Below are 144,179 nucleotides of genomic sequence, written 5' to 3'. Positions count from 1 at the left end.
TTCTTGTTTTTTAGTGCAAGACTAGCCATCTGGTTTGCTTGTTATAAGGAATTTTAAATTATTTATACTTTTGATACTTAAGTATATTTTATCAATTACATTTACTTTTGATACTTAACTATATTTAAAACCAAATACTTTTAGACTTTTAATTAAATAGTATTTTACTGGGTGACTTTCACTTTTACTTGAGTCAATTTCTATCAAGGTATCCTTACTTTTACTCAATTATGACAATTGAGTACTTTTCCCCCGATAAGCTCTTTTACCACCAGTAAGCTCTGAATACAGATAACTATGCTAGCTAGCTAACTCCACAATTTATTTTGCTAGCTGAGTTGTTTTTATAAGAAAACGGCTGAGATAACTCAAATCCTGTCGCTGGCTAGCAAGTCCAACTCGGCAACAATGTTATCGGGGTGCGGGAATATTAGAATAGTCTTTTACTTTTAAGATAACCTTCATTGAATTTGTGGTTAATTCTGGTTACGGATCTGAAGCGAGAGAAATTGTCCACCATGTTTTTTGTTTTGGTCAAGTATCGATACTTTGATGTCAAGTACTGTACTACTTCAGTGAGTGATTAGGCTACTTCAGACAGTGCGGATAACAGGAAATTGTCAAAAGCCCAGAACCCAATTTCAGCCAATCAGAATGCAGATTTCTCCAAAGCGGTTTTATAATGCTAATTATTTATCCTCTCATCTGAGTACATAGTACCTGTCTCGACTGCATCAGACCGAGAGAAGCTCGTTGAATGTTAGCTAGGCTAATTGAGACGACATAACTTTTAACTGTGCGCTATCCCCCCTTCTGAATCCTACAGTAAATAACAAGAACTTCATTCGAATCATCAAGTAGCAGCCTACCTGTTGGCTCTTGGTGTTGTATCCTGTCCTTCTCATTTAACTTTTAGTTCTGTCATTTTAATTCCACTGAGGCAATCTGAACATGAAAAAAAAGAGTTTAATTCAATTCTGAGCGTGAATCGAATGGTAGGTCTTACTGTGATCTGTCCTGCAACAGTGAACAACAGAAATATGGACAGTTGTAGGACAATGTGGAAATTAATAACATTTACCTCATTCCTTCCAATATCAGAGCGGTATGTACAAGTATACAGTATACTGAATTGTAGTGACCCTGCCTTTATGTATATAGTCTCCCCCAAGGGAGCTAACTTTCTTGGAGCTGTCAACAGAGTGCAAGTCTACGGGCCAGAAGGTTGAGGGTTCGCAGACCACCTCAGACAAGCTCACTCTCCCTATCTGTTTCATTACACTATCTATAAAATGTCATCAATTATTAAAGGAAACATAGTAATTGTGGTGCACCTCGGGGAACCTTGATAACAACCATTATTTCCATGAAGGATGCCAGACAGGACCAGAGCACTGCCTGATATTTAGTGATAACAGACTTGGTGCTCCCAACCATAAATAATAGGGATTCATGGAATCCGTGGTGACAAAACACAGATACCAACCACACAAGCCTTTGTACTCTCACCTCACAAATATCCCGTTGTTTACTCAGGTGAGCATAGACTCTGACAAGGGGAAGTCCAAATAGTTTTCCACACAAGTCATATGTGGATGATTATTGGTTTTTGAAAGGAAACTAAGTTGGAATAAACCAGTCAAAATGGCAAAGGGATATGAGGATCTGTGATGTCTATATCGTGTAGTCATTAGAAGTAGTTTGACATCTTCAATTGCATGTGAACACACATAAAAAATCTAAAACTGAAACATGTGCACTGTTAGAGTTCAGTACCTCCTTCCTCTCCCTAGTTGATAGCTGATCTGACAAGATTGGATGGGTGAAAGTATTTAGTTGGAAACCATTATTTTCCTGTCCCAATTCCATCAGATCAATGATCGCTTCAAGGGAATGAAGGATGTCGGCCTATGTGTTTTCAAAATATTTAAAGAGGTACACCTTTTGAAGAATAATTTTGCAATAACTTAAGCTATAATACAGAATGGTAACATCTGTTATTTCTTTCTGACTCGTACAACCCTCTAAATTAACATCCTGTAGCTGCCTCCAAACAGCTGAGTTTTTTTCCACTACTATGAAAACTTAACAAAGGTGTTTGGCATGAAAACACAGCAGTGAAGGTTGTCAAACCAAAGGGCTTAAAGGGAACAAACCGCCAAACTTTCCCCAATGGTTTCAGTACCTGCATGAAACCAATAATTAATGGAATACGAGGAGGTTATCAAAGACTTAGCTCACCGCAGTTGTCTGCTCACCCCCAGAGGATAAAGTGGTGGCTCTTGGGAGGTCTGAAATGGGGAATATGATGATGAATCATTGCTGTTGTTTATTTCCTTTGAGACACCATATATAGTAGCAAGAAATGCTTTTAAAGGTCCAATGCAGCCATTTTTATCTCAATATCAAATCATTTCCGGCAAACAATTAAGTACCTTACTGTGATTGTTCTCTGACTGACGCAAGCAGCAAAATTAGATTTAAAAAACAGATACAAAAACACCTTACAGAACAGCAGGGACTGTGAAGCAACACAAACATTGACACAGACACTTACACATACACATACACATACACATACACATACACAAACACACACACACACACACACACACACACACACACACACACACACACACACACACACACACACACACACACACACACACACACACACACACACACACACACACACACACACACACAATAACATAAGCACTATACATACACATTGATTTAGTAATGTAGATATGTGGTAGTGGTGGAGTAGGGGCCTGAGGGCACACAGTGTGTTGTGAAATCTGTGAATGTATTGTAATGTTTTAAAATTGTATAAACTGCCTTAATTTTACTGGACCCCGGGAAGAGTAGCTGCTGCTTTGGCAGCAGCTAATGGGGATCAATAATAAATACAAATACAAATAAACTCTTTTGGGTCTGATTTATTCCTCAATATCAAACTGAAACCCTTTTTGGGTGTGGCAAGTTCTCCGATGAGGTGGTATACTGCAGTAAGGTAATGAGAGGCAGTGTGGTTCTCACTACAGTGTGTGCTTTTAAATCTGGACTCATATCATGGACCAAACCCAACTGTTGAGAGCCAGGCGATCCTAATACTCAAATGATGTCCGCTGACTCATCGGATGAAGCCTTGTAACTTTTGAACTGGTACATGACTTACAGTATGTGCTTTGTTAAAATAACATGACTAATTGTTTGACATTATCATTCATCATTGATTAATATACTAGGCCATGTTTTGTTACCGCAAACATAGACATAAGCAACTGTCCTGGCATTCAAAATTATATCAAAGCAGCTCTTTGTCTCCAAATCCTGTGGGCACAGTGGGTCATTGTGGTCTGTAAAAAGAAACTTAGAGTATCAGCATGGAACGTACAGTTGAAGTCGGAAGTTTACATACACCTTAGCCAAATACATTTAAACTCCGTTTTTCACCATTCCTGACATTTAATCCTAATAACAATTCCCTGTCTTAGGTCAGTTAGGATCACCACTTTATTTTAAGAATGTGAAATGTCAGAATAATAGTAGAAAGAAGGATTTATTTCAGCTTTTATTTCTTTCATCACATTCCCAGTGGGTCAGAAGTTTACATACACTCAATTAGTATTTGGTAGCATTTCCTTTAAATTGTTTAACTTGGGTCAAATGTTTTAGGTAGCCTTCCACAAGCTTCCCACAATAAGTTGGGTGAATTTTGGCCCATTCCTCCTGACAGAGCTGGTGTAACGGAGTCAGGTTTGTAGGCCTCCTTGCTCGCACACGCTTTTTCAGTTCTGCCCACACATTTTCTATAGCATTGAGGTAAGGGCTTTGTGATGGCCACTCCAATACCTTGACTTTGTTGTCCTTAAGCCATTTTGCCACAACTTTGGAAGGATGCTTGGTGTCATTGTCCATTTGGAAGACCCATTTGCGACCAAGCTTTAATTTCTCGACTGATGTCTTGAGATGTTGCTTCAATATATCCACATCATTTTTCTACCTCATGATGCCATCTATTTTGTGAAGTGCACCAGTCCCTCCTACAGCAAAGCACCCCCACATTATGATGCTGCCACCCCCGTGCTTCATGGTTGGGATGGTGTTCTTCAGGTTGCAAGCCTCCTTTTTTATGGCGGATTTGGAGCAGGGGCTTCTTCCTTGCTGAGCGGCCTTTCAGGTTATGTCGAAATAGGACTCGTTTTACTGTGGATATAGATACTTTTGTACCTGGTTATTCCAGTATCTTCACAAGGGCCTTTGCTGTTATTCTGGGATTGATTTGCACTTTTCACACCAAAGTACATTCCTCTCTAGGAGATCGAATGTGTCTCCTTCCTGAGCAGTATGACAGCTGAGTGGTCCCATGGTGTTTATACTTGCGTACAATTGTTTGTACTGATGAACGTGGTACTTTCAGGCATTTGTAAAATGCTCCCAAGGATGAACCAGACTTGTGAGATCCAGCATTGTTAATCCTGAGTTTAATAACCTATGTCTTGGTCTTGGATAAGTCGATATTTGGAGATCTAAATATCCTGATAAAAAGGACTTCACTTGGAGTAACAAGGACATGTCCAGACAGTCAAGAATTGACTTCTGGTTGATTTCTAATTCAGTCGATATTACTGTAGTCAAGGTATCAATTGAACCATCAATTCTTACTGATCATAAAGTTATATTCTTATCTTTATATATTAATGGATCTGAAGTTAAACCCGAATCGGAGTTATTGGAAACTCAATAGTAGACTGTTGGAAGATGATCATTTCAAGATGGATGCCAAAGATATTATACAAGACAATTGGAGGAAAGCCCGACTATTTAAGTCTTACGGGAAATATTGGGAATTAATGAAGTATGAAAAATGACAAACAGCCATGAAGAGAGGTAAAGAAATTGCTGAACTTAAAAGATTGAGGGAAGATAAACTTGTTAAGGAAATACTTTCTCTAATCTCTATGGAGGACCTTGATGAAGAAGGAAAGGGTCAGTTATTCTCTTTACAACTAGAAATGGCCCGAATGTATGAAGAAAGAGCAAAAGGGTCATTTGTAAGATTAAGAAGGAGATGGTTGGAGGAAGGTGAAAAAAAATACAAAATACTTTTACAATTTAGAGAGAAAAAATTCTGAATTTACATCTATTCATAAGCTTAATATAGATGGCAAAGAAAATGAAAACCCCAAAGATATTTAAAAATATGTTTCAGAATTCTATGGTAACCTTTATACCAGTAATGCCTGTCCTACTAGTGACATATCTGCCTTTCTAGACTCTGTCAAAGACTATGCAAAATTCATAGATGAAGACTTCCAAAAGTCTTGTGATTAAATTATTTCTGTCAATAATTTTTTTTTATCAGCAAGTTAAAAGAGAACAAATCTACAGGGAATGATGGCATTATTAGTGAATTCTATAAATATTTTCAGGAGGATATTGTCACGGCCGTCGTATGAATTGGATCAAGGCGCAGCGGGTATGTGAATGCTCATTTTATTTAACACGAAACAAAATACAAGAAACAGATGACCGGACAATAAACAGCCTTGTAGGCTCACACAGCAGTACAAAGAACAATCTCCCACAATCCCCAAAACAAACAAACTCCTAATTATAGGACCTTCAATCAGAGGCAACGATAACCAGCTGCCTCCAATTGAAGGCCCCAATCCCAAATACTAAACATAGAAATAAACACCCTAGAAAAAGACATAGAACTGTACAACATAGAACTAAACCAAAAACCCCGGAAACATAAATAAAACGCCCCTCTACATAAACACACACTCAAAACCATATAAAACAAATACCCCCTGCCACGTCCTGACCAAACTATAATAACAAATAACCCCTTTACTGGTCAGGACGTGACAGATATTGTTGAATTTATATTTAATGTTTTTAAGGAGGCAATTGATTTAGGGGTCCTGCCTGTTTCTATGACACAAGGCCTCATTTCTGTAATACCCAAACTAAACAAAGATTCTATGATGTTAGAAAATTGGAGACCAATCACATTAATGAACAATGATGGAAAGCTTCTTGCATCCATCTTTGCAGAAAGACTTAAAAAAGGTCTTGACTAAATCATTGATGATATCCAGTCTGGTTTTATGAAGGGCAGACATATATGTAATAATATTCGACTAGTATTGGACTTGATAGACTACAATGAGCACATTATGGAAGATAGCTTTATTTTATTTGTAGACTTTTACAAGACATTTGATACAGTTGAACATTATTTTATTTTTGGAACTCTTAGATTTTTTGGTTTTGGTCAATATTTTCAAAGTGTAATTAAGACACTTTACAATAATAGTAACAGCTCTGTTAAGTTATCCCATGGAACTTCACAGATATTCAACATTAGACGTGGAATTAAACAAGGATGCCCAGTTTCTCCTTTCTTATTTTTTTTGGTCACACAAAGCGTCCCACCCCTGGTACACCCTATCAACAACAGGTGAAATATCAAGAGCGCCAAATTTGAAAACAATTAAATGTCATAATTCAAATTTCTCAAACATACAACTATCTTACACCCTTTGAAAGATAAACATCTCCTTAATCTAACCACGTTGTCCGATTTCAAAAAGGCTTTATGGCGAAAGCATAAAGTTAGATTATGTTAGGAGAGTACATTGAAAATAGCTGTGTGTAATGTTTTGTCAATGCAAAGACACGCGTCACCAAAAGCAGAAAACCAGCTAAAATTATGCACTAACCTTTGACAATCTCCATCAGATGACACTCCTAGGACATTATGTTAGACAATACATGCATTTTTAGTTCTATCAAGTTCATATTTATATCCAAAAACAGCGTTTTACTATGGCTTTGATGTTGAGGAAATCTTTTCCCTCCAATACCGCCAGTCAAATCAGCACAACAAATTAAATAATTACTATTCGAAAACATTGGTAAAATATTAAGAATTATAGATTTGCATCTCTTGAACGCAACCGGATTGCCAGATTTAAAAATAACCTTACTGGGAAATCACACTTTGCAATAATCTGAGCACTGCGCCCAGAAAAATACGCTTTGCGATACAGAATTACCGCCATGTTGGAGAGATCTAAAATCTAAAATACTATGTAAATAATCCATTACCTTTGATTCTCTTCATCAGATGTCACTTCCAGGAATCCCAGGTCCATAACGAATGTAGTTTTGTTCGAAAAAGCTCATCATTTATGTCCAAAAAGCTCCGTGTTGTTAGCACATGATCTAAGCCCGCCGGACTTCTCTTCATGAAAGAGGGGAGAAAAAATATTTACGTTCGTTCAAACATGTCAAACGTTGTATAGCATAAATCATTAGTGCCTTTTTCAACCAGAACATGAATAATATTCAAGGCGGACGATTGCATTCTCTTTTAAAACGTATTGGAACGAGAGTACCCAACATGAACTTGCGCGCCAGAGTCTTGTCGGCCAACACCGTTCCAAGGCTCTTGTTCGTTCAGTTCTCACAGTAGAAGACTCAAACAACTTTGTAAAGACTGGTGACATCTAGTGGAAGCCATAGGAAGTGCTCAACGATTAATTAGCCCCTGTGTGTTTCAATGGCATAGGCTTAAAGGTAATTCAACACATCAGGTATCCACTTCCTGTCAGAATTTGTCTCAGGGTTTTGACTGCCATATGAGTTCTGTTATACTTACAGACACCATTCAAACAGTTTTAGAAAATTCAGAGTGTTTTCTATCCAAACCTGAACAATAATATGCATATTCTAGCTTCTGAGTTGGTGTAGGAGGCAGTTAAAAATGGGCACATATTTTTTTTCAAAATTCTCAATACTGCCCCCTAGCCCCAAGAGGTTTTAAGGCACTTCGTATAAATAGGGATAGTTTTAGGGGTATTCAGATACAAGACAAAGAGATAAAATGTTCACCATTTTTTTGAAAGATCATAATGAAGTCAGGAAAGCTATTGAGTGTATTAAAACCTGTTGAGGCCAGGGGGCAGGATCTTATCCCGGTATTGGGATTCATTGTCATGTGACCATGGCGGGGAATTCAAAACTGCAAGAGTAATCATTTCAAATAATCAAATAATCAACTATTTTCCTCCATTTGAAAGATATATCTCCTAAATCTAACCACGCTGTCCGATTTTCAGAGGCTTTACGGAGAATGCATAAAGTTAGGTTATGTGAGGAGAGTACATTGACAATAGCTGCGTGTAATGTTTAGCCAATTCAAAGAAGGGCATCAACAGACAGAAAACTAGCTAGAATTATGCACTTACCTTTGACAATCTGCATCAGATGACACTCATAGGACATTATGTTAGACAATACATGCATTTTTAGTTCCATCAAGTTCATATTTATATCCAAAAACAGCATTTACAGTCGCGGTGAAATTCAGAATTTTTTTCGGCTCGAATGCTCCCAGTGAATCCAGCATTACAAATCACGGAATTACTATTCGAAAACATTGGTAAATTATAATATTGTCATTCAAAGAATAATATATTATCATCTCGTAATTGCTACCGAATGGCCAGATCTCAAAATAACTTTACTGGGAAATCACATTTTGCTATAAACTGGGTACTATGCTAACAACATAAGCTAAGCTATAAGCTAAGCTAAGCTATACCGTTAGCATTAGCATCATCTAATATCGATAATAACATTCTAAATATCCCCTTACCTTTGATTATCTCCATCAGAAGGCGCTGCCAGCGATCCCAGGTCCAGAACAAATGTGGTTTCTTTTGATAAAGTTCATAATTTATGTCCAAATAGTTAGCGTTCAGTAGGCTCCCACAAAATGAGGTGGGCAGTGTAAAGTCACGCCGAAAAGCTAAAAAAAACCTAGTAAATAATCTATTTATGTTTGTTCAAACATGTCAAACGTTGTTTAGCATTAATCTTTTGGTCCATTTTTAACGTGAAACATCAGTAAACATCAGTAATATTTTCACACAACCTATCAAGTGTCTAGAATAAACGATTATGACAAAGACACTCTTCTCAGATTCATGCGCAGGCGCAAAAAATGAAGTGATGACGTGTCAACTTGTAAGCATTCTAATTCGGTCTGTATTCATGACAGATGCTTCCAACAACTTTCTAAAGATCGTTGACATCTAGTGGAAGCAGTAGGAGTTGCGAACTGAATCCTTTCTCACTGTGGTATCTTTAAAACAATGACACTAAATAGTACAGTCACAAAATTCTCATTTTTTTAAATCTATTTTTCACAGGTTTTTGCCTGCAATATGAGTTTTGTTATACTTACAGACACCATTCAAACTGTTTTAGAAAATTCAGAGTGTTTTCTATCCGAATGTGTTAATAATATGCATATCCTAGCTTCTGAGTTGGTGTAGGAGGCAGTTAAAAATGGGCACATATTTTTTTCAAAATTCTCAATACTGCCCCCGTGGCCCGTAGAGGTTTTAATGCCTTCTCACATGTATCTGGTTTATCTCTGAATATTAGAAAATCTGAATTATTTGCGTTAAAAAGATGTGACTTAACCTCAGTATGTATTATCCCTGTAAAAGATGTGATCACATATCTTGGTATTAAAGTTAGCAAAGATCAGAAAGAAAGGGCCAACTTAAATTTTTCTCCTATTCTAAAGAAAATTGGAAAGAGATTTAACTCCTGGTTATTAAGAGATCTTTCTTTATCTGGACATGTACTTTTATCAAAATCTGAAGGTCTGTCCAGATTAGTTTATACCTCCCTTGCCTTGGATGTTCCTCTGTCAGTAACTAAAATGGTTGATACTAAAAAAATGTAATTTCATATAGAGAAATAAACCTCTTTATTTAAGAAAAGCGGTAATATGTAGCACCCAAAGTGCTAATAATAATATTTAATATAATATTTAAGATTAAATGGATACAAAACTATTTAAGAAATAAGGATTTCATTTGGAATATCATCCCTAATTTAATGTTCCAACAGATTGGTGGTCTAGAATTCTTACTCAAATGCAATTTTGATATGGGTAAAATCCCTATTAAGCTTGTGTCACGTCCTGACCATAGTAAGCTGTTATTTTCTATGGTAAAGTAGGTCAGGGCGTGACAGGGGGGTTTTCTAGTTTAGTTTTTCTATGTTGTTATGTTCTAGTTTTGTATTTCTATGTTGGGTTGTTCTAGTTTTGTATTTCTATGTTGGGCTTTGTTTTGGATGATCTCCAATTAGAGGCAGCTGGTCATCGTTGTCTCTAATTGGAGGTCATATTTAAGTTGGTGTTTGTCCCACCTGGGTTTGTGGGAGATTCATTTTGAGTAGTGTATGTTTCACCTCTGCGTCACGGTTTGTTGTTTTGTTTCTTCAGGTTTATTTTGTATATATTGCAAAGTTTCACAGTTTAATAAAGAATTATGTGGAACGAGAATCACGCTGCACTTTGGTCCGCTTCTCCTTTCGACAGCCGTGACAGCTTGCTAACTTTCATAAACAACTACTTCTAACTTGGAACCTCATGTACAAATGATTTATTCCCGACATAGGTATTCAATCTGGAATAATAAAGACATAAAATACAAAAACAAGTCTTTATTTTTCCAGAACTGGTTTGACAACAACATTATTTGGTTTAAACAATTATTGAATAATGATGGACAACTATTTGATTATCCAGAATTTATGAGAACACACAATGTTACATTCACTCTTGAGGAGTATCAAATTGTTGTTAGAGCTGTCCCTAAAAGTGATATTCTTATTTTAGGAGAATATAACAATACTCCAAGTGCAACTGTTGAGGATTTTGTAGCCTCAATACAATTAGAAGGAATTGACATTTTAAACTATAAATGTAATAACATGTATATAAGGAAACTATGTCAATATGTTACTATTCCCTCTGCTAAAATGTACTGGAATGCAGCCCTAGGACAAGTGAACTGGAACAAAGTTTTGTTGTTGTCTGGTAAATATTGTATATCTAATAAGGTGAAAGAAGTATCATACAAACTCATTCATAGAAGCTACCCTGTAAAGACCTTTGTTATGCACAGATTTAAAATAGCTTTATCCATAAAATGAAGTGGGCAGAGAACAAACCCCTCTTCACATTGTTTAAGATTGAATTTTAATATTACTATGAAACGATCGTTAAATGTAAAAACAAAAAAGCAATATGCACCATAAAAGTATTTAACAAATTGTAAATGAATCTTGATATGTAATACCCCGTCTGTTAGGTTTATGTACTCTTGTTTGTATATTTCTGTTTTTTGTATTTGTTGTGTTCATAATAAAAAATAAATAATAATAATAACAAAAAATGTATACTTAGTTCAAAAATCTGCTTCTGATTTTATTATTTTGTTTGTTAAATCATTCTATAGATGATAATGTTCATTTATTTTAATTGAAGAGGTTAATGTATATTTAAGTTATATTTATTTTAAGTTATTCATTAATGTTAAGATTATTTTTCGTTCAAGAATTTTACCATTAAAATTACATTTAGAGTGGAAAAGATGGCCTTTAGCACATTTCTTATATCAGTCAATATAAGGTATCAGTCTTGCATGAAATAGTGAATTCCACTGTATGCAGAATGTTGCATGCATGTCTGCACAGTGTTATATTTTCACAGCTCACTGTCAGTAAATATCGTACAGTAAATATTGGACTACAAGAGAGTTGCAAGCCTGCAAAGTTAGAGTTATTTAAAGCTTTGAATGGGTCGATTGGGTTCTGGAGGTGTGTGGTTACAGCAATTGCGCAGGGTTGGTGTGGCCTGTGGTGGTGGAGCCCAATGTGATATCTTTCCATGGGGCCCAAAATCCCTGGCGGCGCCACTGCCTACTCCCGCTAAGACACAGTTCAGCACGAGTCACTGACTAAAGTAACTGTGGATCTCTACAATGCCCTGCATTGTGGAAGACAACAGATCTGATCCAGTAATTGGACAGTCATGCGAGGAGAGTAAGTAGAAACAGAGATGGCGATGCAGTAAGGCTCAGTTGTGCAAAGTCTGTTCTAATCTGAGATGTTGTGCACAGAGAGCCTGGAGGGTCAAATTAAAAGTTGGGATGAAACCAAAGATATATGCTGAAACCTGGCTCTGTATCATCATCGAATTGCTACAGTGAGCATCTAAATGTGGACCACATGGCCATCGGTGTGTGTAGGTGGGTGGGTAAACATGGCAGAGACAGGAGGTGGGCGGGGGAAAAGAAAGATTGACTGCCAACGCCAAGAAACCACAGTACAAAAGTCACGATAATCCATTTAATAAATTCAAGGTCTTTTTCAATTGACGATGCAGTGATCAAGACCTATTCAATGCAGGCATAATTTGTATGTTTGTCACAGTATTTCAGATATTGCTGAAGTGCAAGTGAGTGTGAGCATTCAAATGACCCTGAAAAACCTTGAAATCCTTGCACAACAAAGACACTGCCAAGAGTGAAGTACTTCTCAGGGACTGTGGTGTGTCAAATGAAGTCCTCACCTACCAATGAAGACATTGAAAATACAATACCTCTAAGAATAGAACTGTGTAAACCAGATGTTCAAAATCCTATTGCCCTAGCTATGTGAGGAGCATATGGCAAGCCTCGGAGGAGTCCTTCTTCAGTAGCAGTAGCAGAGTGAGTTTCCCCTCAACACAGTAAGCTGTGGGAGGTATGACTGTCCCAATGAAGGAGCATTCCTCCCAGTCAGAACTACTGACTCACATGGCTGGACTGTGATGACTGCATAAGGGACACATTGTTTCTTGACATCTCAAGTGTAGGGCTGGAGAAAGCATTTGGAAAATCAATGTCAACTGGAAATGGTGAAGGAGGAATTCAGCAGAGATTAAATAAAAACGTAAGACTCATTTATCCCTCCAGTGTGGAAGGTTTTCCCCTCCAATTTAACACTCCATGAGGCTTACAACTTTCAGATAGGTTTTTAGAAGGTTTTTATTGGCTTTGTCTGTAAAACATGATGCTGAAGACCCTTTGTAGTAACAATCAATAATATTGGGATAGGGATATCTGCGACAGCTCTAAACATGAGGAATGCCGTACGTCACACGTTCACTCAAAGTCCTGTCAAAATGTATTTTGTCAACTTTCTGAAGGTCGAAGCAAGCATATTGTGACAACTCACAGGGTTGACTCGCAGGATTCAGAACAGTGCACAGACAAGTAAGTGTATTATATGGTCAATATTCCTGTCAAGTCAGTATCCTTCAGATCACCCTTTGTAGCCTAGGTTTATTTATTTTCCAGGAATCAGTTTTCCAGGAATCAGTCAGTTACTGCAGTCAGTGAGTCACAAAGCTGTAAGCCAAGCGTTCACTGGTTATTCACTAACAAGCCTTGGAGAGAGAAGGAGAACGTTTTCTACCACGCATTAATCAGAGTGAAATGGACTTGGGCTCACTTAGTTAGCCGGGCCCAAGCACCCCCTCTATAACACCAACATCTGTCCAGACTCTATTATTCACCCCATTAGCTACTTCATGGAATGATACCCAGCTAATGATTCTTTGGAAGGTGGTCCCCTTACTTTCTAGCAGTCATGACTCATGATGAAGGAGTGGCTGACTACTACAGTATACCCAATGAAGTGGATTCGTCAAAACCATGTGTGTTTCTCAAGACGCTAACTCCCCATATCTTACTACAAAAAAAAGGGTTCCCAAAGGGTTCTTCGGCTGTCCCCATAAGAGAACCCTTTTGGGTTCCATGTAGAACCCTCTGGAGAAAGGGTTCTACAAGGGTTCTACATGAAACACAATAGGGTTCTACCCGGAACCAAAAAGGGTTCTCTTATGGGGACAGCCAGAGAACCTTTTAAGGTTCTAGATAGCACCTTTTTTTCTTAGAATGCATGGTCTCAAAAGGATGAGACAGAGAGAAACGAAAACTATTGGATGACAAATGATTGTCTGAAGCCAAATGGGTAACACTTTACTTGACACCTAGCACCATAACACATTATGGCACGGTCATAACCATGTCACAATATGTCATAACAGTTTAAATAACTTATGTCATAATATTGTCATGACCCTATCTATATATTTACACCTGTTGTGACACATATTGCATTATTTTATGGCTGGTTATGACAGCTACATAAGAGTGTTAAAACCATTTATTCAAATGTATTTTTTCTCGAAAGTTTGTTTCTTAAATCCTTTGTTGTTATTGTAATGAATTCTTTATAATCATGATTTTTTTTAAATCATATACACTTTATGACACTGTCAAGAAGCATTATCGCCATCCTGTGTCACTTTACTTGGAGTAAGAAAATACACTTACTTGCACTGCCATGAAGCATTATGACTATACTGTGTCACTTTACTTGGACTAAGAAAATATCACTTTATGACACACTCCTGAAGCATTATGACCATCCTAATCATGCATGCCCTTATGTCAGTCATCAGTCAAAAAGAGGGTGTCTTGTCCTGCTGCTGAAATCTGCTCCTGCATCCCAGTCATCAGCAACAGAGCACTAGGGTAGGTGCAAATGTGTGCGCAATTACAATGATAATTTAATATGGTCAATTTCAGACAATGTAGGCTATGGTGTAATGGAATGTTTTATCTTGTGTGGTAGGTTTTGTGGATTTAGACACACTTATGTAGGTGTCATAACCAGCCATAAAATAACTACTGTGGTAGGTTTTGTGCGTTTTGACACTATTACGTAGGTGTCATAACCAGCCATAAAATAATGCAATATATGTCACAAACGGTCTAAATATATGTGTCATGACAGTGTTACGACCATATTATGACAGGTTATAACAAGTTATGTCAGCTGTTATAACATATGACATGGTTATGACCGTGTCATAACGTGTTATGACACTAAGCGTCAAGGAAGTGTTACCGGCAAATGTACTAAAATGGCATAAGTCTTAAAGCGTGATGTTAATCATAAACTTTCCTGGGTGACTCATTAAAGTAGCACTTTTAAATGAAAAATAACTGAACAATTGAATATTGAGCCTTCAGGAACGTCAGAGTTTTGGGGCGGAAGGTAGCCTAGTGATAAGAGCGTTGGGCCAGTAACCGAAAGGTTGCTGGATCGAATCCCGAGCTGACAAGGTGAAAATCTGTCATTCTGCCCCTAAACAAGGCAGTTAACCAACTATTCCCTGGTAGGCCATCATTGTAAATAAGAATGTGTTCTTAATTGACTTGCCTAGTTAAAAAAGGTTCAATTAAAAAAAAACTAAAGTGACAAATATGATCTATTTTGCCTATTGCTTAAAAGTTCAAACGATCATCTGTATTTACTTTGAAAAATCAACACCAATCTTTCCACAGCTCAACAGCGGTTCACTGCAGATAAACTCTATTCTTTCCTCAGGATAGAGAATTCTTGCCAGCACCATAAATCTAGTTGCGATTGAGTATGGGAATGAAAGGGATATAAAAATAATATACTTTCCTGTTAAGTAAGTTTTTCTCATGTAGACTGAATGTGCCCTTAAAATCTTGTATGTAGGTCTTGCAGCCCTGGAACTGTAAAGCAATTAATCACATTTCTGACATTGGTCTTTTTCTTATTGAGAATGATGTACAGTATATCAAGAAGCAATAACTATGATGCTCTGCCTAACCATAACCAAGGATGTTGTAATATTCTACATCATGTAAGAAACATAAAATGAATGGATTTTAGTCAAGCCAGTGATGATGGAAACTATGGGGGGAGAGAGAGAGAGAATTGGGGGAAAGAGAGCGAGAGAGGGGGAGAGAGAGCGAGAGGGGGGGGGACAGACTACTGTATTTAGGTACACAGTGTCATTGGTCATTGTACACAGACAGAGGGAGTAGTAGTACCAAAACCTGATCTGGCAGAAGCCTGGAAAATAGGGAGCTCCCCCTCCCGTCCCGCTCCACCCACTCCATCATATTCTTGGAGTTGTACCCTTGATGGAGAGCCAAGTGCATCTGTCAACAAGTAGTAAAGCCATCAGACGTTCGAGGGGGAGAGCATTCTTCAGGAAACAAACAACTGTCTGAACACTCCTCTCCAAGGGGTGAAGAGTACAAACTGTCACATTTTTTTTTCTTCTTCCTGGGAATCGTATGCTTTTATTCCTTGAATTACTGTTGGTGAACAGTTGTTGAAAATGTTATTTTTGTTAATAAGCAGTAATAAAATGAGGTACAAATATTTGTGTTTGAAATGGAAACTGACAATGTACTATCAGTATTGGATGTAGAGAACCTCTGATGTTCTGTTAAAGTAAATTATAGGCTACTGGTATTTCTGTATCCTTGTAGCTTCACCACAAAGAACCAAAACAGAAGGAGATGCCACGTCACTCTTTAAATATCACCTATTCGCGATCAAAGTAATTTGGGTTCTTTAATTGATTTGGAAGGTGTAGCAATTCTGAGCCTTGGATTGATTATGTATACTGCTATCTTACCATCTCCGTGACTCTTTTTGTGGTACTGTAATGATTCTGTTTCAGACTGAAACTTCTTCAGAGTTTCTTTCTGAGTTTACTTTAGGTTTACTACTCATCCAGGGGTAATACAAGAGCTAAAGTGAATGTAGAAGCTAAACGACTAAGGAACTAAAACCAATATTGTTAAAAGCTGTGTATTTTGACTATTACCGTTTATTGCCCTGACATAATATGAGGGAACATTTTCAGACACTTTGCAATCCTGAGTGATTATGTTGCACAGACTTAAAATTGACATGACATAAACTGAAGGTAAGCACCTTGTTTGTATTTCCCTCATAAAATCTGGTTAAACTGATTTCATTACAATTTAGTCATATGTTTTGCATTAGTTTCCATAAAATAAGCCTGGCAGACTGACCCGCTTCAAATAACACTAGCTATGGAAGTTCAACCTCACCAGGACCTGTGTTATTCTTGCTTGATACATTTTCACAGTTTGGTGAGTGAACTGTTGCAGGCTGATAGCTCAATGGCATTACAAACCATGGTTTAGCATCACAAACCATTTAAATACATAATGAGCAAAACTCCTCTGCTTGTTTGACTACCTTAGCCTCAGCATTTCAACACAAACTTGTTCTATAGATACAATGTTAAATCTGCCTAACTCATTAAAGAAATTGAGCGGTGGCTACTCAAACATCTCTAACGGTCAGCAGAACTCAAATCATAAAAGTGGTACTAACTCATGTCAATAAGATGTCTTATCACTTAATGTTGTTGAGTACTGTTAAAAAATATTTGTTTATTGAGTAAATAGTTCTTACAAGTTATGATTATTTCATATTTTAAAGTTAATCTAACATTAAATAAGTTGTTCTTATTGTGCAGACCGCACCACCCTCTGGAGAGCCCGGTGGTTGTGGGTGGTGCAGTTGCCGTACCAGGCGGTGATACAGCCCGACAGGATGCTCTCAATTGTGCATCTGTAAAAGTTTGTGAGGGTTTTAGGTGACAAGCCACATTTCTTCAGCCTCCTGAGGTTGAAGAGGAGCCGGGCGCCTACAGGCTGACCTCGGTCGTCAGGTGAACAGTGTTTCCTCTGACACATTGGTGCGGCTGGCTTCCAGATTAAGCGGACGGGTGTTAAGAAGCGCGGTTTGCCGGGTCATGTTTCGGAGGACGCATGACTCGACCTTCGCCTCCCGAGTCCTTGGGGAGTTGCAGCGATGAGACAAGATCTAAATTGGGGAGAAAAACGCGGGGAGAAAAAGGCGGTAAAATACTCTACTGCTGTGGTAACTACTGCTAACTACTGAGATTTGTCTAGCTCTCGCAGCAAGGCTTAGCTCACCTGGCTAGCTTGCCGCAAACTAGCTTTTCTACCCACTTTAGTTCAACCCATGTTCCCTTGTGCTGTGTTGACTAGGCTGACCGTCCTAGCTTGACAGCTCGACAGTTGAGAGAAACACTTTGATATGATGAAAATATGAAATCCATATTTTTCTTTCATGCGCAAATCATTTTTGGATTCCCGCTGGATATTGACTCATTAGATATCCTGTGATAGACCTATGTGGACATCTTATTTTCTCTATATGATGACAAATACTGACAGTAGTCCTACATAGTATATTTTCTTAGGACATGCAATGCATATGCTCTTGACTAAGGTTCATATCAGGATCTTGATATGCATTTTTATATGCTAAATAAGGACAATTTATGATTCTTATTTGAGTTTTGAGGACATGGTCAATAATTTGACATATATTAAATCCATATAATTCTTTCAGCCACTAGATATAATTTTTGTAAATTATAAAAGGCACACACAAACAAGCAAGCTAAAAGCACTGTAGCCTAGCAAGAATAATCACGTTTTTGCTGATGTGGAGTTCCAACTGTTTATTTTTTATTTGGGGTCCACAAATGAGTGTGTAAACGGTGTGGGGTCGAACTGAGAACTGGAGAAACAAAGAAGTGAAAAGCTGTCCAGAAAATACCTCCAAGAAGTTAATGCTAAGGTGAGTAGCTAATTTGAGATGTGTATTTATCTTAGTAACTACAATCAAGAGTGTTAGCTAATTTACCCAGCAGCCAGTAGGGCTAGCTATCTAAGCTTGATAATGGCATAAAAGCTAACTGGTAGCCTAGCTTGCTAACAAATAACAACATTTCCTTCCCTTCAAGGATTTTTTTCTACCCCCTATAAAGCCTCAAAGTGACAGCTAACGTTTTAAAACATTTAGGCCTATTTTGTATTACTGGCTAATATAAAATAACTTAGCTAGCTAGCTAGCTTGTTCCAGTTATTTTTCTCATCATGAATGAAGTAGGTAGAGTAGCTACCTTATGGTATGGTTTTGTGAAATTATAATATTTTCTTGCAATATCGACACAATTTTGATTCATGATTAATACCTTTTCAGTTTGGAGTGGATCACAGACTAACACTACCACCACGTTGGGTCTGGACTGCAAGGGACCGCCGCTGACGACCCAATATGCACCCATCAGATCCTTTGTCCATAACAAATAGGGCAGGTAGGGATGTTAAGGGTGTACAACTTGTATTTTCTGTTAAATAAATAAAATACAAAGATTGGCCTACGTTTGCATTTTTACAGAAAATGTGTTGTCATTGGAGATCTGGATTTGCTATGCAGCGTTTTTAAAACAGAAATAGCAGAGAGGTGCTTGGGAAATAGCAACTTGGATTAAGTATTACGATGTTTGCCTTTCTGTGCCTTGTATAGCCTACTACTGAATATGGTGCAAATGTAAGCTCAGATATGTCACCTTCATGTGAAGAGACACAATGATTTTCAACACCTGAACAGGTAAAATAATTTGGGCGCTGGACATTGCACGAGTCGGATTTAGCCCATTTTCAATTGGACATACGAGGGTGAATATTACTTGAGGATATCTATTGAAATTAGGAAGAAAAAAAAAATTGTACGGATACAAAAATTATCAGGTAATGACTACAGATATGATTCATTTCTCAAAATACGTGCATTTGTTCATGCCTAAGTATAAAAGGCTTAGATAGGTGCTTTTCTTTTAAAAACAAGGACATTTCTAGAGTGACCCCAAAACTTTTGAACGGTAGTGTATATTACTCCAGTATATAAAGGCAACACAGATGTTCCTTTTCACTTAAAAAATACATGCTTGAAGTAAGGTATTAAATAAGGCCTGACATTAGCTAGGGAGGAATTCTCTGGGCATTGTAAAATCAGTCAGTAATGGAAGCCAGGTCCTGCAAATATTATCTGATGAAATGGTCCATCTGATCCTTTAAATGTTTGACTAACTAGTAATCAGCGTCTCCTCTGGAAAAATACAATATATATATATATATATATATATATACTGCTAAAAAAAATAAAGGGAACACTTAAACAACACATCCTAGATCTGAATGAAAGAAATAATCTTATTAAATACGTTTTTCTTTACATAGTTGAATGTGCTGACAACAAAATCACACAAAAATAATCAATGGAAATCCAATTTATCAACCCATGGAGGTCTGGATTTGGAGTCACACTCAAAATGAAAGTGGAAAACCACACTACAGGCTGATCCAACTTTGATGTAATGTCCTTAAAACAAGTCAAAATGAGGCTCAGTAGTGTGTGTGGCCTCCACGTGCCTGTATGACCTCCCTACAACGCCTGGGCATGCTCCTGATGAGGTGGCATTGTAGGGAGGTCATACAGGCACTCCTGGACAGTCTGTGGTGCAACGTGGCGTTGGTGGATGGAGCGAGACATGATGTCCCAGATGTGCTCAATTGGATTCAGGTCTGGGGGACGGGCGGGCCAGTCCATAGCATCAATGCCTTCCTCTTGCAGGAACTGCTGACAAACTCCAGCCACATGAGGTCTAGCATTGTCTTGCATTAGGAGGAACCCAGGGCCAACCGCACCAGCATATGGTCTCACAAGGGGTCTGAGGATCTCATCTCGGTACCTAATGGCAGTCAGGCTACCACTGGCGAGCACATGGAGGGCTGTGCGGCCCCCAAAGAAATGCCACCCCACAACATGACTGACCCACCGCCAAACCGGTCATGCTGGAGGATGTTGCAGGCAGCAGAACGTTCTCCACGGCGTCTCCAAACTCTGTCACGTCTGTCACGTGCTCAGTGTGAACCTGCTTTCATCTGTGAAGAGCACAGGGCGCCAGTGGCAAATTTGCCAATCTTGGTGTTCTCTGGCAAATGCCAAACGTCCTGCACGGTGTTGGGCTGTAAGCACAACCCCCACCTGTGGACGTCGGGCCCTCATACCACCCTCATGGAGTCTGTTTCTGACTGTTTGAGCAGACACATGCACATTTGTGGCCTGCTGGAGGTCATTTTGCAGGGCTCTGGCAGTGCTTCTCCTGCTCCTCCTTGCACAAAGGCGGAGGTAGCGGTCCTGCTGCTGGGTTGTTGCCCTCCTACGGCCTCCTCCACGTCTCCTGATGTACTGGCCTGTCTCCTGGTAGCGCCTCCATGCTCTGGACACTACGCTGACAGACACAGCAAACCTTCTTGCCACAGCTCGCATTGATGTGCCATCCTGGATGAGCTGCACTACCTGACCCACTTGTGTGGGTTGTAGACTCCGTCTCATGCTACCACTAGAGTGAAAGCACCGCCAGCATTCAAAAGTGACCAAAACATCAGCCAGGAAACATAGGAACTGAGAAGTGGTCTGTGGTTACCACCTGCAGAACCACTCCTTTATTGGGGGTGTCTTGCTAATTGCCTATAATTTCTACCTGTTGTCTATTCCATTTGCACAACAGCATGTGAAATTTATTGTCAATCAGTGTTGCTTCCTAAGTGGACAGTTTGATTTCACAGAAGTGTGATTGACTTGGAGTTACATTGTGTTGTTTAAGTGTTCCCTTTATTTTTTTGAGCAGTGTATATATATATATATGGAAAATTGCATTGCTCTCCGTCTAGGTTAGTCTGAGACAAATGCTAGAAAGCAGGGAGGACCTGATGAGACAGGGAGGACCTGATCCTAGATCAGCACTCATACTCTGAGACGCAATATGAATACGGGCCCTGGCCTTTACTCTATAGACTTCTGTTCTTTCACGGTCTTCTCTCGTATTGACTGAATTGGATTGTCATATTTTGTTCCATCGTTTTTGCTATCATACCATTCATAATATCAATTCAACCAAATATGAAGAATAAAATCATAACTCAATACTGGCTAGCCACATGTATGGCTGTTCTGAATCTTGCCTTAGCAATTGATTCCAATTCCCAGTCGGATTAGTCTATACTCCAGTCACTGTTGGTTACCCTCAAATAATAAATAAGGAAGCAAATGTCCATCAAAAAGTGTGGCTTTACTTGAACCCCTTTTCAGAGTGACACTGATTATTCTATATTCCATATTCCATCCACACCACAATCCTTCATAATATGGAGATTGTTTCAACTTTCCAGCATTACCAGACCTTACATAACTTTTTCAGTCAAATGTGTGTCACCTGGCCTCCATCTGCCCTGTGAATATAGGTCTATATTGCTAAATATGATTCATTCAATCTATAACACCAATACAGTGCTAATGCGGAAAATGTGCCTTATGGCAACAGTGCTGCAGTTCTCACACATAGGCTGACGTCAGGACTTCATTACCCAGATCAATCAAAAAGGAACAGCCTGGGTCTCATTTTGGAGAATAAGTTATTCTTTCTTAGTCACGTCAAGAAGTAGCTGGAAGTGGAACTTCTTCACTCAGTGGTTAAAGATGTCCAAACTCCCCTTAAATTAGTCAATGTCATCCTGTCTCCATGACAACAAATGCTGTTGTTAACCCAAAACTTGGGCTTGCAGCAAACGTCCCATGTCTCGTCTCTGTCTTGGCTGGACGGACCTCCGAAATCTCCAGATGAGTAGGAGTGTTTCTCCTCTTGTTCTGCTCATAGTGGAAAAAGGGTGAAATACACACGTGCTGTTTTAGGCACTTAAATTAAAACATGTTGAAAACAGAGTTGCCCATTTCACCATCATTGAACTGCAGGGAGTCCCAGAGGGCTTGGAGAGCTCCAACACTTGGAAATCTAGGAAATCGATTCCCATATAAAAAATCCCTGTTCACTCACAGCTGGCCATGCATAATGTGGCTGTACTAGTTTTAGGAAGTTGCTACAGAGTCAATGTGAACTTGTTAATGTAGTCGGAGTGTAACGATGCCCAGGAGAGCATTGCATAATGGACATTACATGAACCCTGCAACGGATGAGGAATTGCTCAGAACTACCTCAAGTCTCTCATCATGTCGTGGAGAGCCTTAGAATGCATTAGCTTTCACTATAAAACACATAGCAGGTGTTTCATACCCATTAGCGGTTGCACAAGAATTATGATAATTAAACATGGCACTGTATTCCTTGCTAGGGGATTAAGTAATGCAATTGACCAAACACATTATGTATGAACGGCCATTTTATGTCTCAACTCAACATTGTGAGGGCAGGAAAACAAAAGGCCTTGAAGGAGCATTTAAACATGTTGTCATGTAACCCAACACCAAGCTCCAATTTGCATATAGTTACACATTTGTTATGTTTCGGCTATTGTAATTGACTCCAAGGAAACAAGTGGGCTCAGACATGGAAATGAAATGTTTTTGGGGTCCAAGGTTCCTTAAAGGATGTTGTGTCTTTAGCCCCTAGTCTTGCAATTAAGTCAAAGTGTCAATCACTGATTATCTTTATATTTTGCCTCAAATCCAATATGACTTCCAAAATCAAATATAGCTTCCATAATAGCATACAAAATATGAATTTTGTAAATGAGAGGAATTCTGACAGAATTGTGTACAACACTCACACCTATAAAGGCTGTTAATGTTAGTCAATTTTATTCTGAATCCAATATGGCCAACATGATTACATTTAAACACCTTAGCCTGCCCTTCTTCATTTTGCATTGTGTTACTCTGTCTTTAAAATTGTTTCATAAGGCTGTTGGTATATCTTGGACTATGAGTGGCACTGCCATGACTCTGTTGTCTGAATATCTTGTATGTTTTATTTTACCTTTATTTAACTAGGCAAGTCAGTTAAGAACAAATTCTTAGTTACAATGACGGCCCAACACGGCCGAACACGGACGACACTGGGCCAATTGTGCGCCAACCTATGGGACTCCCAATCACGGCCGGTTGGGATTCAGCCTGGAATCGAACCAGGGTCTGTAGCGACGCCTCTAGCACTGAGATGCAGAGCCTTAGACCACCACACGACTTGGGAGCAGCAGAGCCAATAAGTTTTTCAATGTGTATTCATGTTTTAATCTCATTCGCACCCTTACAGCATATCAACAATGGGCAATTCCACAAAGTATAGTAACAAGCCTTTCACGACACAAGCACACAGTAGCGTAACCAAGTTACAAAGCAACCGTAATACAACAGTCAGCTACTCTAGTAGTGTTTATGTAAAAGCCCTCTTTTCCCCACTAAAACTAAGTTTGCAAGGTTGATTCAAAGTATTTGAAGTGAACAGGACATGAATGCATCCTTAAAGGGTGAGGAGACAAAGTAGCCAGTTGTAGTTCTAGGGCCTGACCATTTTGCACAGCTAACTTGTCATTCTGGGAAAGCTGCAGCAACAAGGGTAGTATCCTTCCTCAGTGACTGGTGGGTTATTGGGGCTGAGGGGTGATACGTTTCCATTTCTACAGTTCACTATAGGCAGTCAGCAGATGCAGTTTGCGTACAAAAGAGACCCATTTAGTAGATGGAATGTTATCCCGGCCCGAATGATGCTGGGGATACTCCAGTAGTGGAATGGTTGGTTGTCTGGTTGTGAAGGAAAGTCTGTGAAAGGGCTGTCATAAACAGACTTGTCTAAAGATCTTTCCAACGCCTAATTGGCCTGTGGGTAGAGTTTTATATGTTGAACGTGGCTAAAAGTCCTGCAGGTCACATCCTGCGTATTTCTTTATATTCCTTCACAAGTCAGGTACTATAGGATGATAATTTGGCCCATATTAAACATGGGTGGTTAACATTGATTACGGACTGGGGCATGGCCAGCAGGAGATGTGGAGAGTGACCTGAGGTTACCTAGAGTTCGGTTAGTGTAGCTAGGTCATGGACTATGACTGAGAAGCGTTGGTTGTGAGGGACATAGCACAGCTCCACACCCATATACATTTGAAGATGATCCCTGGGCTTTGATGGACAGGAAAAGGTTTGCAGAGGAGGTGGAGATGATCAAGCAACTGTCTCACAGTCGATCACATACAGCAGGTTTAACCATCCTAAAGTGCCTCTTGTTTGCAATAAATGGCATATGTCCTTCCCGGAATGTTGGGATTACTGCAGTTTCCAAGACCAATGCATGAATGCATAAAGCTCCTTCTTCACATGCCCCTGAACAAGGCAGTAAGCAAACTGTTCCCCGGTAGGCCATCATTGTAAATAAGAATTTGTTCTTAATTGACTTGCCTAGTTAAATCAACATTTGTTATATTTTTTTTTTTTTTTTTTTTTTAATTCAAGTCCAGTTCAGGTGTCACATGGGCTGGCCAGCCATGGTTGGTAGCAAAATAGGTACATATGAGGACAATGCACGCCAGCAATTTCCAGAAGGCAATCCCCCCCACCCTCTCAGAACAACCTCGTCGGGGCATGGACTCTACAAGGTGTCGAAAGCATTCCACAGTGATGCTGGCCCATGTTGAATCCAATGCTTTCCACAGGTGTGTCAAGTTAACTGGATGTCCTTTGGGTGGTGGACCATTCTTAATATACAAGGGAAACTGTTGAGCGTGAAAAACCCAGCAGCATTGCAGTTCTTGGCACAAACTGGTGTGCCTGGCACCTACTACCATACCCCATTCAAAGACACTTAAATCTTTCGTCTTGCTCATTCACTCTCTGAATGGAACACATACACAATCCATGTATCAAATGTCTCAAGGCATAAAAATCCTCCTCCTCTTCATCTACACTCATTGAAGTGGATTTAACAAGTGACATCAATAAGGAATCATAGCTTTCACCTGGATGCACCTGGTAAGTTTGTCAGGGAAAGAGCAGGTGTTCTTAATGTTTTGTATACTCAGTGTAGACTGCCCAGGTGAATCCAGGTAAAAGCTATGATTCCTTATTGACGTCACTTGTTGTAGAGCTAAGGATAGGGTGGTCAGAGTCCAGGGTTGGATTCTCTTTCCTTTCGTTGGACCCTCCCAGTTGCCTCATTGATGCTCAAAGAGGCTCCGTTACACATCAAAAAACATGTGTAAATGTATGCATTTTTGTCAGGCAGGACCATACAGCACTAAATGAGAGCAAAATGCACTTGGAAAGTTGGCTATTCAACCACAGAAAAACTGGAAGGTGGTGCCAAAAAAAAGAGCTATTGAGGCCGACGCTGCTAAATGTGTGAAGTTAACTGTCAATAGCCATCTACTAGGCAGTTATACAGAGTTTTTTTACTAAATACAAGGTCAATTCGGGGACTGTTTGTGTATTTAAATTGTTTTATCAATATTTATTTGCTTCTGAATCTCAGTCTCTTCAGTCCAGCGAGTGGGTTTATGAGCTGTTTTAACAAGTGACTCTTGTGTCGGATTACATTACATAGCCACCGCCACTGAAGGCTGGAAAGTCCTGCCTATCTCCCGCTTATTTCAAAGACCCATCACTTCTTGGCAAAAAGATATGCATATGTATGTCAAACGAAGCACAACGCTGGAAATCTATCCGCATCCACATAAACTAGCATTGTTCTTTGACAAACACAGAAGGTTGCATATTGAATTCAATAGAAGAAAACAGAGAGAGGGAGTGGGAGAGACTGCCAGTTCCTTAATGTAGCCTTTGGCTGTATTATCTCTCTCTCTCTCTCTCTCTCCTTCTCTCTCTGTTTTCTTCTATTGAATTATATGTAGCCTAATATTTAAACACTTAGGTAAGTGGGCAGTGGAGAACACTTGGCATGACTAATTTGAAATATGTAGTTAGACTGTTATAAGGTATTATACGCTGAGTTTACAAAATATTATGAACACCTGCTCTTTCCCTGACAGACTGACCAGGTGAATCCAGGTGAAAGCTGTGATCCCTTATTAATGTCACTTGTTAAATCCACTTCAATTTGTGTACATGAAGGGGGAAGGGTTAAAGAAGGATTGAGACATTTGAAACATGGATTGTGTATGTGTGCCATTCAGAGGTTGAATGGGCAAGACAAAAGATGTAAGTGCCTTTGAACAGGGTATGGTAGTAGGTGCCAGGCGCACCGGTTTGTGTCAAGAACTGCAATGCTGCTGGGATTTTCACCCTCAACAGTTTCCCGTGTGTATCAAGACTGGTCAACCACCCAAAGGACATCCAGCCAACTTGACACAACTACGGGAAGCATTGGAGTCAACTTTGGCCAGCATCCCCGTGGAACTCTTTTGACACCTTGTAGAGTCCATGCCCTGACAAATTGAGGCTGTTCTGAGTTTCAGCCTTGTGTGGCTGAAATGCCAGGCCCTAACTTTTTTCCCAGTCCACCCCTGTCAGAGCTTGCAATATTGGGTAACATGAGCTGCTAGTCGAGGCAACCTGCACTGTAGCGGCTACAGTTTAGCCAATGCCCCTATGTGCCCCAGCCCATTGAAGGCACTAATGGCACAGTCTCATGGCACAAGGAGAAGGGCTCACATGCACGGGCAGGAATGGGTAACAAAGACGTAAAACTCTTAATGGACAACAACCCATTCAGAATTCCTGGCCCTAAAGAAAACATGTCTTAATAAAGGAGGTGTTGATTTGAATAAGTCGCCAAACCAGTCTGTGAGATACATATGGCCTTCGTTAAACATTGAAAAGATTGTTTGTTTATTTACATGGGACCCTCTGATGTGGCTGAGAAGTAATTCTTTTGAATTGCTTTTTTTTAATAAAGGAAGACATCAAGACATGCATCCCAAATGGCACCCTATTCCCTATGTAGTGGACTACTTTTGACCAGGGCACATAAGGTTTCGTTCAAGATTAGTGCACTATATGTAATAAATAGGGTGCCATTTGAAACACTGGGCTTGCGTCTGTCCTCTTTTAATAAACATGCCATATTAAGGTTATCAGTAATAAAGACTTGACAAGGGTTTAATGTCTGGTTTTGAGGTTTGTAAATGTGACTGAGCTTACACATTTCTATGTACTTGTACTTCGAATGTATTTGCCCCATACTAGCTTAATTGGCTTTTCTTATGGAATAGCTGCAAAACTAGCTACGGCTCATTTCAAACTAATTTAGTCAAGTTTATTATTAGTCAGTCATTAATATAAGTACAAGGACATGTTTTCCTTCAGTTGGGTCTCAATTAATTGCAATGGAATTGTAATTAAAGTTGCCTGTTGGACTGATAGAGGGAGGCTGCTCTCGTGAGGCATTTGATAAACAAATGGACACTCACTTTAGTGACCTGCAGACAATTCACTCAGTAAGTCTAGATTAGAAATTGGTTGGTGTTAAACAAATTGCATGGATCAATCAACATGTTCTGTTTCTCTGAAGGATAAATCTCAAGACTTAAGAGGGAAATGTACAATAAACTGTGTTACACTGATCCCTATTAGAAAGAAAAAACAAAGTTTTAATTGAGAGGTAGGCATTGGTCTGAAGCTGAAAAATAAAGGAAATTCACATGAGCACCACAATGCCTCCTCCACCCATGCACTACCAAGGCTTTCCAGCACATAGCGTTGACCTACTACAGTAGCTGGGTTAGTCTATTGTACTTCAAATAATGTGTAGGCAGGTTGCTTAGGATTCAAACCTTCTCAAATGGCCCAATTCATACTCTTAGAGGAGGTGCTTCCACAATGATGTGATTTGTATCACAATCAATTTAAAGTATTGGATTCTTCACACACCAGACTAATCCCATCCCACTACCTTTTCAAACTTTTTCCAATGATCTGAAAATAAGCTTTGCTTTTAAACTTACAAGACCATCATTTGATTAAGCGAGTGAGCTGTTTTGTCTTGCAGTAATGTCTGTATTTCTTTAAACCTTTTTATTTAGCAATACATGTACATGTCATTAAGAAAAAAAAAATGCATGACATCTATTTTTGATCAGTAGGTGCCCAACATAACACCAGGTGGTAGTGTCTGCATTCCTGATTTCTGATATCTGAAATAACACACATGGAATCATGTAGTAACGAAAAAAGTGTTAAACAAATTAAAATATGTTATATTTTAGATTCTTCAAAGTGACCACCCTTTGCCTTGATAACAGCTTTGCAAACTCTTGGCATTCTCTCAACAAGCTTCACCTGGAATGCTTTTCCAACATTCTTGAAGGAGTTCCCACATATGCTAAGCACTCGTTGGATGCGAGTGATTGTGGAGGCCAGGTCATCCAATGCAGCACTCCATCACTCTCCTTCTTGGTAAAATAGCCCTTACACAGCATGGAGGTGTGTTGGGTCATTGTCCTCTCATTGTCTGGTTTGCACTTTGTCCCACTAAGCGCAAAACAGATGGGATGGCGTATCACTATAGAATGCTGTGGTAGCCATGCTGGTTAAGTATGCCTTGAATTCTAAATAAACCACTGACAGTGTCACCAGCAAAGCACCTCCACACCATCACACCAATGCCAAGAGAGGCAAAGGGTGGCCATTTGAAGAATCTCACATATAAAACATATTTTAATTTGTTTAACACTTTTTTGGTTACTACATGATTCCATATGTGTTAGTTCATAGGTTTGATGTCTTCACTATTATTCTACAATATAGAAAATAGTAAAAAATAAAGGAAAACTCTTGAATGAGTAGTTGTTCGAAAATTTGGACCGGTAGTATATATATAAAATTCACGAGCACCACAATGCCTACTCCATCCATGCTCTACTAAGGTTTTCAAGCACATAGCTTTGACCTATCACAGTGGCTATGTTGGTCTGTTGTATTTCAAACAATGTGTATGCAGGTTGCTCAGGATTCAAACCTTCTCAAACAGCCTAATTTATACTCTTCAGTGGAATAATGGACTATACGGTGTCCTGCTATTAATATATATATATAATATATTAGCGTCCCACCTAGTCCATAGAAGTTAACGAAGTTGCCAAGGAGTTGAAGTGGGACAGGCATGGCTTGTTTTCTGCGGGTGCTTCTCTGTATAGCTGGGCCCACTACAGCACAGAGATCCAAGAGAACAGCTTTTCGTAATCGGAACTGGCTCATAAGCCACTCATCATTGGCCAGTGAATCTTGCTGGTAAGATTTACATACATTTACATACACTCAATTAGCATTTGGTATGATTGTCTTTAAATTGTTTAACTTGGGTCAAATGTTTCGGGTAGCCTTCCACAAGCTTCCCACAATAAGTTGGGTGAATTTTGGCCCATTCCTCCTGACAGAGCTGGTGTAACTGAGTCAGGTTTGTAGGCCTCCTTGCTCGCACACGCTTTTTCAGTTCTGCCCACAAATGTTCTACAGGATTGAGGTCAGGGATTTGTGATGGCCACTCCAGTACCTTGACTTTGTTGTTCTTAAGCCATTTTGCCACAACTTTGGAAGTATGCTTGGGGTCATTGTCCATTTGGAAGACCCATTTGCGACCAAGCTTTAACTTCCTGACTGATGTCTTGAGATGTTGCTTCAATATATCCACATCATTTTCCTGCCTCATGATGCCATCTATTTTGTGAAGTGCACCAGTCCCTCCTACAGCAAAGCACCCCCACAACATGATGCTGCCACCCCCGTGCTTCACGGTTGGGATAGTGTTCTTCGGCTTGCAAGCCTCCCCCTTTTTCCTCCAAACATAATGATGGTCATTATGGCCAAACAGTTCTATTTTTGTTTTATCAGACCAGAGGACATTTCTCCAAAAAGTATGACCTTTGTCCCCATGTGCAGTTGCAAACCGTAGTCTGGCTTTTTTATGGCGTTTTTGGAGCAGTGGCTTCTTCCTTGCTGAGCGGCCTTTCAGGTTACGTCGATATAGGACTCGTGTTACTGTGGATGTAGATACTTTTGTACCCGTTTCCTCCAGCATCTTCACAAGGTCCTTTGTTGTTGTTCTGGGATTGATCTGCACTTTTCGCACCGAAGTATGTTCATCTCTTGCAGACAGAACATGTCTCCTTCCTGAGCAGTATGACGGCTGCGTGGTCCATTTTACATTTACATTTTAGTCATTTAGCAGACGCTCTTATCCAGAGCAACTTACAGTAGTGAATGCATACATTTCATACAATTTCATACATTTTTTTTTCCTGTGCTGGTCCCATGGTCCCATGGTGTTTATACTTGCGTGCTATTGTTTGTACAGATGAACATGGTACCTTCAGGCATTTGGAAATTGTTCCCAAGGATGAACCAGACTTGAAATACATCCACAGGTACACCTCCAATTGACTCAAATTATGTCAATTATCATATCAGAAGCTTCTAAAGCCATGATGTCATTTTATGGAATTTTCCAAGCTGTTTAAAGCCACAGTCAACATAGTGTATGTAAACCTCTGACCCACTGGAATTGTGATTCAGCGAATTATAAGTGAAAAATCTGTCTGTAAACAATTGTTGGAAAAATGACTTGTGTCATGTACAAAGTAGATGTCCTAACCAAATTGCCAAAACTATAGTTTGTTAACAAGAACTTTGTGGAGTGGTTGAAAAACTAGTTTTAATTTAGTGCTTCTACACCTGCCTTGCTTGCTGTTTGGGGTTTTAGGCTGGGTTTCTGTACAGCACTTTGAGATATCAGCTGATGTATGAAGGGCTATATAAATACATTTGATTCGATTTGGTTTGGTTTGATTTGAATGACTCCAACCTAAGTGTATGTAAACTTCCAACTTCAACTGTATATATATACTGCTCAAAAAAATAAAGGGAACACTTAAACAACACATCCTAGATCTGAATGAAAGAAATAATCTTATTAAATACTTTTTTCTTTACATAGTTGAATGTGCTGACAACAAAATCACACCAAAATAATCAATGGAAATCCAATTTATCAACCCATGGAGGTCTGGATTTGGAGTCACACTCAAAATGAAAGTGGAAAACCACACTACAGGCTGATCCAACTTTGATGTAATGTCCTTAAAACAAGTCAAAATGAGGCTCAGTAGTGTGTGTGGCCTCCACGTGCCTGTATGACCTCCCTACAACGCCTGGGCATGCTCCTGATGAGATGGCGGATGGTCTCCTGAGGGATCTCCTCCCAGACCTGCACTAAAGCATCCGCCAACTCCTGGAAAGTCTGTGGTGCAACGTGGTATTGGTGGATGGAGCGAGACATGATGTCCCAGATGTGCTCAATTGGATTCAGGTCTGGGGAACGGGCGGGCCAGTCCATAGCATCAATGCCTTCCTCTTGCAGGAACTGCTGACACACTCCAGCCACATGAGGTCTAGCATTGTCTTGGATTAGGAGGAACCCAGGGCCAACCGCACCAGCATATGGTCTCACAAGGGGTCTGAAGATCTCATCTCGGTACCTAATGGCAGTCAGGCTACCTCTGGCGAGCACATGGAGGGCTGTGCGGCCCCCCAAAGAAATGCCACCCCACACCATGACTGACCCACCGCCAAACCGGTCATGCTGGAGGATGTTGCAGGCAGCAGAACGTTCTCCACGGCGTCTCCAGACTCTGTCACGTCTGTCACATGTGCTCAGTGTGAACCTGCTTTCATCTGTGAAGAGCACAGGGCGCCAGTGGCGAATTTGCCAATCTTGGTGTTCTCTGGCAAATGCCAAATGTTCTGCACGGTGTTGGGCTGTAAGCACAACCCCCAACTGTGAACGTCGGGCCCTCATACCACCCGCATGGAGTCTGTTTCTGACCGTTTGAGCAGACACATGCACATTTGTGGCCTGCTGGAGGTCATTTTGCAGGGCTCTGGCAGTGCTTCTCCTGCTCCTCCTTTCACAAAGGCGGAGGTAGCGGTCTTGCTGCTGGGTTGTTGCCCTCCTACGGCCTCCTCCACGTCTCCTGATGTACTGGCCTGTCTCCTGGTAGCACCTCCATGCTCTGGACACTAAGCTGACAGACACAGCAAACCTTCTTGCCACAGCTCGCATTGATGTGCCATCCTGGACTCCGTCTCATGCTACCACTAGAGTGAAAGCACCGGCAGCATTCAAAAGGGACCAAAACATCAGCCAGGAAGCATAGGAACTGAGAAGTGGTCTGTGGTCCCCACCTGCAGAACCACTCCTTTATTGGGGGTGTCTTGCTAATTGCCTATAATTTCCACCTGTTGTCTATTCCATTTGCACAACAGCATGTGAAATTTATTGTCAATCAGTGTTGCTTCCTAAGTGGACAGTTTGATTTCACAGAAGTGTGATTGACTTGGAGTTACATTGTGTTGTTTAAGTGTTCCCTTTATTTTTTTGAGCAGTGTATATTCCAATGCCAACATCTGTCACATCCTGGCCATAGAAAGGGTTTTATTCTCTATTTTGGTTAGGCCAGGGTGTGACTAGGGTGGGCATTCTATGTCCTTTTTTCTATGTTTTGTATTTCTTTGTTTTGGCCGGGTATGGTTCTCAATCAGGGACAGCTGTATATCGTTGTCTCTGATTGGGAGCCATACTTAGACAGCCTGTTTTCCTTTGGGTTTTGTGGGTGGTTAATTTCTGTTTAGTGTTGCTAACCTGACAGAACTGTTTGGCTGTTGGTTTTTGTTTCTTTGTTTATGTGTTCTCAGTACAATAAATCCATGATGAGCACTCAACACGCCGCGCCTTGGTCTACTCCCTGCAACAGCCGTTACAGAACCACCCACCAAAAGAAGACCAAGCAGCGTGGATTGGAGCACCAGGGAGAAGGATGGACATGGAAGTCGGAACGTCGATTCTGGGAGGACAAGTTAAGGGAGCTACAGGAGCCTGAGAGGCAGCCCCAAAAATGTTTTGGGGGGGGGCACACGGGGAGTTGGGGTCAGGTTGGAGACCTGAGCCAACTCCCCATGCTTATTATGGGGAGCGACGGATCAAGCAGGCACCCTGTTATGCTGGGTTACGCACTGTGTCACCAGTGTGCAGCTATAGCCCAGTGCGGTTGACACGGGCTCCTCAGCGTTGCCGTGGTAGAGTTGGCATTCAGCCAGGGAAAAGTGCGCCGGCGCAGCACATCTGGCCACCAGTGAGTCTCCTAGGTCCAGCCTACCCTGCGCCTGCTCTACGCACGGCAGCCATCATTCCCCAGCACAGCCCAGTTCACCCTGTGCCAGTGCTCCGCCCGTGCCGGCTATAGTGACAACTCAGCCAGGACGGGTTGTGCAGGACGGGCGCTCCAGACCTCTTGTGCGTCTCCAAGACCCGGTCTATCCTGTGCCTGCTCCCAGAGCCAGGCCTCCTGCATGTCTCCCCAGCCTGGTGAGTCCTGTGCCTGCTCCCAGAGCCAGGCCTCCTGCATGTCTCCTCAGCCTGGTGAATCATGTGCCTGCGCCCAGAGCCAGGCCTCCTGCAAGTCTCCCCAGCCTGGTGAGTCCTGTGCCTGCTCCCAGAGTCGCCCGCCTGTCCGGAGCTGCCAGAGTCGCCCGCCTGTCCGGAGCTGCCAGAGTCGCCCGCCTGTCCGGAGCTGCCAGAGTCGCCCGCCTGTCCGGAGCTGCCAGAGTCGCCCGCCTTTCCGGAGCGGCCAGAGTCGCCCGCCTGTCCGGAGCGGCCAGAGTCGCCCGCCTGTCCGAAGCGGCCAGAGTCGCCCGCCTGTCCGGAGCGGCCAGAGTCACCCGCCTGTCCGGAGCGGCCAGAGTCGCCGGAGCGGCCAGAGTCTCCCGCCTGTCCGGAGCGGCCAGAGTCGCCCGCCTGTCCGGGATCGCTGCGAGGGTCCCTAGTCCAGGGTCGACGGCGAGGGTCCCCACTCCAGAGGCGCCACCTAAGTGGGCCAAGCCGAAGGTGGAGCGGGGTCCACGTCCCGCACCAGAGCCGCCACCGTAAGGAAGGCCCACACGGACCCTCCCCTTTAGAGTCAGGTTTTGCGGCCGCACCTTTGGGGAAGGGGGGGGGGTACTGTCACGCCCTGGCCATAGAGAGGGTTTTATTCTTTATTTTGGTTAGGCCAGGGTGTGACTAGTGTGGGCATTCTATGTCCTTTTTTCTATGTTTTGTATTTCTTTGTTTTGTCCGGGTATGGTTCTCAAACAGGGACAGCTGTATATCATTGTCTCTGATTGGGAGCCATACTTAGGCAGCCTGTTTTCCTTTGGGTTTTGTGGGTATTTAATTTCTGTTATGTGTTGCTAACCTGACAGAACTGTTTGGCTGTCGGTTTTTGTTTCTTTGTTTATGTGTTCTCAGTACAATAAATACATGATGAGCCCTCAACACGCTTTGCCTTGGTCTACTCCCTGCAACAGCCGTTACAACATCTGGTATGTGGTTCTCGGTAACAGCTGGATGGCTCATTATGCGAGGCAGGGAGTGTGTTGTGTACCTCCAATCATGGTGATTTGCAAAATTTCATTGACACATTGGTGTCATGTTAACTCTCCTTCCAGACTATTAAACATCTCCAATCCAAAATTAAATCTAGAATCGGCTTCCTATTTTGCAACAAAGCCTCCTTCACTCACGCCGCCAAACATACCCTCGTAAATCTGACTATCCTACCGATCCTTGACTTCGGCGATGCCATTTACAAAATAGCCTCCAACACTCTACTCAGCAAACTGGATGCAGTCTATCACAGTGCCATCCATTTTGTCACCAAAGCCCCATATACCACCCACCACTGCGACCTGTATGCTCTTGTTGGCTGGCCCTCGCTACATATTCGTCGCCAGACCCGCTGGCTCCATGTCATCTATAAGTCTTTGCTAGGTAAAGCTCCGCCTTATCTCAGCTCACTGGTCACGATAACAACACCCACACGTAGCACGCGCTCCAGCAGGTATATCTCACTGGTCATCCCCAAAGCCAACACCTCCTTTGGCCGCATTTCCATCGCTAGTGCGCGATGAGACAAGGATATCCCTGCCGGCCAAACCCTCCCTAACCCGGACGACGCTGGGCCAAGTGTGCGCCGCCACATGGGCCTCCCTGTCGCGGCCGGCTGCGACAGAGCCTGGGCTCGAACCCAGAATCTCTGGTGGCCATCCGGGATGCTAGGCTTGTCAGTCTTGATATGTATAAAGTCCATTTAGGACAATCAACTGAGGATGTCCTGAAATGTATTCTGTACTTCTGGTCATTTTATGGGACAATAAGGTCACTTGAATGACAAAATACATGACCACGGTTCAAGCCTTTGATGATACGTACTTACTCTTACCGATATCTAAGTTGTTTGAACATGTAGCCCAGGCATACACACCAGTGATGGAGCAGAACTTGTGCATTTGCCCACAAAGAGGTCCTAGTCAAACACTAGGTTTGATCTTCATGTGTGAATAATTCTTTACTGTGACAGTGACATAATTAACAGGCTGTAAATGGTTCTTGTTAGTTTCACACTGGGCTTATGAAGCGACTGGAACTTGGGATACATCCCAAATGGCACCCTATTCCCTATATAGTGCACTACTTTTAACCAGGGCCTATAGGCCCTGGTCAAAAGTAGTGAACTATAAAGGGAATAGGATGTCATTTGGGAAGTATCCGTGATCTTCACAGAGCCACAGAGGAGCAGATACTCTGCTGCTATTCTGTTTATTATCTAACCTGATTGCCTAGTCACTTTTACCCCTGCCTCAATTACCTCACCTACCTCATACCCCTGCACATTGACTCAGTACCAGTACTCCTTGTATATAGCCTCGTTATTTGTATTTTATTATGTTAATATTTAATTTTTTTATTTTGCTAATTTGTCTAATTTATTTTGCAAATTTTTAACTCTGCATTGTTGGGAAAGGGCTTGTAAGTATTTCACCTGTTGTATTCGCCTCATGTGACAAATAAGATTTTGATTTGATTGCAGAATCCTTAAACCAACAACAGAAATGCTGATCTCCGTGCATTTAATTATTTGATTAGAGCCATTACATTTGTTGGCACTAATAAGAAATATGTGAACAATGTACACTGCAGTTGAATCAAGATGCTAGTCTCTCTTTGTAATCGAAAGGAGCAACGTCCCTCTTTAACCTAATGCATGAGGATCTGTAAGCAAGACAAGGTTTACTATTCAAAACGCAATCAATGTCAGGTACTAATCAGATGATATGAAATCTTTTCTGGCTTTTGAGTCTTTCCAGCTGAATTCATCCTTTCAGAGACATCCTTACTTCGTCACCCACACAGCTTTACAATGTCATCACTGTGCTCATGTCCAAGAACCATTTATTTTCCCTGTGGCAATGTGCCACTGCAATCGACAAAACCAATGAGAGAGGGCCATACAAACCTTACAGTAACTATAGTTAAGATATAATCTGTAGCGCAGAAGAGCTGCGTTATAGCGTGATTGAAATTTAAAGGTAATTTCCGTTTGAGTGAATGCAGTCTCCACAAACGCGGGAGCATTGCCTTTAAATGTAAATATTTAAAAATTTGAATTCAATCCGTTTCGCGGAAGATCCATGATATACACAATTAAAAATGTAAAGGTGATATCCAATTGAGCCAACATATGCAGCTTTGCCTTTCAATATAATTTGCGCTGTAGCACGGATCTTCCACGATACAGATTGAATCTAGGCCTAGACCTAAGAGCAGTTAGTGATGTCATCAAGCGGTGCCAGTAGAAACATGTGTCTTTCACACTACAAAGTTAATTGCATTGTTGGCTCTGGATGTGCAGTACATTTGTAACACTTACACTTGCTAAACAATAGGGTTACGTCATGTTTGGTTAACTTTTGAAAGCTTTCTGAAACTGACGACACTGACAAAGGACAGGCATGAAGTGATTAATGATTCACATACTGTACTCTTCACAGTTGTCAAAATTCCATCACACCTGTAAGTGTGCGCATGTTAAAGCAGAAAGCATGCTGTACTAAGACCTGCTTAGCCTGGTTGCTCATGGTCACAGAGTAGCACAGTATATGTCTCCTACAATGATCAGTAATTGTTGCTATTTGGGTAACAGCTTCTTCCAAGTGATTTAGCATCAAAATAGCTATTTATTTAAAAGGCACAATTATTCAAGCATACTTTTCTACTCAGGCAAACAAGGCAATCCTGGGGGAGCAACCGCTCAATATTTGCATCTTTGGACATATGTGGTAGGCACAGAACTTTCTCAACTACAGAATAAATCTGTGTTGGAGCAACATAATCAATGTTTTCGAGACTGGTCATCATTTGTCTTCGTATATTTTAGTTATTAGTCCGTTTCTTCCAGGATGTTCTGCTTCCTGTCATTACACCATTCCATTCAATAATGTCTACCTACATAAAAACCTTAAAGGTGCAATACGCAGAATTCGCTCCGCCATTTCCTAGTTGCATAAATTTGAATATTTTGTCTAATTTCAGTTTATGTGACAAAACAAGCAATGTCGAGAATCGTTGTACCATATAAACCGCTGTGAAATATATTTTCTATAACCCCAAATATTGTATTTTCAGCTTTTTGAAACTTAAGAATGGGAAGCATAGAAATAGCACACAGAAAAGATCTACCGCTTCTTAGGCTTTCAATAAGAATGACATATCTATATCACACATTTCTATGTGAATTTGGTCAGGTCATCCAAAAACTTTCATATTGCAGCATTAAATTACCAATGTAGCCATTTTGATCTCAATATCATATAATTGTGACTGTTTTCAATTACAATAGTCAAAAAGAAACAAAAATTGCTTCTTAGCAAAGAGCAATATCTCAAACAAAAGTTTTGCTAGAACTTTCTGGGAGTGGTCTGAGTGGGGATGGGAAAACTGAAAACTAGCTGTTAATGACAGAGATGTTTGGAACTCTCTTTCTTATTGGTCTATAAACTAATGTACAGCCTAGTGATGTCACCAGGCAGGCCAAAACTCCATCCCACCAAAGCATGCTGAAATTTCAGTTAGTCTTTTCAAACAGCTCTTGCACTAAAAGGGCAGTATCATCATTTTCACAATTTCACAGCATTATTTCAACCTCCTAGTGTGGAAACGTATATACAACAAAATCACGTTTTTGACTGCACAGGGCCGTTAAACCAATTGAATGTTTCTGTGGCTTTATTTTCAACCTCATGTGCTTGGTCACAGAGTGCTGAATCAGCAAACTAAATGCATTTCTAAATATTGACAAGAGGTGATGTAAGATGGAGCCAACTTCAACGTTTTTGAAATATAACAATATAATTCCATAGGAATGTATTTAGTGCCTGACTTGATAGCAGGTCAGGCAAGTTGCAGACAAACAAAGTTAATACATTTGACTCTTTATTGCTTCGCTCTATAAAGTCCTGTCCATAATAATAATAATAATAATAATAATAACGAAAAGGTCCTCCCTTTAAGAGTGTGCTCCTAATCTCAGCTCGTTATCTGTATAAAAGACACCTGGGAGCCAGAAATCCTTCTGATTGAGAGGGGGTCAAATACTTCTTTCCCTCATTAAAATGCAAATCATTTTATAACATTTTTGACATGCGTTTTTCTGGATTTTTTTGTTGTTATTCTGTCTCTCACTGTTCAAATAAACCTACCATTAAAATTATAGACTGATCATTTCTTTGTCAGTGGGCAAATGTACAAAATCAGCAGGGGATCAAATACTTTTTTCCCTCACTGTAAATGTGACCCCATGTAGTAACGGAACAATGATCTCACAATTTTTTTTTTTAAATGTATTTATTTTTAACCTTTTATTTAACTAGGCATGTCAGTTTACAATGACTGCCTACCCCGGTCTCCCCTAACTCGGACGACGCTGGTCCAATTGCACACCTCCCTATGGGACTCCCCATCACAGCCAGTTGTGATACAGCCCAGGATCGAACCAGGGTTTGCAGTGAAGCCTCTAGCACTGACATGCAGTGCCTTAAACTGCTGCGCCACTTGGGAGCCATGGAGAGACAGCAGAGCTTGTTTCTTGGTGAAACTCAATACACAGGGCGTTATAAATAGCATGCCTAACTAAAGGTTTCTAATGGAAACTCACTCTTCTTGAACCATTTACTGTCTGTTGTAATGTTGTCTGTATGCTAAATGACTAAGGAGTCTTAACGAGCATTTACTGTAAAACAGGGAGAAAATTAGACTGCTGAGCCGTGTAATGCTGTACTTTATCTCTAGAGACATTGTAGAGGAGAAATGTGGAGTCAGGGGAGATTGTTTAGAGAGTAATTTTCATTGGACTGTGTCTCAGTAAGAACAGTGTCTCAGTTGTCCTTCCAACCATGCGTGAACAGCTATGTGGAGCTAGTAAATGCATGCAGTATGTAAGCGAATATGATGAATGCAGGCTTAGCTATAATGTAAGACGGATTTCTGACGTAAACACAAAAAGCACAGGTTCTCTCAAGTACTTTCTTTCAATATGCGTTATGTAGTATGTGTACTGTGGATACACTAAAAGATTCCTTTGTACATTTAGGGTTACCGTCTGTTCCAAAATGTCCATAAAAGTTCCTTACTCTTCAGTATAAACAGTATTTAGAGCTGAATTGACACTAAACTATGATCTATATTTGTTCGTGGTGTATAGTCAAGAACACACAAAATGACAGTATATCATCATTTACCTCATAATTTAAAACCGCTTCTATCTCCAGGCCATCAGACTGTTAAACAGTCATCACTTGCCGGCCTCCTGCTCTGAATCTTAGACACTGTCACTAGCCGGCTAACACCCGGTACTCTACCCTACACCTTAGAAATTGCTGGCCTATAAACACTGGTCACTTTAATCATGCTTACATACTGTTTTCCCGACTTTATATGTATATACTGTATTCTAGTCTAAGCTCATCCTATATTCATATACTGTCTGTACACACATATATATATATATATATATATATATATATATATATATATATATATATATATATATATATATATATACTGTATACAGTATATATTTCAGTGGAGGCTGCTGAGTAAATGGAATGGCATCAAACACATGGAAACTATGTGTTTGATGTATTTGCTACCATTCCACTAATTCCACTCCAGCCATTACCACGAGCCCGTCCTCCCCAATTAAGGTGCCACCAACCTCCTGTGATATATTTCAATTCCAGACTCTGACATTGCTCGCTCTGATATTTCTTCATATTTTTTTTTTTACCATTTGGATTATGTGTTTATTGTTATTGTGTTATATTACATTACAACACTGTTGGAGCTAGAAACATAAGCATTTCACTGCACCTGCGATAACATCTGCAGATCTGTATACACGACCAATAAACTTTGATTTGACCTTCTTGTCTTTCTCTGACATAACACGCAACAGTGAAACATGCTTTCACCATTTAATTTACTACACTCCCATATTATGATGGTATAACAACCAATTTAATGACACTGCATAGCTTATTACTGTGTAAAAGTATGATTTACTGTATGGGTAATTCCACAATTAACATGGACTTTCCCTTGACCTTCTCAGGAAAACATCTGTGACTACATGTTTTGAAGGAGCGTCTCATATCACGGCTTAAACACTCATCTTTGCTCTTTCCTGACTGTCTCTATGGGATGATGTAATTTGTGTATGGACTCTGTCGGTGATTGAACTGAGGCGATACCATATCAGTTGGAAAAAGAGCCAATGCTCCAGAACCATGTCGAGTTATTCTGTTCTTTTTAAATTCCAGGTGCTCATCCTCTGATTCCGCGTTGGGATTCTCTATTGGAATGTAAGCAGACAGAGGAGACGGCGGAAGGAATGAGGAGAAACCTGGTCGTAACAGATATGTGGGATCATCTCTGTGGGGGTGGTGAGGGAGGCAGATGAAGCAACTATCAGGAAAAGGAGTGGCTGCTCAAGGAACACCTCATGTTGTACAGACGAGCCCCTCTGCCAGACTATCTCCTATCTCCTAGCTGCCTCTTTATCCATGAGGTCATCCCTAGCCAGGGAGATTCTGTGTGTTTATAGTTCTGCTAAGTGCTTTCAAAAAGCCAGACAGAAGATAGGTTTTTATTGCACTTCACAGCGACATAGAAACAATGGTCTCTACATTGTGTTGAAAGCTGCTCTCCTGTGACTGAATGATTTGAAACGTTAACTTCTTTGCTAAAAGCAACAAGGCCCAACCGTATGGATTCAATATTGTTTTTCACACATGACCAGGTGAAGCGAGGTAACTTCATACTTTTGTTCATTTCTCCATCCACACTCGAGTCATTGTGATACTACGGTATTAATCACTTTCAAACAGATTTAAGTGCTCGAGCCCTGTGTGCATGCAACACTACAGTACCCGAGTTCCATTAATCAGAGAAGTCCGCACTGACAAATGAGGCTTCAAGTGTTTGATTATATTCTGCAGATGTGAGAGGTTTGAGCACCAGCTCAAACGTGAGCCCCAGTTGCAGACCCCACAGTCCACCAGACACTGGAATGCTTCCCAAATGACACCTTACTCCTTATATGGTGCACCACTTTTAGCCCTATGGGCCCTGGTCAAAAGGAGTGCACTATAAAGGAAATAGGGTGCCATTTGGGATGCATACACTTCACCAGTGGTTTGCAAATGTGCAAACGGCTTCTCCTTCATCTGGCCTGGCATCTGTGAGACAACGTGCTGCACTCAAAGTCAGAGCACCCGTGCCAATAGTATCGTCTCTGACCCCAAAAGGTGAGTCACGCCTGGCTTTTGAGAGGTGGATTACTTTTTATAGAGTCAGTAATATTATGCATCCATAACACGACGATGATGACACACTCTTTTCCTACCATGTAGTGCTTACAATGTAGATCGACCATAAATCATGAATACTTCAAGGACCAAGGATACTGTTTAAACAGTTGGATTTGAATTCGAGTCATCCCTTTGATGAACTTTTCGGTGGACAGGTTCAAGGAGAGGGCACATGATATTGCTTTTATACTCACTGACCTTAGCTATATCATCTATCAGAGAAAATGGTGACTTGAAACTATTTCTGCAGGGATTCGGTTTAGAAATGTGCCAGCATCAAAGATCAGCATCTTAATCTGCATACCTCTCTAACAACGGTCCAAGTCAGGGATTCGCATCAAAGGCTCATTATTGATAAGAGTGGTACAAAAGCAGCAAGCCCACTCCTCTTCCCTCCCTGCTTATCCTTTTCAATAAAGTACCAAAACTGTGCTGATGAAAAATGCCAGAGCTGCATATAGACGTAGTGAACTTCCTTAAATATTTTCAGTGTATCCTTAGGAAAGCGCTTTCAGTCCAAAAGTTTGAACTACATCTAATGGAATGGTGCAGTTCACATCCATGCCATCAAACCATCAGATATAACTGGGACACATTGCATCCAGTTGAAAAAAAAATAATCATATTTTCCCGGCTTCCAGTTGCTCAGCTTAAGTGCTCACATGGACGTATTTAAGTTCATAGCAACAAGTAGCTTGGGTGATTCCTACCATGCTAAATGTACCTTTAAACAAAAATGAAATCATCTCCAAAGCAGTTAAGCCAGAGCTGATGAGGTGTTTCCATGTAGTTAATAGGTTCTGACCTGATGATTGTAACAAATACAAAGTTGTGAGTCTGACTTGTGTACTTAGCCATTACGATTTATGTTCAGGGCTCAGGCAAATGATTCAGGAGGAAAATATCTGATGAGGAAAAGTGGTGCGCAAATTGGTCAGATGAAATTAATTAGTGCCTTCGGAAAGTATTCAGACCCCTTCACTTTTTCCACATTTTGTTACGTTACAGCTGTAATCGAAAATGGATTAAATGAATAAAAATCCTCAGCAATCTACACACAATACCCCATAATGACAGGTTTTTAGAAATGTTTGCTAAATTATTACAAATAAAAAACAGAAATACCTTATTTACATAAATATTCAGACCCTTTGCCATGAGACTTGAAATTGAGCTCAGGTGTGTCCTGTTTCCATCCTTGAGATGTTTCTACAACTTGATTGGAGTCCAACAGTGGTAAATTCAATTGATTGGACATGATTTGAAAAGGCACACACCTGCACACACCACAGTGCATGTCAGAGCAAAAACCAAGCCATGAGGTCGAAGGAATTGTCAATAGAGCTTCAAGACAGAATTGTGTTGAGGCACAGATCTGGGGAAGTGTACCAAAACATTTCTGCAGCATTGAAGGTCCCCCAAGAACACAGTTGCCTCCATCATTCTTAAATGGAAGAAGTTTGGAACCACCAAGACTCTTCCCAGAGCTCTTCCCACAGCATGGTGCTGCCACCACCATGCTTCACCGTAGGGATGGTGCCAGGTTTTCTCCAGACATGACGCTTGGCAAACTCAGCAAACTGAGCAATCGGGAGAGAAGAACCTTGATCAGGGAGGTGACCAAGAACCTGATGGTCACTCTGACAGAGCTCTCGAGTTCCTCTGTGGAGATGGGAAAACGTTCCAGAAGGAAAACCATCTCTGCAGCACTCCACCAATCAGGCCTTTATGGTAGAGTGGCCAGACGGAAGCCACTCCTGAGTAAAAGGCACATGACAGTCAGCTTTGAGTTTGCCAAAAGGCACCTAAAGGCTCTCAGACCATGAGAAACAAGATTCTCTGGTCTGATGAAACCAACATTGAACTCTTTGGCCTGAATGCCAAGCGTCATGTCTGGAGAAAACTTGCCACCATACCTACGGTGAAGAATGGTGGTGGCAGCAGCATGCTGTGGGGATGTTTTTCAGCAGTAGAGACTGGGAGACTAGTCAGGATCGAGGCAAAGATGAACGGAGCAAAGTACAGAGAGATCCTTGATGAAAACCTGCTTCATAGCGCTCAGCAGCTCAGACTGGGGCGAAGGTTTACCGTCCAACAGGAAATTGACCCTAAGCACACAGCCAAGACAACGCAGGAGTGGCTTTGGGACAAGTCCCTGAATGTCCTTGAGTGGCCTGCCAGAGCTCAGACTTGAACATGATTGAACATCTCTGGAGAGAACTGAAAATAGCTGTGCAGCAACGCTCCCCGTCCAACCTGACAGAGCTTGCGAGGATCTCCAGAGAAGAATGGGAGAAACTCCCCAAATACAGGTGTGCCAAGCTTGTAACGTCATACCCAAGAAGACTCAAGGCTGTAATCGTTGCAAAAGTACTGAGTAAAGGGTCTGAATACTTATGTAAATGTGATAGTTTTTTTATTTTATAAAAGAGCAAACATTTCTAAAAGCCTTTTTTTGCCTCGTCATTATGGGGTAGTGTGTGTAGATTGAGGGGGGAAAAAAACAATTGAATCAATTTTAGAATAAAGCTGTAAGGTAACAAAATGTGGAAAAAGTGGGGTCTGAATACTTTCCGAAGGCACTGTAAGTGGCATATAAAAGAAAATGCTCAGAGTAGCATGCTCATTTTCTCTTGACTACACCTCCACCACTGATAAGTTAAGTACCTTTCCAAATTCTTCTTATCAGTTCCTAGTCCCCTTATTCCTTCCATATTTCAATCTCAGGGCAAAGAAGTAGATACATTTTCTAAACTTGTCCTCATGTTACAAATTCCTGTCAGACACTTATACTCTGTTAATTTGTTGGAAAAAAAACATGGTTAGAAATGCATAACTTGATGGTTTAACAATTTCTACATTAACTGGACATTGAATCTTGCTGCCATTTTCTCTCTCACCGCTTGATTTTTTTCAAACTAAACCACACCTCTCATGACCTTTGTCTTTAGTACCAAACAAAATAGTTCTGCCTTCAGGGCATCCAATCAAAATTAGTTTACATCCTGTCCTCATAGGCAGATTGGTCCCAGAACAAAGTTAATGTTATTATAGTTTACTTGATTTGATTGTTGTAGATGTTTTAATACATATCCCTGAAAACAATCCATCTTTAAATCATCTATTTAGCTGCTGTGATATAATGATTGACACGACAGTACATTTTCAGTAGTTTTATTGAAAAATGCCTCTTGTGTTTCAGAAATAAATAAGAAAATAAGGCTGTGGAATTCACAATTTGCAGTTAAAACATGAAGCAGCAATACCATATCCATAGTCTTGCACACAAATTCCAACTGCATTCGATATTGATAAAACAACAAATGACAACAACTATATTCTGATTAACAAACCATACTAAATATACACCACAGACATGCAATTCCACCTTTTGGTAAAACCAGCTGTGAGTTGATATAAGAAAACGGATAAATATTTTGTCTAAAGTTACAAAATGGAAGCCATGTTTAACTGCAGTACTGAAGATGAAAACTGTAGGTAGATGGTGGACAAATGGCAAAAGTATAAAATAGGAATAAAACAACATTTTGATAATCAGAAATATTGGATGAACCGTCATTTTGGATGAACCGTAAAAGAGGCGTTTTTTTTTTGTTGGATGCCCCAACACTGTGTGAACAAACATTTGCTTTCCTTTAATACCTTTGAATGTTGGTTTTGTCATGAAGAGTGCATTGTCCAACACTGCAATTCAATAACACTTAATGCAGATATGTTACAAGCAAAATACACAATAGGGAAAAGACAGCAAGCTTACAGATTGTCATGTTTTTGCTTCCCCCCTCCCCCAACATATGATTTAAGGTACTTCCAAATATAGAGGTATCAAACCCCTTTTTAGTGAAATGTGCATAGCCCTTAATGACACCACATGTGAACACAGCAACAACAAAAACAAGAAGAACAAAAAAAGAAGAACATCCTCTTTTTATGAACCTATACTTTTGGATTCCATTCTTGATAGTGACCTCTTTCGACGCTCGTTTTGTGAGTCGTCTTCTTCTTCGGGTATTGGGACTACGTAGGTTTCAGGCTCAGGTGGATATGGGTCTGCTTGGAAATAGTGTTTTATGCCAATTGAACATGAGTGTAATTTGCAGAGTATGTCAGGCTCAACATGCACAAAAATGAATTGCTGTGTTAGGTTTTCTTTTCAGGCTTGGACATACAGTATACTGGTGAAATGACAATTGAGTGGACGTGGTCACATCCCTCTATGTTATTGTCAAAGGCACTGATGGGAAGTAAACAATTCAGTGCGTTTTCTATATCTGTGTGATGTTAATATTACACAATGTTAATACGGTTTGAGTGGTGGGTGGGTTGAATCGTTCAGTGCATTTTCTATGTCGGTGTGATGTTAATAATACAATGTTAATACAGTTTGAGTGGTGGGTGGGTTGAATCGTTCAGTGCATTTTCTATATCTGTGTGATGTTAGTACAGTTTGAGTGGTGGGTGGGTTCAATCATTGAACAGAATCATCATTGCCATTTGCTGCAACTCATTCATTTATAAAATATCAACACAAAATATCAAAAAATCAAGTAAGAGTTGTACCACCAGCCTATTCATACATTTTGGAATTGGGAGGTTATTCCTCGTAACATAAACAGAGGTAACCAGCTGGTACTGGAAGAATATCAATGAATACTACAGCATAATGAATGATGATTCTCAGAATGCTACTACCGTGTACATAGACAGAAAAGCTAAACCTCCAAGGTCACATCGGCACAAAAGGCACGTGGTTCAATATGGCCCTGAGCAGTCCGTGTGTGTTTAGGCTACAGAAACATCCCTTTTTAGGGACGCGGTAGAAAAAGAAGCATTCGTGTTGGCATTCACCAAGCAGCAGGTTACAAGGCAAAAGCATAACTACAGGTGTTAAAAACCACATTGAGTGGATGTGATTTAAACATCATTTACAAGGCATCATTAGTTTATTTACAGGTTTCACCTCAAGAGTAACCATGTTAATGTCGTTGTTGAAGTAATTTGGTGTTTGTTTGTTTGTTTGCACATGCTTCTCCACCTGATAGGTCTTTGTCTGCTCGTTCTTTGGCTTCAAGATGCAAACAGGCAACTATGTTGTTGTCATCACCGGTGCTTGTTTGATCTAGTTGCTCTACAATGTTGTTAGTACCGGTCCTCGTTGTTCTTGACTTTCTCAACATAGTTTGTTAATCTTATCCTTTGGTGGTTATCCTCAAACAGCTCTAGAGCGCGTGAGCAAGCATCTCAGTAACAGGACTTTTTTTTTCAGGAATTCAAAGTGAAAGCAGCACAGGCGATTTAGAAAGTTTACTATGGTGAACCTGAAATAGGTCAAACGAGGTGTTAGTCTTCAGTTGGTATGGGAATATTTACTTTCTCTCCAAATGTTAACAAATGAATTATCACAATTTATATATAGTCGTTTCTGGAATATATCCATTTTGTCATCAGTCTATACTGTACCCACTTATGTTACGTAATAACTATGTAGGAACTACACATGCTTTTCACTCATGTTCCATGCTTCGGTGACATGCAGTCATTGAGGATGTCATGCCCATTAACCTGCCCAGTTATGTACCTCTGTATCCTTGTCCATTGTACGGAATGCTGACACACTGGGAAGAGTCACAGTAGCCAGGAGTGCCAGGTTGGCCCCTAATACCTGTGAACCCTTGGCGCCCAGGAGGACCGCGGGGCCCGGAGGAGCCTGCGGGGCCTGGAGGGCCGGTCCGAGCTTCGCCTGGTGGGCCTGTGGAGAGAGAAATCACAATCGACCAATTAGAAGTCATCGGCATGTCATCACCCTGTGACATCAGTGGGAGCTATAAGTGTAGTAACTATTTCTGCCACAACGGTTTGGAAAATCGTTTTTTTCTTCTCTTTTTTTTTTTACTTAAGAAGGAAAACCCTGGATTCATTCGTTGATCCTTTTTCCCCCTCTGTTTCGTCTAGACGTTTAGAAAAGTTAAGCTTGGAATTTTTCCCTCAGTCTCTCATCCGTGGTCCTCTAAGTCCTTTAAACATGTGCTGTGAATGTGACCATGGGAGGAAGACCTCAGTACATACATCTGATTGGCCCCTGAACAATGACTCACCATCAGCTAGCTTCCCCAGTAATCTGGGCATTTCCCTTTTCCTGATTCAAGACCACTTTCTAAGTCTTGACCTTGTAGACCTTGAAGCCCAATGCTTTATAGTTACGTGTGCTGAATTTCAGTGGGAGTGGGTGGCTATAGTGAAGCGTGCTGAATTACAGTGGGAACTGTATTAGCTGTATTGCAGCTCTATGGCCCCTGGCAAGACAAACTCATATTATTGTTGGATGGCCTGGCAGGCGGTTTGGCTGGAATCTGTTCCTGTAGCTCCATTACAGGGTTAAACCAATGGGAATCCCACTGTCTGATCTCTGGTTTCAGAACTCAATCTATGATCTCTGTCAGCGCACTGGTCCTATCAGTGACAGCTTGTAATGACTGTGGTACTGCTCAAGACATTAGAATGGATGAAGACTAAGGCGAGCACATCATGTGAAATGGACCAACTCTGGTTACTACCCATATCAAGTTTGATGTTGCTAATCTGTTTGGTACATTAAATCTGTGATGTACATAAACCCAGTGGTGTAAATGTAACCGATGTGAAATGGCTAGTTAGTTAGCGGTGGTGCGCGCTAATAGCATTTCAATCAGTGACGTCACTCGCTCTGAGACTTGAAGTAGGGTTTCCCCTTGCGTTGCAAGGGCCGTGGCTCTTGGGGCGCGATGGGTAACGATGCTTCGGTGGGTGTCAGTTGTTGATGTGTGCAAGGGTCCCTGGTCCGAGCCCGGGTTGGGGCGAAGAGAGGGACGGAACCTACACTGTTACATAAAGTACTTAAGTAAAAAATCATTTGAAATACTACTTAAGTCGGTTTTATTGAGGGGGGGGGGTGTCTGTACTATTTAAGTTTGACAACTTTTACTCCACTATATTCCTAAAGAAAATATATACTTTCTACTCCCATACATTTTCGTTTACATTTGACCAGTGTGAGCATCTCACACACAAAGACAACATAAATCCCCTAGAAGGCAGAGTGTTTAACTGGGAAAATGCTGAACAGCAGTGTTGGTCATTTATTAAACACAGCTGCCCCAGCACTGCTTCAGGCAACACCTCTGAGCTTAGCAACGCTTGGTTTAGCAGCCTGTAGTTACAGCTAAGGAGATTTAAACTGGGAGAAGTGGTTCAATTCATAGTGACACACCCAGCTTAAAATGAGAGACGTGGCCAGAATGACCCCCATTACTGCGGCTAAAGTAAAGTAATGATTGATTTCCCCTGATTCAAAGAATATGACGCCATGCGAATCACTCGGAGAGATTAAGCTTAATGAATGAGAAGTATTGCTATTAAGACAGATGTGACGCAATGCAGGACAAAAGACAAAGACTGGATTGTTACGGATCTGGAGCAAAAATGTGAAACTAACCAGGTGGTCCTCTTTGTCCTCGCTGTCCGACTGCTGCTGTCCCTCGATCACCCTTCTCTCCTGCAGGGCCTGGGAAACAAATAGAAAATCACTCACAGCCGAACAAAGACAAGGACACCCACTGAAAGAAGAAACCCCAATGCAACCACTATGAGCGCACAGGAATTGACATTTTCATGAAGCTTGATAGGCATTTCCTGAGCCACTGAAAAACAGTCTGAGGTAGGCCTATGGAAAGACACAGAAATACAGACCAAACCACTGAGATGAATGGAATATGTTGTGAAGATGAGACTTTGGAAAAGTCTGTGAAGGCTTCATTCCGTTGCTATCGCAGCAATTCTAAGACAGAGTTGTATGTCTATGGAAAAATGTCCAGTCTCTGTTCCAACCGTGACAATACCACACAGCAAGACACTCTAGTTAAGCCTACTGATACTGAACAGCTGGACCAGGGGTGTCCATTCCTGGAGGCCCATGTGTCTGTTGGTTTTTGTTACTTCCTTTCAATTTGTAGTAAGACCTAGACAAACAGTTGAGGGGAGTTCCTAAATAATCAATGACCTTAATTGGTCAATTGAGTACAAGGGAGGAGAGAAAATCCGCAGACATACTGCCATCCAGGAAATGAGTTTGACACCCTAGAGCTAAACCTATTGATAAACAGCTCTGTCAGTTAACATAGGGGAAATCTTGGGTTCCTGATAGTCATGGATATCCTGACGACGTACCTCTCTCTCCTTGCTGGCCAGGTTGTCCTGAACTTCCTGGGAATCCATTCCTGCCTGTCTGTCCGGGCTCTCCACGGGGACCCTGGTTACCGCTGGGCCCAGGGGGTCCGGGGGGACCTGGGTTGTTGCTACTACGGTAACCGCTGGGAATCTGGTTGAGCATGGAATTGACTCTACTCATTTGTTCTGAAAAACAATGATAAACATAAACATTGAGAAGGCAACAGACGTTTCATGAAAGGTAGACTCTGTTAGGACTTTGATTTCTCTCTGGTGAAAGAGCTACTTACAAAGGTAGTGCTGAAAAAAAGGCCCACTCACCATTTACTATCTGCTCACACATTTGTCTGGCAATGGACCGCATCATGTTCTGAGGAGCAAAGTCGCCCTGGGAACAAACAGAGAGCAAGGCTTGGTGATGAATATACATGACTTACTGAGATTGACTGAGGTTAAAAATTTGGAGCTCGAACACTGGAGATGTTACTCACTCTCTCTCCTCTGTCCCCTTTCATACCATTGGCTCCCTGAAATGAAAATACAAGGCCGTTACATCTCACTGCACACAGATGTATGTACTGTATGACGCAAAAACTTTGCCTTTCAGTGGTTTGCATGACATACAGAACTGTATTATGAGATTTGGTGAGATGGATGCTTACCGAAACACCTGTGTCACCAGGCTTTCCTGGTTTTCCTGAAGCCCCAGGCATTCCAGGAGATCCAGGAGGTCCCTGTATAGTGACAAGTACAAAATAACCAATGAAATACATGAATTGCACCATGCACTTCAAGGGACCACAATGGGAAGTCATTGATTTTGTGTTATCCCTGTCAAGTTAAAAATGTATGTACTTTGTGTACCGTAAATTCCGGAATATAACCCACAACTTTTTTTCCAGGCTTTGAACCTCGCGGCTTAAACAATGACGCGGGTAATTCCCGCTTTCAATTTTTTTTCTAAAAAAAAAACATTCTGTGACGTGCTTAGTTTGGCGGCATGAAGCTTTCATTAGACCAATGAAATTGCCGAACGGGTTAAGGTCAAACAACTTTTTTGTTTACTGTTTAGATTAAATCGAGCGCTCTCAAACTTCCCATCATTCTGATTACGGTAGTCATTTTGTCACCCTCATCATGGCAAAGACACGGAGAAATGCATATGATGCAGCTTTCAAGTTGAAGGCGATTGATCTGGCTGTTGGAAAAGGAAATAGAGCTGCTGCACGGGAGCTTGGTCTTAATGAGTCGATGATAAGACGTTGGAAACAGCAGTGTGAGGAATTGACTCAGTGCAAAAAGACAACTAAAGCTTACTGCTAACGTTTTTTTTTGTTACAAGCCGTGTTTCGTTAAAGCCTATTTATTTTTGTTACAAGCCGTGTTTCGTTAAAGCCTGTGTACAGTTCATTTGTTTCAATGTACCGGTAGGCACCTGCGGCTTACAGACATGTGCGGCTTATTTATGTTCAAAATAATATATTTTTTTTAATTCAATGGGTGCGGCTTATATTCAGGTGCGCTTAATAGTCTGGAAATTACGGTATGTATTTTTTTAAACTTGCAAATAAAACAATCAATCCAGTGACACAAACAACGGACAGAACAAATCAGTTACAGTGACACAAACAAAAGAACCAATCAAATACAGAGACACAAACAAAATAACCACTCAGATTACACTCAAGAAACATCTGGTCCGTCTTTACTATAGTTTAGGAGAGGCCGAGTTTGACAGTTCTTAAATGTCTTTATCTCCCTGACTTTATTTTGTCTGAGCATACCATTGGTCCTGTTGCACCTCTGGATCCAGCCTGTCCTTCCTTTCCTTGGGGTCCCTGCATTCACAACACACAGACAATAGAGTTAAACAAGTTGAGCTGATGGGATGAAGTTCATTTGACAGACATTGCATGATCATTAGACAATGGCCCATTGATTTGGCTTACCCTCGGTCCAGCAGGTCCGATTGGGCCGATGGTCCCAGCTATCCCAGGTGGACCCTGGGGAAAAAGGCGGAAACACAACCCACGTCAGAGCTGGACTTTCTTTTTTTTCCTTCCTCACAGATCACATTAACACAGGCCACCTACTTTTGACCAACCAACTCAAACCAGTTTATTTAACCACCAGTTTTCTGTCTCAAACAGTACATTTCCCATTTATTTCAAATTTCCTCTAAAACCCTGCTCACTTTTGTATTGTCAAATCCTCTCTAGCCTTTGATGCTTCGCATAAAACTTACAGGGAACATAATATATTCCAGATCCGTTTTATTGGCCATTATAAATCAGGACTGCATACTCCGCAGGTCGTTAAATGCATGTTGCTATATCATCTGTTTTATCATGTTCACCTGCAAACACTACCCACAATCTATTTAAGCGATGGGTTCACCAAGGCTTTTATCTTGGAATTTATCATTATTTTACACTTGGTAATTCATTCTCCAGTGTCTTGTTGCATCAACAAACCTGCATGAATTCTAAACTGAGGTAAAAAAAAAAATGTAGGGAGGGGGAAGGCTTTGTTCCCAATTGACTCCTCTGCATAGAAGTACTCTGAGTTTACTGGTAGACACAAAGGGGGCTTCTCCTTTTTATCAGTAAATAAAAGGGGCAGGCTCTTTCTAGAAATACAAAGATGCCATTTCATGTATGAGGACTGGAGGGGGCTATTTGTTCATGGCGTTGTGAGTTTAATGGAAACCATCTCAGAGGATCTCTAACATGCAGACGTATGACGACACTGTTCTGTAAAACGTCACAGGCGAATGCTGGAAATCATTGATGGGCTCACATAATGTTGTCAATATCGATGAAATAGAAGAGCCAAGCTATGTTATGTGAGCAGAGTAAGGCTCGTTTACCATTATGTTCTGTGTAGCGATGCCATCTATCATATAGGTTTAGCATGTTAAAAAAAGATGGGAGTCCATGAAACTGGATTTTCCATTCTTCCATTCTATATCACCTCATCAGCTTTGTATGGACCATAGTACAACTGACAGGAAGGCCTAATGTGCACGGCCTAACCAGAAGGCCCTGGTTAAGAAGCATTGTATATCAAGGTGATTTGTTTTCCACTCAGTTATTCTTAACTACAAGAAAGATTCAATATAAATTTGGGAATCTCAACCTGACTTTTTGTGAGTTCTCCTCATATGAAATATTGTCTGTGGCTTGCCACATGGAGACCAGAGAAGCAGCATATCTGTACCCTGCGAATTATCCCTGATTTACTGTTCTAAACCACAGCCAGGCCGGTGAGCCAAAGCAGCACTCACTTTCTGTCCAGGTAGCCCAGAATCACCAGCTTCTCCTTTCGGTCCTTGGCGGCCCTGGAACAGCGGAGGGAGAAACACATTCACACTCCGTGGAGAACAACATAATACTTCCTCCAAACTCAACACTCGCTAACCTTTGGGTGACAGATCTAAGAAAATGTGTTCTGCCAATCTGTCTTTAACCCAAGATAAACACGCTGTGATGAGAGTTCTGTGCGAGATGTGTGGAAGTGTATTGGTGATGTCTGAACAGTCTAATGGCAATTTCCTTTTTTTTTGCTGCGAAGAAGTGGATAAACATTCGTCTTGAGTTTGGGTGCTTTTCAGCGAAGGAAATCCCAGCGGTGATTATTAATGGATAATTGAGCTGCATTGAGATGAGGCTGGTTTAACATATCCCTAGACACGAAGAAATGCAGGCTCAACAGGCCTCTGCCACAATTACTCTGCAGCTTGTGATTTCCTTACATAATAAATGGACAACATTATTCCTATTTGGTGTGTGGCGGCATCGTGGGATTTACGTGTAACTGCTGGAAACGAGCCGTGCGCAGCAGCAAACGCCTGTGGCTGGGGAGAGGGGAGTGTATGTGGCGTGTGGAATGTGTGAGTGTGGAGTGTTCAGTGTAAGAGTGAGACTCACAGCTTCTCCTGGAATAGACAGCCCACTAGATCCTTGAGGGCCAGGCAGACCCATAGGTCCTGGCAATCCTGTATCTCCACGCGGTCCAATTGGACCCTATCAGAGAAACAAAGACAAGAGATGAGAATCAATTAGAGCTTGGAAAGAATGTTGCTATTGAGATCTCCAGACTGAATATAGCAGTGCATTAAAATATGCTACTGTTGCAATCTCTGGAAGAAGGCACCAGAAACCGTGGAATGCCTACACTGTCAAACCGAGCCTCCCTGAAATTTCGAGAAGACTAACATACTCCTAATAAGTGAATTCAGATGTGTTTCTTCCTCTTCAAAGCCATGAAACTGTAAACAGTTCTCAGTTTTCATCAATAGCAGAAAAAGCTTTAAGGAGACTCCAATATCCCACATTCTCCAAACTGTGTCAAATGCCTTGACCACTTTATGACTTGCCTGCCGTCGGTTATAGCCCTGCAGTCCTAAAGAGGGAATCTGAGAGGTGAGGTTAGTGAGGTACTTACAGCCGGGCCAGTCTCTCCTCTTTCACCCCGGGGACCTTTGCTACCGGGTGCGCCCTGGTGAAGAAAGATCATTTTTCAAGTTAACACAGGGAGAGAAAGGAGTGTCCAGAAGCTCAGACCCATACTCATGATAGATACTCCCTCCCTGGGGGCTTCATAATCATCACTGTAGTTTCCTTCTGGCTTGCCCTTTTAAAATGAAATACAAGCCAACTTTTATTGTGCATTGTACAGTCAGTCCTACATAATGAATGCATGTCAGAGGCAACTGTACACTACATAAATCAAAATGTGTCAAAAAGATACTTTTCGATCGGCAGATCAGTGAGTTCACTAGAAACCCTGGCCTGCAGCATAGAGATGGAAGGAAACAAGTCCTAAATGTCACCTCATACCCCATCTAGTGCCGTATGGGCCCTGATCAGAAGTAGTGCACTAAATAGGGAACAGAGTGCCATTTGGAGACAGAGAGTGCAGTGGGTGTATCTGGTCCTTACCACTGCCCCCTGTGTTCCCTGGGGTCCTGTGCTTTCTGAGGTACATGTGCAGGCGTTGGGGAGGGAGGGGCACTTGGACTCTTCTCTCTGATAACAGGGGAGGGAACAGACAAAGAGAAGTGGTGAGCTGCGAGAACTAGAAGGAGTTGGGCTAAAACAGAGACCCATTACTGACTGTAAGTCTCTCCAGATAAGAGCGTCTGCTAAATGACCGAAATGTAATGTAAATGTAAGCAGAGGAAGGGTCAGGAGGTTACAGGATGATACGGCTTATTGTGATTGATTAAATGTTATTAGTTTGTACCAGTAGTACAGTATATCTCAAGGAAGACAAACTGATGAAGTACATGCTCACTAGATAAGAGCAATATTTTATAGAACAACTCTAATCAGGCAGATGTGTTGGCATGCAACCCTATACAGCCTGAGTTTCCAGGAAGTCCATTGTTGTAAGCCCTACCCACCAGACATGAAACACATTAAAACACATTCTGGGTGTCCAACCAACAGCGATTGTGCAGCTCTGATTTGTTGAAACAGAGGCGTGTTCTTGGATATCTCTGGCGGAACAAAAGTGAAAAAGTCCAGATCAAATAGGGGCATTGTCTTGACAGTTTAGCATTGTTTTCTGTTGGATGTACGTATTGTTGAAGGCCGTTCAAAGTTGTGATGCCTTTACAGTCGATAGCCGTTGCTTCTCCGCCTACCGGCCTGGCTCGGGGGCAGCATGACTGCAAATCAGCAACACTCTCTCCTTGACAAAAGGTGTTTGAAGCTGCAGCTGGGCCATTTAAACACAGTCATGGTTCTTTAACAGTCAGGACAGGAGACCATAATTATAGAATGGCCAACTAGGATTGTAAAATGAATGTGCCTCACAAATATCCATTGAGAGTCTTCCAAGAGTTTGAATAATCTAAGAAGAAAACAACAGAGATTTCCTGTTCTAACTGATTAACGTTCTTTTCTGCTGCCAAAATGTGCTCTGTGCTGAGGCACTTTTTCATTCAGCTTCGACTTTGACATATTAGAGAGAACAACTGCATAAGGGTGGTTAGTCAAGTGCAATCTTGCCATACTTAGCTGCTCACCATTCACTTTTCCATAGGTTGAGTGAAATATACTAAGCTTTCTGTCTGCACATGATTTGACCATTTGGAATCAGATTTGTAGGGATGCAGTTTCACTTTGACTGCCTCTGTTATACAAGTTATCAGGACAGCATTAGAATCCAAGACACAGCTTATAAAATACAGGCTTGTTTTTCCATTGTTCCTCTTCACGTGTTCAGGATGACGTAAGCATGTCCTAAAGCAGAGATGTGGGATGGATATGCATTTGTTTACTGCCGTGTTAAGAGATGAGACAAGCAAGATGCATTGTCTAATACGCACATGTGCACACGCACGCACACACACACACACACACACACACACACAACTGGACTTGATCTCAGTCACGGACACTCATGCCAGGCCGAAGGCACACACACACTCAGAAGCTCAACGGGTGTCAAGAGGACTATGGATTTGGGTCAGTGAAGATGCTTACAGACTGCTCAAGAGCTTGTTTTGCGGCCTGTTGAGTTGTCCCGCCTCTCCCCAACAGGGAGGTCCAGGTGTAGGGTGAAGTTGCCCCTAGTCACTGATCTGCATTTTTCCCACTAATGGTTAAGGTTAGGATTGGGGGGAGAGGAAGCTGATCCTAGATCTGTACCTTGTGAGTCTCCTCTTACTCACCATAGATGGAAGGTCACAGCATCTGTCTCTGCTCGTCCAGCCCAGGGTGCACACAATATCGAACATCTGGAGCTGGAACTGTGGAACAGAAAAAAAAAGGAAACGTACATACTTTCTCCGCATCCCAAAATATAAAATCAGAAAACAAGGAGAATGTGCAGACAGAGAGCCCGCAGAGCATCAGATAAGGATAACAGGCACATTCCACTTGGGATGCACTGTGTTGGAGGGAGTGAGCTGCAAGGCTTCCTCCTGTCATAACAGCACTCAGATACACAGGAGCACTAAAACCGTCATGCTAGTAGGCTTGTAGGTCCATATCCTTTGATGTTGTATGACAGTTCACTTACAGTTGCAGATTCACCCTTGGAGCCAATGGACTTGGACATTTTGCCAAGAACTTGATAGCCATCCGTGGACGTGTTTCCAGCTTCCTTAATCTCCTTGTCCGCCACCTCTTGGCAGTCGAGGTTCAGCTTGACTTTGGTGGGGGAAACAAGGATGTGGAGCTGCAGACAGAAAAGATTGAGAGTTGTTACATTCTTCGTCCAGGACATATTTTCGTCTAGGACCGTCTGCTGTCTATCCTAAAACTCAAATCATTGGGTTATCTGGGGGTTGGCAACAGAGCAGAGAGAGACACAGGGTGTATTTGGATGTGTTATTTCCTCTCCTTGATTTGTTGTGCCTTGAATCTCTCCAAAAGAGATAGGCCAGAGTACAACAACGAGAGCATCACACCAACATGATTTCAATGTGTTCCGATGATGTACAGTATCCTAAAAGTGCACTCAGGGTAAGATACGCTCAGGATAAGATAATCACCAAAATTCCGTCGATGTCATCTCCATTCACTGTTAAATACATAACATTAGTCATATAGCATGTCATATCATCAGTAAGACTCAGCGAGTGTGGTAGAACACAGTAGGAAATGCCCGGATCAGCTGTTTGCTTGCCTACTGATTTACAGAGCACCGCCATCCATTCATCTGTCTCATTTACTTTGCGGTGATGGGTTTAAAGTGATGTGGTGCACACCAAGGATGAGTCTTTCCACCACTGTGTTTCACAGAGTCAATGTACACACTACGTTGCTAGTCCTTACTCAGATCGACCTCACCACATTTTCTGATGATGTTGTTTTGTGGCGCGACATAAGAAGTGCTCCCTTTTTACTCTTTCCCTATATTGCCAAGCTTTCAGAGTCTAGCTGCTGTTCTGGGGAGTTCAGCTGTAGCCCAGTAACCACATTCTTACTGAGCATGCAAAATGATACTGTACAGTACCAAGCCATGGAGTCAGCCCCAGAGGTTTGACAACCACACACTGTTTAATTCATTGTGGTCAACAAATGTACAGCTATGTTTAGCCGACCACGAGCAGAGGAAACTCATATCTCAGGATTCTTCTCGGAGAGCGTGCAGACAGACAGCGGAGCACGCTCCGCAATTTATGGAAACTGTGAGTCTATTTTGGACAGCAAGAGGGTAAATAAGGTAACGGTACTGTGAGAAAGCAACTCGGCTCAAGGAAATGACATCGTCATCAGAGCTCTAACGTGAAGAAGAAATGTAGCACCTCTCGGAATGCTCTATAGAGCCTCAGACTGTCTCCAGTTTAAAACCTCTGGCTGAGCGATTCAAAAACAGCAATACGACAAATCACCTTGTCGTTTATCACGAATCAGACACACAAAACCTTCAACCCTAAGAAAAGGGATACCAAGATGCTATCGTAACCAAAAGGCAAAATGTGGTGTGCAGCAGGCAGCACCGTGAAGATGGCATTCCCTGTGAGCTCACTGATGTGACATCCACGTAACAGATGTTGGAGTTTCCCTTGACCTCTGGTCAGTGACTGGGACAGATTATACCGCTCCTCCCAGACCTTCTACAATCATATGACCATATTTTTTTTTTTCTCTCTCTCTCTCTCTCTCTCTCTCTCTCTCTCTCTCTCTCTCTCTCTCTCTCTCTCTCATGACCATCGTCTAACACGTATTAGCCTTTTCATTCACAAGTCTTGGGTGTTCTCTATCCATTTGGACTACATATGGTTTGCGTTTTGCTCACTGACTCAAGCTTCCACGAAATCCATATGCCTTTATTTGAGTATTATTTGGTACAATACGCATTAGGTTGTTATCGTATTACCAAATACAAGACGGTGGTTTTTGATAATGAATTAAATGTTTGATACGTTCAGCATGGTGAAAAGCAGAGTCCATACTGTCAGGGTATGTCAACACTCATTTATCATCTTTGTGGATATTTAAACAAATTCCTAACGACTATTAATCATGGTTTAAGAAACTGCTTTAGAGTTTGATTCCTGAGGGTCTGCTAAACCGACTGTATGCTTACCGTAATCTTAGTTGAAAGAAAGGGTTACTGGCGAGAGAACAAAGCATTCAAACTGTCATCAGAAACAGGCAAATAGAGATGGTTTATACCAGGGGTTTTCAAACTGGGTTACAGACTGTCTGCATATTGCACCAAATGGGTACTGAAGGAGGTCCACAATTTTTCTATATATTTTTTTGTTGCTAGCTGCAACAGAGACCCATTACCACAATGGATACCATTTGTATTTCTCTGCATACAGTATGAAGGAAGTTAGAGGTAGTTTCATAAGCCATTGCTAACTAGCTTTAGCGCAATGACTGGAAGTCTACAGGAACAGTTAGCATGCTAGCTGTTCATCTGACTCTGGGGAAGAAGATAAAAGGCTTCAATGCCAAAACCTCGAACTACTCCTTTAATATGGAGAACATTCCAGTAATAGGATCTAATTACATAATTTTTTCTGTATAGAAAATTGTTAGGCTTATTTCCTGCAATTCTAGACATTTTGTCATGGAGTGCAAAGAAAATGTTGCTATTTTAAAGCAAATTTTCTCGCAATTTTATACATTTTGCTATGTCTAATGTGTATTCATGATATATTTCAGTGACTAAAAATTACAACAATATCTATGGGCTAACAAATCTAAATTAAAAAAACGAGTTCTAGATCTGGACACTTCTGACAAATTATAAATAGCTCGCTAAGGTATGTAATGACTAACATGACAAGAGGAACTGATGATGCACTACCCAATTTCGAAATTGCCCCTTGTGCATTCTACTATTACAACTTTCAAGAGCAACTTTAATACTGAATCGGTGACCCGTCCTCGTGCTAACCTCATTAGCATGAGGTTGTAAGAAACCAAAACAAATCCCAGGACATAGACATATCTGATATGGGCAGAAAGCTTAAATTCTTGTTACCCATAAAAGATATTACACTATGTATATATTTTTAGAATACCATCTTTGAAAACTAACAATCAAATAAAAGCTAGACAGTCAGGGAGAATAATACAAATAAAAAAACTGCATTCAGGGCACATGGCTATTGATTTTGTTCTAATGTTTGAGGATTTTTTTTGGTTTGAATTTCAGTACGATTTTCTCTAAACCGCCAAGATACCTTTATCTGTCTAGCTAATAGACTATGTTTGAGTTTACACTTCCTCTTCCAATGAACTGTGGGGAGGTCAAAATAATGAAACTGTCTACCAAATCTGTTCATTTTAAAATGTTGATTACTTTTATTTGCCATTATCATTCACCTGATAATAAGACACAATGTGATTGCATTTTTTGCTAAGATATGATGGGGGATCCTGGGTCGCCGGTTTGCCTGGGCAGGGGTCCCTGGGCAAGAAAAGTTTGAAAACAAGTGGCTCATACAATAGTAGCAGTGTGGATTTTTTTTACTGGCTGATATAATGGAATTGTATTTTGACCCAATATACACATAGGAGGCTCCCAATTCCTTCAGTGGAGCACATCTGTTAAACCTATTTTAGGGAGTTTTGTATCATCGGCGGTAACTAAGACCTTTCAAACGCTGAATTAGCAATTTCCTGACTGCTTAGGTCGAGGTAAATCAGCCTGCGGTGAAGCAGTACAACCCGGCTGTTTAAAAGCCCTCCTCACCACACAACACTTTCCTAAACCTGCCAGAGCTGGCTAAGAAAACAAACCAGGACATCAATCAAATAAGGGAGTGAGAGTCTGGGTTCAAGCTAGCCCATCTAAATTGTGTTTGTTTATGCTGCATATGCTGGCAGCACGGAGAGAAGAGTGGGTTCTATAAGTCACCAGTTCTGTAACTGACACAGTCATCTGCTTCTTAAAAAGACATTATGCATTCTGCAAAGGAAAGTTTCAACCGCCATACTGACTGAGAGAAATTACAAGTGAAAAGCGCTTACACTACTCAATCCCTACTCATTACTGTCTGTCTGTGAGTCTGTCACTGTACGAAGTGTGGTTGAGGTCCTGTCCCCAGTGGGAACTGGAAATTGCCTAGTTTGCGTTCCAAATAGCACCATATTCCTTACACTTTATTTAAAAATGTTATTTACCTAGGCAAGTCAGTTAAGAACAAACTCTTAGAGCACTACTTTTGAGCCCAGCTGGACAACACTGGGAGAGAGAGTGCATACATAACCATGCTGGAAGACTGGGACAGATACAGCATACATAACCATGCTGGAAGACTGGGACAGATACAGCATACATAACCATGCTGGGAGGTAAACCACAGAACAGTGTCGCCGCCCCTACAGCAACGGCGAGAATTCCCCTGCGGTCGGCTACCAGAGGCAACAGAGGCAAGGCTTGCATCCAACATCCAGGCAGAGAAACGGCAGCAGAGCCAAAAATGGGATAGCGATAGATAAAGAGAGAGAAAGAGAGAGCGAGAGAGAAAGGCAGGCAGAAAAACCTCCCCCTAGCCTGGCATTCCACTGCCTCTCTGATGTAATTGTTTAATAGTTATAGCAGTGACCCAATATTTTCCAGACTAGCACGCCAGCAGCGACTAGCAGTACATTTTAATGGTCTCCGCAAAAGGACTTATAGATTCTAGTGAACGTTTGTGATAGCGTTGTTAAATGACTATGTCCACAGCCCCTATGAGCACATGGCTCTGACCTTATGGTAAATGGAAACTACAGTAAGTACCAGCGGGAAGTACTTCCATATAGCTCTTAATGCACAGAGTATACGCGGACTGCCTATGGTTAATCTTTAGTGTTCTCCCTCCCTCAGGCTACAACTTAATGCACTAATCCAAGAGATCCAAGAGATCAAATATGCCAACAGAGTCTGATTTCTCTGCCCCACTTAGACCAGTTTCTCTCAAGGAAACCAACAGCCATCGAATTAGAGCCCAATGTGGAGTTGGAGCTGGACCAAACATGACCACTTCAGCTTAGCATGAACCAGTCATTTGATTAGCTTCAAAGTCCAAACAAACTGGTAAAAGATCAATGGCCACTTCTATCGCTTGATTACTTTGAGAGGCTTTGATTACCATCAATAACGTCAATCTATGCGTCATGTAACATTTGGGGTTTATACAACGTACAGCCAAAGGCCATCTGTTTGCATGAGCAGACACTGTTCTGCAGAACACATGTCTGTAGCTGTATCAGGAGGTACACCTCCTGTAATATACAATGGATCAGGAATGCCAGGTATCCCTTCTCATTATCTGTGTATCCTCGGGACATGCACGCTTACAGCAAGAAGAAAACTGTGATTGATGTGCCATACCTCAAGTCCAGTTGCCAAGCCCCTGAATGTTCTAGAATCTGGCCATTAACTTCACTACACCCAGTATATTCCTCCAATCCCAACAGTCACGCAGACAGGCAGTCAGGGTTTACCTTGTGGAAGCTTCCATGGAAGATTCTCTTCACTTGATCATTGTCGAATGTGACCCTCTGGATCTCCCCCCTCGTGTCCTTGTTATAATACGAAATCGTTTGGCTGGAAGCTGAATAGAGAAAAAACGAGTTTGAGGAGAGAAAAGAAAGAGGTTACAGATAGCTCTCCAACGTCGCATTAGGACTTGGTGTCATGCAAAGCTCCTAAACTAGAAACAGGACTCCAATACCATTATCATCAATGGGCAGTTTATCATAAAGTAGATATGCTTTGTGAAAGCTGCATCACAAACAACATGGTCGGGGCTTTATAAAGGCCAGCTGAAGATATCTTATACAGGATGCTGGAACCGGAGGAGGGTGAGGGTGGTTACTGAGGGAGACCAAAGCAGCCCTGGGCTCTGGAGCCCATTACGATCCCTTCACTGCTCCCATGAGAGAATATCAGACAGAACAACATAAATCTATCTACAGCTGCTGGATATGATATCGCCTCCTCACACAACACTACTTCCTCCTTCCTCTATGGCTGTGTCACAAATGGCACCCTATTGCCCATGAAGTGTACTACCTTTGGACCAGGGTACATATGGCTCCGGGCAAAAGTAGTGCACTACGTAGGGAGTAGGAGGGGTCATTTGGGGATGCAACACCAGTAATATCTTGTAACCCTCGTGGTAAACCCTCTGTCCTCGACCCCTTCAAATCCCCAGAGCTAGAGAGCCTTACGATCAATGGTGACCCCGACTTCAGGCTTGTCGTCCTTGGTGGACACCTGCCAGATGTCAAAGGCCTCGTTGGGTGTGTCCGGGAGGAGACGGAACATCATGATGATGGTGTAGTGGTGAGGTAGTCCGTCTGGGTGGATCTCCCTGTTCAAACCCCCACACAACCCCAACAATAAGACCATTAAAAAAATGACAAAATACACAATAATCAATTCACCATTAATATACATGTGTACAGTATTACTCTATGCCTATGAAGCACCATGATGTGGCTGATGTTGTTCCATAGAGTCGCAAGCAGAGGTAAAACTCTGATGCGGAAGGTTAAGCTGACTGGAGATATACAGTATTTGATAGGCCTACTGTGCGGCTGATAAAACACTTAGAGATGTACGATTTAGGAGATAGACAGTGTAGTCGGATGTCTCGGAGCTACGTGGGAACTTCAGATTGAGCTAGAACACTGCTATAGGGCAGTCCATATTCTGACATGTTGGGACCTGTTGGGTCAGCCAATCACAAGCGAATAAGCAGGACATTGTACATTTATTGACCTAGTTTAGAGGGGAATGGGGTCTATTTTGTCTGAACATAGTTGAGTATGACGTGTCATCTCCAAGTGCCAAACCAACGTTAATACAGTTTTTGCTGCATGGGAAAGGCCCACAAAAAGGTCATGTTTAAAAACAAGTAATTTCTTAACGCTCGCACTCCCTGCATTGACTGACATCTCCTCAGTCTTCCTGGATTCGAGCGGAGACAAGCTTTCAGAGTCTGAGACTATCATTATAATGTGCTGCAACTCAATTATCCCTTAAATCCACTAGCCCACAAAAGTAGTGCAGACATACACTGCAAATTAGTGGATTCAGCTATTTCAGCCACACCCATTGCTGACAGGTGTATAAAATGAAGCACACAGCCATGCAATCTCCATAGGGCAATCAATCAATCACATGTATTTATAAAGCCCTTTTTACACCAGCCGATGTCACAAACAGACATTGACAGTAGAATGACACGTATTGAAGAGATCAGTGACTTTTAATGTGGCACCATCATAGGATGCCACCTTTCCAACAAGTCAAGTTTGTCAAATTTCTGCCCTGCTAGAGCTGCCATGGTCAACTGTAAGTGCTGTTATTGTGAAGTGGCAATGTTTAGGAGCAACAATGGCTCAGCCTCGAAGTGGTAGGCCACACAAGCTCACAGAACAGGATCCCTCACTACAGAGTTCCAAACTGCCTCTGGAAGCAACGTCAGCACAATAACTGTTCGTCGGGAGCTTCATGAAATGGGTTTCCATGGCTGAGCAGCCACACACAAGCCTAAGATCACCATGCGCCTTGCCAAGCGTCAGCTGGAGTGGTGTAAAATTCGCCACCATTGGACTCGTTCTCTGAAGTGATGAATTACGCTTCACCATCTTGCAATCCGACAGACAAATCTGGGTTTGGTGGATGCCAGGAGAACGCTACCTGCCTGAATGCATAGTGCCAAGTGTAAAGTTTGGTGGAGGAGGAATAATGATCTGGGGCTGTTTTTCATGCTTCGGGCTAGGCCCCTTAAGTTCCAGTGAAGGGAAATCTCAAAGCAACAGCATACAATGACATTCTAAACTATTCTGTGCTTCCAACTTTGTGGCAACAGTTTGGGGAAGGCCCATTCCTGTTTCAGCATGGCAATACCCATGTGCACAAAGCTTTGGTCCATACAGAAATGGTTTGTCAAGATTGGTGTGGAAGAACTTGACTGGCCTGCACAGATCCCTGATGTCAACCACATCAAACACCTTTGGGATGAATTGGTACGCCGACTGCGAGCCAGGCCTAATCACCCAACATCAGTGCCCGACCTCAATAATGCTCTTGTGGTTGAATGGAAGCAAGTCCCCGTAGAAATGTTCCAACATCTAGTGGAAAGCCTTCCTAGAAGAGTGGAGGCTGTTATAGCAGCAAATGGGGGACCAACTCCATATTAATGCCCATGATTTTGGATTGAGATGTTCGACGAGCAGGTGTCCACGTACATTTTGCTATGCAGTGTACAACTACAAGAATTGACCATTCAAAGCCAAAGACAATGATAGCGTTGTAAAATTCCAGTAACTTTCATAAAATGCACGTGCTATCCAGAAATCCTGGTTGGAGGATTCTGGATTTCCTGATAATTCCCTCCTGATTCCGGGAATCTTCCAAACAGGATTTCTGAAAAACCTGGTGATTTTGGGAAAGAAAACAGATTTTTTTGTAATCCAAGACAATGGTATCTCTGACTCACGTGGTGGGCTGGGTCAGGAAGGAGTTCTTATGGAGTCTGTAGGCTGTGTAGCTGTTGAAGGAACCAGGTTCCATAGACACTCCCTTGATATAGCCATATGTCTTCTCTGTCAGGTTGAACGCCTCCAGCATCCTGAAGCCTACAGCACAAGGTAAAGAACTAATTTTAGTTCTAGAACTTCTCAAACCAATGAGGGAATGATGCATGGGGTTTCTGCAGATGGTTCTAATTTGGGATGTACATAAATAATCAACTGTGCATTTTTACCAGGTGATGTGAATCCATTCAGGTAGATCAGGGGACAAGCTGTGAAGATAATATCAAAGATTAGCAACAGTTCAATTCGTTTCTAAAATTTTATCTTGGGCGATAAATGAAATCGCTTACTGCTAAATACTATAAGTGGTATCTAAAATAACAAACAACAAAACAGCTTACATGACGTTGCTGTTTCGCAAATGAAGGTCACAAGGTTGTCTTGGATAGTTGCAAAGGCGTCAAAGTCGTCCACAATAAAGATGTGTCTGTCGCTTGGCTTGCTGCCAATGTTCTGCAGCTCAGCAAAATCCACATCGGCAACACCAACCACAAACACACTGTAACCTGGAGAAGGAGCACATGCATTCTCAGAAAACCAACTACACTATGTGCATGGGGTGATGCTAAAATGCTACAGATTGGTAATACCTCAATGACAACATTTACAAGCATTATGGGATATGACTGACAATGGGTTGACTTGAAGATTGCTGTGCAGCAAATTGAGTAACCCTTACCAGCATGTTGCAGTGTGGCAGCGTTTTTCTTCACCTCATCCTGAGAGCGACCGTCTGTGACAGCTACCACAACCTTGGGGACATTCCTCCTCATTCCATTTTCTGGGGCGAACACCTTCTCCTTGACATGCATCAAAGCAGCGCCTGATCAAGAACAAAGAAAGGTAGATTAATTAACTTCTTATGGATGAGGGGCAGTATTGAGTAGCTTGGATGAATAAGGTGCCCAGAGTAAACTGCCTGCTACTCAGGCCCAGAAGCTAAGATATGCATATTATTAGTAGATTTGGATAGAAAACACTGAAGTTTCTAAAACTGTTTGAATGATGTCTGTGAGTATAACAGAACTCATATGGCAGGCAAAAACCTGAGAAAAAAATCCAACCAGGAAGTGGGAAATCTGAGGTTTGTAGTTTTTCAAGTCTTGGCCTATCCAATATACAGTGTCTGTGGGGTCATATTACACTTCCTAAGGCTTCCACTAGATGTCAACAGTCTTTAGAACCTTGTTTGAGGCTTTTACTGTGAAGTGGGGGAGAATAAGAGCTGATTGAGTGAGAGGTCCGCCAGCAGGGCATAAGCTTCAGACATGCGCACGCCCGTGAGAGGTAGCTGAGTTCCATTGCATTTCTAAAGACAAAGGAATTCTCCGGTTGAAAACTTACTGAAGATTTATGATTAAAAACATCCTAAAGATTGATTCTATACATCGTTTGACATGTTTCTACAAACTGTAATGGAATTTTTTGAGTTTGTCTGGCCTGCGCGTCGTGAATTTGGATTTGTGAACTGAAGGCGCGAACAAAAAGGAGGTATTTGGACATAAAGGATGGACTTTATCGAACAAAACAAACATTTATTGTGGAACTGGGATTCCTGGGAGGGCGTTCTGATGAAGATCAAAGGTAAGTGAATATTTATAATGCTATTTCTGACTTCTGTTGACTCCAACATGGCGGATATATGTATGGCTTGTTTTTGTGTCTGAGCGCCGTACTCAGATTATTGCATGGTGTGCTTTTTCGGTAAAGCTTTTTTAAATCTGACACAGCGGTTGCATTAAGGAGTTCCATGCATAACACTTGTATTTTCATCAACATTTATGATGAGTATTTCTGTAAATTGATGTGGCTCTCTGCAAAATCACCGGGTGTTTTGGAAGCAAAACATTACTGAACATAATGCGCCAATGTAAACTGAGATTTTTGGATATAAATATGAACTTTATCGAACAAAACATACATGTATTGTGTAACATGAAGTCCTATGAGTGTCATCTGATGAAGATCATCAAAGGTTAGTGATTCATTTTATCTCTATTTCTGCTTTTTGTGACTCCTCTCTTTGACTGGAAAAATGGCTGTGTTTTTCTATGACTAGTTGCTGACCTAACAATCGTTTGGTGTGCTTTCGCTGTAAAGCCTTTTTGAAATCGGACACTGTGGTGGGATTAACAAGAAGTTTATCTTTAAAATGGTGTAAAATACTTGTATGTTTGAGGAATTTTAATTATGAGATTTCTGTTTGAATTTGGCGCCCTACACTTTCACTGGCTGTTGTCATATCGATCCCGTTAACGGGATTCCAGCCATAAGAAGTGTTGAGGTGATAGACAACAATGTACACTGCTCCAAAAAATAAAGGAAACACTTAAACACAATGTAACTCCAAGTCAATCACACTTCTGTGAAATCAAACTGTCCACTTAGGAAGCAACACTGATTGACAATAAATTTCACATGCAGTTGTGCAAATGGAATAGACAACAGGTGGAAATTATAGGCAATTAGCAAGACACCCCCAATAAAGGAGTGGTTCTGCAGGTGGTGACCACAGACCACTTCTCAGTTCCTATGCTTCCTGGCTGATGTTTTGGTCACTTTTGAATGTTGGCGGTAGTAGCATTCATGCTACCACTCTAGTGGTAGCATGAGACGGAGTCTACAACCCACACAAGTGGCTCAGGTAGTGCAGCTCATCCAGGATGGCACATCAATGCGAGCTGTGGCAAGAAGGTTTGCTGTGTCTGTCAGCGTAGTGTCCAGAGCATGGAGGCGCTACCAGGAGACAGGCCAGTACATCGGGAGACGTGGATGAGGCCGTAGGAGGGCAACAACCCAGCAGCAGGACCGCTACTTCTGCCTTTGTGCAAGGAGGAGCAGAAGGACCACTGCCAGTGCCCTGCAAAATGACCTCCAGCAGGCCACAAATGTGCATGTGTCTGCTCAAACGGTCAGAAACAGACTCCATGAGGGTGGTATGAGGGCCCGACGTCCACAAGTGGGGGTTGTGCTTACAGCCCAACACCATGCATGACGTTTGACATTTGCCAGAGAACACCAAGATTGGCAAATTCGCCACTGGCGCCCTGTGCTCTTCAGATGAAAGCAGGTTCACACTGAGCACATGTGACAGACGTGACAGACTCTGGAGACGCCGTGGAGAACGTTCTGCTGCCTGCAACATCCTCCAGCATGGTGGGTCAGTCATAGTGTGGGGTGGCATTTCTTTGGGGGGCCGCACAGCCCTCCATGTGCTCGCCAGAGGTAGCCTGACTGCCATTAGGTACCGAGATGAGATCCTCAGACCCCTTGTGAGACCATATGCTGGTGCGGTTGGCCCTGGGTTCCTCCTAATGCAAGACAATGCTAGACCTCATGTGGCTGGAGTGTGTCAGCAGTTCCTGCAAGAGGAAGGCATTGATGCTATGGACTGGCCCGCCCGTTCCCCAGACCTGAATCCAATTGTGCACATCTGGGACATCATGTCTCGCTCCATCCACCAATGCCACGTTGCACCACAGACTGTCCAGGAGTTGGCGGATGCTTTAGTCCAGGTCTGGGAGGAGATCCCTCAGGAGACCATCCGCCACCTCATCAGGAGCATGCCCAGGCGTTGTAGGGAGGTCATACAGGCACACTACTGAGCCTCATTTTGACTTGTTTTAAGGACATTACATCAAAGTTGGATCAGCCTGTAGTGTGGTTTTCCACTTTAATTTTGAGTGTGACTCCAAATCCAGACCTCCATGGGTTGATAAATTGGATTTCCATTGATTATTTTTGTGTGATTTTGTTGTCAGCACATTCAACTATGTAAAGAAAAAAGTATTTAATAAGATTATTTCATTCATTCAGATCTAGGATGTGTTATTTTAGTGTTCCCTTTATTTTTTTGAGCAGTGTATATTCAAAGGATGGATATTTCAAGACTAAGCATGCCTGGCTCCAATGAAACATGTTGGTGTCCATTGCAAAGTCACTTTTACAACCAGAGACTAGGTCTGCATCCCAAATGGCATCCTATTCCCTTAATAGTACACTACTTTTGATCAGGGCCCATAAGGCCCTGGTCAAAAGAAGTGCACTATATAGGGAATAGGGGGGCATTTGGGAGACAACCTAGTTGGTGGAAGCTGGGTTTGGGGAGCCTCACCGGTCTTAGTGTTTCCTCCTCGGTACTGGATCAGCTGTAGAGCAGCGAGAGCGTTGCCCTTGTCCGAGTAAGAGTTCAGCCTGAACTCTGTCTTTGCTTCGTCGCTGTACTGCACGAACGACACCTGTTTCCAAAGTAGAAAGCATTACAAGGAGTTATAGTATGATTTCATACCGCACCTATTATTCTAAACAGTTCGCCAATTTGACTAACAATTACAACTTGCCTTTTCCACTATTACAATGTGCTTTTTCCTCTATTTACAGCACTACTCACCTGCATTCCTGTCGATCCGATGACGTCGAAGGCTCCAATCATGCTGAAGACGAACTGCACCACTTTCCGGAAACTGTCTTCTCCAATACTCCACGAGCCGTCAATAAGGAACACCACATCTGCCTTGGCACCTTTGCACACTGAGGCAAAAGAAAAAGAACTCAGTGAACTGCACTTAAAAGATTCCATGGCAGGCACCAGATTCTGGGCTGCCTGGAACACCAGGCCCGATAACAGAAAGGCATGATAATGAGAGTCGGCAACCTCAAAAATAAAAACCTCTGCATGAATCTCACAAACAAAACCATTGAGAGAAAGAAATTACATAATGAAGCTATACATGGCAATTATTGGTTTAATTGATCACACTTTCCTGGAAAAAAAACTAACAAAACTAGGAACATTTGGTTACCATAAAGGCTGGAAATGAACTGCTCTTTAATGTCTTTCTCTCTTAGCACAAAAAACGAGTTGGCAAAACACGAGATAATGTCTGCCTGATGTGATAGAGCACTTTATTTTTGTATCTCTCGCAATCCCCTTCCTCCAAGTCAGAATCCATAAACAAGTTTTACACAATACCTTATCAAACAAACAGCTTTTTTGGACTTTCTCAACACCTAGGTCAGTCATTAGTCAATGGGTGAGTTCCTATTGAAAACCCTGGAGGGTCTGTGTTGAGCATGTGGCGGCCATTACTTTAACACTGGCACCACTCTGACATAGAGGAAATATGTCTGCAGGTCTCTGCTTCTGCCAAATAGTGAGATTTTGATGGCATTGCATGTTTCCTGAACCTGGCTTGTTATGACTCTCAACTAATCACACTAAAACACACTCAAATGTCGATGACTTTGCAGTTGACACCGAGTTTGGGCTCCAAGGAAGGCTTCAAATGTTCCATATAGCCTTGGTGAATGTGGTGCCGTTTGGTGCTTTGGCACTAGGAGGGTGATGGATACTGTATGTCGTAGTCATCATGGCGCCATTGGTTCTTACCTGCCCATGCAGGAGGAATGGTAGGTGGTGGTGGAGGAGTGGGGGGTAGCGTTGGGGCTTCAGTAGGTTTAACCACTTTGAGAAAGAGACAACAAAGTGTCAGTAAACATCAACAAAGAAATGACAAATTCGGATAGCACATTGGCACCACTTTTGTAAGAAGCTGAAGACTACTTAGGTAACTGCACTGACTGTAAGTCACTCTGGATAAGAGTGTCTGCTAAATTACTCAAATGTAAATACTCACATGTTCTCTCTTTGGTGCTGACTCCAGGGCCCTCGAGGTTAGGGGTCTGAACGAACACGGTGGCGCTGTAAAGAGCGTCAGGGGAGAGCCCTTTGAAGCAGTACTGGCTCTGAGCTGCAGTGATGGTGATCTCCTGCTGACCTTTACTGGAAGCTACACACAGACAAAACAAAGAGAAATATGAGACATGTTGACATATGTTGAGAAGAGAAACATGTTGACATGTGTTGACTGCCGAGGCCGCTGCCTGAAACGTTGCTCCTCATAAAAATCATGGGTCTTCTCTGAGTACAAAAAGCAGAGTTAATGCCATTCAGCTGGGGCTATGACAGTGCTGCGGTAAAGCAAATAGATGGAATATCGGTGTTGTCACGCTACACATGTAATTCAATATGAATTGTTTTGGGGAAAACGTAGAAAGTTTTCCAAAATGTGGTATTTTTGGTCAAATGAACCATGAGACCAAGACAGTGGCCTTATAAGGGCAAATATCCCCTCGATCACTTCTCCTGGGCTGACCCCTTGCTGCTCAAGGTAGAAGGCCAAGATTATTGCACAGAGATGTACAGTATGCTATGATCCTCATTCCTCAACCACATTCCACTTCAGTAACAAACAATTGGCATTCTAATTCTGACTTGGAAGCTCAGTCTGTCTGGGAAGCATCTTTAAAAGGTCGCTGGCTTTTAAACCTTGGGGACTGTTTACTTTTGGTGAGTGTTTTCTACAGCAGTTGTCTTTCTGACACAAGCAAAGCCTGCTTAAGTTTGGAAATGTGTCATGGGTAATGACTACCATGTTCATATTTAAATCCTTGACATACTGCTTCTTGTTTTTAACAGTTTATACCTCTACTGAAAAATAAAAAAATAAAAATCGGAAATAAAATAATGATTGTTGTCACGTCCTGGCCAGTATAAGGGTTAATTGGTATTGTAGTTTGGTCAGGACGTGGCAATGGGGTATTTGTTTTATGTGGTTCAGGGTGGTGTTTTGGCAAAAGGGCGTTTGATTTAGTATTTCAGGGTTTTTTGGTTTATGATCTATGTTTAGGTAATTCTATGTCTAGTCTAGGTAGTCTGTGTTTCTATGGTTGATTTATTGGGGTTGGGACTCTCAATTGAAGGCAGGTGTTTTCTCTTTGCCTTTGATTGAGAGTCCCATATATTAGGGTGTGTTTGTGTTTGGGATTTGTGGGAGATTGTTTTTGCATTGCGTGTTGTTGTGAGCCTGCAAAACTGTCATTTGTCGTGCTTATTGTTTTCTTGTTTTTCGTGTTCAACGTTCTTTAATAAATTAAGAAAAATGAACGTCAACTCTACTGCGTATTGGTCCACACTATCAGACGACGATTTCGCTATATCATCGGATGATGAAGAAGTTCGTGACAGAATCTCCCACCAACTAAGGACCAAGCAGCAGAGGAAAGGGGATTATGAGTTGCACTATGTGGAGAGATGGACATGGGAGCAGGTTATGGCCGGAGAAGGCCCATGGAGTATGGCTGGTAAGGACCGGGAACGTTTCCGAGGATCAAGACTGGCGTTGAAGCACGAGAGGCACCCCCAATAAAAAAATTTGGGGGGGCACACGGGTAGTTTGGCTAGGCATAGGAAGAGCCGGAAGCCAGCTACCCGTGGTTATATGGAGGAGCGTATGAGGTGGAGAGCGCCATGTTTCGCTGAGGAGCGCACTCTCTCACCCATACGCACGCACAGTCCGGTGCGCGTTATTCCAGCCCCTCGCAGGTGCCGTGCTAGAGCGGGCATCCAGCCTGGTAGGAGGATGCCTGCGCAGCGCATCTGGTCGTCGGTACGCCTCCGAGGACCAGGCTACCCAACTCCCGCTCTACGCACGGCTACCATCAGGCCCCTGCACAGCCCAGTCTGCCCTGTACAAGCACCCCGCTCGTACAGGGCTACTAGTTCCATCCAGCCAAGACGGGTTGTGCAGGAGGTAAGATCAAAACCGACTGTGCGCCTCCATAGCCCTGGGTTTCCAGCTCCTGTCTCTCGTGCGGACCCGGAAGTGCGTCAACCCAGTCCGACTCGTCCTGTTCCCGCTCCCCGCACTAGCCTGGAGGTGCGTGTTCACAATCTGGTACGCCCAGTACCAGCACCACGCACCAGGCTTCAAGTGCGTAAACCCAGCCTCGCCAGTCAACAGTCACCAGAGCTGCCCGCCAGTCAACAGTCACCAGAGCTGCCCGCCAGTCAACAGTCACCAGAGCTGCCCGCCAGTCAACAGTCGCCAGAGCTGCCCGCCAGTCAACAGTCGCCAGAACTGCCGGAGTGGCCAGACTGCCCCGAACTGCCGGAGTGGCCAGACTGCCCCGAACTGCCGGAGTGGCCAGACTGCCGGAGTGGCCAGACTGCCCCGAACTGCCGGAGTGGCCAGACTGCCCCGAACTGCCGGAGTGGCCAGACTGCCCCGAACTGCCGGAGTGGCCGGACTGCCCCGAACTGCCGGAGCTGCCGGACTGCCCAGACTGTCCCGAGCTGCCGGACTGCCCAGACTGTCCCGAGCTGCCGGACTGCCCAGACTGTCCCGAGCTGCCGGACTGCCCAGACTGTCCCGAGCTGCCGGACTGCCCAGACTGTCCCGAGCTGCCGGACTGCCCAGACTGTCCCGAGCTGCCGGACTGCCCAGACTGCCCCGAGCTGCCAGACTGCCCAGACTGCCCCAAGCTGCCAGACTGCCCCGAGCTGCCAGACTGCCCAGACTGCCCCAAGCTGCCAGACCGCCCCGAGCTGCCAGACTGCCTCGACAGCCTGGAACGGCCAGAACCGGAGCCACCTCCAAAGATAGGTGGGTTGGGGAGGGGGGGTGTAGCACAGTGCCGTCGTTGACGGCAGCCACCCTCCCTTCCCTCCCTTTAGTAGGGGGGAATTTTTCTTTTGGTGTTGTTTGGGGTTATTTTTGTTAAGGTGCTTCCGGGGTTAGCACCTTTAAGGGGGGGGGGGGGGGGGGGGTACTGTCACGTCCTGGCCAGTATAAGGGTTAATTGGTATTGTAGTTTGGTCAGGACGTGGCAGAGGGTATTTGTTTTATGTGGTTCAGGGTGGTGTTTTGGGAAAAGGGCGTTTGATTTAGTATTTCCAGGTTTTTTGGTTTATGATCTATGTTTAGGTAATTCTATGTCTAGTCTAGGTAGTCTGTGTTTCTATGGTTGATTTATTGGGGTTGGGACTCTCAATTGAAGGCAGGTGTTTTCTCTTTGCCTTTGATTGAGAGTCCCATATATTAGGGTATGTTTGTGTTTGGGATTTGTGGGAGATTGTTTTTGCATTGCGTGTTGTTGTGAGCCTGCAAAACTGTCATTTGTCGTGCTTATTGTTTTCTTGTTTTTCGTGTTCAACGTTCTTTAACAAATTAAGAAAAATGAACGTCAACTCTACTGCGTATTGGTCCACACTATCAGATGACGATTTCGCTATATCATCGGATGATGAAGAAGTTCGTGACAATTGTGCCGTTAAACAATACATACCCTAGTAGTCTACCGCGTATTACACAGGGCAGAATTAATATTATTATTTTTTACGATTTCATATATCTTTGGTAAATAATTGGTCTAGCCTATAGGATCCTCCAAAATGAAACAAACTCTAGTAGGTCGAAGGAATTGTCCGTAGAGTTCCGAGGCAGGATTGTGTCGAGGCACAGATCTGGGGAAGGGTACCAAAAATGTCTGCATCATTGAAGGTCTCCAAGAACACAGTGGCCTCCATCATTCTTAAACGGAAGAAGTTTAGAACCACCAAGACTCTTCCTAGAGCTGGCCGCCTGGCCAAACTGAGCAATCGGGGGAGAAGGGCCTTGGTCAGGGAGGTGACCAAGAACTCGATGGTCACTATGACAGAGCTCTAGAGTTCCCAAGATTCTCTGGTCTGATGAAACCAACATTGAACTCTTTGGACTGAATGCCAAGCGTCATGTCTGTAGGAAACGTGACACCATCCCTACGGTGAAGCATGGTGGTGGCAGCATCATGCTGTGGGGATGTTTTTCAGTGGCAGGGACTGGGAGACTAGGTAGGATTGAGGGAAGGATAAACGGAGCAAAGTACAGAGAGATCCTTGAGGAAAACCTTCTCCAGAGCGCGCAGGACCTCAGACTGTGGCGAAGGTTCACCTTCCAACAGCACAATGACCCTAAGCACACAGCCAAGACAACGCAGGAGCGGCTTCGGGACAAGTTTCTGAATGTCCTTGAGTGGCCCAGCCAGAACCCGGACATGAACCAAATCAAACATCTTTGGAGAGACCTGAAAATAGCCGTGCAGCGACGCTCCCAATCCAACCTGACAGAGCTTGAGAAGATCTGCAGAGAAGAATGGGAGAAACTCCCCAAATACTGGTGTGCCAAGCTTGTAGCGTCATACCAAAGAAGACTCAAAGCTGTAATTGCTGCCAAAGGTGCTTCAAAATACTGAGTAAAGGGTCTGAATACTTATGTAAAAGGCTGTAACGTAACAAAATTAGGAAAAAGTCAAGGGGTCTCAATACTTTCCAAATGCACTGTATGTGGAAATAGCCATTTTCTATGTTTTGTAGTCAAAAAGATAGAGGAAGATAAATGTTTCCAATGACATCATCAACCAATTAGTAGACAATTAGTAGACAATGCCTACTCATAATTAGTAAAAGCACATGATGGACACTGATGTCATTGGAAACATTTATCTTCCTCTTATCTTTTTTTCAACAAAACATAGAAATGTGGCATTTTCACATATGTTGATGTTGGGATGGTGCTGGAGATTATGAATTTTAAATTGAACATGTAAAAAAAGTTTAAGCACATTTCTCTGCTGTAAAACCGGAGTAGCCTATCAGAATGATTGAAAAAGGAACCACAGGAAAGCGCAGCCTCCGTTTGCTATTCGATCGCACACGGATGATAACGGCCCATTCTAAATCCAAACAAATGTAGCATGTTAATAAAGACGAGATTACATTGAGAATAGTGTGATGAGTTAAAATATTATCACTTGATGAGGGAACAGCTAGTGCCTTAGAGCGCAAGCTTTTTGTTGTGACTTTTTACAAATCATCAATATAGTTGCATAAAGCAGTCCATATACGTTTGGATTTCTAAGACATTCTAAAGTTTGTGTCATTCACAACTAAAGTTGCCAAATAACTCTAAATCTAGCATATAGGACCTGTTTCAAATGATCACTTTTATGCTCAACATAGCTCATATGCGCACTCGCTCGGGAATGGTAAAAGTTTACTATAAAATCATATAATAAAAAATAATGGCACAGAATTTATGAGCATATCTTGTCCATTAAATGAACTAGCCCACAGCCTCGGCTCCCACTGGCATGGCACTGGCATGGCACCTAGATCACATACAGTAGGCCAACTCATATTCTGTTCTTCTGAAATACATTTCCTTCATATCATAATGTTTCTTTAGACCTGCCTGAAATAAATAATGGACGTATTGTGATGGTGGATTTATTAGACTGAAAATAATCTCGGTCCACATGCAAACATTAATACAGATGGATTCAAAGGCCGACAGTAAGAAAAAGGATGCCATCTTTTCAGACGGAGACAACTAAAACTTGGTGGTCAGATGCTTTCAGAACACGCCACATTTCTGCATTCTCCTTCAAGAGATAAACACATGGGCGGGCTGAGGATAAACAGTCGTGTGAATGTCTAGATCTCAACATGATGATGCTCCTTCTGAAATCTCCTTTATGGCTTCAGACATAAGAAGAAGCATAAACTCAATTATAATGCAGCAATTCTTCAGGGTAGAAAAAGAGTCTCTCATGTGGCAAAGCTTAAAGTTGCAATCTGAAATGAATGTTTGGCTGAGACTTACGGTCCAGAGGGTTGAGCTTGATCCTGTAGGAGGTGGCAGCCCTGTGAGGACTCCACTTGATGCAGAACTTGTCGAAGCCAACGTTGTAGGTCTCGATGTTGGTGACGTTCAGGTAGACTGGAGTAGAACCACAAGAAGAAGTGTCTCAGACTGACCTCAAGACCGAGTCCCAAATGACACCCTATTCCCTACATAGTGCACTACTACTGACCAGGGCACATAGGGCTCCGGTCAAAAGTAATCCACTATATAGGGAGCCATTTGGGATGGTTGACATTGATGCTTCAGAAAGATTATATTTCTGTAGATCAGATACATACGTGTTGTTCCTTGTCCTTCGAGGGCCCCGCTCATGCCAGCATCATACTGGGCAAACACTTTGACATCGTAGGTGGTGCCAGGGAGGAGGTTCTGGAGGGTGTATGAAGTCACGTCACCCACAAACACGTCCAAGCTCTTACTCTGATCTTCTTCTGCAGGCAAAAACAACACAATCTCCAGATTAACAACAACAACACTACAACACAATCTCTACAGTAATAACAACAACACTACAACACAATCTCTACTTTAATAACAGCAACACTACAACACAATCTCACCTTTACTCATGAAGATAAGGAGAAGAGCAGACCTATCTAAACCTGAAATCATCTCATTTGAAATGTAAAGATGGCCCTTAGATTTCATGCAAATTGTTCTGTATCATTACTTAGTCATTGCTGTCAAACTTTGGCTTTGCACTGGGACTTTTGACGAGTAAAACACGGTATGACAAAACGTGACATTGTGAAGTGCTGCAACTTTTATTTCCGAGCGTGTTACGGGTCCCTGCTCATGATTGCATGCACGTGGCCCTGAGTTGGAAGTCATCTCACCCGCAGGCGTGTAGACCAGCTTGTATCCGAGCACCGGAGACGGCGAAGGGTCCCAGGCAACACGGAAGCGAGTGTACCACTCATCCGAGACGCGCAGGTTCCTGGGCTCCAGCATGCCAACTGTAACCAAGGCAGAGCAACAGTGAAGCAGAAACATGTCAACGTTCAATCAGTCACAGCAATTACCCTCAACAACAAGTAGGGCCATGACACCATTTCCAGTCTAGCTAGCCCTCAGTGCAGTAAGGCACCACATAACCATAGCACACAGCCCGGCCTGCTGCTAGACTACTGATGTTTTTCCTCCTCCTCTGTTTATGAAGACTATTATGAGTAATACATGTGTTTAGATTGGATAGATTTTTCCATGGTCTTGCTGAGGGAGCCGGGCGGTGGGTGGGTGGGTAGTCGGGTGCGGCGTGAGCTCCCCATTGGAGCGAGGCCCATCCAAACTGCCTAGCTGGCACAGTGGTGCCTCGGTCCAAGCCAAGACATAAAGTTTCTATTGTTTGTGTAACTCGGGGCTAATGTTCGCCAGTCGTTGAGCTTTCCCAGTTGCTCTACTGTTAATTCCCTATCCTCCGAACTCTTCAAACTGAAACATGTTGGAATCGGTTAGCTATTTTGTATGGCTCTTGTACATTTTTTTTCCACTCCTGTGCACAGGTCTCATTCCCAGCTCATCAGGCTTGGAAATGATGTATGACTAGCTAGACCATTAGGTGTTCAGTATACCAGACTGAACACTTCCTGACCACTTTTCTAACCGCGTTACCTGTGCGTCCGGGCCCGTTCAGCAATCCCCCTGCTCCATCAGCATAGATAGCTTCCACAGTGATGTTGTAGGGAGTGTCAGGAAGCAGGTTCTGCAGGATGGCATTGTTTCTGTTGCCAGGGACAACGGTCTGTAAGGAAAAGCACCAGAAAGAACTGTCAGTTAATTATTTTTTTTAAATGGCTTCTCAACACACTTGACATATTCCTTTCAGCTCCTAGCGGAGCAAAGCGCCTCAACACACAACGGGATGTAATTGCTAATGGAAGCTATGGATGCTAGGCTAGCGCCTACGTCAATGCAGCATAGAGAAAAAGGGGGAAACCAGGAGGCTAATAAGGAAAGTTTCCTGTCCTCTTTAAAAAATTTAAAAAAAACTTTCACTTTCATTTCAAACTCAGCATGCTAAAAGACTCCTTACATTTTTCTCTAGTTAAGTAGAGTTTGTTAACACAATAGTTACCTTGCTAGGTAGGGAGCAATGATGCCGTACAGCTGTGCTATCCTTAACTGGTGCTCATGTTTAGGTCATGAATACATTTACATTTTACATTTAAGTCATTTAGCAGACGTTCTTATCCAGAGCGACTTACAAATTGGTGCATTCACCTTAAGATATCCAGTGGAACAACCACTTAATAGAATGTAATGTAACGCAATATTTCACAGTGATAATGTTGATCTTACCGAGCGTTTAATTCATCTTCCTAATCAGCAATTAACTGTTGGGAGTAATATGCCTTTGTATGCCTTCAGTGCTTTGGTAGTAGTGACATTATCACGTTGAACAGAAGGTTAATGCTAGTGTATGGATGTGTATTTGATTTGACACTCAGCTACATGTAACACCAGGCATGTTTAGGTCCTAAACTCACTCATCCCTTGAGTCAAACTCAAAGTCCTGTGCCACATGAAAGTTTGTTGAGAATGACTTTGAACTCACAAACTCAGTGATGGGGTCTCCTGTGGTGGGGGCGTAGGCTATCTTGTACTGCTGCACGGGTCCCTCAGCGTGGTCCCAGCCGATGGTCAGAGTGTTGGTGGTGGCATCGAACACCCGCAGGTTCCTGGGTCCAGCACGGGGCACTGCAACAGCAACAACATTGGGTTACACTCACACACACATGCACCTAGCAACAGTGCACACCACATGCACCTAGCAACCACCGCCTCACCGTGTGTTTTGTTGTATATAGCTACGTGTATGTGTGTGCGGACGTGCTTGAATGTAGACTACAGTATAAGCAAGTATGCCTGGAAGCGTGAGTAACACTCATGAGCCGGTAGTATCAATGTAAACAAAAGTCGCATGAGTCAGTAGTACCAATGTATACAACAAAGTCAGAGTGATTGGATTCAAGTCTCACATGTTTTGCCGTCTCCCTTCACCGGTGGTCCCTCCCCGTCGGCGTACAGAGCCAGGACGCTGACCGAGTACGGCGTGTCGGGAATGAGCGAATCCAAGAAGGCGTTGTTGATGTTACCCGGGACCAAGACCTTTGGAGAGGTCACAGGACATGGATCACAATGATGGCTTACAAGAGAGGAATCTTGGTTTCGTGTCCCAAATGGCCCCCTGTTCCCTATTTAGAGCACAACGTTTGACCAGGGCCCATAGATGCACCCTCAAATGAGCTTCTTCAACCATACTACTCTGGCACTAGAAATGTACATAATGAGCTCACTGTGACTCCCTGCTAGTGTCTCCTGGGAGGAAGCCTAGTGCAAAGGCTAATGTGAAGTACTAACAACGCCCTGAAGAGGTTTAAAAAGCTAAACAAATGCATTCATGTTGCTTAAACGTGACTGATAAACAGTTAGTGTTATGGAGGCAAATGAAGACGACGCAACCAACAGCACGAGACCAGCGCTCTGTCATTGAGCAGGCCTCAACATGTATCTCACCCCTGTTTCTAACAACAGTGGAGCCTAGACTCGTCATATCATCAGGGTAATCACTATCACTACGCAGCCCATTATCTATTAGCATGTCTGAGGGAATGCCATTACATCATGCTAAACACAGCTGCTCTTTAAAGTGGTCTACCCTCATCTACAGCTTATCAGGGGATTCAACTGAACATCTCTGTATATAACACAGTAAAAGTCCTCCAAATCTTCAAATGTAAGAATTTGCAGATCTCTCGCATATGTGCATATCCACATTTTCCAAACTCCTAGTGATGCAGTAAAAGCTGTTTGTAGGGCAATTAGCTCCAACTTTCTCCTGTAATCCAAGATATGTACATCGGTGCATGAAACCAATCCTGATATTCAGATAATTAAAAGCCAAATAGTCTGGATTTCCGCATTAATGAACACTAACCTCGTTATAAAGGGAATACCATCGGTGTCGGCTTCTAAACAGACTTCCTACAACACTCTTCCAGAGAGGCTTTTCGATATCGTTGTTAAACGTGGAGCCCAGCAACCATTTTCTACCCTGTCATTGCTTATTTTCCCTTTCCTTCTGAGTGGTCTGAGCAGAGAGGGAGAGTGAACATACTTCCCACCACACCACATTGGAGAGAGAGAGAGTTTGCATGTCCCAAATGGCACCCTATTCCCTATATAGGGCACTACATAGGGAATAGGGTGCTATTTGAGATGCATCCATTGAACTTACCGTCTCTGCTGGTCTTTCTCCGGACAGAGGTGTGTAGATGACACGGTACTGCTGCACCTGGCCAGAGGCAGGCTCCCAGCGCACGTTCAGGCTGTTGGTGGTAGGGTTGTACACCTGGACGTTCTTAGGAGGGGTGCGTGGCACTGGGGGGTCACAGAGGGTCATAGAAAATCAAAACGGGAGAGGGCAACTGCTAGATTGACTTCACCCTAACAAGTTTAGCTATCTTAAAAACACAAAACAACAACAACTTGGATTTCACTCTACAATGCTTTATCAAAGCTTTGAGTCCATTTCAAAGGAATTAAGTGAAGATACCACAAGAAAATGTTAGAATTATTTGACTGCTAAGTTTCAAATAGGACGTAGCTCAGTAAAAAAAAAAAGGACTTAAATGCTGAGGGGTGCAAACTCTCCAGTCTCCAAGTGATTTTATAGTGTCTATGTAGACAGCACATAGAGAGAAGCAACACAGTTTGGGTTTATGAAAAAAACTCTTAACTTCCCGTTTAAACTAAAACAGATGTGCATATTCCTCTGGTGTTCAGCGCTTTAGCCCAATAAAGCTAGATGTAGTAGGTAGACAGACCCAGCCACCTTATTGAGAAGCAAAGCAGAACCTATTTGTCCAACAGTGAGCTTCATTCTATACTGAACACGTGTACAAGTGCACATGCATATGGTGTCTTTAGGAAGATTACTCTGTCAAACATCTCTTCACATTTGGCCGAGGATCAGAGCACATCAGATGTGAATCAATGACCGTAAATCTGTGTCCGTCTCAAGACTTGAAACTGACAAGGACATAGCGAGATCAAATAAAACGCTTGACTTCCATTGGACGTCTTCATATTAGCCTTGCTCAAACGGAGTCTCTGGAACCTCCCGTGGAACCATCATGCACCATCAGCTCTGTAATACCGATATGCTCGGCTGGAATCACAGCTTTCCAATTCATTTCTATGGGATGGATTTCTGCTGACTCAGCATGGCAAACCATTTGAGCAGAAACAAAACCGACGCCTACAACCGGGTATAAAAACTGCACAGACACAGGCAGGGCAACCCAACCAGCAATTATTATTGTTACGGTGAGATAAGCTACCCCTTTGTTGCAGGGGGGAGGGGGGTTGCAAATGCTATCTGGTTTGGGGATTGGAATAAAAACATTTTTTTATTTCCACTCAGTTGTGTTAAACGTTGACCTGAATAACAATGTTTCCCTATGAGGGTATCTATTATCCTGAGATCTATCTTGAGATCAGAGTCCAAATTCTGGAAAAACCAAACAGGCTTCAGGTAAAAGATGCTACTGAATCAAACCAACTGAAAAAAGCACATCTTTGTCCCAATTAGAACAAAATGGATGACTTGAGTTTCCTCAGTTGATAACTTACGTGTCTTTCCAGTCTCAGACTGGCGTAGGCCCTCTCCCTCGGGGTAGACGGGTACCACGGTGATGGTGTAGGGCGTGTCTGAGAGAAGGTTCCTCAGGACGGTAGAGGTGGTGCCACCAGACACTTGCTCCTGTTCACAGAGAGGTGTTTGAGATGCATTATCAATGTTTCTACCATTGATTGGTTGAATGCTGCAGCATCCGTATTAGGAAGGAAACAAATTCCTAATATGGATGCCGTACTCGACTCAATTCTGATTGGTCAAGAGATACCCTGTACAGTATCAGATGTTAAGGCACAGATAGTTGGTGGTCTTACCATGTCCTCGGCTCCGCCAGAGGCAGGGACGTAGAAGAGACGGTACTGGCGCACGTTGCCCTCCGCTGGCTCCCAGCGCACCTTCAAGGAGCTAGTAGTCGGGTCTGTGACCTGCAGGTTTTTCACCCCACCCAATGCCTCTGACAAGTCACCAAACAACGAGTTGAGCATCAAATCACTTTTTTCTCACTGTTTTGTACCTGTATTGTGTAGTTTGTTCAGTCATGACTTACTTGTCTTTCCATTTTCAGAATTTCTCTTCCCTTCAATGTCGCCATACATAGGCACCAATGTCACTTTGTACTCTGTGTCAGGCACAAGGTTCCTGAGAACGGTGTTGGTTGACATCCCAGAAACTGTGGTCTGAAAAAGAGTTATCAGATTATCAAGAACGTAAAGTAAAACCACACTACTAAAGACATAGCATATTCAATTATTCAACGTACATGTTTATAGTGCTCAAGTTAGTGAGTGTGCAGATATCGCTTTGATGCACTATGAAAGGAAGTGTTGACTTTGTACCGTGAGTTCAGGCCCTCCTGCTAGCGGGGCGTAGATGACAGTGTACTGGCGCACGTCCCCCTCAGCTGGCTCCCAGCGTACCCTCAAGGAGTTGGTGGTGGGGTCAGTCACCTGCAGGTTCTTCACTCCACCCAGAGGCTCTGAAGAAGAAATAACACATCAACATCCCTCTAAATAAATGGCGCCATGGTGCTCAAGCTGTTACTGAGTCTGATATGGAAGCATATACAGTGGGGTCTGGAATTATTAATACCCTTGATAAAGATGAGCAAAAATGACAGTGTAAAATAAATAATTAAAATACTGAACTATGCTCCAAAAACGTTGGGAAACTATTTTATTTTATACTAATACAAAAATGTATAAGTCAGAATTCGCGACACCTCTGTTTTCAATACCTCACCTTGCGAGGGTAATGGGACTGAGCCTTTTTCTAAATGTTTTTCTAGTTGGACAACATATTAGACCACTCCTCCATAGAGAATCCTTCCAGATCCTTGATATCCTTTGTCTGTGCTTATGGACTGTCCTCTTCAATTCTAACCACAGGTTTTCAATGGGTTTCAATGGTTTTCAATGAGTTTCAGGAGATTGAGATGGCCATTGCAAAATATTGATTTTGTGACCAATTAACCATTTATTTGTGTTTGAGGTTATGTTCTTGCTGGAAGATCCATTTGCCGCCAAGTTTCAGCTTCCTGGCAGAGGCAACCAGGTTTTGGGCTAAAATATCCTGGTACTGGATAAAGTTCATGATGATGTTGACCAAGGGCCCAAGGACCAGTGGAAGCAAAATAGCCCCATAACATCCAAGATCTACTACCATATTCTACAGTAGGTATGGGGTTATTTCCTGCTCCTGCATTGTCATTTCAATGCCAAACCCACCACTGGTGTGCATGGCCAAAGACTTCTATTTTCATGCCCTTGTTAAGGTCAACAGCATCTTGAACTTTACCCATTACCAGGATATTTGAGCCAAAAACCTGGTTGCATCTGCCAAGAAGCTGAAACTTCCAGCAAGACAATAACCCCAAGCTCACATCAAAATCCACAAACAAATGGTTAATTGGCCACAAAATCATTATTTTGCAATAGCCATCTCAGTCTCCGGACTTATTGAAAACCTGTGGTTTGAATTGAAGAGGGCAGTCTATAACTGCAGACGAAGGATATCAAGGATCTGGAAGGATTCCGTATGGAGGAATGGTCTAAGATCCCTCCCAATGTGTTCTCCAAAAAAACATTTGAGTAAAAGTTGCCGTTATCCTCGCAAGGTGAAATATTTAAAGGTATTGAAAACAGGGGTGGCAATAATTTAAAATTCTAACTTTGAGGAAAATAAATATTACTTGTTAAACAAAATCTCTTTCTCTGAGAAATCGTATTAGTAAAAAAATATAATTGTATTTTTGCTCATCTTTTCTCGTGTGTCAATAATTTCGGACCCCACTCTGTCGATGTTAAAAACGATGTATTTTAACGTTTTTAAAGTTGACTTGAATGTTGACAGCTACATGCTTCACTAGTGTTATAGTATGGTTATAGTTCTGAGCAAAAGAAAGTATTGAAATGCTTCACTCACTTGTTTTTCCCATCTCAGACTGCATTATGCCGTCCACGTCTGGGTAGACTGGGACAACAGACACGTTGTACTGGGTATCGGACTCCAGATTACGCAGGATAAGGTTGGTGGTGCCTCCAGAGACTTGCTCCTGTTCAGGGCAAGTGCAGATCAATGTTAGTACTGTACGACAATTACATAATCTACTTATAGTGTAAACATGGCTGAGATGACAGCAAAATGGCTAGAGAGATGAATAGGAGACGTACCATTTGCTCCTTCCCATCTGGCTGGGCGATGTAGAAGACCTTGTAGTTGCGCACGTTACCGACAGCCGGGTCCCAGCGAACAGACAAACTGTTGATGGTGGGGTCGATGACCTTCATGTTCTTCACTCCACCCAAAGGATCTGAGGCAGAGGAGACAATGTTACAGCGTCACACTTACTGTACTGTACAAGCTGAACAAGTAGCAGACATTTTGAAAAGGATCCCTTGCTTAGATGGTCTTTGAATAATTTCACCCCGTTCAGTTCAACTCACTTGTCTTTCCATTCTGAGACCTAGAGAGACCCTCCATCTCATGGTAAACAGGCACAACTGTCACAGTGTATTCCGTGTCTGGAGTCAGTTCCTTCAGAACAGTGGTGGTCGTTGTTCCAGACACCTGGTCCTGTTCAAGAAAGAAGAAGGGAGAATCTCAGTCAGAAACTGGGCTTACTTACACCTGAGCGATGTTGACTAGCTATAGGGGAAAACACCATAGGCTTATGACACTTTAAAATGGAAGGATGGGCTGATTGTAATGGATTTCACCCTCCACCAGTCTCCAATGGAATACACCATTTTTAGTGTGTCAGTAGGGGTGTTGTGTTGGCGAGGTGACCCGGACGTACCACTTCCTGCTCCCCGCCTGCAGTTGGGATGTAGATGACGATGTACTCGCGCACGTTCCCCTCAGCTGCGTCCCAGCGCACGTTCAGGGTGCTGGTGGTGGGTTCAGTGACCTGCAGGTTCTTCACGAAGCCCAGGGGCTCTGAGCACCAAGAAGAAACAGGGCAGCTTAGCCATCACGTCCATTTGAAAACAATGATACACCTGTTGCACAGCTATGTTTTACTACTACTATATGCCTATTGATTATATGTCTGCAGATGAGCTGTACATGTACATTGTGAACTGGGTGGTTGGAGCCCTGAATGCTGATTGACTGAAAGCCGTGGTATTTCAGACCGTATACCACAGGTATGAAAAAAATATATATATTTTTACTGCTCTAATTACATTGGTAACCATGGGTTTGTGGTGTATTGCCAATATTCCACGGCTATATATGCATGCACTCCGCTTTGCGCTGTGCATAAGAACAGCCCTTAGCCGTGGTATATTGGCCATATACCACACCCCCTCGGGCCTTATTGCTTAAGTAATTCATGTCTTTCACTGTAGAATTTGCCCGTAACTATCACTGGTCACTGAGAGCATTGTGCAATAAGTTGTCGTTACTCACTTGTTCTTCCATCCTTGGTCTGGGTCTGACCGTCTCCTTCCGGGTACACTGGCAGCACAGTGACTCTGTACTGTGTGTTGGGCGAGAGGCTCTTCAGAACTGTGGTGGTTGTGCTCTCTGAGACTTCCTCCTACAAAGGAAAAATCGATGGTGTCACACCAACAGAAGCTCCAAAAGACATACTGGAACACTATGGTTGCATCCCAAAATACACCCTATTCCTGTGCATAGTGCACAACGTTTGACCTGAGCCCTATGGGCCCTGGTCAAAAGTAGTGCACTATATAGGGAATAGGGCGCCATTTAGGACGCAGTTATATCTCATAGACCAGATCCGCACGAGAAGGCGTATGTACCACCACTGTTCTGTGATCTGTAAAACGACATGCACTTCTCTAGTTTCTCTCACCCTTCTGTGGAGTTTATTTTGACAGGTTTGATTTTGAGCGAAAGCTATGCGCCACACTGTTCAGGCCAATTCTAAACAGATAAACCAAACAATGCAGTGGTTCCCAAACTTTTTATAGTCCCGTACCCCTTCAAACATTCAACCTCCAACTGCGTACCCCCTCTAGCACCAGGGTCAGCGCTCTCTCAAGTGTTGTTTTTTGCCATCATTGTAAGCCTGCCACACACACATTATACGATACATTTATTAAGGAAAAGAATGAGTGAGTTTTTGTCACAACCCGGCTCGTGGGAAGTGACAAAGAGCTCTTATAGGACCAGGGCACAAATAATAATATAATAATAATCAATAATTTTGCTCTTTATTTAGCCATCTTACATGTAAAACCTTATTTAGTTTTCATGCTAGTGAAAGCCGAGAATCCACTCTCACATAGGTACGTGGTTGCAAAGGGCATCAGTGTCTTAGCGCGATTTGCCAAGGCAGGATACTCTGAGCACAGCCCAATCCAGAAATCTGGTAGTAGCTTCTGATTAAATTCAATTTTCACAGAACCGCTTGTCGCAATTTTGATGAGGCTCTCTTGTTCCGATATCGGTAAGTGGACTGGAGGCAGGGCAGGAAAGGGATAACGAATCCAGTTGTTTCTGTCATCCGTTTCGGGAAAGTACCTGCATAATTGTCCACCCAACTCACTCAGGTGCTTCGCTATATCACATTTGACATTGTCCGTGAGCTTGAGTGAATTTGCACACAAAAAAATCATACAATGATGGAAAGACCTGTGTGTTGTCCTTGTCAATGCAGACAGAGAAGAGCTCCAACTTCTTAATCATAGCCTCAATTTTGTCCCGCACATTGAATATAGTTGCGGAGGGTCCCTGTAATCCTAGATTCAGATGATTCAGGTGAGAAAAAACATCACCCAGATAGGCCAGTCATGTGAGAAGCTCGTCATCATGCAAGCGGTCGGACAAGTGAAAATTATGGTCAGTAAAGAAAACTTTAAGCTCGTCTCTCAATAAAAAAAAAACATGTCAATACTTTGCACCTTGATAACCAGCGCACTTGTGTATGTTGTAAAAGCGTTACATGGTCGCTGCCCATATCATTGCATAATGCAGAAAATACACGAGAGTTCAGGGGCCTTGCTTTAACAAAGTTAACTTTTTTCACTGTATTGTCCAAAACGTCTTTCAAGCTGTCAGGCATTCCCTTGGCAGCAAGAGCCTCTCGGTGGATGCTGCAGTGTACCCAAGTAGCGTCGGGAGAAACTGCTTGCACGCGCGTTACCACTCCACTATGTCTCCCTGTCATGGCTTTTGTGCCATCAGTACAGATACCAACACATCTTGACCACCAAGTCCATTTGATGTCACAAAGCTTTCCAGTACTTTAAAAATATCCTCTCCTGTTGTTCTGGTTTCCAGTGGTTTGCAGAAGAGGATGTCTTCCTTAATTGACCCCCCATAAACGTAACAGACATATACCAGGAGCTGTGCCAGGCCCGCCACATCTGTTGACTCATCCAGCTGTAACGCATAGAATTCACTGGCATGTATGCGAAGCAGTAATTGTTTCAAAACATCTCTTGCCATGCCACTGATGTGTCGTGAAACAGTGTTGTTTGATGAAGTCATTGTGTGTATAGTTTTTATGGCCTTTTCCCCAAGCATTGTCCCAGCCATATCTGCAGCAGCAGGAAGAAGGAAGTCCTCCACAATAGTATGGGGCTTGCCTGTCCTAGCCACTCGGTGGCTCACCATATAAGAAGTTTCTAGACCCTTCTTATTAATGTTATCTGTTGCTTTTATACATATCTTACTACTCAAAAGTCGTCTTTATTCTCCCTCAAAAAACTCCTGTGGCTTAATTTTCAAATTGGCACGTTTTGTTTCTAAATGTCTGTTTCATCGAGTTGTGAGATAGAACTTTTGCACATACAACACACTGTGGCTGAGGAAAGGCACTACTCCCCATATAAGTGAACCCCAAATCAATGTAGTTCTCATCATATTTGCGCCTCTTCGATGGTCCAACGTCCCTGTCTGTTGTTCGGTGCTTTCCCGGATAAAGGGGCAGTAGCTCTTCGGCTGCATCAGATTCACAACTGTCAGTGTCCATGCTAGCTGGGCTAACAACAAATGTAGAATTACTGATGCTAGCATTGGATGTGCTCGTGGAAGCAGAACAACTTGTGTCGTCGACAGGTGCAGGTGTAGTACTGCTGGTAGTATAATCTAGGGCCTTACTTTTTTTTAACCATTAATCAATTTTCGAACAAACGGAATGAGCAGCAGCTATGTTTGGCTACATACGGACCGTTAGTGGAATTCCCGTGAGAGAGTAACAGTTAATGTAATTGGATGTTAATTATTTCACTAGGCTACCTGTATTTGACATTGTGTTGTTATTAACACTATATGGTTAAAAATACGCATACCCCAGTTTGGTAATACCTGCTTTATGGGATCTTGTTCCATATAAGCCGACCAAACCAAAAAGTCCATTGCATTAGAGTTGTGATCACAGAGCTGTTCACACTCTGTTAGCTCCTACTCAGCCTGAACTCCATCCCCGCTAGGCTTCAACGGCGTTACTACTCTGCTGCTGCCTCTCGTCATGCTTAACACAGCAGGCTAACTGCTAACGCTAGGTCCTCAATGCTAACTCCTCAACACTACTCCTCATGCCGGGCTGACGAAATGCCCACTCCACAAAGTATGCCGTGCAACGAAGTTGGATTCTTCCCTCCCACAGGATTGGAAACCATTGTGTTAGGCTGAGCTCAGGGGAATTACACTGTCAACAAATGTAACATCACCGTATCAGTGATGAGTTATAGGCTTATGGAGGTAGGCAGTGTGGTTCGGAGTACAGTAGAATACTCACAATGATCTCAAGGCCTCCTGCGACGGGAGTGTAGATGATTTTGTAGCCCTGCACATTGCCGTCAGCTGCGTCCCAGCTGGTGGTTAGGGTGGTGTGGGTAGGGTTGGTGATCTGCAGATTGGTCACTCCACCCAAAGGCACTGGGAATAGAAAATAACATGACTTTAAGTGTGGCATTATGATTCTGTGGTTATTGGAGAAAATCAAGTAAACCATATTTCATGTTTCTCAGTTTATATTTCCAATGTTCCCAAATCAGTTTGCAAAATAGGCTGTATAGGCTACCAGTTAATTTGATGTTGCTACTCACGTGTCTTTCCATTCTCCGACTGGCGTTTCCCCTCCCTGGCAGGGTAGATAGGCAACACTGATATTGTGTAAGGTGTGTCAGGCTTGAGGTTTCTCAGGACAATGGCGGTGGTGCTTCCAGGTACTTGCTCCTATTTACACGAAGAGAAAAAGTGATTGCAGATTAAATGCTTTATCACAGTTTCATTTCCTAAACGCTATTTATGAGGTCATAAGGTGAAAGAGACCCACCATTTCCTCTGGTGTTCCGCCAGCCAAAGGGACGAAGAAGATCTTGTACTGTCGCACGGCTCCGTCTGCTGGGTCCCAGTCCACCTTCAGAGAGGTCATGGTGGGTTCAGTCACCTTCAGGTTCTTCACTCCCCCCAACGGTCCTGGTGAGGAAAACAAAATTAGAACCAAAACTATAGAAAACCTGGCCTTATCCATTATAACCCTCTTATCTCATTAATAATCGTCTTACATTGAAAACTCACAGTTTATAGAAGCTTATTGCTGCCAAAAAAAGAAAGAAATGGCCGGACAAAGAAAATGTTTTCTTTCAGGCAGCAATGAGGCTCCGTACCTCCATACCGTAAAAGGAAAATATAAAAAGTGAATACAAATAATGCAGCATACAGTGGGTACTAATGACAATTTATGGGATTTATGCTTGCTCTGGCATCTGATGCGTTCTGAAAAAGTGGAAGTGTGCATTGGTCTCATTCAAGGTTCACACACGGCGAAAGATTGCTTGGATGTCAGCCAGTCTTACTTGTCTTTCCGTTCTCAGACTGCCTTCTGCCCTCTGTCTCGGTGAAGACAGGCACCAGTGAGACGGTGTAGAGGGTGTCTGGTTGGAGGCCTCTCAAGACAGTGCTTGTGGCAGTAGCAGCCACAGTTTCCTAAAGATTACACAAACACAACCCAACTATAAACCTCTACATATCCCAACATACCAACAATACATGTGTTATATGCCACGCAAAGGGGAAACAACCATTTCTACACTATCAGCTACAGTACTCGTCCTACCATGGCCTCAGCAGCTCCACCAGCAGCAGGTACATAGAAGACTTTGTACTCCTTGACTTTCCCATCGGCTGGATCCCAGCGCACGTTCAAGGTGGTCATTGTGGGGTTGATCACCTGCAGGTTCTTCACTCCACCCAGGGGCCCTTGGACACACCAAAGTTAAAGTTAAAATCCAGCAATGAAGAGCTACCTTCTACTGATGATACTCTGAAATGATCATTATTTCCATCCCTCTTTCGATGTCAGCCAGGCTTACTTGTCTTTCCATTCTCAGACATCTTCTTGCCATCTCCCACTTCGTAGACCGGCACGACTGAAACGGTGTAGATGGTGTCGGGTGTGAGGCCCTTCAGGACTGTGTTGGTTCCAGCCACAGTCTCCTTTACATTATACAAACACAATACAAGTATTAACGTTTGCCCACTCCCCAACTTAACAATAACTAATCGGGTGAAACGGTGTATAAATCACAAAATATGACAAGCAACTATATTCAGTCAAACAGGAGCGTATAAGGATTATGAGTACTCATACCCTTAAAAGTAACCACACTTTCTACACTGTCAGTTACCAGTCCTACCATGCTTTCAGCTCCACCGGCAGCAGGTGCATAGATGACTTTGTACTCTTTGACTTTCCCCTCGGCCGCGTCCCATTTCACGCTCAATGTGACCATGGTGGGGTTGGTCACCTGCAGGTTCTTCACTCCACCAAGAGGCTCTGGACACACCAACCAGGGCTTTAATAATATAACTAGATACTGATTGATAGTACTTATTACAGTACCATCATATCTTATGGAGTTTGCATGTAGTTAAAATCCAGCAATGAAGAGTTATCCTCTCCATTGATGATACTAATGGGTTTCAAGGCCATTGGGCAGTCTCTGAAACATTATACTGATTACATTTGGTATTGCAAGGAGTCTATATAAAGTTAGAATACAGACTCAATGTAGAGTTATCCTCCGCATTGTTGGTTATTTATGGATTTACTCCATAAATCCGCTTTTAAGAAGGCCATTATCAGTCCCTGAAAAGATCACTGAATAAGTGATCTTTAGAAGATCTTTAACGATCTTTACACTTAGATGTCAGCCAGTCTTACTTGTCTTTTCGTTCTCAGACTGTTTCTGTCCATCTCCCACTTCGTAGACAGGCACCAGTGAAACGGTGTAGAGGGTGTCTGGCAGGAGGCCTTTCAGAATCGTGGTGGTGGAAGTGGCAGCTACAGTCTCCTTTACATTACACAAACACAACCCAACTATTATTAACGACTGCCCACTACCAACATGCCAACAATACATGTTTTATATGGCAAGAATTTCTATCAACACTGTCAGCTACAGTACTAGTCGTAATTAGTGATGAGGGGAAAAAAATAGCTAGTTATATATCGCAAAAAAAATTGGGGGAGATATTATATTGACATTTGGCTCGTTTTGTAAAAAAGTTACAAAATATATATATAAATACAGTACCGGCCAAAAGTTTAGACACCCATTCCTTCCAGGGGTTTTCTTTATTTTTACTATTTTCTACATTGTAGAATAATAATGGTGAAGATATAAAAACGATGAAATAACACATATGGAATCATGTAGTAACCAAAAAAGTGTTAGACAAATCAAAATATATTTTATATTTGAGATTCTTCAAAGTAGCCACCCTTTGCCTTGATGACAGCTACCTTGTCACAACAAAACTGGTTCAAACGCATTAAGAAGGAAACAAATTCTACAAATTAACTTTTAACATGGCACACCTGTTAATTGATATGCATTCCAGGTGACTACCTCATGAAGCTGGTTGAGAGAATGCCAAGAATGTGCAAAGCTGTCATCAAGGCAAAGGGTGGCTACTTTTTCTTCTCTGCAGATCCTCTCAAGCTCTGTCAGGTTGTATGGGGAGCGTTGCTGCACAGCTATTTTCAGTTCTCTCCAGAGATGTTTGATCGGGTTCAAGTCCAGGCTCTGGCTGGGCCACTCAAGGACATTCAGAGACTTGTCCCGAAGCCACTCCTGCGAGTGTCTTAGCTGTGTGCTTAGGGTCGTTGTCCTGTTGGAAGGTGAACCATCGCCCCAGTCTGAGTTCTTGAGCACTCTGGAGCAGGCTTTCAATAAGGATCTCTCTGTACTTTGCTCCATTCATCTTTGCCTCAATCCTGACTTGACTCCCAGTCCCTGCCGCTGAAAAACATCCCCACAGCATGATGCTGCCACCACCATTCTTCACTGTGGGGATGGTACCAGGTTTTCTCCAGACGTGACACTTGGCATTCTGACCAAAGAGTTCAATCTTGGTTTCATCAGACCAGAGAATTTTGTTTCTCATGGTCTGAGAGTCTTTAGGTGCCTTTTGGCAAACTCCAAGCGGGCTGTCAAGCGCCTTTTACTGAGGAGTTGCTACCGTCTGGACTCTCTACCATAAAGGCCTAATTGGTGGAGTGCTGCAGAGATGGTTGTCCTTCTGGGAGGGTCTCCCATCTCCACAGAGGAACTCTAGAGCTCAGTCAGAGTGACCATTAGTTCTTGGTCACCTCCCTGACCAAGGCCCTTCTCCCCGATTGCTCAGTTTGGCTGGGCGGCCACCTCTAGGAAGATTCTTGGTGCTTCCATTTAAGAATGATGGAGGCCACTGTGTTGTTGGGGACCTTCAATGCTGCAGAAATGTTTTGGTACCTTTCCCCAGATCTGTGTCTCGACACAATCCTGTCTTGGTGCTCTACGGACAATTCCTTTGACCTCATGGCTTGGTTTTTGCTCTGACATGCACTGTCAACTGTGGTGTCTTATATAGACAGGTGTGTGCCTTTCCAAATCATGTCCAATCAATATAATTTACCACAGGTGGACTCCAATGGTAAATTGAGCTCAATTTCAAGTCTCATAGCAAAGGGTCTGAATACTTACGTAAATAAGGTATTTCAGTTTTACATTTTTAATACATTTGCAAAAATGTCTAAAAACCTGTTTTCGCTTTGTCATTATGGGGTATTGTGTGTAGATTGCTGAGGTTTTTTAAAAAAAAAATCAATTTTAGAATAAGGCTGTAACGTAACAAAATGTGGAAAAAGTAAACTGTCTGAATACTTTCCGAAAGCACTGTATATATGTTTTTGCTGCTGTACCTGCTCCTAAACTCCAGTATGTTTCATCCTATAGCTTGTTTTCTATCTTATTTTAAATAGTGAACCAACATGTGTTTAGCACATTTATTTCCCTGACTGATCAAAACTAGTTTTCTCTTGTCTCTCTTCAATTCTCTCTCGTGAGAATTGCAATACACATTTTATTGGCAGCTAAGTATTGTGATTTCATATTGTGAGATCCCTGGCAATTCCCAGCCCTACCTACCATGGCCTCAGCACCACCACCAGCAGCAGGTACATATAAGACTTTGTATTCTTTGACTTTCCCATCGGCTGGCTCCCATTTCACGTTCAGGGTGGTCATGGTAGGATTGGTGACCTGCAAGTTTCTCACTCCACCCAGGGGCCCTGGATACGCCAAAAAAGGCTTTAATAATATCACATTATATTGATTGATAGAACTTAATAAAGTACTATCTTATCAAGTTTGTATGAAGTTAAAATCCAGCAATGAAGAGTTATCCTCTCCATTGATGATACTAATGGGTTTTAAGGCCATTAGGCAGTCTCTGAAACATTATACTGATTACATTTGGTATTGCAAGGAGTCTGTATAAAGTTAGAATACAGACTCAATGTAGAGTTATCCTCCGCATTGTTGGTTATTTATGGATTTACTCCATAAATCAGCTTTTAAGAAGGCCATTATCAGTCCCTGAAAAGATCACTGAATAAGTGATCTTTAGAAGATCTGTAACGATCTTTAGACTTAGATGTCAGCCAGTCTTACTTGTCTTTTCGTTCTCAGACTGTTTCTGTCCATCTCCCACTTCGTAGACAGGCACCAGTGAAACGGTGTAGAGGGTGTCTGGCAGGAGGCCTTTCAGAATTGTGGTGGTGGAAGTGGCAGCCACAGTCTCCTTTACATTAAACAAACACAACCCAACTATTATTAACGACTGCCCACTACCAACATGCCAACAATACATGTTTTATATGGCAAGTGTGATGGAAAATGTTGTGTTTGTGCTTTTCTAATTACCAATTTTTGTGTTCATGCAAGTGACTGACTGAATGAATCCTCACTATCAGTATCTGCAATTTGGCAGTATGCCCAGAACCTTGTTTTGAGAACAAAAGGATATCTCAGTTTCAAGGTCTCAGCTTGGAGAGAATACGCCTTGAGGTATTGGTCTGTCACATTCATGAACCAGTATTTGTCAGTCACATGCATGAACCAAACATTAATGATGAATTAATTACGAATAATGAATAAACTGAATTATGCAAATATAACTTGTCTGTGTAAGCAATATATTAGAGAACTAACGGGACAGCCCCTGTGGAGCTCCTGACAGACGTATACTATGTTGCATCAAGTTTGTTGGAACCTCTCCAGTTAACTTACAAAAACAATTATTCATAAAATTTCACTTTGAGTGTCCCTGTGAAGAATTTCCACGACACAAGCAATGGGGAAACAACCATTTCTACACTATCAGCTACAGTACTCGTCCTACCATGGCCTCAGCAGCTCCACCAGCAGCAGGTACATAGAGGACTTTGTACTCTTTGACTTTTCCATCAGCTGGCTCCCATTTCACATTCAAGGTGGTCATGGTGGGATTGGTCACCTGCAAATTTTTCACTCCACCCAGGGGCCCTGGATACGCCAAACAAGGCTTTAATAATATCACATTATACTGATTGAACTTGGTATTGCAAGGAGTCTGTATAAAGTTAAAATACAGACTCAATGTAGAGGTATCCTCCGCATTGGTGGTTATTTATGGATTTACTCCATAAATCAGCTTTTAAGAAGGCCATTATCAGTCCCTGAAAAGATCACTGAATAAGTGATCTTTAGAAGATCTGTAACGATCTTTAGACTTAGATGTCAGCCAGTCTTACTTGTCTTTCCGTTCTCAGACTGTTTCTGTCCATCTCCCACTTCGTAGACAGGCACCAGTGAAACGGTGTAGAGGGTGTCTGGCAGGAGGCCTTTCAGAATTGTGGTGGTGGAAGTGGCAGCCACAGTCTCCTTTACATTACACAAACACAACCCAACTATTACCGACTGCCAACATGCCTATACAACCCTGTTTGACTGAAGATACTGTAGTTGTTTACCATATTGTGTGATTCATAAAACAAACAATATCAAACAACACATTGATATGCTATTTCTTATTTTTGGATGTGAATTGTTGGAGTATTTTCTACACAGTCAGCCAACTGTAAGCTGAGAGACTTCCTACCGGTCCTACCATGCCTACCATGCTCTCATCTCCACCGGCAGCAGGTACATAGACGACTTTGTACTCTTTCACTTTCCCGTCGGCCGCCTCCCATTTCACGTTCAGGGTGGTCATGGTGGGGTTGATCACCTGCAGGTTCTTTACTCCACCAAGTGGCTCTGGATAAAACCAAATGGTTTTAATATGGGGTTTCAAACATTTTACTGTATATTCTTGTTATTCTATTGATTGAACTGAAGTCAAAATCCTATCTTCTCTATTGATTGTACTCTAAAATTATACATCTATTGGGAGAATGTTATGGGTGTTCTCTGGCCTTTTTATACGTCTGATGGTTCCAGAGTTCCTGTCGTCAGGTCCACTTACTGGTCTTTCCTCGGCCTGAGATGTCTTTGGCCTCTCCGCTGAGGTAAATGGCAGCCACGGTGACAGAGTAGGGAGTGTCAGGCGTCAGCTTCTGGAGGATGACACTGTTCTTCTTCCCTCCTACCTGGGTCTGTTTGGGAGACAACATGTCAACAGTCAGAGTCTTTTCTATGTCCCTGGGAGGATAGAACATCTCACTTCAAAGTTAAAAGAGCAATTCCTTATAAAGGGCTGACAGATGGATGACAAGTAACACTGTTTCAATGGTTGCCGCTTTCCTCGGCTCTGAGACAAAATGCCCTGAAGCTCACTGGCTAGCTACCTCGGCAGTTGAGGCCAAGCAGAGTTCTTCTACACTGTCACGGGGAAGACATCCAAATGTGGCCAATGTAAACTCCAACTCTATCAAAGCAGCAATTGAGTTTCTCTATGATCAACCAATACATGAATCATTTATTTACCTGATGCCATTTGTGTGAACAGAGTTGCTCATTCAAACACCTTAGGAGAAAACAATTGCCTTTCTCACACTACTCTGTTCATCAACAAGTAGTATATAAAGGGAAGACGAAATGGTCTTGATGGACACTAGACATTATGGAAGCCTTTTACGTTGCAACATCATGCCGATTAATGGGCACTACAGTAAGCAACAACTATTGACAGCAGGAAGCGCTAAAGCCATTGAGGGGAAGACATGCAATAGAATTTCCATCGTATTTGCTTATATCTGACATGTCTACTTAGCAGCTCGCCTAAGCAACACGTCCACCATTTGTACTTTGACATCACTAAACCATCATATCAGAGAAAGGCACTTGAGGATCCTCATATCACCCAAGTGTGAATGTTATGCCCGGCTTATATGGCTTATGTTAAATCAACACGTCTTCACACCCACAGCAGAAGATGTCTCCATACTATTTTAAGTGTACAGAGATACAGTACCATAATACCAATAATGTGCTATGATGGGATCAGATATGCATGCAACAGCTCTGTCCCATGGTGTCATGTTGAGATCACGGTTTAGAGAACTGACACCTTGTTTGGGGTGCCCTGTCATAACTTCTCAGAGACACTTAGAAAAATGTTTAACTAACCAAATTCTTTTCATATTAGCGCATTGTCAACCGAAAAAAGTTCCTAAAGGAATTCCCAAGCGATTTCCGTCGCTGATCACAATTAAGTTATCAGTTAGGAATGTGGGCTTGGCTGCCAGATACAGTAAGTACACAAACAGACCGGATAGGAAGACAATGTCATAATCAAATGTCAAACTAACGATGTGCAGGAAGACAAAAGAGCCTGTTGTTACTACATTTACATTTTACGCTTACAGTAGTGAGTGCATAAATTTTAGTTCTGGTCCCCTGTGGGAATTGAACCCAAAGACCTGGCGTTGCAAGCGCCATGCTCTGCCAACTGAGCCACACGGGACTACTACTTACTACTCTTGTCAGTGGGGGGGAGACCACTAGTGGGTCCCAAGAGAAAAGGGATTTCATGTTACAATGAACCAATTCAGAAATGCTTCAGTACTTCTATGCACACGGATTTAGCCCTTTGACTTTAAAGGCATAGTTTGGCCGAATTACAAAATGGCATATTGGTTTCGTTACCCTGTAAGCAGTCTATGGAAAATGTATGACAGCAATCCATTCTTTGGTTTAGTTTTCCTGGCACTATTTCCACATGCTAACGTTGTAGCATTTGTGGCAGAAATCCCATTGATGTCATGGGAGCGATATTAGCCTTTTTTGCACGTCATGTCCAAATCATCCAAAAGTATCTCAAATGTATTGTTGAAAGTCACTTATAGATGATTTTAACATGATGTGCAAAAAATACTAACATCGGTCCGATGACTTGAATGAGATTTGTGCCATAAATGCTCAATCGTTAGCATGTGGAAACAGTGCGGAAACAGTGTGGAAACTAAACCAACGCATGGATTGCTGTCATACCTTGTCCATAGATTGCTTACAGGTTAAGGAAACCAATATTTAATTTTGTAATTTGGGTGAACTATCCCTTTAAGGTTTTGGGCTGTTTATCTGTTGGCCTTAAGAAGTACTGATGCACAGATTTTCCAGGTTTCATCATTGGGGTTAAACTACTTCAGGCACATTGGAGAAATTACACTGATAACAACTAACATCACCGCTCACTTACAGACCAGAAAGTAAGAACAACCTACTCTAAATTATAGTTAACTGAGAGATATCATACCCAGAAGGCATAATTAATCAAGTTAAAGGATTTAGTTGTCAGGACATCATGGGCGGCCGAAGCTTATCAGTTGCTCAAAATACACTCTTAGTTAGAATTATTCACATTTTTCAAGAAACTACTGGAGGTTGTGTGACTTACTGAGAGAGCTTTGCCTCCTGCCACAGGTTGGAAGGAGATCTTGTAGTTCTGGACGGGGCCTGGGGCGTGGTCCCACTTCACTGTCAGAGTGACCGTGGTCGCGTTGAACACCTGCAAGTTCTGCGGAGGTCCAGTGGGAGCTAGGAACACATTACAATCAATACACTGACCCAAGACAGTGGTAATGTATATCAAATGGCTGTAGGGCACATGACACAGCCTTTACCAATTCCCAATGATCACTTGGGGGTCATGAAGCTGGATGAAGCAATGACGGTAATGATGGGGGGTGAGATGATGGGAACACATGATTTGGTGACGAGGACACATGATTTGGTGATGAAGTACACATAAGCGCCACAAATGGAGAGTGAAGCAGCCGGTAAGGTTACCATTAAACATGGCACATGCATTTCCAATGATGGGGACATTGATAAGGAAGACATTGTGACATGATGAGGCTTGACATTAAAGACATGAGGAATGATATTATGACAAATGGTTGACAATGAGGTGTCTGTGGTGGAACGTCCGGTCTCTGCGGGTCAGTCCTCCCACTTTTGCATTTGCAGCTCTTTAAAGGCACATCAATGCACATGCAGATGATTTTTTTTTTTTTAAGTGTGTTTTCCATCAACAACACTTTCATTATCGTTCGCATTACCATAATAATTATAGTCATGAATATTACAATGACAATGTCCTTCTCCGTTTCAAATAACATACCAGGTGTAGTCATCTTTAACACTGGAAAAAGAGAACGTTAAGACAACAGGTTATTTCAATACGCTGTGGACCACATCTGGGGTCTAACTGGAAAACGTGAATGTAATTGATAGGAGGATGACAGAGGAGAAGAAGAGAAGGGTGAACCTACATGTGCGCTGGCTGCCAATCAGGTCCTCGCTCTCCGACTCGTCTGGGTAGATGGCCGTGACAGTGACATCATACAGGGTGTCCGGGTCCAGGTTCTCCAGATCATGGGACGTTTCATCACTGTTCAGGATAGACTGGAGAGGGGAGGGGGGGGGGGGGGTGGAGTGAGAAAGGGAGAGGGAAAGAGAGAGCGAGTGAGAGAGAAAGCATAAACAGTCACATTTCACCACTACATTCAATCCTGTCCGCTCTATAGCAGTAGATAGTCCAGTCAACAATCACCGTCGGCTAGCCACTTGATCAACGTACATATTGGAAGTTGTTCTCTCCCTTCTTAGTCCAGCCAATTCGGTAGAGGGCCACGTCAGGGGCCCCGTGTTCCCAGGTGGCCCTGAACGAGGTCTGGGTCACCTCGGACAACTTCAGATTCTGCGGGGCAGGAACGACATCTGTACACATGGACAGAGACGTGCGAGAGGGAGACGTGATTATTATGAGGAAGTCCTGAGAGATGAGGCAAAGCCATTTCATCAGACGGGCTGCAAACCATGTGAGGAACATTTTCGCTGCGAGTCCATTTCTTGGATCAATCGTCAACAAATGGGTTTTTGCATGCGTGTGTGGAAAACAAAATGTCCTCAAATCATCTGTGATTAATGATGAAGAAGGCCCCATGCAGTGAGTGACAGCAGACACACAAACACACACATTTTGTAGGGTCATATACAATTAACTAGACTCACACACACACACACACACACACACACACACACACACACACACACACACACACACACACACACACACACACACACACCCTCAGGGAACAGTGGCTTCATGTTTGGGCTTCATCTAGAAAGACAAATGACTGAGGAGAGGCTGAATCCCAGGAGGATCTGCAGACTCAATTCTCACCATACAGACACACTCAATTCTCACCATACAGACACACTCAATTCTCACCATACAGACACACTCAATTCTCACCATACAGACACTCATCTCTAATCTACTGCTCGTCAGCCAAACGATAAATCCCACAAACGATTGTGTACCTGTAACGGCTTGTCCAAGCATCGAGTTTCCAACGCCTTCGGCGTAAACTGGGGTGACAGCAACGTCGTACTCAGATTGAGAGATGAGGTTGGTAAGAGGCAGGGATGTTACATCACCATTGACTTCAACCTGGCAGAAAAGGGGTATTGGGATTATAGGATCAACAAACAATGAACAACCGTATTTCTGCTGAGCAACTAGTGTGAACTACCACTACTAACATTAACATAAACTCTGATTGTCCCATTTTGAACATTGATGTTAACCAATACAATGTTCTCGAAGTGAAATCCCCCTCTTTCTTCTCTCCAATTTCTTTCCTTGTTATTTCTAAACGTCATCAGATCATTTGAGAAAAGCCTTATGAATAATAGTACGTGTCCTGAGAAAAGTCCTAAGGCTATATTGGTCATTCCAGAGGATGTTTAATGGTAGGAAAAACCCTTGAAGTCAAAAAAGCTTCCAGCAGAAATGCGGATAAATGTCTCTTTCAATTCAGTTTCCACTTCAAACTTCGAGACAAAAAAAATCAAGAAAAAGGTGTCCATAGCAGCGATAGTTCTCCAATTGTAACGTAGAGGAAAAATCTGTGGCAACCGACAGGGCAGACCTTAGAACATAAATCCACAGAGAGAGGCTACTTTGGAGACAGCAGCCTTCAGATGTTATCCATGAGAGGATCTGGTTGGATGTATCCAGTGGAGACCCATAGCTCATCCATCAGTCGTTTCTGGAGGTACTTTTGTGGGTGTCCAATGAGACACCTCCTTCAACATCAATTTTGAGCTTTCTTCACAGCTTGGCGGTCTCTTAAATGTAAGTGAGAAATGATGACGAGTGACGCCAGTGATATATCTCTGAGTCTGTGGCTGGGAACAGGGTCTTCTCTGACTGCCAGTAGGCTTCTTTCCCCACATCGACGTGTGCTGGCCTGCCCATGGAGTCAAGATCCCAGTCTACTGAAAGAGCTGCTATTATAACCCCCAGACTTCAGTGGCCTTCCCTAAACAGCTAAGCTATCATAGAGAACGTTGAGTTCCTCACTAACGCTTTTCCCATGACCTCATGGCACCACTGTAGAACCTTGAGGACAGTATGTGTGTCCTAAATGACACCCTATTCCCTATATAGTGTGCTACTTTTGACCAGGGCCCATAGGGCTTAACCATACATGTTATTTATTGCTGTAGCTAGAGATTGTGTTTCAAAACCATTCAAATTGAAAGGAAAATTCTATGTTAGCGACAGGCTGGAGCCTGTTTAAATGTGTGGTGCTAGTGTTACCTCTTTGAGCTCTCCTTCCTCTGGCTTGTAGGTGACGATGTACTTGAGGACTTTCCCCGGGGAGGCGTCCCATCTGAGCTTCATGGCGCTATGGGTGACACCAGTGATCTTCAGATTACCCGATGGTGGCAAGGGCACTGGGTAAGAGGAATGACAGAGAAAGGGATAGAGAGGGAGAAAAGAGAGAGTGTGGTAGAGGGGGAAAGGGAGGGAAAGTTAGTGAGTCTTAGACCCATCTGTATTGTAAGGTAGTACACAGTTCTATAGGGTCATGGTGGGAGAAAGAGATGTTGATAAACTCCCATATCTATTGGGTGAAATACCAGTGTGCCATCACAGCAACAAGGGCAACCAGTGAAGAACAAACACCATTGTAAATACAACCCATATTTATGTTTGTTTATGTTCCCTTTTGTACTTTAACTATTTGCACTTCGTTACAACACTGTAAAAAGACATAATATGACATTTGAAATGTCTTTATTCTTTTGGAACTTTTGTGAGTGTGATGTTTACGGTTCATTTTTGATTGTTTATTTAACTTGTGTGTATTATTTATTTGCCTTGCTTTGGCAATGTAGACATATGTTTCCCATGCCAATAAAGCCCCTTAAATTTAATTGAAATTAAAATTGAGAGAGAGAGAGACAGAAAAAGAGAGAGAGAGACAAAGAGAGAGAGAAAAAGAGAGAGAGAGACGAGAGAGAAAGAGAGAGACACAAAGAGAGACAGAAAGAGAGACAGAGAAAGAGAGGCATAAAGAGAGACAGAGAAAGAGAGAGGCATAAAGAGAGACAGAAAGAGAGACAGAGAAAGAGAGAGGCATAAAGAGAGACAGAAAGAAAGACAGAGAAAGAGAGAGGCATAAAGAGAGACAGAGAAAGAGAGCGGCATAAAGAGAGACAGAAAGAGAGACAGAGAAAGAGAGAGACAGAGAAAGAGAGAGACAGAAAGAGAGAGGCATAAAGAGAGACAGAAAGAGAGACAGAAAGAGAGACAGAGAAAGAGAAAGGCATAAAGAGAGACAGAAAGAGAGACAGAGAAAGAGAGAGACAGAAAGAGAGACAGAGAAAGAGAGAGGCATAAAGAGAAACAGAAAGAGAGACAGAAAAAGAGAGAGGCATAAAGAGAAACAGAGATAAGAGGAACATACAGGTGACTCCTTGGTCTACGAGGGGGCTGCTGGCTGCCACTCCATGTAGGGCGAACAGGGTGAGTGTATACGCTGTGTCGGTGATAAGCTCCTTCAGCTGAACATCATTCACATCTGCCCCAACTCGTACCTGCACAGCAGGGGAGGCAGGAGAGGGGGGAAGGGGAGAGGGAGAAAAGGAGAGGAGGGAGAGAGAGAGAGAGAGAGAGAGTGTTAGAGCAGGCAGGACGACAAAGGGGAACAAAACAACAAGACAGGACTTGTCAAAGGGACACTTTTTGAACACCTGGTTCACAGTGCTAACTGTGTGTCTCCTAAGGTATGCCTGCCTTGCTGCCTTCAGTCCATACTGAAATCCCTCTAAAGGGTACACTACGTCTTGCCAGCCTGCAGTTCAAAATATACAGCATTTGTTGAGATTTTGTTTGGTTAATATCATCTCAATGACTTCACTGGTGAAAAAAATCATCTGCAGAGGGTCAGCATGAGCTAGTCCTTCCCATTACCCTATGGGTCCAACGGGTCTGTTTTTTGTAGGCCTTGCCTGAACACCACTGTAAACGTCCACTTCCTGCTCTGTGCAGAGATCATCATATTGCCATCTGGAATGAGTAAGGCCCCACTAGCAGAGGCCTTGGCTTCAAGGAGTTATAAACTGGATGTGGATATGCTGACCATGCACATGGAGCTCCTATCCAACGCGTCCTCCACCAGGATATGTGTGTGTGTGTGTGTGTGTGTGTGGGTGTGGGTGTGAGTGTGTGTGTGAGTGTGTGTGTGTGTGTGTGTGTGTGTGTGTGTGTGTGTGTGTGTGTGTGTGTGTGTGTGTGTGTGTGTGTGTGTGTGTGTGTGTGTGTGTGTGTGTGTGTGTGTGTGTGTGCGTTCTCCTGCTCACCTCTTTCTCCACAGTGGGCACAGTGGCATTGATGGCACGGTAGAGCAGCATATAGCCTGTCGCCCCTTCAGCCTTCTCCCACTTGACCTTAAAGGTGGTCATGGTCTCGTCGTACACAGTCAACTTGATCACCCCGGGTAGTGGCACTGTGGAGAGAACAGGTAGGAAACCCACAGTTAGTCACCACCAGTCGAAGCTCTCCTCTATCCTGGCACCCCAATAGTGGAACAAGCTCCACCCTAACATCAGGAGAGCAGATTCCCTGCCCATCGTCTGGAAATGTTGGAAAACCTACAACCACAGCTACCCACCTAACTCTAGTCTATTGACATCCACAACACAACCCAGCCACCCACATCTCTGTGTTTATGGCTGAGCCACACTAATAGTGTGCCACTTGGGATGCAAACGTCAGAGGTGAAAAGTACTTAAGTAAAAATACTTTGAAGGACGAGCAGTTTAAGTCGTTTTTTGGGAGTATCTGTACTTTACTAATATTTTTGCGAACTTTTACTTCATCTACATTCCTAAACAAATTATGTACTTTTTACTCCATACATTTTCCCTTTAACTGAAAGGTACTCATGACATTTTGACAGGAAAATGGTCCAATTCATGCACTTATCAAGAGAACTGGTCATCCCTACTGCCTCTGATCTGGCGGGCGGGCTCACTAAACACAAATGCTTCGTTTGTAAATTGTGTTGGAATGTGCCCCTGGCTATCTGTAAATAAAAATGTAATAAATTAATATTAGGAATTTGAAATTATTTATACTTTAACTTTTACTTTTGATGCTTAAGTATATTTTAGCAATTCCATTTACTTTTGATACTTAAGTATATTTAAAATGAAATACTTCTAAACTTTATTTTACTGGGTGACTTTTACTTGAGTCATTTTATATTAAGGTATCTGTACTTTTACTCAAGTATGACAATAAAATACTTTTTCCACCACTGATCAATGTGTTAGCTTAAACTGACAAATAAAGAAAACTGTGGTGATCTCACCCTACTATTGCGGTGGCCAAGTGGCGGGCGACAAAACAATAACCATGCTTTATGAGAGTGAGAAATATCTTAGAACGTCCACCATGAAAATCAAAGGGACACATTTCAAAAAGTAACAACGTCCACTATTAAGTACAAATAGAACAATGAAAGTGGTAAGCATATTTAACCATCATGTGAAATTATGTCAGTTTTCTTAAGACACTTTTAATGAGGCCAAGAATGCGAGAACAATGGTTATTCTCCTCATAAGAAGCCCCCACTTGTGCATTTTCCAATGGGAAACCTTATGGGAACTTGTTGTTTAACACTTTACAGCCACCAATCAGATATACACCCAATATAACCCTGGTGGTGTAAACAACCCTGTTTAATACGCCTCCAAGAGCAACACAAACAAGTTCCATCCATGTTCAACCCATTTAAAACAGCCTAATGAACATGGAGGGCAGGGGATGTAGTTAATTTCAGCATCGTATACCGTAATGAAACAAATGCACTCCCACACCAGTGGAACTCCTTGGAGTAGCGTTGCTATCCCCACATTAAAGTTCCTTTTTAATCATCCCTGTCCCCCCGACAGACGTCTTTGTGAAACTCATCTCATTTCACTTCCTGTGTATCATTGAAGCTCTGCTGAGTCATTCAACTTCCAAATAAGGCGATTGGACTGGCTGAACCGGGCCACCTTTCCAGGAAGTAATTACAAGGTTTACTCTGGGTAATTGGGACGAGGTTGTGTAAGGAAACGGAGGAAGAGGAATACAAAACAGAGAGGAGAGGGAGCAGAACAGCTGCAACACTTACAGGTGGTTTCGATGCCCTTCAGTGGCTCTTCGCTGGTCTCCCCTCCGGTCACAGAGAAGACGTTGATCCCATACTCAGTCAGAGGGGTCAGCTTGGTCAGGACCACAGTGGTGACCGCCCCATCGACAATCATCTGAGGAGTGCAAAAGGAACACGGTCGTTATGCAGGAAACCCCACCTCAAAATCCAAGTATAACAGGAGGATGATCCAAAAAGCTGAGCAGAAAATAAACAGCAACCTCAGGTCACCCCTACGTGACGTAGTCTGGCCAGTAGTTTCAAATTCGTCATGGGATTATATTGGAATTACAGCAGGTCAAAAGCAAATGTTCCAACTAATACGGCACACATTTAGGAAACCCAAAACAAAACTAACATCTTCTCGCACACATACTCTCTCTTCAAAATTTCAGAGGTCTATCCAAGATAACGGAGCGCATATCATCAAATTCAAAGTGAAATCTGATTTATTTGTGTGAAGAAGCTTTTCGGTGTCCAATGCAAGCATTTGAAATGAGGGAGAATGGATGGATAGCCAAGAATCCATTTCTAGCAGGAGAAGTTATGTAACAAGTCTAAAATACAGGCCTATCTCAAACCTCCCCTTCAACACATGGCCTCTCTTTAACTTTCCGAACCCTTCCAGTCAGGCTTCTGGGCTATGCATTGCACTGAAACTGCCTTGGTAAAGGTAGTGAACAACCTCCTCTGTGCTGCTGATGCTGTCAACATCTTCATCCTTATCCTCCTGGGCCTGTCTGCAGCATTTGATACTGTCTGCCATTATATTTTAACTGACCGCATGAAGAGGCTTCTTGGAGTTTCCGGAACACTCCTTGCCAAGTTCCACTCCTATCTATCTGATAGACAACAGTTTGTCTACCTTGGCAACTGCAGGTTTGCCCCAGCCCCTGTATCACAAGGTGTCCCACAAGGCTCAGTGTTAGGTCCATTGCTGTTTAGTATTTACATGTTACCCCTTGGCCAGATCCTCCGTCAATTTGAACTCAGATTTCACTGTTATGCAGATGACACACAAATCCACATCCACACAAACCCCACTCCACTATGTCACCCCTCTCTGTTGTAGACTGTCTCCGTGAATTGAAAACTTGCATGACCAATAACTTTTTAAAACTCAAACGATGACAAAAACAGAGATAATGCTCATGGGCCCCAACTCCCTCATCAAGAAACTGGGTCAACTCAACATGACAATCAACGGCTGCATCATCCACTCCAACAACACAGTCAGGAACCTTGGTGTTACATTTGACCCCACTCTGTAAGTTGAACCCCACGTCCAGAACATCACCCTTCTTCCACCTCCAAAACATCTTACAACTCAGACCCTCTCTCACTGACCCCAATGCTGAAACCAATGCTGAAACCCTCATTCACGCCTTTGTTTTATCACACCTGGACTACTGTGTTCGCCATTCTCTATGGACTCCCCGCTAAAACACTGGATAGACTTCAACATATTCCAAATTCAGCTGCACGAGTCCTCACACACATCAGACCTTGAGACCACATCCCCCCCCACCCTCATCAAACTCCATTGGCTCCCAGTTCAAAATAGGTCCCTCCTTAAATTGCTCATGCTCGCCTACAAAGCACTCACTTCCGCACCCCTACACTCCCACCTGTTCACTGCGCTCCTCTGACACTAGCCTCCTCCCCATCCCTCGCACCAGGCTCCGCTCCATGTGAGACCGGGCTTTAGCAGTTCAGCCCCCCCAACTCTGGAACTCCCTCCCTCTCCATGTCAGAACCTCACAATCCATACACGTATTGAAATCCACACTAAAGACACACCTCTTCACACGGGCTTACCCGCATTCTCTATTGTCTTAGCTTTTATCCTCGGTCTAGTTCATTTGCCTGGTTAATCTGTTATCATGTTTAGTGTACTCCATGGTTAGTCTGTCCTCACGTTTAGTGTACTTTTATTGACTTATTGCTTTTTATCCTGCTGATTTTCTTGTATATGTAACGTGTCTTTGGGAGTTGAGAAAAGTGCTTAAAATAAAAGGTATTATTAAACTGACTGGGTCTGGTCTTAGGTTGAGGCCTATTGGAAAGTCTTTGGTCTCGCTTTCAGACAGGGCTCACTAGAACCACCCAAACCCTGACGAGGGCCAATGAAAGCAAAGCTTTCATAGATCCATTCCTGTATTTCTAATGACATAAATGACAGACGGTTAAGTGAAACTGAATGCAGGTCTGCCTCAGCCACCGTTGTCCACTTCTCAAGGGTGAGAAGAGAGCCAAATGAATCAGATCAACGCGATGAAATGGATCGAGGATGACAACTATGGATAAAAGCAAACAATTCACTGTGGATAACACTTGGATAACCGTGGAATCTCCTGTTAGGCAGCATAGAAGGCAGTTCCTCCTTCAGAAACTCCTGGATAAACAGAGTGAAATGAGACCACTGCCAAAGTGACCCTGATCACCTCTGGCAAGACGAACCATAGAGGTCTGAGAGAGGAATTCAGAACAAAAGGAATAATACAGCCAATTCTGTTATACACTCATCTGCATATTTATTTGGAGAGTGAAGCAAAACATTTAGTTTGGCTCTATTCTCCAGCATCTTGGATTTCAATCAAATGTTTCATATTAGGCGACAGTACAGAAAGTCACCTTTTATTTGAGGGTATTTTCAAACATATCTGTTTTACTGTTTCGAAATGAAAGCACTTTATGTATCTAGTCCCTGAACACTTCTAGTCTCTGAACACTTCTACATTAATGTGGATGCTACCATGATTACGGATACTGATGAATGAATCGTGAATAATGATGAGTGAGAAAGTTACAGAGGCACAAAGATCATACCAACCAAGACATGCTAACTTCTCACCATTACCAATAAAAGGGGAGGTTAGAATATTTTTTGAGGGGTATGATATTTACGTCTCTGTAACATTCTCACTACACTGATACTGATAGACTTCATATGTATATACTGTATTCTAGTCATGGCTCATCCTATATCACTAGTGCCAAACAGAACCTTTTCTATTCATATACTGTCTATACACACCATTCACATACATACAGCGGTTGACTTGGACTGAAATATGTGCCGGTACTCATGTTTGGTACTGTTTATATTTAGGTGGAGGAGCTCAACAATACTTTTGAGCTAATATTTTATAGGAGCAGCAGGAGCTCAGGCAGTAGAAAATTTGAAGCTGATTTCCTGCAATTCTATCCATTTTGACATGGGGTTTTGTACATGCGTATTTGAATACTGTATTCTCAACATAGCTCAATCTATTATTTCTACCACTGTACATTGCATTTTAGTTCAATTGTTTATACACACCGCATATTTATTTATATATTGGATTCTTTACATAGATCCCTCTAATATACAGTATCTAATGCTGTACATAACATTCTTAGTATATATTGTGTACATTCATCCGGTGTTTTTGCATATTGATTGCATTTGGATTACTGTTACAGAGCAATTTGGATATTAATTGGATTCGTTCCGCCATTTCTTGATTTATTTATTCAATTTGTATTATTATTATTATTGTGTACTGTTTGACATTTTACTGCATTGTTAGCACTGGTAACATAAGCATTTCGCTGCACCCGCTACATCTGCTAAACGGTGTATGCGACCAATAAAGTTGGATTTGATTCGATTTTGAGTGTACTGTATCTAAACCAGGTGTGGGAGCTGTGAGAGCTGACGCTCTTCAGTTCAAATGCAGTAAACTTGGAGAGATGTGCTGAACTTGGTGAGGTAAGTGAGGTACAGTACTGCAGGCTATAGGCTTACCTGTTCGGTGATTCCTCCCACCACGGGCATGTAGTCGATGCGGAATTGTTCCACGGGACCTTCAGGCCCGGTCCAGGTAGCACGGAATGAGTGGTGGGTTACCTCGGAGGTCACCAGGTTAGTGGGCGGGTCTAGGCCCCCTGCACGAGAAGCGGGCGGGAATGTGAGCAAACACGTCAAATATTTCATGCACTATAACATTCTCACAAATCTGTCCCGAACACCTTAGCCTCATTGACACAGGGCTGTTGGAGCTGTTTTTATATATCAGACAAAAGTCTTCTTTAGGAAATAGTTTCCCTCCCCGTGTAGTAAATCACCATTGTGTTTCCTCCTAAATTTGATTTAAGGACAGGAGTGCGTCCAAAAAAAAAAAAGGTTTCCATCAAGTGGGTGGACCTTATTTAACATAAGTGAAGAAACTCAATTTATCAAGTGTGTGAGGCAACCTTCGAGACAAAATCCAAGTGTTGGCGTTCGATCTGTCTTTTTATTGGCTCGTCTCATGCTCTTATTGCTATTCTCTACCTTCTATGCTAATCCATTTATGCAACTGATGGGAGAGATCAGTACAGCCTGTTCTGGGTGACAGATTAAATTGCTTTTTAATGCCTGCTCTCTGCCATCTGTGCTGCTTTTGGCATCTTAGATTAGAAAGACCCCTAACTGCTGTACCAAGTACAATACACAGCTTGACTCAGGAGAATCATTTTACAATAGCAAAACTTTAAGTTGAGCATTGCTTCACAAACCCATGTTTCTCTCAGTGATTGGGAAAGAGTTAGATAATTAGAGAGAGAGAGAGCGAGAGAGAGAGAGAGAGAGAGAGAGAGAGAGAGATGGCCTTACAGTACCTGGACCCTTCACACTGTTACAGAGGTTGATGGTGAGCTCATCCACTATGTCTAGCAGGAAGGAGAAATCATTCACATTGTACATGTGAATCTCATCTGGGTCTGAGGCAATGGATCTCAACTCATTCTCATCAGCGTTCTTCACACCTAAAAGTCACACAACACCACAATATTTACTTTTGTCATTGTAAAATGTCTATTTTCACTTGACATGGTCACGACCTGATGATTAGCTGAACCATGACAGGTTTTGAGTTATACACAAGGAGGGCCACTCACCAATGGCGTAGAGCTCGATGTTCTCATCCCTCAGCACCTGGGAGTTGGTGATGATCTCGTCCTGCGACTTGCCGTCAGTAATGAGCACACCGATCTTGCGCGAGTCCTTACGCAGTCCCACGTTGGTCTTGAAGTTGTTCGTGAGGATATAGTTCAAGGCCATACCTACAGAGAGACATTCGAGAGATTGTTTAGAGGCCCAGTGCAGTATGTTATTTTATATGATTTCCACAAGTTGAAATAATACTGTGAAATTATGAAAATTATGATAATGCCATTTTAATGTAAGAGCTGTTTGAAAAGACTGTTTTGGTGGGACGGAGTTTTGGCCTTCCTGGTGACATCATCAGGCGGTAAATTAGTTAATAGACTAATAAGGAAGAGAGTTCCAAACCTCTCTGCCAATAACAGCTAGTTTTCAGTTTTCCCCTCCCCACTCAGACCACTCACAGACAGTCCTAGAAAAATTCTTGTTTGAGAAATTGCTCTTTGCTAAGAAGCTGTTTTTATTTCTTTTTTACCATTTTCATTTCAAACAATCACACTGGGTACTTAATTGTTAGCCCGAAATGATTTGATATTGAGATAAAACATCTGCATTGGACTTTTATCATGATTAAGTTAAGTGAAGTTATTTTAAGTTAAGGTAAGTTAAATTCGGTTTATAATACAGATGACAGCTCTGAGTTATCCCTTCATTTGATGATACGTCACCTGTCATGGTGTTTCCCCCTTTGTAGGGCAGGTCAGCCACAGCTTTGAGCAGCCCATCACGGGTTGGGTGGGCATTCAGATGCCACTCAGTCTTGGGGTCTCCACTGTACTGAACCATACCTGGAGACACACACAACACAGCATGAGACTATACCTACCTCCAATCAAAGGGATTGTTCAGAATATAACATTGATTTTCAATTATGGCTTCAAGTCCAGATAAAACTCAATTGAGTTGGGTGATGAACCTATGCCATCGTGCACATTGCCAATGGGATTTGATCAAAAGAGAGATTACCGATCATGACTCTGTCAGGGCCGATGTCAAAGACACCAACGATGCGAGCGATGAAGGCGCGGATGGTTTTGAAGTTCAGACGGCCAATACTCCATGAGCCATCGACCAGCAGGATGATGTCAGCCTTGGCCTGGCTCTTACACTTGGCTTCTGTAAGGGGTGGAGGAGAGGGCCGTGAAAGGGAGGCCTGATACCATGGACACCCCTCGGATGGGACCACTTAGTACAGTCCATGTAGTGTGACAGTAGAGAGGATGTGTGTAGGAAGGGACGAGGAGAGGGGTGCCAAAGAACAATAGAATAATTTAAAAAACCGTTTCAGACAGGCAAAATACACACAGCAAATACAGACATCAACAAGCAGGAGGCAGAAAGGCATTACAAATATCACAATAACTATACTAAAAAACTATACGTACTATACAATAATGTTTCTACAATAAACTATCTATTGCTTCAACACGTTTTGCAGCAGTATTTCTCCCTCGCAGGGGGATCAACTATTTTCTTTCCCCTGGGGGTCCATCTTCTTTTTTTCCCTCTTTTTTTCTGTGTATATCCAAAAGGCTTTTTGATGCCTGCGGCTCTTCGGGATGCTTGTGGGGTTTCTGTCGTTGGGTTTGTCCCCTGCCTCTGAACAACAAGAGCCTCCAGCTCACAGACGACATACGAGAGACTCCTCACCCCGAGTCATTGCACATTCCTGCTGTGCTCACTACTCGACACCTGTGGGGGTGAAAGGGTGGTTGCTCGCTCGTCCTGCAGCCGAGCAAAAGGACCCAGAGTCGTTCAGACACGGAGCTATGCAATCTGCCCACTGTATCTGCAATTGAAAACAGGTTAGAGGAGAAAACAAACATTTACCCACTTTTGTTACCGCAGCACGGAGAAACAGGTGCTTGACGATGTGTAGGGGATCGCCCCTCGTAAAATGTGTATCTGGTTATATATGGAAGCAGTTTGTTTGAGTTACACAACACGGGTAAACAAAAGGCTTGTAAGCTCAATGTAAGTCTATGAGACATTCCCCAACAAGACCACCTGTCATCAACTGAGACAGTAAGACACTGTAGAGGCGTCTTAACGACTTACGTCTGCTCATGGTGGACTGGAACGTCCCTAGCTCTGCTCTGATCGGTGCGGTGGGCAGTGTGTCACTGTGTGTCAGTGTGTCTGCTCCCCATTACTGAGAGGAATTTCGGGCCAAGGTCAGCAGCTCTCTTAGGGTCTTTTATGAGAAACATTTTCCTAGCCGCATAGAGCTCTGCTCCGCGGCAGCCCGGGTGCACTGCATACTCTCCTGGTTGTAAAACATCTCTAATTAAAAGCAGAGAAACTTATTTCCATTACTAACTTTTTTTTGCGAAGTAAAAATGAGAAATATTAACTTTTGCATGTCAGGAAGGATTAAGGAAGAAACAATATGGCTGCTGGGTCAAATGGGCACAGTGATGAGAAATATTTGTTTCTGGCAAAAGACACACAAACATGTTTGGCATGCTGAACGTTTGGAGTTGTGGGGGAGTGTAAGTCATCACACAGTGGCACTGCAAGAAAAAGGAGGTCAAGACATATCACCCATAATGAATTCATCCTAAAAATATCATAATGTCTTGCTTATCACCAGCGTGATAAATATCATATGTACCATATGAAATTTGGTACCCTGGTTCAGTTTCCTGGAGCGTTTGTGAGAATTCTACAGAATATGTTTTGCTTTCACGAGTCCAGAAAAATAATTGTTTCTTGTGCGATTAGCAAGACAAACATTCTCCATGACGTTAGCGAACGAGCTTGTTTATTACGGGCAAAAAAGTTCCACCCGACTCGCACTGCCGCGTCACAGTACCTGGTACTCTGGTCCTGGATCTTGGACCCGCTACTCACGCAGGTCCAGGATTCGTTTCAGTCAGTGTTCGATTGCGTTTCGCACATGCTTTAAAACGCGATCAGGGTACCAAACGCTCCAGGCTCCGAATCATAGGGGGATTTTTGAAAGTGCCTTTAACATGATATGAGGCAGAAAAAAGGCCATTGGAGCCAAACAGCTATAAGTGATTAGTACTCATTAGAATTGATGGCAGTGTGATGTGGTGCTTTATTCCAATGTGTTTGTGATGTGGATTAGTTTAGACAGACACATAATTCCCTATAATGGGATGATTAGCGTCATACTGTAACTCACAGTGGGAAAGCCGTTCCTCTGCTCTACTAACGCGGATGGGAACAGAGATGGGCTGTGGCTGGGACACTGTGTGTCTGTGGTTTGGTCTGTGTGTCTATCTGAGTGGTTGTTCTATGGCTGCCTCCCATACGGCGCCCTATTCCCTATATAGTACACTGCTCTGGTCAAAGCTAGGAAATGAGGTGTCCTTTAGGATGCAACAAATGTCTGTTTGTCGGTTGTTGGTTACGTTATGGTATTGTAAGGTTTTACCGTTCCAAGGTTCCAATGGGACATCGGGTGCATCGGAGAGGGTAGTCTTCTCCTCTCCAGCCAGTGCAGCAGAATGGCCTCCATCAAACATTCCAAATACTGCTACAGAGTACTTGGTTCCGGCCCTGATGAGATGGAGAGATGAGATTCAAATGACTATCCTCAAAAGTAGTGCCAATGTCACAAGGCAGAAGACTTCCTGTCTGAGGTTATAACTTCCTGTCTCTCACCTGAGCTCCTCTAACACCACAGTGTTGTCATAGGGCCCAACCAGCAGCTCTCCCAGGTCGATATCATTGCCACTGGGGTGGAATGTGACCTTGTAGCCACGCACATCTCCAGGGGCTGCGTCCCAGGTGACTCTGAAGCTGGTCTTGCCAGGGTCTGAGGTCTTCAGGTTTCTGGGAGCTTTGTAAGGTGACACTACAAGGGGACAAACAGAGCAAACATATCAGTTCAAACTCATGAAGAAAGATCGTAACTTCATATTTGGCCAAGCTAGCCATTTTTCAATGAGATCAGCCAACCCACATTCCAGTCAGTTTCTCATTAGTCCATAATACAAGTCTTGAGTCCCAGCATGCGTCTCAAATGGCATCCTATGCCCTATATAGCGTACTACTTTTGACCAGAGCCATATGCACATCAACAGTAGTGCACTACAAAGGGAATATGGTGCTATTCCGGTGTCTAAGAACCTAATGTCATTCCATATGTTAGTAAGTGGTAAGATCTCTCTCTCTCTCTCTCTCTCTCTCTCTCTCTCTCTCTCTCTCTCTCTCTCTCTCATATATATATATATATATATATTTAACTTTGTGTGTTAAAATATGTGTGTATTAACCAAGTCTCTGAGGTGTCCTTAGTGAAAGATACCTGCCCCACTCCCACAGTGTTTCCCACTGCACCTTACTGTCTCTCATCTCATGGAGTTGAATTATGGACCAACGTACGTGTCGTTCCTACTCCTTGCCTTGCTTTTCCTTCTCCCCGCTTGTAGATGGGGTGCACCGTGATGTCATAAGTGGTCATGGGCGTCAGTCGCTTCAGCACAGTGGAGGTGGAGGTGCCAGGAACCTTGGCGAACATCTCTTTGCCGCCATCGGTGGGTACGTACGTCACTCGGTAGTTGATGACTTTCCCCGGTGCCGCCATCCACGTTAACTTCATGCTTCGCTCGGTCTCATCGGACACAGTCAGAGCCTTCGCAGCAGCAGATACTGAGGACAGAGAGGAGGAGAATGTTCGATTCGTAGCGAGGATGTTGAGAAAAATCCCCAAATCTGTTTATCTTAAAGGCCCAGTGAAGTCAAAAACGTGATTTCCCTGTCTTTTAGATAGGGTTGAAGTCGGAAGTTTACATACAATTAGGTTGGAGTCATTAAAACTCATTTTTCAACCACTCCACAAATTTCTTGTTAACAAACTATAGTTTTGGCAAGTCGGTCAGGACATCTACTTTGTGCATGAACCAAGTCATTTTTACAACAATTGTTTACAGACAGATTATTTCACTTATAATTCACTGTATCACAATTCCCTTGGCAAGGAAGTTTACATACACCAAGTTGACTGTGCCTTTAAACAGCTTGGAAAATTCCAGAAAATAACGACCATCATTATGTTTGGAGGAAAAAGGGGGAGGCTTGCAAGCCGAAGAACACCATCCCAATCGTGAAGCACGGGGGTGGCAGCATCATGTTGTGGGGGTGCTTTGCTGCAGGAGGGACTGGTGCACTTCACAAAATAGATGGCATCTTGAGGAAGGAAAATGATGTGGATATTTTGAAGCAACATCTCAAGACACCAGTCAGGAAGCTAAAGCTTGGTCACAAATGGGTCTTCCAAATAGACAATGACCCCAAGCATACTTCCAAAGTTGTGGCAAAATGGCTTAAGGACAACAAAGTCAAGGTATTGGAGTGGCCATCACAAAGCCCTGACCTCAATCCTGTAGAACATTTGTGGGCAGAACTGAAAAAGCGTGTGCAAGCAAGCAGGCCTACAAAACTGATTCAGATACACCAGCTCTGTCAGGAGGAATGGGGCAAAAATTCACCCAACTTATTGTGGGAAGCTTGTGGAAGGCTACCCGAAACATTTGACCCAAATGAAACAAATTAAAGGCAATGCTACCAAATACTAATTGAGTGTATGTAAACTTCTGGTCCACTGGGAATGTGATGAAAGAAATAAAAGCTGAAATAAATCATTCTCTCTACTATTATTCTGACATTTGACATTCTTAAAATAAAGTGGTGATCTTAACTGACCAAGACAGGGAATTTTTACTAGGATTAAATGTCAGAGAATTGTGAAAAACTGAGTTTAAATGTATTTGGCTAAGGTGCATGTAAACTTCCGACTTCAACTGTATATTTGCACACTTTGAGGTAAGGAATAATAATGTGACATTTTTTAAATTATGATAATGCCCTTTTAGTGTAAGAGCTGTTTGAAAAGGCTGCCAGAAATTTCTGACTATTTTGGTGGTATGGAGTTTTGGCCTGCCTGGCGACATCACCAGGCGGTATAAGTCAATAGACCAATAATAAACAGAGTTTCAAACCTCTCTGCCAATAACAGCTAGTTTTCAGTTAATATATCCCTCCCATTAGGCTCATCCAATTAAGACCCTTCACTCAGACCGCTACCAGACAGTCCTAGCAAAATTCTGGCTTGAGAAATTGCTCCTCGCTAAGAAGTTATTTTTGTTTATTTTTTACCATTTTAATTGAAAACAATCACAGTAAGGTACTTAAGTGTTGCCCAGAAATGAATTTATATTTTGATAAAAACAGCTGTATTGGACCTTTAACTTTCTCTTTCCCCTATTGTGAATGAAGCTAAGCTCAATAGACCATGTAATAAGGTGCATTTGTTCCACCATTTCGGCACGCAAGAATAGTCAAACCAAAGGCAATCCTTCCAAACAGTTAATTATCCCAGGAAAAAAAGTCAGACCACTAGTTATCATTCGTTCACTGGGAGGATTGTTATTGGCGGAAAAAACATGACCTCCAAATTCTCAATGTGTTGATTGACCTGAATGAACCTGTAACCCTGTAACCGGAGAGCCATTGGTTCCGCTGTGCGAACGTAATGAGGTAAGCACGGATATGAAAGGTGAGGTCTCCTGAGAATGTCTCAAGGTTGTTTACTGTTCAAAATATGCTTGACTTGGCCTGCCAGAGTCAATAAACTAAATTACTTTCCATATCTACAAATGTCTAATCAAACCATCTCACTGGTTCCTCAAGTGTTTAAGGACATTTCCATCAATGTGATTTCCCATGTGTAGGATAGAGGGATGTTTGGTGGATTTGATAGTGTGTCTAAATACTGCTCCCACGCAACCTAACAGCAGTATACAGGACACATTACGCCATGTGCCAACAAATGCATAATTAAAAGAAAAAATCCCCTCCACAAAAGTGAGGTTATCTTAGATTCTAGAACACATAATGCATAATAACTGTCACCACCTCAGCTTTCCACTGCAAACCACAGCTTAAAAGGGAGTCTTAGAAATGACCTTTTTCCAAAATACCCGACACCAAGAGAAAGAGTTCCAGAGAGTGAGGATGATGAGCACTGGAATGGAATATTTTCATATTTTATCAATTTGTTTTAATAAAAAATCTCAATCTTGGCACTGGCATAGTGCTATTGTATGAAAATATATGTGATGGCCCAAGGAGAGTTTCAAACTGTTCTACAGATCTACAAAATGCTTCATGGATACATCCAAACCGCCACAACTAACACCAGTTGAGTGACTCATTACTTTGGTAATCCCTAGCAGTGATGAGAGATGACTGTGTCCCAAATGACACCGATTCCTTACTTAGTGCACTACTTTTGACCAGAGCCATATGGGCCTTGGTCAAAAGTGTTGCACTATACGGGGAATATGGTGCAATTTGGGATGCTGCCATTGTGTCCACCTCTGACGTCCAACGCTGAGAGCTTTCCCTGGCCCCAAACAGAATGAACGGAGGATGATGTGTACTAAGTCTTACCATCGGTGGTCTCCTGTCCAGTCAGTGGGTCCCCGTCTCCTCTGCCGTAGGAGGCCGCGACAGACACCTGGTAGAGGGTCTCGGGTGTCAGACCATCCAGGACAGTGTTGGTGACGTCTCCAGGGACCGTCTTCTCCCCTGACTCGTCACTGTACAACGACTTCCAGCGGATCCTGTACATCTTCACGTTTCCAGGGGCAGCCGTCCAAGATGCAGCAAAGCTGGTGTCCGTTACGTCGCCAGTGACAAGGTCCTTGGGGGAGCCCAGTTCTGAAACGAACACAAAGGAAAAGAGATCAGATTTCTGGGTGAGGATTTGGGAGAGGATACAGGATACAATGGTTGGTCAATGATAGTCAATGAACGTTCCAACACACTATATGGATAGGCCCTTATGCACTTCTCAGTAAAGGAAGAGAAAATGCTCAACTCTAAATCATCTTGCGTAAACAAGTAAAAAGGGTTCTTAGAACCATAAACATTATGCACTTTTGCAAACAACTTAGAAATTCAGTGCCTTTGACAAATCCCCACAGCCCGGCTGTATCTAAGCATCCATTTTGTCTGACTGCATCTGGCCAATTGGACTACTCAAAATGGAAAGCATTGAAACCCGTGTCCAGAGGACAGCATAGTTGAACAGCTAGTCACATCTATAAAGACAAAAGAGCAGCAGAGATACCACATATCTATCTAGGATTACAAACATGCCTCTCACTGCGACTGGACCTGTGGCATATGGGCTGACTTATAGGAGACTCCCAATAAACTAAAGGACAACAGTGAACATCTGCTTCATATACTGGATGGATGGAGAGAGTGATGGAGGGAGGGAGGACACTGACAGGAGCTATGGGTCTATGGGAGAGTATGGTCATGTTGTGGGTTCTCACCACTGTTCCTAAGTGACAAAACAGACAAGGGAAGCCTGTTTGCCTTAACATATAGATTTGTTTCATTAAACAAGACCAAAACTAATTTCCTGTGCATATGGCTCATGTTACTGCGAAAAGACACATGGAGCTTATGCTGCACAGAGCGAGCAGTCTACAGGGACGATAGACATGACTGGGGTTTGTGAATGGCGGTGACAATCTGCATCTCCATTGTATATGTTACATTGGGCGCATTCGTTTTGCATCACTCTGTGCCACTGCCGGGCGGAGTTTGCTCCTAAGGGCGATAGCTCAACCGACCCTGGGAACCTGAGCGATGCAAAACAAACTCACCACATTGGTCATGAGTTGAATAGAGGTAAAACATTGCATAGTAGTACAAACTCTGTCTGTTTATGATAATAATGAAAAATGTCTGGTCGAGTGATCTAACTCAACAATGTAACTACAATGTAACAGAGAGTGGCCATTAGACATACAACACTTCACTTTCTGCCAATGGACATATTGGGATTGTAATGGATAGTGCACTGCACAGTCAACTGATTATAGTGGACCACAGCCAGTATTACTCTCCAGATACAAGATGACATTTTCATGAATCATCAAAACCTACGTTCGGTTCATAGTGTGGTGGATCCGAGACAGACTCTCTTAATCATTTTAGGATAGCCCAGTGCAGGACTAGTGGTGGATATTTACTGGTAAGACACGTGACCAATCTAACCATGGCACCACGAGTACACCGAGCAGATTCTGACTTAAACCATTACCTTTTGTCGTTTTCTCGTCTTACCACTGAAGCCAAACAAGCTAACCGATAAACGCAAACGTCCGGCGCCCCCATCAAATCAACATGTGAACATGTGTCCTCTTTCATATTGAAAAACAAACATATGGAAGTACTGTTATACTTCAGGGGGGAAAGAAAGATTTGTTGGGTTTTTTTTCTGACCAAAAATTGTACAGGGAGAGATGTTAACTTTAAGCATGTGTTTAATTTTATAGATCAACAAGTAAGCTGCGTCTGATTTCAGGAAAAGTCTTTCCAACTGCCACGCCAAAAAGAATCTATCAAACATAATATTCCTCTGAAGCAACCCATTCCAGTCCCGGCTAAAATCTAATTTCCTTCATTTTACTGGACATGTACTGCCTCAGTCCACATGGGCAGGCTCTCCGTCTCCACCACAGAGGCACAGCAGCAGCCACTGCCATTAGCTCTCACTTTCAATGTCTGGGAGGGAGTCTGGAGGTTTTCTAAATATCAAACCACAGGCGGCTCTCGCAGGGAATCTGGCGCTCGGCGACCCGGCCTGAAACCCACTCAACCCTATTATAAGGCAAAACTGAACAAAACCACAGTAAATTCAACTCTCTTTCTTTTAAACACTACACTTGCAAGTTCTCTCTAAAGACTATCCACTATTTTGGCTCGGAATATTTTCTGAATAAACAACTATGTGATTTTACGGCTGCCTGCATAACATTGAATAACAATGTTAAGCCAATCAAATGAGTAAATTGTTGAAACGTAACAAAATATATACACTATTGTTCTGTTCTATTTTATCTGCACTCACTGTAACCTTCCAACACCAGGCAGAATTAATTTTGTTCAGGCCTTTGAAATTCTAAATAGCCTTGACATATCAAGCACGTTGCAATGTCCTACACTCAAGACAAAACTCTATCCAGCGGAGAAATCTGCCGTGCATTTGTATCCAGCACTGATACTAAGCCAAAAGAGCCTAAAAGTTCATTACCACAGTCAAAACAAGCTGTAGCTTAATGTTTGACGTTTGAACCTTGCTTTCATATTCTTTAGACACTGGTCCAATAGAAGGGAGAGTGCAGGTCCTGAAGTGCAGTCTGCCCACTGCATGTTTGTCTAAACGACATCCTTGAGGGTCAGACAACAGCAGCTTGAATCCTTTATAAACTCTGACAAATGCCAGATAGGGGAGGGAGAAAACGTTCAGCTCACTGAGAGGGGGGATTCTAAGGTGCTATCTATCCTAAAGGAAGACAACTATATAACTCCAGAGCCTGAGTCCCAGTAAGAGTAGACCACCTCTTGACTTGGCCTGCAACCTCCTTTATGCTCGTTGTTGATTCAATTTCCATGCCTCGCTTTGGTTCTTTTTGATTCCCGGCACAGTCTTGGCTCCTAATCATCCCCACTCCCTGATGAAAGTGGATGGTGAGTGCTCAGTATGGAGGTGGCCAGCGTTAACACAGCTTTGAAGTATTTTCCCAGGTAACACTTTCCATACGCCTCCTCTGCCTTTAACATTCATTATCTCACCACTTTTCCTTTTTCATTTGTTTTCTTACAGTGATTCTGTCCTCCTCCTACCACATCGAAATATTAAATTAGTGGGGGAAAACGTACAGTGTGCTCCGTCGATTTACCGCCTCAGTGTGAGAATAAAAGGAATGTGAACTCCAAGTCAGAAGTCTTCCTTTTCCCCCAATTGGGACTGGAGCTCTGCTGGAGTGTGTTGCTGGCCAAACTGGATGCTCCACAGAAACGGCCACCCCCATAGACAAGCCTAGGGTACGGCCAAAATTGCACCCTACTTCCTATACAGTGCACAAGGGTGCCATTTGGGACGCAGGCCTGAGCAGGGCGAGGGTCCACTACCCCTTAAGGGCGTTCAGGCATAGGGCCTGACAAATAATCGCAACATGGACTCCCCTGGTCAACATTACTCCAAATCCCCACTACCTCACTGAGACCAACATTATTGGATTTCGCTCTGTTTATGAGGACTTGCAGCTAGATACTGTACATATTCATCATTACATTACGTGCTTTCTACAATATATCACTACGGTTCAGTTTTGTTTTAGGAATTCACACAACATTGTTACAGTGGGAGAAATTCCAATACACCAAATCCACTGATTTCAGTTGGGAATTGAAACATACCATAGGTTCTTCCCAGTGGTTGAGTCCCTAGCCTTCCAGTGGAGCCCAGCACAAAGTGATCAGTGTGTGTCGGCTTGGCGGCGTGTGTGAAAGCAGAGAGAGTCCCAGATGCTGTGTCAGCGAACTAACTAACTCAGAGACTCTGCGACTCCTCCACGTCCCTCAGGAGAGAAGAAAGTCAGCCAGCAGGGGCCCGAGCCTCCCCCAGTCGGCCCAACCTCCATGACAGGCTCAGACATGTTCAAGGGCCATGGCCCATTCCCAGTCACACCAAGTCAAGGTCCACTCAAATATGCACCATTGTCCAAAGCCTGGAGAAGGAAGGCTGGCTAACGTCAAGCTCTTGGCATTTTTTTTATGAATGGAAAAGGGAAGGATTTAGTGGAAAAGGCAAAAGGGATGAGATGTTCTCAGTTTAAGACTCCTCTTTTGCTCCTTCCTACTGCATTGCATGTGTGACTGTTGCCAAAACAGTCTAATATAGCCTAGTGGTTCTGCTTTATGTCAGCTCTGACGCTACTTCAAAGTCCATTCCATTGAAAATGGGCCACAGTGGCAGGTAAAGAACTAGGTGAGCACTACTGGGTGTGATACAGTAGCTGTGTTATTGTGGCAGCGATCCGGGGCAAACAGCTTGACCGCCAGCCAAAACACAAGCACACATGATCTCCAGCATCCAGAGGGATGGAGCTGAGCTGACTAAAACGGCTATTGGAAAACCAGATGGCTGACGCAGTCTCTCTCTCTCTCTCTCTCTCTCTCTCTCTCTCTCTCTCTCTCTCTCTCTCTCTCTCTCTCTCTCTCTCTCTTTCTCTCTCTCTCTCTCTCTCTCATTGCTGTCTGTCCAACCCAGTTGGTCCCAGGGATTCGCACAATGAAAAAGCTGAAATTCACTACTTCATTCATCTGCTTCCTCTGCCCTTAGATTTAGCCTCACATTGAAGTTGTATACCATGTTCTTTTCAGAACAACCAGGGCTATAAGTAGAACACAACATTTGGCATAAACGGTTGCATTCATGAGTTTTATTGACAAATGTCAATGAAAAATAAGGTCTGCCAAGCAAAAACCTGATACAACTTTATAAGAGTGCTAAAAGTAAAAGAAAAAAAATTATCCGTTGGAAATGAATATCCAGCTAGTCAGTAACAACTATGTGGAGTTTGTGACAGCAGCTACACTACCGGTCAAAGGTTTTAGAACACCTACTCATTCAAGGATTTTTCCTTATTTGTACTATTTTATACATTGTAGAATGATAGTGAAGACATCAAAACTATGAAATAACACATATGGAATCATAAAGTAACCAAAAAAGTGTTGCAATGGACATTAGACAGGTGGGAAATTGTCCTTTGGTCTGGATTCCGAATTGGAGATTTTTGGTTACAACCGCCGTGAGACGAGGTGTGAGTGAACGGAGGATCTCTGCATGTGTATTTCCCGCCGTAAAGCATGGAGGAGGAGGTGTTATGTTGTTGGGGTGCTTTGCTGGTGACACCGTCTGTGATTTATTTAGAATTCAACGCACACTTAACCAGCATGGCTACCACAGCATTCTGTAGTGATACGCCATCCCATCTGGTTTGGGCTTAGTGGGACTATCATTTGTTTTTCAACAGGAAAATGACCCAACATACCTCTAGGCTGTGTAAGGGCTATTTTAGAAGGAGAGGGATGGAGTGCTGCATCAGATGACCTGGCCTCCACAATCCCCCAACCTCAACCAAATTGAGATGGTTTGGGATGAGTCGGACCGCAGAGTGAAGGAAAAGCAGCCAACGAGTGCTCAGTATATTTGAGAACTTCTTCAAGACTGTTGGCAAAGCATTCCAGGTGAAGCTGGTTGAGAGAATGCCAAGTGTATGCAAAGCTGTCATCAAGGCAAAGGGTGGTGATTTGAACAATCTCAAATATAAAATAAAATGTTTTGGTTACTACATGATTACATATGTGCTATTTCATAGTTTTGATGTCTTCACTATTATTCTACAATGTAGAAAACAGTCAAAATAAAGAAAAACCCTTGAATGAGTAGGTGTTCTAAAGCTTTTGACCGGTAGCGTATGTGAGCTTATTACAGTATTATAGACATTATGTCCTCAGATATCCTATGATCTTCTATGTAGACGAACCCCTTACCTTCAAACAACTTTTGTGTGGCTTGTGAACATTATATAGCAAAGCAGAGCGTATTCATGAAAGTTACAGCTTTTCATAGTGGGGTCATAATTGTTTGTAGTTCAAACCGTTCAGACTTTACATACGTTTTTGTGAGAATAACTGTTTTTTTGGGATCCGCCCTTGTCTCACAAACACCACTCTAGCTGCACTCCAATGAAATAATTTTAGGAACTCTCTGTTTTACCTTCCAGTGTGGCTCCTTTCCCCTCCAGAGGGTCTCCTAGGCCAGAGGAGTAGCGTGCGCTGACCTCCAGATCGTACTCAGTGCCAGGCTGCAGGTTCTTCAGAAGGGTGTTGGTGTTCCCTCCCTTCACCGACACCTCCTTCTTCTCGCCCCCCGCCGACGGACGGAAATTGATACGGTACTGGAGGACGCGGCCCGGTGCCGCCGCCCACGAAAGCTTCATGGTGGACACGGTCTTGTCAAAGACCTGTAGGTCACGAGGAGATCCCAGCTCTGAGAGAGAAGAGGCGGGAAAAGCCACGCTGTCAATGAGGAGCCAATCAAAGTTGAAGTTGTTGTGTGTAGGCTATGGCATATGACCAATTAGCTGAGGTGTCCAATTTAGTCTGATTATAGCCTGTTATTAGACAAGACAGATTGGAAAGACCACAAGTCTTCATTAATGCAAATCTTAAGTCATATAATTACAGAAACCTTTAGATTTTTGGAAAGGTAAGCAGTGAATAGCACAATAAGGGCAACATTGTAAAGAAGATTGAGGAAAAAACACAAATCCATCTCTGGGTGGTGAATACCAAAGAGGCACAGGCTGGGATACGTTCTACCCTTTGTAAGGCTCTGGAAGTAGACAGCTGCCTTATTTAAAGGAGCTGGAACGTCCGCGGGCACTAACTGCTCTGAGAGCTGATAATCACTGAGAAGAATGTGGTTGCCGTGGTGAATAAGAGTACATTTTTGTTTATTTCCCCTTGCTCCTTTGGCTCCGACGCTGTAAACTACAGCATTACTGGACACGCAAACACAAACACACCTCCGGTATGCATCGAAAAAATCCCCCCTTAGACTGCAACCCCTTTGTGATGCCTTCCCGCCAAAATATAATGACACAGTAATTTTGGGTGGAATATTAGCCCAGTAGAACATGAAGTTGAAAAAAATTGAAACTTTGTTGGAAACAAAAGGCAGGCACGTTCAGTTCACACCCCTGGAGGGATGGTATAAGGGAGTAGGATTCCTAGCCTCAGTCCCCAGCATGAAAGGTCTCAAATATCTTTTCTATAGCATAATTGGCTAAGACGTTGCAAGGCAGAGGAGCCCTAGTTCGAGCACAGTGAGGGACAGGGATGTAAGCTATACTATTAAGCAAGCGCAGTGATGCCTGTTACATAAGCAGAGATTTAGTCACCTTCTTTGGTGGTGCCATCGATCTTCATCTCAGCACCAGTGCCTGACTGGTACTCTGCAGCCACCATGACGCGGTATGTTGTCAAGGGGGAGAGCTCTGGCAGCACGATGGTGGTCTCATCGCCGACGGTGGCTGTCTCTAGTCTTGTGCTGTCACCCCTGACTGGTACATAGGTTAGACGGTACCGTACCACCGCCCCTGGCGCTGCCGCCCAAGACACCCGGAAACTGTCTGTCGTTTCCTCTGAAACCCTCAGGTTACGCACTGGTCCTTGTTCTGCAACGAAGATGGTGGGATTAGAGGTCATAAGGAATTTAGAGGTTATACAAATATTCGAACAGAAGTTAAGGCATTGGCATCAAGTTCTTTATCTGTTGGTATCTGTTGGTCTGATGGTACTGACCATCTAGTGTGGTCTCGAATCCATTCAGAGGGAAGCTGTCTCCTTCGGTGTACTGGGCAAAGACGTTGACCTCGTAGTGGGTGAGGGGCGTGAGGTGAGGCAGCAGAGTGGTGAGCGTGTCCCCGGGCAAGGATATGGACACAAAGTCCCCGTTGACGTCAGCAGCAGGTCTGAACTGGATCAGGTAGGACAGGACATTGAGGGCACCAGTCTCCCAAGTGGCTCTGAAGCTCCTGACAGCCACCTCAGAGAAAGTTAATGACCTCGGTGGGAGTAAGCCTGGAGGAGATGGCAGATGACTACGCGTTAGGTCACAACACTCAGGATGCGTCCCAAAAGGCACCTTATTCCCAGCCTCCCATTGGGCTCTGGTCAAAAGTAGTGCACTGTATAGGGAATCAAGTGCCATTTGGGATGGAGCCTCAATAACACTCAAACATCTCTATTCCATTAGCGAAAATCTCTGTATTGTTTTCTACAGTATGTGTACAGTTCTCTATGTTGTCATGATAGATTATTATATAAGGAATATATCATGAGTAATCAAACCTTGTGTGAGTTACGCAATACACTGGCCATGTCATGCAGAGCGGCTAATATTTGGTATTGTATTTCCACATGCAAGTCATCTTACTGCCCTGAGAGAGCAAGAGTTTTTACATGTGTGTAACACATTGCTAAACAGAAGATGATAACTTTGGAAAAGAGTATTGTGACAGATGTAATTGCAAGCATATGTTGTATACACTCTTAGGATTTTCTCTTCTACTTCTCAGGTCATGGACCAACAAGGCCAAGGTAGAGGGGAGTCATTTTCTCAAGATTTATTCTCTCCGAATTGTCCAAATAGAAGCAGTTGATCAAAACTACATTGATTAATAAAGTGTAAAAAACATTTTAAAAAGGTGAACATTTTTGCCACAATTCATCAAATTACCCAAGTATACTGTATAGTATTTCAAAAGATGGTTATTTGCTCAAAATCAAGATATCAAAAACGTAAAAACGGACTAATGTTTCGGATGTAAGTTATACATCGGAAAACTGTGCTCCTTGCTTGCTGCCATATGGCGCTGTATGATACTGTGCCAGATGTTAGCTTCACACTTTACACACTGTTCGAATCTCATCACAAACAACTTTAGCATTTGAGCTACTTTGCAACTACTTACCATGCTAGCTAACCTAACCTTAACACTAACCTTAACCCTTTACCCTAACCCCTAGCCTAGCAAAAATTTGGAATTCGTAACATATCATACGTTTTGAAAATTCATAACTTATTGTACGAATTGCAATTTGTAAAATATTGTATGAACTGCAATTCATAACATATCATACGAATTGTAATTTGTCACATGGATGATGGACTTCCACAAATGAATACATACCATACGAAACGTAACATATCATACGAATTGAAGTGCCACGGATTTACTTTTACTATGTAATTCAATGAATGCTAGCATTTATTTTTGTATTGCAAACATACTGTATCTAAGACACTTCCATTAACATCTTAGACTTTGGAAATACTGGGTGCTGGGCCATTATCTCCATTGAGAATCTATGGCATACACAAATGTCCCCCATATTTCTTGTTTGCAAGACATTCTATTTAGCTAAGAAATTCCTTTACTTACTGTAGCCTAGCGATTTGGAGAGTTGGGCCAGTAACCGAAAGATCACTGGTTCAAATCCCAGAGCCGACTAGGTGAAAAATATGTCGATGTGCACTTGAGCAAGGCACTTAATCCTAAGTGCTCCAGGGTCGCTATCAATAATGGCTGATCGCTGGCTTTGACTCTACTCTCCGAGGGTGTCTCAGGGGGAGTGGGATATGCCAAAAACGAATTTCATGTGTGAAATACAACAAATGTAAGCACCCACCTAATTACTATTATTTTTAACCATTATCTTCACTTGAGTACAGTTGGCATGGGTTTACTGACTAACAAAAAGAACTACATCATGCAGATATAGAGAGGGTCCTACTCACTTTTCTTCTTGATGTTGAGGAGCTCCTGCTCAATCCTCAGGCAGATGGACTGGGTGAGCTCTTTGGAGATCCTCTGGAAGGCGTCAAAGTCCTCCACGGTGTACACATGGGTCTCCACAGGCTCGGTAGCAATGGCTTCAAGTTCAGACCTCACAGCGTCCTTCACGCCCACGGCAAAGATCTCCACGTCTGCTTTCTTCAGCTTGGTGGCCGGGTCATTGAAGGAGTCGGACGACTTCCCATCTGTGATGAGGATAGTGACGCGGGGGACGTTTGGCCGCGATCCTCGGTTGGTCAAGAAGATCTTCTCCCTGACATAGGTCATGGCCCTTCCGGTGTTGGTGGAACCGCCACGGTAGGGGAACGTCCGGACGGCATTGACCACAGCGCTCATGTCGTGGTGGGTGTTCAGGTAGAACTCAGTGTGAGCGTCCCTGCTGTACTGAACCAAGCTGATCTGAACCTTGTCTGGTCCGATGTCAAAGGAGTTCACCAGCACCTCCAGGAAAGCTCTGACTTTAGCGAAGTTGGACAGTCCGATACTGTATGAGCCGTCGACCAGAATGACAACGTCAGCTTGCACGTCTACTCCAAGAGAACATTCTAGAAGAGGACGCAAAAACATCTGTCATGTAATGACAAAATCAGCCACTGGATGACTACAACAATGACTGACATACAGTATGACTTTAAGATATTGTTGTAGAGTATACTCACCAACGGACACTTTGACTGGCTCAGTCTTCTCCATGGTCATGATGGGCTCACTGGGGGTCAGGCCCTTGAGGGCAAACAGGCTGATCTGGTACTCTGTGTCTGGAGACAGGCCCGTAACCATCACTGAGGTCTGGCTGGCACCAACGTACAGCTCCTGGCGCTTGCTGCCGGCCATCATGGGGATCAGCTGGAGCTTGTAACCCGAGACATCGCCAAAGGAACTGTCCCATGTCAATCTCATAGACTTGGAGGCCATCTCCATGACTCTGAGGTTTGATGCTGGTTCAATAACTGTAAATGAACAATCCCAACAAAGAAATCACGACGGGAATTTGTTAGGAAATGATCTTCCTCTCCCTAGCTGGAAAAGTTTTGATCAACCCCCATTAATTCATGCATCTCTAATAATTTCTTCAACGTTATCCATGCCAAAACCACTTCCAACATTTGAGTCGTAAAACTGCATTTTACCTTCCTCTCCGCTGACGAGCGAGTTGAGTTGATCGTCCACCCCCGAGCACACATGGGTAATGAGCTCTTTCTGCACATTTTTGATAAGGTCAAAGTTGAGAACATTATAGACGTGGGTCCTGTAGGGGGTTGAAGCCATTTGTTTTAGCTCGTCCTCATCTGCTCCTTTGATCCCTAAATTGGACAAAGAACAAAAAAGTGGTGTAAAATGTATATGGTCTCTTATAAAAACTAGGGAAAATGTTCCATATCACCATTGTAATTCTGATCTCCCAACAGTTTCAGAAGGTTTACTCATTCATAGTTAAAACCAATAAAGTCCAAACACTCCTTGTTAAAGTCAATGGCGGCACATGAAAATTATTACGAATGTAGGAATTAATTGCGGCATAGTTTCTCAGGTTCGAGAGCTTATACTGAATAAAACAAGTGATCTATAAAGATATGAAATGAAGCAAGAGGTCTTTCCTTCTTTTCCACTTTTAAGAACAACCAGCTGGATTCACTATGGAATATATACATTTTTCAACAGGCCATGTCTTAACTTCAGTTGGAAAGAATGACAACATGGTAAAAATGTGTGAAACACATTTCATACCATTCTAACTTGTAGGTTTCAGGATCCTTTACTTTGTGATATGAATACGTCAATTTACTCTCATGACTATAGAATATATATATATAGACAGGATTAGCAGTATCAGTAAGACATAAACAGGGTTAGATGACAGAAAGGTAGCCTGTAGTTACATACCCAAGGTGAAGATCTCCACCCCCATGTTCTTAAGTTTCTTGGCGATGTTCTCCACAGGGTCTTGAGACTTCCCATCTGTGATAATCATGGCCACCTTGGGAAAGCCTTTCCTGGCACCGTTTGCCTCAGTAAATGTGTTTTTCAGCAAATAGTCCATGGCCTCACCTGTAACAAAGTGGCATGACGTCCCTTTCGGTTGTAACATTGTTCATTTGATTCACTCTACCAACCTCAAGAGAGTTGTTAATGACGAACTACGGCTTTGTCAGTTAGTATTATGTTATGATTGTGTATTGTATAGCCAGGTACTGTACATGGGATTGGTAAGTACCTGTCATGGTGTTGCCACCCTTGTAAGGCAGTGTGTTGATGGCTCTGAGGAGTTCGCCCCATTTCACGTGCTGGTTGAGGTTAAACTCTGTCTTGGTATCAGTTCTGTACTGGACCACGCCCACCCTGGTCTTGTCCTCCCCAATCTCAAAGGCACCCGCCATGGCAGAGATGAAGTTACGGATGTATTTAAAGTCTCTTCCAGCGCTCCATGAACCATCAACCAGGAACACCAAATCTGTGACGGTACTGAATGAACACTCTGGGAGAGAAGGAGAGAAGAAGGAAAATGAAAAAAAGTAGCATACACTGGAAAAAATGGGAGAGGCAAATTATTTGAGCTGAAGAGAAGCATGTCCTGTTTCCGTAGCTTTATAAGTCCCAGATAGCGATATCATTGACCAAAGAAAACAATGTGAAGAGTGCCGTTGGGCAAAAATATACAGTGAACAATGAAAGTAGCCTCCAGGTGCAAACTTTGGTCCAGCGTTTTAACATTATTGTATGAAGAAAACAAGGAAAACTACCCTCTTAACACTCATATACTAGACAGGAACTATGGAATATCAATTAATATTTCTTATTGGCAAATGCAAATGCTCAGAGAGGACCCTAAGGTGACTAAGAAAGAATGCAATAAAAATGTTGATGTTATTGCCATCCCTTTTGACAGAATACCATTGTCACTACCAAAAATCAGCACTGTATTCATCAGGCTCTTCATTAGACTTTTATTTGACAGGCTGGAGGTCATTCACCATCCTCACTAGACCAGATACCGGGTTAGGGATAGTGGCATCAACAGTGCAGTCAAGAATAATCAGATTAATATAAGCCCAGCAGCCACATCCAGCTCAAATGGTTATACAAACTATTAGGGTGATACTTTGAGATATAAGCCCTCATAGCGGGTACAGTCTTTGGGAACACTACGAAAGGTACAGTGAAGGTACAGTGGGTGAATAGGGGGTTACCTGGAGGGTATTTTCCAGGTATGCCTTCTGGATAGAAATAAAGTCTGAGAAAGAGGTTTTCCCAAGTAGCAGTAAGCATGCATCATCTGGGGGGAGGCCACAGTGCTCTTGTAAAGAGCTGTATCCGTAATGGTTTCCACTTTTCTCAACCTGGCTGTGTACTCTTTCGCTCCAGCACCAGAGGTCCTGCGTCCTGACACGGGTGTTTGCTCCACACCACTGACCCCCACACCGCAAACTCCTTCACTTAGCATGATTGACAGCCTGACTATGACAGGCAGCAACGTTATGATCAATATTTTGGAGATTTATATAGTAAAAAAAACTGATTTGGCTATACAATGGGGCATTGAATAGAATAATATGTGGAAACTCCCTCTACTGTGCTGTCGACCACACACCAATGGAAAGAGACCAGGCACAATAAGAGAAATAAAAAAAAGACTGTAGCCTATGAACAAACTGGAAAATGTTGTTAACTGTTAAGTGTCAGAAAAAGAAAAGGCCAGTGAGGCAATGTACTTACTGACTGAGGCTGTGACCTGTGGTTTCCTGGGACCTCCTTGTGCTGTGCCACTTGATTGGACTGAAACACAAGCAACGAGACAAAAAAACAATGTGAGTCAAAAAAACGAATAAATATATTTAACCTTACCCACAACACCTTAATGTGAAAGAGTCAACTAGTAGCATGGGAAAAAAAAGTATTCTACAATTTATACATAAAGATATACTTTGTGTGTATATTTGATGAGGTTGTCTCTAATAAGATCAAATCCACTAGGGGTCACAACGAGCAGGCAGGCGAAGCCAGCTCCCAAATTATAATGGACTGATGCAATTAGTTACGGCAGTTTTCTCAGTAATCTCTAAAGACCCGGACTGGGCTGCTTAGGACTCTAGCATCAGAACTAAGGACCGGTGCCAAAGAGGCTTCCCCACCAAGCAGTTCATATTACATTACAGCATACTTTAATCACTGTTAGACTTGGGAGGGGGGTTGCCTCTGTGTTAGGGCCATGGATTGTCATTCCTCTTTCTATACATTTGGAATCATTCACCAGTAGACTAAATCCTCAAAATGTTATTCAGTTGCACCATTGAGAGCATCTTGACTGCATCACCGCTTGATATGGCAAGTGCTCGGCATCCGACCGCAAGGCACTACAGAGGCTAGCGTGTATGGCTCAGTACATCACTGGTGCTGAGCTCCCTGCCATCCAGGACCTCTATACCAGGCGGTGTCAGAAGAAGGCCCTATAAATTGTCAAAGACTCCAGCCAACCAAGTCACGGTCACGGTCTGTTCTCTCAGCTACCGCACGGCAAGTGGCACCAGAGTGCCAAGTCTGGGACCAAAAGGCTCCTGAACAGCTACTACCTCAAAGCCATAAGACTGCTGAACAGTTAATTAAACAGCTACCTGGACTTTCTGCTTTTTACCCCCTACTTACATGTCAATCAATCACCCCAACTACCTTGTATCCCAGTACACTAACTTGGTACTGGTACTCCTAGTATATAGCCTGTATATATCCTCGTTATTGTTATTTTAGTGTGTTACTATTTTATTTTTATCTATTTGATAATTTTCTTACTTTTAAACTGCATTGTTGGGAAAGGGCTCATAAGTCAACATTTCACGGTATGGGACAAATACAATTTGTTTTGAAATAAGAGGCTGGGGGCGGGGTGTGTCCCAAAAGGCATCATATTCCATATAAAGTGCACTACTTTTGACCAGGGCCCGCAGGGCTCTGGTAAAAAATAGTACACTGTATAGGGAATAGGGTGTCATTTGGGATGCAGGCTCTATGATAAATGCCATGCAGTAATTTAGTGTCATTCCTCTCTCTAGTCTGAACCAATCACCAGTAGACTAAACAAGTGGCTGTGACCGTCAGTGACTCACTTCATTCATCAGTATAGTCTACATAAAATGTGATAGTAAACGACTCACTTGTGAGCTGTCCTGAGATGGGCAAACTTTCCTCTGATCCAGAGTATGCAATGATTGTTACTACATAGTCCATGTCTGGCGTCAGATCCGTGATGGAGGTCTCAGTGGCAGTGGCAGGGAGGGATACATGTTTTGTTGGTTCGTCTATGGAAATAATACAGTACCAAGTTAAAAATTAAGGGTTGGGGAAATGAACAATTCTGAATCTCAAAATCAAGCAATTTATGCCTAAACAATCTTAGGAGTTCAGTGCATGAAATGTTTAATATGTGGATCCCATAATGAATTGGTGAAAACAGGAAATGTAGGTGTTTTGTCATGTCAATGGCAGTGATTGCTTGTTGTAAACTACACAGGTAATGTTGCAGTAAAGGTAGTGAAGTTGAGAGAGATGACCTGCAGAAAAACAGACCACCCACCTGTGTCTGAGGCCACTTGTATCTTGAATCCCTCTATCCGTGTTAGTGGAACATTCCATGTCATTTGTACTGTGTTCTCATTTAAAATCTTAAATCTCAAGTCTGAAGGTGGTTCAACTGCGAAAAAAAAAGTTGCAGATGTTAGTTCCAGCTTTTGCAAAATAAGTGTATTTATGATAAAACATAAGGTGTAGGTAACACATATCCCAACAATCAACACTTCAAGGTTGAAGTTATCCTATTCATTGTTGGGGCAAACAGCAAGAGGTGACAACAAGGCAACATAACATTTGAGACGCGAGCAGTCATTTTGGAGAAAAATGACATTCGTTTGAGCTGTCCGACCATGTCTGTCCGACCACAGTCAACAACTCAAGCACATACAATATAGTAAGGAGAATAAAAAAAGGGTGGCAAAAAAAATATCCAAGGGCACAATTACTTTTGTTTACATTGACTAACTAACATTTTGCATGCTGATAAGGTCATGCCTAAACTGAGTCAATCGACAAAAACATACCCCTTTCATCAAACTTTGTGGAAATGGATTTTACAATGGAGTCTTCTCATACCTTATATAACATGGTTGTGTAAAGGCCGACATGTAGTTATACATAGCCTTCAGCACATTGTTTCCTTTGATTGACCCATGTGTATGACTCCCATCCATTGCAAACCTCTTAAAAGAATACACAACGCCATTTAAGACCATTGGGTACATCTTTTCCAACCCCTCTAGCGCTGAGTAGTGAGAATCCACAATGAAAAAATATATTAGAAAAACACAAATCAAATAGAAAAGCAAAACAAACCATAAATGTGATCGGTCACAGTGAATGGACTGTCTGAAGATCATGCACCTGTACATGAAAAGTTGTTTGTAACAACTTATGGAACCGGACAAAAGTTTCCATGTACAAGACAGACCAGAGAACATATTTTTGAAATATTTTTAAATGATATTCGTCTGTTGGGGGATGGGTAAGTAAGTTAGGCTATTAAGAGAAAACGGCATTAACAAGAGTAAAGTATTAAAGGGGTGCCTTTGGCAGTGAAGGCCATTATCTACTTCCCCAGAGTCAGATGAACCCATGGATACCATTTGCATGTCTCCGTGGGCAGTTTGAAGGAAGATGCTAACTAGCGTTAGCGCAATGACTGGAAGTCTATGGCAACTGCTAGCATGCTAGTAGATACCATCGTTTTCCAGTCATTGTGCTAACGCTAGTTAGCATTGGCTTGAGAAACTACCTCTAACTTCCTTCATACTGGATGCAGAGACATAAAAACGGTATCCACGAGTATCCTTTTAAGTAGCCTATATAATAATAACAGAATGTCTAAAGATGTCTAAAATGACAAATACAGTAAATGATAAGACGTATGTGTAGCAGTTTAAAATGAATCTGCTTGTTGATTAACTATAACAAGATAACGTGTCAGTGGATAGTGCAGTGGTGCATAGCAGGGTAAGTATGGGGTTCTAGTCTAAATAAGGGTTTTCTAAATAAGGGAAGCTGGTGGGGATCAAGAATATCATTCTAAAATATTGTTGAAAAGCCATGACTCAGGACAACTTGAATGCAAATTTGCACAGCAAATGACCTGAGCGAAGCTTGTCCAGTACAGGATATCAAAAATGAGAACCACCAACCTGGCAGATCAACTCAAGGGCCATGGTCTGCTCCTTCTCTGTTTCCAAATGGACCCATCAAAACCTTACAGTACTACCCACATTTTCCTTGTTACGAAGCTCTTCATTAAAGCACACACACCACAAGCAAGCACAGGCATACGCGCATGTACACACAGTCCACAAAGGCATGCACACACAAACACACGCAAACACACACACACAAACCTCAACGATGAGCCAAAAAGTTTTGTTGGAGTTATGACTCTTTCTCTTCGTTTCTGGTTTCTCCAAGTAGTTCAAGATTTGGTCGGTGAGCATCCTGGTCTCAACATGTCAAGCCATTCAACAAGGAACATACCAATGTGGGGGTGGGGTTCTACTATGACCTCTGTTTGTGACCTCTAGTTCTGGTCATCAAGGTCCGAGTGTGTAGGCTACAGTCTTCTAAAAAGAGAGGCCTTCTCTTAAAAAATACGGGGTCTATATGATATGCTAACAGAATACTATAGCCTGATTATAGCCTGATTTAATGAGAAGAAGGCAGTGCTGTAATCTGTAATCTATATGAATGGTCATGGAAGCTTCTGAAGAATGTTTTTTCTCCGTTTTTGGAAAATAATTTTAGAGACACTCATATTTTGTCTTTCTGTTCCATCAGACAGAAAAAGAACACAAGAAGGAAAATCAAGCCCCCTTTTCTCCAAATGAAAGAGGAGACAATTGAGTTCTCGGTTCATTTTTACTTGATCTCTACTTACTTGATTGTTACTTCCTTCACTTAATTGTTTTACCTAGCTCCTTTATCATTACCTAGTTCCTGTATTATTACCTAGTTCCTTCATCATTACCTAGCCCCTTTATCATTACCTAGTTCCTTTATCATTATCTAGTTCCTTTATCATGATATACTGTACCTTCCATTATCATTACCTAGCTCCTTTATCATTATCTATTTCCTTTATCATTATCTACTGTACCTTCCATTATCATTACCTAGCTCCTTTATCATTACCTAGTTCCTTTATCATTATCTACTGTACCTTCCATTATCATTACCTAGCTCCTTTATCATTATCTAGTTCCTTTATCATTATCTACTGTACCTTCCATTATCATTACCTAGCTCCTTTATCATTACCTAGTTCCTTTATCATTATCTACTGTACCTTCCATTATCATTACCTAGCTCCTTTATCATTATCTAGTTCCTTTATCATTATCTACTGTACCTTCCATTATCATTACCTAGCTCCTTTATCATTACCTACTGTAGCTCCTTTATCATTACCTACTGTAGCTCCTTTATCCTTACCTAGCTCCGTTATCATTACCTAGCTCCGTTATCATTACCTAGCTCCGTTATCATTACCTAGCTCCTTTATCATTACCTAGCTCCTTTATCATTACCTAACTCCTTTATCATGACCTAGCTCCTTTATCATTACCTAGTTTCTTAATCATTACCTAGTTCCTTTATCATGATGAAGTTATGGTCAGATTTCCGTTTTCCTTACAAATAAAATTTGATTACCCAGCTCCTTTATCATTACCTAGTTCCTTTAATCATTACCTAGCTCCTTTATCATTACCTAGCTCCATTATCATTACCTAGCTCCTTTATCATTACCTAGCTCCTTTATCATTATCTACTGTACCTTCCATTATCATTACCTCGTTCCTTCATCATTACCTACTGTAGGTTCTTTATCATTACCTAGCTCCTTTATCATTACCTAACTCCTTTATCATTACCTAGTTACTTTATCATGACCTAGTTCCTTTATCATTACGTAGCTCCTTTATCATTACCTAGCGCCTTTATCATTACCAAGCGCCTTTATCATTACCTAACCCCTTTATCATTACCTAGCTCCTTTATCATTACCTAGCTCCTTTATCATTATCTAGTTCCTTCATCATTACCTAGTTCCTTCATCATTACTTAGTTCCTTTATCATTACGTAGTTCCTTCATCATTACCTAGTTCCTTTATCATTAACTTGTTACTTTATCATTAACTTGTTACTTTATCATTACCTAGTTCCTTCATCCACACCTAACTCCTTTATCATTACCTAGCTCCTTTATCACTACCTAGCTCCTTTAGCGTTGCCTACTGTAGCTCCTTTATCATTGCCTAGCTCCTTTATCATTACCTAGCTCCTTTATCATTACCTAGTTCCTTCATCATTACCTAGTTCCTTCATCATTATCTAGTTCCTTCATCATTACCTAGTTCCTTTATCATTAACTTGTGACTTTATCATTACCTAGTTCCTTTATCATTACCTAGTTCCTTCATCATTACCTAACTCCTTTATCATTACCTAGCTTCTTTATAATTACCAAGCGCCTTTATCATTACCTAGTTCCTTTATCATATTACCTAGCCCCTTATCATTACCTAGTTCCTTTATCATTACCTAGTTCCTTCATCATTACCTAGTTCCTTCATCATTACCTAGTTACTTTATCATTACCTAGTTCCTTTATCATTACCTAGCTCTTTCATCATTACCTAGTTCATTCATCATTACCTAGCTCCTTTATCATTACCTAGCTCCTTTATTATTGCCTGGCTCCTTTATCATTATCTGGCTCCTTTATCATTATCTGGCTTCTTTATCATTATCATTACTTAACTTATTTTTTTAACAGATTTCTTCCCTTCACCAGAGAGTTGGGCCTGCTAGAGGAACTAGGTACTGATGACAAAGTCCTATAAAAAAATATCAAGCAAGTGCCCCTCCTAGCGCAAGAATGACTTCACTACAACTATCATGCTTAGGGAGTCGCCCCTTCACTAATTTCCAGACTAGCCTGCTACACTATTAGAAGAAAAGGTGCTATCTAGAACCAAAAAGGGTTATTCGGCTGTCCCCATAGGAGAACCCTTTGAAGAACCCCTTTTGGTTCCAGGTAGAACCCTTCCACAAAGGGTTCTATATGGAACCCCAAAAAGTTATACCTGGAACAAAAAAAAGGTTATCCTATGGGGACAGTCGCAAAACCCTTTAGGAACCCTTTTTCCTAAGAGTGTATGATGGGGCTTGTTCCACTTTGAACTTTTAGATTTTAAAAAATCAATTTGAACCAGTTTTAGATTAAAAAATATAATTGTGCATTCCATAAACTGTTTCAAGGCTCTCAAAAGTTTAAAGTGTGATGTTTGGAAGTATAGAGGTTGTCACTAGTTACCACAGCCACAAAGTCAGAATTGGCTATTGTAAAAATTCATGACAACAAAAATGTGCTTTTTGGTCTTAATTTAAGGTTAGAGTTAGGCATAAGGTTATCAGTGTGGTTATGGTTAAGGTTAGGTTTCAAACCAGATATTAAGAACATACATTTTAGAAATAGGCAGGGTTTAGTGAGAAGTAAGACTTTGTGGCTGTGGTAACTAGTGACGACCAAGTAAAAGGTTAGCCTACCTACCCTAGGCTACTTGTTTGAGTTGATTCAACCTGTCACAATTAATAGGCAGAGAAAATTGGAACAAAAGACAAATGAAATAGCCAACCTATTCAAACACAACAAAAATACAAGAATCCATAGGCCTACCGATGAAATAGGCCTATAGGCAAAGGCCTACATGAGATACAAATACTGTAGACATTTTATTTCAGCAAACATTTATTCATAAAATAAAAATGCATTGGTGAAAGTATTGTAATTGCACCATGAGGAGCTTAAAAACGGATACAACTAGCTACAGAGAGAGGAGGGGGGGGGCTGCACATTTTTCATTCGGATCAGATGTGTTTAATTAACAGTAGGAACATTGGAGGGGAGGAGGGAGGACAGGACAGCGGGTGAGGGGTAACTTTACCTTGGGCCTCGACGGAGGATAGTAGCACTGCAAGGAAGGCAGCCGCTACCAGAGACAGCCTTATCTTCATTTTCGACTCGCTCTCTCTCTCTCTGGCTCAGCAGAACATGAATGAGGCTACAAAAGGCACGGGCAATTACACAAGGATCTCAGCAATGTGCCATCCTTCAACACACAGTCTACCTTTAATGACCACACGCAACATTTACATTTGACATTTTAGTCATTTAGCAGACGCTCTTATCCAGAGCGACTTACGGGTAGTGAGTGCATTCATTTTTGTACCTTTTCGCAGATGTCCTATCATCCAATAGCCTACTCTTATACATACAGTGGGTATTATATCATAAGTATTCACCCCCCTTGGATTTTCTGTTGTGTGATAAAGTGGGTTTGATTTAAATTTAGTTGTGATTTTTTGTTATTGATCTAAACAAAATACTCCATAATGTCAAAGTGAAAGGAAAATTATACAAATGTTAACAAATTAATAAAGATTTAATAACTAAAATATTGCAAAAGTATTCACTCCTTTTTTAGGCGAGCCTAAATTAGTTCAGGAGTAAAATTTGGCTTAGCAAATCACATAAATTACATGGACTCACTCTGGTGAAATACTGTTTCAATCTGCTTGAAAATCTATGATCCCTAAACACTTTGACGGAGCTTGAAGAATTTTTAAAAGAACACTGGGCATATATTGCACTATCCAGGTGTTTAATTTTTCATTCCTTTTTTTTATTATTGAATTTTTATTTTCACTTTAACATTATGGAGTATTTTGTGTAGATCAATGGAAAATAAATCTCAATAAATACATTTCAATTCCACTTTGTACAGCAACAGAATGTGAAAAAATCCAAGGGAGAGGATACTTATGATACCCACTCTCAAAGAGTGTCATAGTTAATTCAAAGACAAAAGGCAAGACCATTGCATTGGCTTTATAAATTAACATATTGTTCCATCTTAAATAGCATTAAAATATCCTCAAAAACTCACAATCAACTTTCAATGCGGTTTAAATGCACAGCTACAAATGGAAAATAGTCCCTTGTAGGTCTACACTTTTCTATAGGACAAGGGAGCCTGCTGTAGTATCTGATCAAAAAGGCTGTCCCCATTAAGTCAAAACGTGCCTTGAGGAATGCATTAGAATTGATGGAGATGGGAATGCTGTACCTCACTAGCAAGACACAAAAACCATAACTTTCACAAACTTGTACAAACCCTATGAAGACACAATGCATAGCATTCCGTGGTCTCCCAACACAAAATCCAAATAAAAGGTTCAAAGGCGCCAGAATGCAGGTGCGCCAGGTGCAGGCTACTGGCCATCACTCTTCTGCTGATAGAGCAATCGATTCCAAAAACTTGACCGTCTTTATCCAGCATTGCATGTTAATCTAAGTGTTATAGCGAAAACTGAATACGCTACCAAGTTATCAATATGTTCTTTCTTCTCAAGTTAAATTCTACTTTACATCACATACATTATTACACGAAGAAGCAGTCAAATATTCCAACACGCACGGCATTTACGTCATGGTTGTTGGGTTATAATTATGGGTATACTTAATTTCAAACCAGCATGACACCGTGATGATAATAAGGCAAATGAACAATAGGCAAATGCTAAAATACTTGCCCAGAGCCCAATCTTGGGATACCCTAGCCTAATTCCTTGGTCTCTCCGGATGACCACAACTCACCTCACTCTCCTCATCTTCCTCTCAGATAGCCTAAGCAATGGTCCAATCCATATTCAATTAATTCAATACTGACCTGTGGAAATGATGTTTTCTCTTGTCTCAGAATATAAAAAAGTAAAGCCTCTTTGGATATGCCTCTTCTGCCTAATGATGGATAAAAGTTTCACTTGAGAAGAATCAAGTAGCCTAAGCACAGACGAAAACTCAGTGCTCCTCTTGCGGAGGTCCCAGATAAGAAGCCTTTTTCCAAGTGGGAAGACTCTACACAATCTGCTACTTAATAGGGGGCTGTTCCCAACTCTCCCTTTTACATCGTAGGCTCTTACGACAGCCAGCAAGCATGGAACCCTGCCATGGATTGACATATGCAGCCTCTCAAAGTGTGGGGATTACTTTTGGAAACTTTGCATAGTTTTCTGCATTCCTTTGCAATGATGCCCCTCTATGTGCTGTATCCACAAGTCCACTGCAAATTAAAGGGGTAGCATCTGCGTTTGGAAACCAGGAGATGTTTTACTGGCAGCCGTTAAGCCATTTTTTTTTTTTTTTTTGACAATGGAACAATGGAAAAATCTTCAACAGCCCAATAGCATTTATTAAGTGACCAAGTTTAAGAGTCAGTAACCATGTCCTTTTAATTTAATGTGCTTTATGTCAGTAGATAAATATTTATAAACGTATTATGTTATTGAAGTATTTAATAGGTCTTTGGATTCAACTCAGAAAATGTCAATAAATTCTTAACAGTCCAATCAGAATTATACAGGCAAGGCACGGGGAAAGGGTGATGCTTTCTGTCCTGGTTCCTTCTTCTCTGTGAAATAAAAAGTGAATTGATAGGCCTAACTGAATTAAGAAAGCCTATTCCAAGATAAAACAAACCTTTTGTCCGGCCTTTCAAAAATAGGCTATTGGAGTAGTCTAATAAACCCTCATCTAAGAAATACATATAGATTATAGCCCTACAGATCATTTGGAAGAATAACTTTTCCAAATGAACATTTTGTTGATAATTGACATGTTAATGGAATGAAAAGAGATCGTCACATTTAAACTATTTTATATGACAGAATTCAGTTACCTGACCATAGACCTATCATAATGTGAGACCCAATCCATTCCCTTGAAAACATAGCCCTCTAGTGACTCAAGAGGCAAAATGCTCAGGCAAAAAAAAACTGCAGTGCTGGTTCCTTGGGCAAATAAGTTTATAAAAAAAAACGTAACTTACATTTCATGAGTTACAGTGGGGGAAAAAAGTATTTGATCCCCTGCTGATTTTGTACATTTGCCCACTGACAAAGAAAGGATCAGTCTATAATTTTAATGGTAGGTTTATTTGAACAGTGAGAGACAGAATAACAACAAAAATATCCAGAAAAACACATGTCACAAATGTTATAAATTGATTTGCATTTTAATGAGGGAAATAAGTATTTGACCCCCTCTCAATCAGAAAGATTTCTGGCTCCCAGGTGTCTTTTATACAGGTAACGAGCTGAGATTAGGAGCACACTCTTAAAGAGAGTGCTCCTAACCGCAGCTTGTTACCTGTAAAAAAGACACCTGTCCACAGAAGCAATCAATCAATCAGATTCCAAACTCTCCACCATGGCCAAGACCAAAGAGCTCTCCAAGGATGTCAGGGACAAGATTGTAGACCTACACAAGGCTGGAATGGGCTACAAGACCATCGCCAAGCAGCTTGGTGAGAAGGTGACAACATTTGGTGCGATTATTCACAAATGGAAGAAACACAAAAGAACTGTCAATATCCCTCGGCCTGGGACTCCATGCAAGATCTCACCTCGTGGAGTTGCAATGATCATGAGAACGGTGAGGAATCAGCCCAGAACTACACGGGAGGATCTTGTCAATGATCTCAAGGCAGCTGGGACCATAGTCACCAAGAAAGTAATTGGTAACACACTACGCCGTGAAGGACTGAAATCCTGCAGCCCCCGCAAGGTCCCCCTGCTCAAGAATACATATACATGCCCGTCTGAAGTTTGCCAATGAACATCTGAATTACTCAGAGGACAACTGGTGAAAGTGTTGTGGTCAGATGAGACCAAAATGGAGCTCTTTGACATCAACTCAATTCGCCGTGTTTGGAGGAGGAATGCTGCCTATGACTCCAAGAACACCATCTCCACCGTCAAACATGGAGGTGGAAACATTATGCTTTGGGGGTGTTTTTCTGCTAAAGGGACAGGACAATTTCACCGCATCAAAGGGACGATGGACGGGGCCATGTACCGTCAAATCTTGGGTGAGAACCTCCTTCCCACAGCCAGGGCATTGAAAATGGGTCGTGGATGGGTATTCCAGCATGACAATGACCCAAAACACACGGCCAAGGCAACAAAGGAGTGGCTGAAGAAGAAGCACATTAAGGTCCTGGAGTGGCCTAGCCAG

The 144,179-nt window shown here is 42.4% G+C and overlaps 1 protein-coding gene and 1 long non-coding RNA gene across 12 annotated transcripts; both read right to left on the bottom strand.

Moving 5' to 3' along the window:
- Window positions 1-45,317: 45,317 nt before the first annotated feature.
- On the bottom strand, window positions 45,318-142,063 carry LOC115194654 (collagen alpha-1(XII) chain). 9 transcript variants are annotated; one of them, XM_029754529.1, is made up of 86 exons: window positions 141,835-142,062; window positions 140,050-140,166; window positions 134,585-134,701; window positions 134,166-134,309; window positions 132,733-132,792; window positions 131,234-131,494; window positions 130,903-131,067; window positions 130,149-130,322; window positions 129,678-129,968; window positions 128,961-129,563; window positions 126,962-127,240; window positions 126,559-126,834; window positions 125,373-125,645; window positions 119,174-119,443; window positions 116,105-116,371; window positions 115,382-115,574; window positions 115,152-115,276; window positions 112,715-112,864; window positions 112,417-112,536; window positions 111,703-111,867; window positions 111,424-111,570; window positions 110,570-110,709; window positions 106,762-106,894; window positions 104,942-105,087; window positions 104,047-104,176; window positions 102,894-103,030; window positions 101,609-101,738; window positions 100,863-101,002; window positions 100,555-100,687; window positions 100,404-100,424; window positions 99,678-99,817; window positions 97,305-97,434; window positions 96,957-97,096; window positions 96,592-96,721; window positions 96,201-96,343; window positions 95,471-95,600; window positions 94,946-95,088; window positions 92,698-92,827; window positions 92,171-92,310; window positions 91,847-91,970; window positions 91,591-91,733; window positions 91,331-91,460; window positions 90,808-90,950; window positions 90,578-90,707; window positions 90,268-90,407; window positions 86,967-87,096; window positions 86,353-86,492; window positions 86,000-86,129; window positions 85,727-85,866; window positions 85,479-85,608; window positions 83,894-84,033; window positions 83,605-83,734; window positions 83,372-83,511; window positions 83,054-83,183; window positions 81,657-81,799; window positions 80,398-80,527; window positions 79,974-80,116; window positions 79,031-79,160; window positions 78,256-78,375; window positions 77,698-77,850; window positions 77,378-77,494; window positions 71,534-71,686; window positions 71,287-71,361; window positions 70,288-70,427; window positions 70,012-70,135; window positions 66,577-66,720; window positions 66,239-66,403; window positions 66,068-66,106; window positions 65,801-65,939; window positions 63,522-63,664; window positions 62,793-62,902; window positions 57,415-57,573; window positions 57,065-57,142; window positions 55,326-55,412; window positions 54,829-54,882; window positions 54,312-54,407; window positions 53,669-53,722; window positions 52,332-52,385; window positions 52,167-52,220; window positions 51,045-51,116; window positions 50,874-50,909; window positions 50,704-50,770; window positions 50,383-50,568; window positions 49,652-49,720; window positions 47,759-47,929; window positions 45,318-46,230 (listed from the first exon to the last, which is right to left on the bottom strand). In XM_029754529.1, exons 2-86 carry the CDS (start codon window positions 140,117-140,119, stop codon window positions 46,109-46,111), a joined length of 12,033 nt encoding a protein of 4,010 aa, XP_029610389.1. In that variant the 5' UTR covers window positions 140,120-140,166; window positions 141,835-142,062; the 3' UTR covers window positions 45,318-46,108. The 9 variants fall into 9 exon arrangements, with proteins under 9 accessions (XP_029610389.1, XP_029610401.1, XP_029610394.1 ...); XM_029754551.1 differs by having other exon boundaries at window positions 46,192-47,498; XM_029754541.1 differs by lacking the exon at window positions 100,404-100,424.
- Window positions 137,178-138,720, bottom strand: LOC115194692 (uncharacterized). Of its 3 annotated transcripts, none has more exons than XR_003878446.1 (2): window positions 138,701-138,720; window positions 137,178-137,484 (listed from the first exon to the last, which is right to left on the bottom strand). It is a non-coding gene; the product is annotated as an uncharacterized LOC115194692 (long non-coding RNA). The 3 variants fall into 3 exon arrangements; XR_003878452.1 differs by lacking the exon at window positions 138,701-138,720 and adding an exon at window positions 138,663-138,676; XR_003878449.1 differs by lacking the exon at window positions 138,701-138,720 and adding an exon at window positions 137,771-138,651.
- Window positions 142,064-144,179: the final 2,116 nt, after the last annotated feature.

Source organism: Salmo trutta, chromosome 1, assembly GCF_901001165.1.
Source record: "Salmo trutta chromosome 1, fSalTru1.1, whole genome shotgun sequence".
NCBI lineage: Eukaryota > Metazoa > Chordata > Actinopteri > Salmoniformes > Salmonidae > Salmo > Salmo trutta.
The sequence above is the reverse complement of the archived record's forward strand: the minus strand, read 5'-3'. Positions and strand labels throughout refer to the sequence as shown.

Bases quoted from the DNA above. Each gene is read 5' to 3' on its own strand.
- LOC115194654 (XM_029754529.1), bottom strand. From the start codon at position 140,119: ATGAAGATAAGGCTGTCTCTGGTAGCGGCTGCCTTCCTTGCAGTGCTA. The intron at 95,601-96,200 runs GTAGGACGAGTA...TTTAATGTAAAG, and splicing joins GTGGAGCTGCTGAGGCCATG to GAGACTGTGGCTGCCACTTC. The intron at 71,362-71,533 runs GTGAGTATTTAC...TCTTTCTCAAAG, and splicing joins CAGCACCAAAGAGAGAACAT to TGGTTAAACCTACTGAAGCC.